General features: G+C 47.9%; 2 protein-coding genes and 1 pseudogene across 14 annotated transcripts; 1 reads left to right on the top strand and 2 right to left on the bottom strand.

The window, feature by feature from the left end:
• Positions 1-2,699: 2,699 nt before the first annotated feature.
• On the bottom strand, positions 2,700-35,692 carry KDM5C (lysine demethylase 5C). Of its 9 annotated transcripts, none has more exons than XM_058535953.1 (26): positions 35,077-35,691; positions 31,138-31,215; positions 28,586-28,708; positions 28,097-28,267; positions 27,447-27,581; positions 26,574-26,697; positions 26,282-26,463; positions 25,088-25,246; positions 22,894-23,013; positions 22,603-22,761; positions 21,805-21,986; positions 21,544-21,706; positions 14,707-14,826; positions 14,403-14,597; positions 9,934-10,115; positions 9,720-9,844; positions 9,446-9,593; positions 8,469-8,574; positions 7,140-7,498; positions 6,390-6,528; positions 5,742-5,921; positions 5,442-5,579; positions 4,655-5,254; positions 4,292-4,370; positions 3,979-4,178; positions 2,700-3,873 (listed from the first exon to the last, which is right to left on the bottom strand). In XM_058535953.1, the coding sequence occupies exons 1-26, from the start codon at positions 35,224-35,226 to the stop codon at positions 3,508-3,510; spliced, it is 4,683 nt and encodes a 1,560-aa protein (XP_058391936.1). In that variant the 5' UTR covers positions 35,227-35,691; the 3' UTR covers positions 2,700-3,507. The 9 variants fall into 9 exon arrangements, with proteins under 9 accessions (XP_058391936.1, XP_058391937.1, XP_058391939.1 ...); XM_058535954.1 differs by having other exon boundaries at positions 27,447-27,578; XM_058535956.1 differs by having other exon boundaries at positions 4,301-4,370; positions 27,447-27,578.
• A 7,261-nt stretch (positions 35,693-42,953) lies between these two features.
• On the bottom strand, positions 42,954-120,536 carry IQSEC2 (IQ motif and Sec7 domain ArfGEF 2). Of its 5 annotated transcripts, XM_058535951.1 has the most exons (16): positions 119,714-120,536; positions 97,417-97,446; positions 84,705-84,800; positions 62,882-63,143; positions 61,601-62,002; positions 58,029-58,924; positions 56,498-56,659; positions 55,891-56,013; positions 54,737-54,903; positions 51,788-51,927; positions 50,862-50,987; positions 48,903-49,002; positions 48,165-48,326; positions 46,338-46,511; positions 45,802-45,851; positions 42,954-45,211 (listed from the first exon to the last, which is right to left on the bottom strand). In XM_058535951.1, the coding sequence occupies exons 1-16, from the start codon at positions 120,418-120,420 to the stop codon at positions 44,246-44,248; spliced, it is 4,563 nt and encodes a 1,520-aa protein (XP_058391934.1). In that variant the 5' UTR covers positions 120,421-120,536; the 3' UTR covers positions 42,954-44,245. The 5 variants fall into 5 exon arrangements, with proteins under 5 accessions (XP_058391934.1, XP_058391935.1, XP_058391931.1 ...); XM_058535952.1 differs by lacking the exon at positions 84,705-84,800; XM_058535948.1 differs by lacking the exons at positions 45,802-45,851; positions 84,705-84,800 and having other exon boundaries at positions 45,127-45,211.
• Positions 120,537-120,760: 224 nt separating this feature from the next.
• Positions 120,761-123,175, top strand: LOC131400275 (small ribosomal subunit protein uS2-like; annotated as a pseudogene).
• Positions 123,176-143,402: the final 20,227 nt, after the last annotated feature.

Below are 143,402 nucleotides of genomic sequence, written 5' to 3'. Positions count from 1 at the left end.
AGTTCAGCAATAGGGACTTCTACCTACCAGGGCCAATCTGGCTATAGCACTGCTGAGTTCCCACCTGCCAATAGCAGAGAGCAACACTAAGCCCTCACTATGAACTACTTTCTGAGGGCAAGCTGATTACTTACAATGCCTTCTGTCATGCAGCATAGGCCATAGGTTCACAGAGACTTGGGGGGAATCCCAACTCTGCCAGGCCGATATGCCTGGGCCAGGCCTCTTCTTCGAGGGATCTGTTTCCTGTGAGTCTGACAGGGACTTTGTGAACTAGCTCACATGGAGCTTGGCACCTAGGATGGAGTTCACAAGGGCTGCTCCCTTCCTTTTCCTGGAATGTGAGTGCCCCAGGGGCAGGGGCCCTGCCTGCCTCCCAACCCCTCTTCTCCCACCTTCATTTCAAGACTTCAGGGAAGCATGGTCAGTGTCTGCCCCCTCAGGGCCCCAGTGACCATGGGCATCAGACCCAACTCCCATCAGACCCTTACCAATGAGCTTTATGCAATGCAAAAGCAAGTGTTCACATGCACAGTGGGGCTCCAAATGCTGCTCTCGTCTCCCTCCTTCTGAGCCCAGACTGTGCAGGCCCCTGGCTGGAAGTGGGGACAGAGGACTCAACCCTGGGCCTTGCCTTCCCTCTAGGAGCTCCCAGTACGGGAGCTTGGGGGTGGGAGAGACAAACCCATTAACCCTAGAGTGTTTCAGACACCACATAAGGCACAGTGGAGGCACTAAGGAGGGGGAAAGAAGGGGTCGGTTGGACCTGAGGGAAGGGGTTGGGGAAGTCTTTAATAGAAGTGATGTTTCTTCCCATCCCCTTGTCACCTGCAGTCCCAGGAGTCATCCTGAGGGATGTGGCAACTTCTGGAAGGATGCAGCAGCTAAGGCAGTGTCTCTATAGTAAAAAATGACTTGGAGGTGAAAAGATACCCTCTGCTTCCCCAATCCTTTCTCCCCATCTCCCACTCATCTGGGACCCCCAAGCCAGTCACACCTCCCTTTCTAGGCGAGTGCCCGGGATAGGGGAGCAGATCTGCAACCAGAGCTCCTGGGATGCACGTCCACCATGAGGGATGGGGCAGGGCAGTGCCAAGATGTGAAAGGCCATGTAGAAATGGCTGAGGGCTGGGCCCATGTCCTGGAGGACCCCAGCCTGGGCCTCACAGTTCTCTAGCCTGGGAGCTGCTACAGGTGGTAGGCACCCTTTTCCTCTCCTGTTGGGCCACTTCTTCCGGGGGCTGCCTGCCTTGGGGTGGGGAGTGGTAGTCAAGTGCTGAGCCTGAGCCCTTTCCTGTCCCTGTCCTACCTCTCACGTCCCAGTCTTTTCTGAGGTCATCTCCTCCAACCCTCTTTTCATGATCAATTCTATACTAGTGGGCAAAGACCAGCCTTTTCCCCTGGACTGGGGCCTGGGGTCAAACTGGGCCCAGGACAGGGCTGTCCACCAGCCCCTGCCTCCCCTTACTTGTACAGCCCAGTGCCTCCTGACTGAAAGACGACGGGATACAGGGCTGAGCCAGATCCTCCCACCAATTAAAGCTGTCAGAAGAGGGTGGGCTTTCTCACTCATCACTAGGTTCCCATCAACTGGAAATCTTGAGAAGGGAGAGAAGTGGAGCAAAATGAACCCACTGAACATTCAGATGAGAAAGGGCAGCGAGTAGTGATGGTCCCTGATCTAGTCCAACACCCTCATTTTAAAGACTTTGGAGCCCACAAGGGGAAAAACACTATGTCCAACATAAAGGCACTATTAATATCTACATTTAAAAGTGAACTCAGCTTGAAAGCATTACGCTAAGTGAAAGGACATAGTCACAGAGGACCACAAATTGTATGACTTCATTTATATAAAATGTCTGAAATAGGCAAATCCATATACATTACTGGTGAGCTAGGGCTGGGAGAGCAGGGGAGGGAGGTGATGTCTAAAGGAGCGTGGAGTCTTTTTGGAATGATGAAAACGTTCTAAAATCTCTTGCAGTGATGGTTGCACAATTAGAATATACTAAAAGCCATTGAATTAAGCGGGTAAACTGTATGGTATGTAAATTATACTGCAATAAAGCTGTTTTTAAAAATTGAACTCAGGGGTTGCAAATGACCACACATCTGAGCTTTAGTCCCCATTCACAGGGGCAGAAAGAACCCTTTAGGGTGGAGAAAAATCAGGAAAGGGTCCCTGAATGTGGCATATGAGTAGGACAGGAAAGCATTTGAGAAAGAATGAGATTATATATATAATCTTGATCTTAAGGGCAATGAAGCATCCTGGATGTTTTTAAGCAGTAGAGTGGCATGATCAGATCTGCACTTTGGAAACATCCCTCCTGAATCACTGAATTGTACATTTAAAACACGTAAATTTTATAGTGTAAATTATACCTCAATCAAGCACCCCCCCCCATCCCTCTGGAGGCTTGAGGATACACTGGAGGACATAAAGTTGGAGGAAGCTGTGGCAGGAATTTAGGTGAGAGGTGCCAGGGCCCATCTGTTGGCAGATGGGGAAAACTGGCTTGGCCGTGGAATGGAGGGGGAGACTCGGGGATGACTTGCCCATGGTTAAAAAGCTGGTGGAACTGAGTTTCAGAACGCAGAGCTCCCTGGCTTCAGCCCTAGTGCTCCCACCAGCACTGACAGGTGATGGAGGCACTGTTCTCCCTCTTCGAAGAGAAATGCACTTCCGAAACATGTTTCCAAAAAATGTTGCTAAGGGTTTTATTTCTAACAAGAGGAAAATAATAAAATAAAATTAAAATAGGCTTCAGTTGGAACCAAGTTTCCTGTTTTGCTTTTTTTTCTTTTGAACAAATTAATTACACACCAACAATCTTCTTTTATTACAACATGAACCCAGGAGGAGGAAAGGAGACAGGGCAGGACAGGGAGGGAAGGTCTAGGTGGTTGTGAGGACAAGCACCAAAAGCTTTCTTCAGATCACAGGGAGCCCTGTTCAGCTCCCCAACCAAATTCATTTAAAATAAAAAAACTGTGAGCACAGCTATGTGAAGTTTCCTCCTCCTGGGTGGAACAGTCAGGGGAAGGGAGAAGGGAGAAGGAGGCAGGAAAAGGGGAGAGGAAAGAGAAAAAGTGAGGAGAAGGTGAGGTTAGTGTAGCATGGCCTGGCCAGGGCCAGAACTGGGGCAAGAAAGGAGAGGAGAGGCCCCCAGTTTGCATATGCACTGGCCTTGTCTCTGGAATGGTGCTGGCCCAGCCCCAGCCGCCCACCTGCCCATCCATCTGTCTGCCTCAGGTGTCTGGGAATGCTGGTTAGAGGCTACCAGGGAGGGGAACTCCAGGGGCCGGCCCCCAGGAGCTGAGGTCTGAACAATACCTTGGAGTCAGAATATAAAAGTCAAGGGACTCAGGGGTGGGCTGGAGTTGGGGGGTGGCCATCCCCTCTACTTGCCCACCTCCCAAGAAGCAGGCTTGATGGTCAGAAAGAGGATCCTTGAGGCCAAGGGGGTTCTCTGTTGGGGTCTGTGCTAGGCTCAGCCACTGTCACAACTGCTGCTGAGGCGGCTGCTGTGGGCAGGGCACATGCAGCCGGGGAGTCAGAGTGGAGCAAGTGGCCGAAGGGCATGAACTGGCCCCTAGCATCGGCTCCAAGCCGTTCTGGTTCTCCTGGGTGCTGGGGCTGCCAGTGGTGTGCAGAGGTGGTGGGGGTCCCTCACCCCCAGTCTCCTCCTCCAGCTCCTCCTCCTCCTGGGCCTCCTCAGCCTCTGGCCCTGAGCTCCGTACCCTCTTTGGCTCTAGCTCCTCGCGGACTGGATCATCGCCCTCCCCACCCCGATCCACCTTCCGCCGCCGCCGCCTCTCCAGCGCCCGGCCCCGTGCCCGGCTCCCATGGCGCTCTGCCTTCTCCAGCTGTGATCACAGATAGGCAGAAAGAGGTGTGGGCCAGTGGTCAGGCCTAGGCTCTCTGCTTGCTTGGCCTGACCTCCTGGCCCTGCCCATGATCCCCCTTCTCACCTCCAGAAGCGTGCGGATCCGCTCCAGGTCTGGAGGCTGCCCAGCCTGCAGCAGCTGCCAGATACTGTGGTTCTCATCCAGAGTTACCTCAAGCAGGTCTCCCTCCAACATGAGTTCCTCCAGGGGGGCCCGGGTTGCCTCAGGCAGCTCCAACACAGGGCCAGTCAACTGTGGCAACAGTGAGGACAGCAGCTCCAGGTCTGGGGGGTTGCAGGGACAGGCTCAGTTAGAGGCTGCCCCCGGTTGTATCCCCACCACCACATGGTCACTCTGGTGATAATCCAATAAACAGCCTACCCACACCTAGACCTACCTCTCTTACCTGAGCCCTCCCCCAGGGCTACCTTCTCAGGACTGGTCACGCTGTCTCCATTCTCTAGCAACCCCTGCACCTACCAAGGAGAGCAAGAACAGGTCGTGGTAACTGAACTGAAGAATCAGGCCCTATTCTTCGCTCCAACCCCAAACTTGGGACTCGCCAACTTCTGGAGGAGGAGGGTAGACACAGGCTGCCGGCAGGGAGCGGTCTAGGGATCTGGACAAGATGCAGAACAGGACAGGGAGGCTGGGCCAAAGAAGACCGAAAGTCAGAGAGCAGAGACAGGGCTGGAGCCTAAATAGGAGTGGGGGCTAGGAGACAGGAATTTGAGGACAAGAGCTGTGCTGGTCAGCTCACCTTAGGCATATCCTTGCCACTGCCTTCTCTGAGAGGGTCAGAGGCAGGGGCTGAAGGGTAGATAGGGGGCTCCTCATGCCTGGGTTCAGCCTGCAGCCGCTGGCGAAGCTCAGCCAGCCGTCCCAACAGAGCAGTCACATCCTCAGAGGCCAGAGCCTGTCTGGCACGGCCTTGCCAGCTGATGGCCCTCTCTGTGAGGCACTGTAAGGCCTCGCCCTCGGGCAGCCGCACAGGCAGTCTCTGCAGGGCTACCAGCAGTGCCAGGATGGTCTCCAGGCGTGGGCGCCGTGAGCGCATGCACAGTGGACACAAGAATTTGGTGTCCCACTCCCACCAGGCCAGCAGTGGGGATGAGGTGGGACTGGGCCTCGGGGAGCTGAGGAGGCGGGGTACCGATACACATCGCCCATGGAACCAGTCCTGACATAGGTCACACTGCAGAGCTCCCACCCCTGCCGGCACCTGCCCACACACACAGATGGAGGCTGCAGAGGAGGCTGTAGTCGATGATGCCAGTGGACTGGGCTTGGCAGAGTTGGTGCGACGCAGCTGCAGGATACCCTCCTTCTCCTTCTGTTCTCCCTCCTTGAAGGCCACGATCTGCCGTGCCCAGGACAGGAGGAGAGCAAGTCAGCAGCCCATCCCCTCCCTTGTTGGGTGCCATGAACCCCCTACTCCCAAACCAGGAGAACTGAGGCTCAGGGAGCAAGCAGTCTGCCCATGGTTGCCAGACTCAGGCACTCTATCATTGCCAGGCTCTTCTCCCATTTGGGCCCAAGCTCCTTACCACAGAGCCTGGGTCCCTGAGGTCCTGCGCAGACAGCCCCAGCAGCTCTGTGTCAGATTTGTACAACCCCAGCTCTTTCTCCATCCACCGGCTGCGCTTGGTGCTGTCTGAGCCGGCGTCTGCACACGGGCAGAGCACCTGAGGCAGGCAGACAGAGGGGGGATGACCGGGCTTCCCCTACCTCCCACCCCTTCTCCTCCCCTCCCCAGCACCCCCAAAACCCCATGTTCTCATATGAGCCGTCTCACAACAGGCAGGCCAGGAGTGAGAGAGGCTGTGGGTCAGGATCCCAGGCCTCACCTCCAGCAGCGTGTAGCAAGAATTCTTCTTGAGGAAAGTCTTGGAGGCCTTCTCCCTCCAGGAGTGTGCTGTCAGTACCTGCAGCTCTAGCTGTCTCAGCTCCTCCAACCCCACAGGAAGGTCCCGGCCCACAGCCACCAGGCCCTCCAAGTCATCCAAGCAGGGGTAGTGGTCCCCATTCTGGGACAGGGGCAAGAGAAAGTTCAATTCAACTTGCCAACATTTATTGATATCACTCCGTGCCCGGCCCTGAGAGCTGGGAAGATGAATGGGACTAGCAATCTTGAGGCAGAAAACAACAGGGATTGTCCTAATCCCAGGAGATGCCCACCTGGCTCTCTCCCATAGCTCCTACAATCACTGGCTCAGCCCCCAGGACCACCAGACTAGTTATTTTGTTGTAGTTTGCCTCTTCTACCCTCCCTGCCCCCACCATCCTCACCCTAACCAGCATCTTCTCTTCTCTCAGGCTAGCCTCACAACCCTTCCTCATGCTGCTCACAAAGCACACTTTGCCTTCTCACGATGTGCCATGCTCCCTTGCTCTCTCTAGGAACCCAACCCAACACAGCACAACCCAATATATGCCATCACTCCCAGCTGGACTCAAGGTCTGGGGTGGAGAGTGAGGGGCAACAGGGTTCTCACTTGGATCTCGTCCACATCAGCAATCCAGGCCCGGGCCTTAGCAAGAGCCTCCTTGAGAGCCTGGATGTTGGGCAGGTGAACAGGGATGTTTTCTGCCTCATGGATTATGGCCTCAAGTGTGGCTGGTGGATGTTTCTGCCTAAAGGTAGAGAAAAAAGAGGCCTCAGCCTGGGGTGGTCTGCCTGACCAGAAGCCCAGCCTGACCACCAGATATAGCAGCATGAGCCCCTAGGGGCTGCCACTTGGGCCTACTTGCATGTATTCTGCCTACGGGTGGCTGCCAGTCCCTGCTTGCTCCAGACTGCATGCACCCAACTTCTGCCACAGCCCTCATGCCTCTGCTTGTCTGCCAGTCTGTCAGACTGCTGGCAGTGCCTGCAGACACACACAACCTGCGATATTAATCTGGTGCTGCAGTTTGGCCTGTGTGTGGTGTCTTTCTACCAACATCTATTCATCTGCTTGTTGGTACTTGTGCTCCTGTACATATGCACATGTCAGCCTGTGGAGCTAGTCCTCTATACATCTCTGTATCTGTTCATCTCTGCTTCCCCATAAGCCTATCTCTGCCTCTACGTGTATATGGAGTTTAAAAAAAAAAAAGACAAGATAGGTAACAAAAAAGGGGAGAAGAGTCAATACACCAACACAGGAGTCTGGTGCCCAAGGCCACCCACTGGAATCATCTTCAGCTTCTCCACTAAACTTTGAAGGTTGGGATAGAGCAGGGAGGGAAGAGGCTAGACCTACCTGGCCTCGAGGCAGAGGTGGGCCTTCTCCTCCCAGCGTTCAGCAATGGTCAGCAGCTCCTGCAGTTCTGCCCGGGCCTTATCCACAGCAGGGCTAGGGGCTACACTGGCACCCGCGACCAACAGTCCCCGCATGACAGCCAGGGTGCCCCTTCGGGCTGAGGGAGCCAGCGTGCGTTTCACCTCATCCAGCCATCGTGCCTGTTCCACCTGCCGCTGGAGCTGCTGGGCCTCAGGTACCTCCACCCCAAGCTGCCGCCCCCTCTCCAACAGGGACTGCAGTAGCCCTGGACTGGAGGGCAGTGAGGCCAGGGCCTCACAGGCCTCAGCCTGGTAGGCCTCCACCTGTTCCAGAATACCCTACCAGGATATAGATGAAGAACAAACTCCTCAGATGGGCCCACTTAGAGGTCCCACCACCAGATACCCCTGCCCCAGCTACCTTCTTACCCTTCAATATTTGGGAAGAGAGCCTAACATGGGCTGGGCTCTCCTCCTTCACGATGCTCTAAGACAGTGGTTCCTAACAGCTCACTGCCTGTTAGAAGACCCTGAGGAGTTTGTTAAAATGCAGATTCCTGGACCCCACCCCTAGAGATTCTTTATAGGGGTTGGTCAAGAGTCTGTGCTTTATTTAAGTCCCCAGAGGATTCTGATGTATAGCACCAGGAGATCCTCTGCCCTAAAATGCTCTGCTATGCTTCGCCTTCTCACAAACCCCTATGCTCACACTGGTACCACTACTCTCTCCATCCTAATTCTCCTCTACCTTCCTGGAGTCAGCTTTCCAAGCCCACAAACAACCTTGTTACTTCCTTCCTCCTCTTCCACCTCTGCCAGGAAACCTTCCCTTGACTTTGCATTCTGTACTCATACCCTTGCCATCTGCTCCTCAAATTCCAATTTTTTTTTGTTTGTTTGTGAGGAAGATTAGCCCTGAGCTAACATCTGATGCCAATCCTCCTCTTTTTGCTGAGGAAGCCCAGCCCTGGGCTAACATCTGTGCCCATCTTCCTCTACTTTATATGGGACGCCGCCACAGCATGGCTTGACAAGCGGTGCATCAGTGCGCGCCCGGGATCCGAATCTGCGAACCCCAGACTGCCACAGTGGAGCGCACACACTTAACCACTATACCACCTGGCCGCCCTCAATCCCATTTTTAAATCAATTGCTAGACCCTTTGTCTCCTACCTCCCGTTATTCTCACGTGTGCATCCTGTCTTGCCCAAATACTTGACGCTTTTTAAGAGAGCCAAGAGTGGCCTGCTGCTCAGGTCCCCCAATCTCCCTGATCCCTCGGCAGCACTCCAAGTCCACCCCTCCTCACCTTGACATCCCCAATCTGGTGCATGGCACAAGGCAGGTTGTTCATCTGGTCCAGAAAGGCCCGGAGCTCAGCCAGGGTCATCTGCAGGCCAGCCACCCTGTGGGGGCTATGGAGTTTTACATGTAGAGTTTCAGGTCCAAACCCAGTCCCCTCCCTCCATCTCTGTGCTGAGACCCAACACCTTTCCTCACATCTGCCCACCTTGATCTCTCATACTTCACAGTTCCCCTCAACTGTCCAGGTTAGAGGGAGGGTTTTAAGATACAAGCACATTCATAAGATGAGAAGAAAGAATTAAGAGAGGAATAGAGGATATATTGGTGAGGGGAGCTTAGAAATTAGTTGATGGTAACAGAAGCTGGACTTTTCAATCCATCCCCTACTGTGAACTCTATGATCAGTTTTATGCTTCTATGTCCTTTTCTTGCCCCTAAAGCTTCCACAACTCCTCCCTGCCCCCAAAACTGCTCAGCCTGTCTATAATCTCCTCCAGGTACTGATAAAAACAAACATTTCTAGCTTTCTTAGCACTGAGGTACTCTTTTTTTTTTTTTTTTGTGAGGAAGATCAGCCCTGAGCTAACATCCATGCCAATTCTCCTCTTTGTGCTGAGGAAGACTGGCCCTGGGCTAACATCTGTGCCCACCTTCCTCCACTTTATATGGGACGCCACCACAGCATGGCCTGACAAGCAGTGCATCGCTGCACGCCCGGGATCCGAACCCAGGCCGCCAGCGGCAGAGCATGCGCACTTAACCACTACGCCATAGGGCCGGCCTGAGGTACTCTTCTCCATTCTAATTGCCTGGTCTCCTTGCCCTCCCCAACACGTCCCAGGCCACTTCGCACTGCAGTGCTTGTCAGCTTCCTGCTGATGTTGTCTGCCCAATGATACTCAGAGTCCACCCCTTGTAGTACTTTTCCCAGGTGCTGGCTCCTCAGCAGGCTATCTGTGCCCACACCTCCCGCTGCCATACCCAGTTTCCTGGCCGCTGACCAGTCCCAGAGCCCGGGACACGCAAGCCTCCGCCTCGCTCAGGCAGTTCTTCAGTTGCTGTAGCAGCTCACTGTTAGGAAACCTCCGCTCACGGGCCTCAGACTCTAGTGCCCTCAGCTCTTCAAGGCCTGGAGAGAGAATGAAAGCAGTGAGGAGTAGGCAGTATTGAGTAAAGGCAGAGGAAAGGGGTAGGGGTACAGAAGAAAAGGGAATAGAACTTGCCTGTGGAGTCCCTCCGTCCCCCCATCACTCACTGCGCTTCCGCCCATCCTCCACCTCCAGGGCCACTCGTACTTTGTTGGCCCAGGTGTCAAAGGATTCAGCCCGAACCTTCAGCTTATGCAGCATGGCAGGGAGCTCATCCAAGGTGTACCGATACCTGAAGGAAGAGGGCAGGGAAGAGCATATCTGGCTCACCTCGGCATCCCCCTCCTCAGCCCACTTCCTCCAGGTAGACCCCCTGCTCACCGCAGGTACTGCCGGCTACTGGAGCACTTGCAGAGGTCATTGATGTGGGACAGGCAAACAAGGCCATCTGGGCAGTCGTAGCAGGCCAGGGCTGATAGGAAGCACGTGGTCTTGCACTTGATGCACTGGCGCTCATCATCTGGGAGCAGCTCAAAAGCTTCTCGCTCAGCTTCCGTGATGCCCTGGGAGCGGTTCAACCCATACATATTAACAGAACCACAACAGGGCCACAGAAACCACCATCTCAGCCACCACTGAGCCTCACGTTAGACTCAAATCTATGCTGAGGGCTGTGGGGGAGACCAAACTCCATGGAGCACACTGCCTCTGTGAAGTCCAGACTCTCAAAGCTGGGGAATGAGATGAACCAGGGCAAGACAAGTGTAGGCTGAGAGGAAGAAAAATCAGGTAGGATTCAGATCAGCAGAAAGGGGCTTTAGGGTGAGAGAAGGTGAGCAAAGTGGTGGACCAAGGCACCAGAGAGGTGGCAATGTGTGGGAGTGGCCAAGAGAAAGGCCGTGTACTGGGGAACAATGCTGGCTTCCAAGTCACTCAGGGCCCACTGTGTTCCAGGTACCGTGCTGGCTGCTCAGCAGGCAGGACACACTGTGTGTACACATATAACTTACAGAAATGAACCTCTATGTGCTTGTGTCCAGTGTTTAAAGACACAATTTTCTTTTCAACAACATGGGCTTCCATACCTAAGCCAATGACGTCACCTGTTGCTCAGATTAAGAAAAAGAAATCCATTCCAAAAAATGGAAGAAAAGTAGCTATGCTGGAGTAATTGAAAGACAACACAATGCCATACATTATGGGCAATTTTAGGGATTTTAAACAGAAATTTGACTCCAACAGTTTTTGTCTTCTATACCCACTTTAACACCTAACCTCTGCATAAGATCTGAGTCCATTACACACTACAAATCACACTCTGTCACTTATTAGCTGTGTGATACTGAGTAAATTAAACTTCTCTGGGCTTCAGTTTCTCTATGTTGTTAAAGGGAGATAACAGTACCATTCTCATTATGTTGTTATGAGGATTAACAAAGGTAGAGCAACTAACGACTTAGAATAAGTAGAACCACAGAAGACCCTGACTGAATAGCCAAAGCAATCTTGAGAAAGAAGAACAAAGCTGAAGGCATCATACTTCCTGATTTCAAATTACATTACAAAGCTATAGTAATCAAAACAGTATGGTACTGGCATAAAAATAGACACATAGGCCAACAGAACTGAATAAAGCCCAGAAATAAATCCTCATATACATGGTCAACTAATATTTAACAAGGGAGCCAAGAATACTCAATGGGAAAAGGATAGTCTCTTAATAAATGGTGCTGGGAAAACTGGACCCTTATCTTATACTACTCATCAAATTAACTTGAAATGGATTAAAGACCTAAACATAAGACCTAAAACCGTAAAACTCCTAGAAGAAAATACAAGGAAAAAGCGACTTGACATTGATCTTGGCAACGATTTCTTGGATATGACACTTAAGCACAAGCAACAAAAGCAAAAATAAACAAGTGAGACTACATCAAACTAAAAAACGTTTGCACAGCCAAAGAAACCATCAACAAAACGAAAGGGCAACCTATGGAATGGGAGAAAATATTTGCAAACCATCTACCTGATAAAGGGTTAATATCCAAAATATATAAGGAGCTCATAGCAAAAAAAATCCAATTAAAAAATGGGAAGACTATGATCCAGCCATCCCACTACTGGGAATCTATCCAACGCACCTGAAATCAACAATCCAAAGAGGCTTATGCACCCCTATGTTCATTGCAGCATTATTCACCATAGCCAAGAAGTGGAAGCGACCTAAGTGTCCCTCGACTGACGACTGGATTAAGAAAATGTGGTATATATATACAATGGAATACTACTCAGCCATAAAAAAAGACAAAATCGTCCCATTTGCAACAACATGGATGGGCCTGGAGCGTATTATGTTAAGTGAAATAAGCCAGAAAGAGAAAGACAAACACTGTATGATCTCACTCATATGTGGAATATAAACCAACACATGGACAGAGAAAACTGGACTGTGGTTACCCGGGAAGGGGGGGTGGGGGGTGGGCACAAGGGGTGAAGGGAGTCATATATGGGGTGATGGACAAACAAAAATGTACAACCCAAAATTTCACAATGTTAGAAACCATTAAAATATCAATAAAAAAAAAAAAAATGGGCAGAGCATCTGAGTAGACATTTTTCTAAAGAAGACATACAAATGGCCAATAGGTATACGAAAAGATGCTCAACATCACTAATCATCAGGGAAATGCAAATCAAAACCACAATGAGATATCACCTCATTGTGGTGAGGATGATATCGCCTATTAGAATGGCTATTATCAAAAAGACAAGAAATAACAAGTATTGGTGAGGATGTGGAGAAAAAAGAACCCTTGTGCACTGTTGGTGGGAATGTAAAAGTGGTACAGCCACTTTGGGAAACAGTATGGAGGTTCCTCAAAAAATTTAAAAAATAGAACTACCATATGATCCAGCAATCCCACTTCTGGGTATATATCCAAAGAAAATGAAATCAGAGTCTCAAAGAGATATCTGCCCTCCCATGTTCACTGCAGCATTATTCACAATAGCCAAGATGTGGAAACAACCTAGGAGTCCATTAACAGATAAAGGGAGAAAGATGTGGTATATATACACAAAATGGAACATTAGCCACGAGAAAGAAGGAAATCTCGCCATTTGTGACAACATGGTGGGACCTTAAAGGCATTATACTAAGTCAAATAAGACAGAGAAAGACAAATACCATAGGATATCACTTACATGTGGAATCTAAAAAAGCCCAACTCATAGAAACAGAATAGAACAGTGGTTGCCAAGGGCTGAGGGGTGGGAGAAATGGGGAGATGTTGGTCAAAGGGTACAAACTTCCAGTTAGAAGATGAATAAATTGGGGGGGTCTAATGTACAGCAGGGTGAAAAAAAGGGGGGGAAAAAAGAATAAGCGCTCGACAAATATTTACTGTTATTTGCTCTAATTTTCAGATAAGGATACCTATTTCACAGGCCTATCTCATTTTACCAAAGAGGAAACCAAGTCTCAGAGAGGCAGTCAGCAACTTGCCCAAAGTGAGAATCTTAACTGCAGTCCATTTTGACTCTGAAACCAGAGAATGCTCTAAGGATGAAGCCCCTAGGTATTTTCGGAACAAGGACTCCTCTGAAAATTGGACGCAAGCTATGAGCCCTCTCCCCAGAAAAGTACTCAAACACACACACACACACAATCTTTTATAGAATTTCAAGACTAGGTGATCCAAAACCCTTCTTTAAGGTAAGGGCCAAGTAAAAAGAATTCTGAATGTCAAGATGAGAATTTCTAGTCTTTCCATCTTGCTTTGGCTCCTTCCTATAGTCTGGCACAGGCCCAGGGTCATCATTTAATAACAGCACTGAACAGAGAGAGAAAATGATGCCTGGAAAAGCCCAGGGGCTCACCAACTACCGCTACAGACTGACATGCCCCAAGACTTCCAACACTTACTGTAGCTGCAATTCTCCTTACATGCTCATAGGCAAGTTACAAATGAGCTTTAAAATAAGAAAGTATTACCCTAAACAGGCAGCAAGGGATCCCTCAGGATCAGCATTCCTTTATAATCCTACGGAGGACTCTCACTAAGTCAATTCCCTAACGGGGTAAGTCAATCGGAAGCTTTAAGAAGGCAACTGAACTACACGAGTAGCAGTCCCACTCATCTACAAGCACAACTGATACATGCTTACGAGAAATTAATAAAAGGAAGACCACCTTCTACTTGGTAATACCACCCTAATTTGAGCTACTAAACCATCTGAATGTAATAAAATGGCATTTCCTAAGAAATGTTCCATATTTCAGTCATTTTCTTCATGTATTAATATTACCAATAATAGCAGCTGCTACACTGCAAGTGCAGTAATAAATGCTTTGACATAAATCACCTTACTCAAGCTTTACAACCACCTTGCAAGTTAGGTATTTATTCTCATTTTACAGAGTAGGGAAGTGAGACTATGAGAGGTTATGTAACTTGAAAAGGTCACCCAGCTAATCAGCAGTGGGGGTTTTATAGGCCAGTCTGTCTTGTTGGGTTATTTAAATAATGATGAACAGCAGCTATGCCAGCACCTGGTATGGGTCAGTTACTTAACAAACGTTATCTTTAATCCACTGACTATCCAAAAAGATAAGCACTATTATAATCCCCATTTTTCAGACATGGATACTGATGCTCAGTGAAGTAAATTAACTTGCTAATGGTTGTTGGTAAATGGTAGAACAGAGAATGGAATGTGGTTTCCAATCCAGATGCATCTAGCTCTTTTCACTACATCCCAAGAGTAGAAGCTACATCTTCTACTTCTTCCTCCCCCTTACCTCTGCCAGGCTAGGGTGCCTGATCCAGGGCACTCTCCCCATCACCCACCTTCTCCAGCAGGGCCTTTCGTAGACGCCGCTCCTCCTGCACCATAATGAACATCTCCTTATGCACAGCTGCTGCCAGGTTCAGGTCCAGCTTTTCTGGGCAGGCAGCCATCTTGCAGATGAGCTCCTCATGGGAGAAGACGCAGTATCTTCGCAGCCGGCGGTAGTGCTCAATGCACTGGCGCCCAGCTGGCAACTGTGGACAGGTTCAAGGTTGAGTGTAGCCAAGTCTGGAGGCTCTAGTGCCTCAGCTTCCCCACAACCCTCCTGCTTCTCCCTGCCAGCCCACCACATTCCAGACTCACCCAGTCAGCAGTGCAAAAGTTGACGGCCTCTGCAAAGTTGTAGCCTTGGTTGAAGCCACTGTGGTAAGCACGAGGGAAGGTAATGACGAATTCTCCTGCACACTGGTTTGTGCGGACAACCTGAGAAAAAGGCCAAGGTCACTGAGACAGAGGTTTTCCACAGTCTGCAGAAACCGATCTAAGCGCAGGGTCCTTAAGACAAAGGAAAGCCTTAGGGAACAGTCTGACAACAGATTCCCAGACCTTCCAACTCCAAAAGGAAGGACCACTGGTCTCTGCTCTCAAGGTTTTGATTTGTGTTGACAGATGACAGGAAGATTTGAGTCAAAAGTAGGAAATGTACATACCAAAATATTTCAACTTCTCTAGTAATTTTTATAAAAATTTAAAATATCACTTTTCATTAAGCTGGTGAAGTCTTTTTCATTAATAATTATTTTAATCAGTCATACATGCGGTTTCAAAAGCCAAATGGTTCTACAAGATGTTATAAATCAGCAGGCCCTGCCACTCTCCACTCACCAGAGCCAATCACTTTCACCTCTTCTGATTATTTTGGCATTTACCTTAACGACCCTAAATAACATGCCTCTAGACTATATTAAAAATAGTCTCCTATTTCTCAATTTGCTTAGTTTTCTATGCATGTATTAGTAATTTAATCCCAACCTTTTGGACAAATGTCCAAGTCTCCTCTCTCCTATCAGTTTTCACCTTTCTGTAGCAGTCTCTCATGGAGCCTTATGATTTGTTCCAACCTGAACCAGCTGTCCTCCCTGGACCGTCACTCTACCATGACGGATCTCCTGTTTCCTAGATCCCAGGTCTTGTTCCTTCTTGATTTATTCCTTCGTTGTGCTTGAGCACCTTGAGCACATCATCCAACAGCTTCCTGAGAAACAGTGGGAAGAACTTTTCTTTTTGGTAAATTTCTCTATTGTACTCTCTCACTTGATAATTTGACTGCATATACAATTCTACGTTGAAAATCATTCTGAAGGCATAGCTCTAGTTTTCTAGATTCCAGTGTTGCTTTTGAAAAGTCTGACGCCATCTGATTTCTAATGCTTTGAATTAAACTTGCTTTCTCTCTCAGGAAGCTTGTAAGATTTTTCTGGTCCCAGTGTTTGACATGAAAAATCACCAGATATACCTTGGTGTGGATCTATTTTCATTCATGTACTTGGGTAGGCCCTTTGATTCTGGAAACGCAGACTTTTGGTTCAGGGCAATTTTCTCCAACGATTTCATTAATGATTTGATCCTGAATTTCAAGTTTCATTTATTCTCTCTTCACAGAACTTCTATGATTTGAATATTGAACCTCCTGAACAAATTCTCTAATTTTCTCTACCTTTTTCCATCTTTATCTTTTTTTCTGGGATATTTCCTTAACCATCTTTCTAAACTTTTTTGTTATTTTTTTTTCACTTTTGCTATCATAATTTTAATTTCCAAGAGCTCTTGTTTGTTCTCACTATGTTCTTTTTAAATAGTATCCTGTTCTTATTTCATGTTTGCAATATAGGCTCATCTCCGAAGATATTAATGAGGTTTCTTTCCCTTTTCTTTTTGAAGTTTACTTCTCCCTGCCTAACCTGTTTCTCCAAGTTTTTTTTCTGTTTGGTTGTATTTTGTTTTCTAGAGTTTCCTTGGTTGTCTGTTAATCTGTGGCTGTCTACTTATAGTTAAGAGTAATGAAAAAAAAAGCTGAATGGAAGCTCTGAGTGCACAGGTGAAGTGTGTCAACTGTGAGCTGCACTGTAGGGTGATCTGGCTGAGCCATTTAGTTTGGGAAACTCCAGGTCTTTCCTTTTGGGCTAGATTCCCAAGAGAAAACTCTATTTTTTCCCTAAAGGAAAAAGGTCTGCCTGTCAGTGTTCTAACAGCCAAGCAGAGGAAGATGGCTGGGAATCTCAGCATCCAGTACGTAAAAAATGATGAATCCTACTATTTTCACTATACCTCCACCCTCAACTGTACCTAGACGACCTCAACCCAGAGATCTTCTATTATAAGATAGAAGTAAATCTCTAGTCTTCTGCTCGAGTGAGGGAGGGTCATATTTCCAGCTGCCCAGACTGGGAGGGGATCTCACAGCTTCTTATACAGACATGAACCAATCTTTATTTTCACCCCATTCATCTTGACTCACAGAATGCCTGGTGCCACTGACTACTGAACCTTTGGGAGATTCTGAGGTATAAATCAGGTTGGTTCTCAGATGTTCCAGTACTAGCTTAACATTCAGTTTTCTTATCTGTTTTCTAGTTTCAAGAATTTTTTTTTATCATTGTCTCCTCTCATTTTCTTTATCGCTGTGATTTTTTACCTTAAAAAATCCCTTTGTGCCATTTTAGTGGAGTTTCAGTAAGGAATGGAAGTAGCTATGTGTATGTTTAATTTGCCATCTTTACCGAGAAATCTCACAAAGTTTCTTAAGATGAACATTCACTGCTGATGAAGACACAGTAAAACAGGTACAGTGCTGTTATGAGGACCAATAACTTCTACTCTCTGGAAAGCAAAATTGCTAATACAAATCAAGAACTTAAAATGTTTATATCCTTCCACCCAATGATTCCTCTGCTAGGATTCTAGATTAATGTGGAGAGAATTAACATCCCAACAATACTGAACCTTCCCATTCATGAATACATCTCCACATTTATTCGGGTCATGCATCAGCTCCCAACTCCAATACATTTTCTTCTTCTCAAATCCATCCCTACTTAGAGTCAACATCAGCATTTCTTGCCTGTATTACTGCACTGGCCCCCACAACCAACCACTAGAATTGTCTTCCGAAGTATGCAAATCTAACCAGGTAATGCCCCTGCTGAGACCCCTCACTTGAATCCTCAAGTCCACATGATAAAGCCACAGCCCCGATAGGCAAACTCTTACTCTTCCTTCCAGGGTCACCACTTCAACAAATGCTTTCCCAACTCCCCCTTCCTAATGACCCAGTCTGCTGTTCTTCTGCAGTACCTCTAACATTTTATTCCACTTGTTTACTCACCTCTGTCCTCCACTCAACTGTGCATACCTGAAGGCAGGGACTGGTTTATGTACCTTCAGGGTGTTGACCAGAGACCTTGCACACAGAAGGAGTTCTAGCAATATCTGCTGAATGATCTAGTCCCAGCCTTAACTTTATAGATGTGAAAACTCAGTCCCAGAGAAGCCTGAAGTAGCAGAGCCAGAAATAGAACCTAATGCTCCTGACTCTTCATCTCAACCTACAACCTCATTTTGGTGATGCCACTTTACTGCTACCTAGGTAGTTATTTAAAAAAGCTCTCCTCACATTCTGCAGCTGTTAAAAAATGACCCAAATGTCCATCAACTGGTGAATGGATAAACAAAATGTGGTATATCCATACAATGGAATATTATTCTGTTAAAAAATGACCCAAATGTCCATCAACTGGTGAATGGATAAACAAAATGTGGTATATCCATACAATGGAATATTATTCCACCATAAAAAGAAATGAAATTCTGACACACGCTACAACAGGGAGGAACCTCAAAAATATTATGCTAAGTGAAAAGAAGCCCGACACAAAGACCATAAATTATTCCACTTATATGAACTGTCTAGAAAAGGCAAATCTCTAGAGGCAGAAAACAGATTAGTGGTTGCCTGGGTCTAGGGGATGGATTGGAGAGTGACTGTAGAAGGGCATGAGGGATCTTTCTGGGATGATGGAGATGTTCTAAAACAGGACTGTGTTGATGGTAGCACAATTCTGTAAACTCCCTGAACCATGCACTTAAAATGGGTGAATTTTATGGTATGTAAATTATACTGCAATAAAGCTGTTTTTTAAAAAAAATGGTTATAGGGGGCCGGCCCCGTGGCGTAGCAGTTAAGTGCACGCGCTCCGCTGCTGGCGGCCCGAGTTCGGATCCCAGGCATGCACCGACGCACCGCTTGTCAGGCCATGCTGTGGCAGCGTCCCACATAAAGTGGAGGAAGATCGGCACGATGTTAGCTCAGGACCAGTCTTCCTCAGCAAAAAAGAGGATTGGCATGGATGTTAGCTCAGGGCTGATCTTCCTCACAAAAAAAAAAAAAAAAGGTTATAAATAGTTCATAGTAAGGAAATAAAAATCATTCTAGACCAGCACTGTCCAACAGAAATATAATGTACTTTTAAATTCTCTAGTAATCACTTTTTATTTTTATTTATTTATTTATTTGTGAGGAAGAGCAGCCCTGAGCTAACATCCATGCCAATCCTCCTCTTTTTGCTGAGGAAGACTGGCTCTGAGCTAACATCCATTGCCAATCCTCCTCCTTTTTTGCCCCCAAAGCCCCAGTAGACAGTTGTATGTCACAGTTGCACATCCTTCTAGTTGCTGTATGTGGGACGCGGCCTCAGCATGGCCAGAGAAGTGGTGCATCGGTGAGCGCCCGGGATCTGAACCCGGGTCGCCAGTAGCGGAGGGCGCGCACTTAACCACTAAGCCACGGGGCCAGCCCTAGTAATCACTTTTTAAAAAGGTAAAAAGAAACAGGTGAAATTAATTTCAATATATTTTAAGTTAATATAGCCACAATATTATCATTTCAATGTGTAATTGCTACACAAAAGTACTAGCGAGATGTTTTATATTCTTTGTTTCATACTAAGTCTTGAAATCCAACATGTGTCTTAACTTTCAGCACGTTTCAGTTGGGACTAGCCACGTTTCAAGCGCTCAGTAGCCACATGTGGCTAGTGGCTACCAAATTGGAGAGTGCTGTTCTCGATCATTAAACTTACAAAAGAGATTATAAAATCCATACACTGGTTATTGCTATGTCAAAATTTACATAGAAAAACAACAGATGGAAACATAAAATGTGGAGAAAATAGGGATGACCTCTATTTCTATTTTTGGAAAGGGGGCATGTTTCTTTTATAATGAAAATAATACTTACACTATATCTATAAAAAGAAATGGCCTTCTCTCACCAAAGGGGAAGGACTGGGGTAGGCTAAAGATAGCTCTGGGGGAGCTCCAGCTGGCTAAACTGCAGCCTGCCAGCATGAGAATATGAAAATCACAGACGCCCTGGATTCAGGGGATACTGCCAAGTCCAAAGAGCCTGGAGACGCTGGGAACTACCCATAGGAGGGGCAGGGCAGACAGAGGACAGGGTGGTGAAGCAGCAGCTGGCCAGAGAAGCTGGTGAGCCATAAACAGGAGAAATGCTGTGGAGGTGGAAGCAAAGAGCACATGTTTAAAAGTCTGTGATAAAGTTTTTAAAAAAGAGGTAAGGATTGAACAGCTATATATATGCATCTTAGGTATCTGAATCCTTAAGGAGACTCCTCTTCTACTCTTACAATTTTCCTTGACATTGCAGGCAAGGTCTGATACTGTGCTGTGGATCAGGAAGAAAGGAGTCTGAGGAAAGATTAGATCCAATGTCTACTTGGGAAGAGCAGAACTGGAAGGGCCCTTGATCATCCTGACATCTTGAGTCTAGTAATTCTTAAATGGGGTGAGATGGAGACGGAAAAGGATACTGTTCTCTGAGTGAAGGAAGGTTGCCTGAACTACTGTAGGATGCTTCCTCTAATTCCCTAGATACCTCAATCCTTGGTTAAATATCACTAAAATGTATATTAAAAATATTACTGATATACAGTATTATAGAAAACAAGGCGAAAGCAAGACGAAATTCAGGTGAGAACCACTGACCTAGTCCAAAGCCCAACTGTACAGATATCCAGGCATCTCAAGGAGACATTAATTCAATATGTACTGACTGCCTACCATATCCCATGCATTAGACTAAGTGGCAGGACAGGCAAGGCTGGGGGTGGGGATGGAGTCGGGGTGGAAGGGAGTGGGGAGGAGGAGTAGCACAGAATAAGACTCAAAGCAGAGGTGGAGGATATTCTAACATCCTGTTCCGACAGGACTGGTGATCAGGTTGTTTTAAGATCCACACCAGAAAACTGGCTGATGCTAACCGATGTTAGAAATTCCCAGGATTATAAAGTCTCTTAGAGGTAAGCCAGGTTGTATACCCAGCAAAAAACGTTTTATAGGGTGGGAGAGAAGCCCACAGAGAAGGAGAAGAGGATAAGCCAGGACTCTGGGTTCAATTTTTTTTTTTTAAAATGTTGAAAGATACTGGCACTTTTTTGAGGTTACTTTTTCCCCCTGCCAGCTTTATTGAGATATAACATTGTGGAAGTTTAAGGTGTATAATATGTTGATTTGATACACTTATATACTGCAAAATAATTACCACCATAGAACTTCTGACCTGTTAAGTAAAAAGACCTAAACCCACTGCTCCGAGAAGGGTTATAATATGGAAAGTATGGCAGACACTGCTAGTTGTCCCCTGATATTCATTCTTACCTTCTTTCATAATAACATGACCTCCAATTTGTAGCTGGTACAAGAACATCCAGAATAAGAATCACATTTCCCAGTTTTCCTTGCAGCTAAATGTGGTCATGTGACTCAGCTATGACTAAGAGGAGATGAATGGAAATGACATGCGCCCTTATAAGTAAGGGGACTTGTCTTGCCCTGTTCTTCCCCCATTTCCCTCTTCCAGTGGCTGGAATGTAGATGTGATAAGAGGCCATCCCTAAGGAGTTGTCCTCAAACACATGGCCCACAGGGCTCACCATCGCATTGTATATCTAACCACTATTATTTTGAGTCTCTGTTAGAGCCGTCAAACGTATAGCCCAGTTAAGATAGAACAGGAATGAGAAGGGGGCAGGGGCAGATTCCAGATGATGACGATGACCACCACCACCACAAAGGACATCACTAAATCATTCCTATCCTTGTCCCTGTTTCCTGGGCACTCACCGGTACGCCATGGGACATGAGGGTGTTGGGATTCATGAGGGTGACAAGTTGGTGCAGGAGGTCAGGCTGGCTATCAAAGAGCTCAGGTGTCAGCTTCTTCATCACCTCCTCCAAATGTTCCGCTGCAAGCGAGGGTACCCCATACCAGGTCTTCGGCTCACCCCTGTCCAAGTGGAAAGGGGACACACAGAGTGGTCACACCTGAGGTCCTGAGAGAATCCACCCCTGCCTGCCTCCCTGGCTCCCCAGGGCCCCACTCACCAGTGGAGGTAGTTAATGGAGTAACTCCAGTGATCCTCAATATGCCAGCAAAAGGCTGAGAAGACCATGCCCACGTAGAGCCAGGGTACCTTCATGCCGGAGATATCTGCATTGATGTGGCACAGTACAGACTGCTCCAACACTGGCATCACATTCAGGTTCCAACCACTTGTAGCATACTCCTGTCAGGCCAGGTATTTGTGGAAAGGGGATGAGGGTTATGCTAAGGAGCTGAGATCTTTAGCCTAGGGAACCTTAATTTTGAGGTCTTAGACCTCTTTGAAACATATGAGAAATATTATAGGTGTTCTTCTCCCCCCAGAATGCATACACACAAAATTTCTATTCAACATCAGGGAGATTTACAGACATACTCACCCACCAAAATACCTGCAAGTTAAAAGCTGCTACTCTGGACCAAAATGCACCCTTCCCTTAAGGCAGGCCTGGGCTCACATTTGTCCCTGCACATACAATCCCAGTCTCTGAACTCTCCTTATGAGCCAGGCACTCTGCCAGGTATTTCATATACCTTCTCATTTAATTCTTATAACAAATTTGTAAGGTAGATACTATCCCCATTCTACAGACAAGGAAATAACCAATCTGATGGCTGGAGATGCCATACCAGACACCAGGCTGTGTTCTTTACACATGCATCATCTCATCTAAATCTCACAGCATTCACGTAAGGCAGGCATAATTATCTCCATCCTACGGAACTACTGAGTCTTTCAGATACTAAATGACTTGCTTAAGCTCATACGGCTGACATATAACCATTAATCATCCACTCACCTCCTCCTCAGGGGTTAGGTGCCGCTTACTGTCGCTGACAGGGAAACCGCTGCCAAATTCTTTGGAATGGATATCAGCCCCATACTCAACAGTCACATCTTCCTCAATGCTATTCACCAGCCGCCAGAATTCCTTCTCCACAAGCTCTGTGGGCACCATCTGGGGAACAGGAAATGGCAGATGACTGTGGCCCATCATATCCTGGCCCCACTCACCCAGGAGAGCTAACACCATCAGGTACCAACACCTACGACCCTAGCCCTGACACTACCCCAGCCCTCCATCACCTACGTGCACGGGCATGTTGAAGTAATCGGCTTTAAAGGAGTCAGCCATCTCGCCAAAGCTCTGCAGAGTGTATTCTCGGGTAGCCTGCTCAAAGCCAAAGGCTTCGGGGGGGCGCTTACACTCCTGAAACCCAAAGGAGAATACGTCACCAAGGCAGAGGCAAAGAGGTGGAGAATCCTCAAAAGTGGAGCTGGAATATGGGGTAGGAGTAGGGAGGGAGAACAGCCCTAGGTCTGCACTCAAGGCCCCTGAGGCAGGCCTCACTTCATAGCTCCACCTTCTTCTCCTGGCACTTCACCTTAATTAGTCTTTTCATTTCCCACATGCACTTGTACCACGCTTTTGGCCTTCTCTTCCTTTAGGACTTTACTATCTAAACCATGGGCTCTGACTTAAATATGCTATTCTATGCTCTTCTGCCACCATTTTTTCTCTCGAGCTAAAATGTGAGTTTATACAGGGCGCTTAGGGAAGCTTTTTTGTGCTCAGACTGGATGTACAGGCCTGGGAAAATGGCACTAAAGATTCTAGTAGCTTGGAGGATGGGAAACGAAGGCACCAGCTTCTACAGTGTCAAACCCTACACTATTCCTGTTCTTTCGACTGTCTCAGAAGACAGGACGTGGGTCTACCTCACTTTGTACCTACATTCGTGATTTGAGATGAGAGCCGTATTACCCCAGAGTCAGGCACATGCTCTGCTCATGTCTGAAAAATACATGTCAATCTGGTCCACTGGCCCACAACCACTTACAGAGCCAAGTAGAGATGACAGTCTTTGTCATCTGTAATACTGTTGGTATCCAAGCTCCTCCCCAAAGGAATCTCCACCACTACCAAGGACATAATGCACTGTCCTGGTCTCTTTCCTCATCTGTGTGTGTCTGTGTGTATGCATACCTGGTCTCTATGACCACAGTTGAGCCCCTAAGATAAGGCAAGAGACTGTCAATGTCTGCTCTCCAGAAACCCAGAGAGAAATAAATGTAGGTAAGCAACCAGAATTTGGATGAAGGTAGGAAGTTCATGAAACGGACCTGGCAGACTTCTCAGGCCTCTTAGCCCTCACTGCTGCTTCAGCTGCTCTCCCTACTGCCCTTTTTGCACTAGGTACCTTCTCCCCATATCCCCTTGCTCCTGCATTCCCTCCACTCCCCAGTCTAGAACGCCTGCCCACCTCTACCAGTTAGTCTACATCACTGCAAACCAATCTAATTATCACAACAGAAGGAAAACAACTAAATATTTTACTCCTTTTTTTGTGTGTGAGGAAGATTAGCCCTGAGCTAACATCCGATGCCAATCCTCCTTTTTTTTTCCTGAGGAAGATTGGCCCTGGGCTAACATCTGTGCCCATCTTCCTCTACTTTATATGGGGCACTGCCACAGCATGGCTTGACAAGCAGTGCATCGGTGCGCACCCGGGATCTGAACCTGCGAACCCCAGGCTGAAGTGGAGCATGCGCAATTAACCGCTATGCCACCAGGCCGGCCCCTAAATATTTTACTCCTATGATGGACTCCCCACAAGAAAAAAAAAATCATACTCATGAATAAATTTAATATAGAAAAATGATTACACAGTAACAAATGAAAATATACAATTAAGACCCCAAGCTTTTAAAGCTTTATATATAGATACATATATATATATATATACACACACACACACATATGTATATGCAACAACAAAAAGATGAGAAGAAAATATACCAGACTATTAATAATGGTTGTCTCTAAGTGTTGAGATGATAGGTAATCTATTTTCCAAACTTTCTAGAAAAACAAAGAATAAAAAACTTGGAAATCAAAAGAACAAGTTTTTCTTCATATTCCTGGCCTCCAAATCTCATTCCTGACACCTTCCTTGATTACTACTCTTAGTCCTTTTCCTCTCCTCTGAACTTCTATATCTGAGTTTCTAACACAATTTAGCATTTGATTATACGTCATCACATACAGTCTGTCTAATCATGACTCTCACCTCCCCAGGTGGTCTGGAAGCTCCTAGAGGACGCAAGCAAAGGCTGAGTCTCTACCTCCTCCTTCTTCCAAAGCTCTGCCCAGCCTAGCCCCACCCCAGAAACTCAAAACCTAAGACTGTGGCTGAGCTAGGAGGCTGCTCTCAATAAGGCCAGATGAAGGAGGCAAGGATACCCTATGAAGCAGACATGGACTAGGGCTGGGAATGCCTTACCGCCATGACACACTTTGGGCACCGCCAGACACCCTTGGGGATCTCAGGCAGAGGAGGCAGCAGGCAGAAGATGTGGTAGTTGTCATCACAGCCATCACACAGCAGGAGCTTGTCATCCTCATCCCCTCGGGAACACATCCGGCATACATACGACTCGATCTGCCAGGGGAGGGAGGCAATAGTTCATCAACCTAAGCCCTGTCCAGCCTTCAAAGATCAGACTTCTCCAGACAGTACTCTAAGTCCACAGAGCTTTCCAATAGAAACCCGCTGTGCTTGCTGGCTGGGTCATTCATGGGCCTGTACAGGGTCATTATACTAGGTCTAGAGTTTAACTGCATGCATGTACTATCTCCCCAAATAAAGTGGAAGAGCTGTGAGAGCAGTCTTTATGATTCAACCTTGAATTCCCCGTTTTTATTCATTCAGTAAACACTTACTGAACACTTGTGTGTTCAACACTATGCTGGACTCTGCAGTACAGTGATAAATAAGTCATGGCATCTTCGAAAGACATACAGTACTCCAGACACGTATTCATAAAAATTAAAGGGCAGAATGGAAACTGCCAAAAACAGCCCATAAAGGGTACTGTGGGAGCCTAGAGAAGGAAGCACTCAAATCAGCTGGAGATAAGGAGGGACAGCTTTGAGGAGGGACTTCACTAAAAAGGTAACACTTGAAACTGACTGAAATCTGGAGGCAAACTGAAGTTTGGCACTGGGGCAGAGCACGGGGGAAACCCTTCCAGGCAGAAGAAACAGCATGTGCAAACGATGGGGAAAGAGCACGGCACATCTCAGGGGAAAAAAAAAGAACATACCTACAAGCAGTTCAGTGTGGCTATAGCAGAGGAGTAAGGTGGGCAGTGCTGGGGAATGAGGCTAGAGGTCAGCAGGGACTGGATCATGCATGGTAATGAGGAGCTTAGCCTTTATCCTGAAGCAATGGAGAGGGAGTCTCCTTCTCTGCACCCTTCCAGTATTTCATGTTGACAACAGCACTTGATCACCCTTTCTTGTTCTTTGTTCCATGTGAGTTGGCCTTGTTTCCCCAATTAAGTGAGCTACCTGAGGGCAGGGCCCACCAGGCCCACCTTTCTGCTTAATGCAACCTGGTCCAGTGCCATGCTGGGGAAATGCTCGTTGAAGGGACGAGAAGCAGAGCATTAGGAAGTCAGGGCTGGGTCCTTACAAACTGGGCATTGCTGTGGTTCCTCCGCAGCCTCATGGTCATCTTGGTACAGGGCTCTGGGCTGTGACTCAGCTCCTCCTTGCTCTCCAGGAAAGTCTTGGGTGAGGTTGATTCCACCTTCAAATCACCGCCTGATTCCTCCTTCACCACTACGGTGGGCGGACACTCAGGCCCTTCCTTATCTGGGAGAGAGCAGAGCGGCTCTAAAGTACAGGTTGGGAATTGTCAGGGCCTCACCTCCTCTCCCCAGGTGAAGCCATCCTTCACATTGTGCCAGCCTGTCAGGCCTCACCTTTCTTCCGCAGAGTCTTATCCTTGGCCATGAGGCCCAGGCCCATCATCTTGGGGCCTGCCCCATAGATCTGTAGCTTCTTCAGCTCCGGATTCTTTTCAATGTCTTCCTCTGTGGGTTCCGGCTGAGAAGAAAGAAAGAAATGAATCAAGACTGCTATCTGGGGAAGACTGCCCCATCCTAAAAGAACAATAGCTTGGACTATCTATCACCTGAGCTCATGCCAGGGGCTGAGGCATAGGCAGGCCAGGGCAAGAATTCAGAGCTGCTTTTTGGAGACTGGGGGTAAGTGAGCTCCCTCCTTATCCCTCTCTTGGAAAGGAATTAAGACAGGATCTCAGTTTTCCCAACTGTAAAATGAGAATATTAACTCCTCTCTTATAGTTACAAGGGGGTTTGGAGATAACACATACAAAAAAAATCTAACAATGTTTGGCACTACCAATAAATGGTAGTGACTAATATGATCTGCTAAATTACATGCTTCGGTGAGCCCAGGGACAGTGTCTATCTTGTTCTCTGTTGTATCCCCAGTGCCTAGAAGAATACCTGGCACATAAGCTTCTGCCTGAAGCTAGGATACAGGTGGTTAGGAGAAAGAAGAGTTCTACCCCTATGAGCAGAGTGAGTCAGGAAAGAACAAGGCAGGCAAGAAGGGCAGACATAGAAAAGATATTGTGTGAATAGATCAAGACCCAGCTCAGAAGCTCAGCTGAGAGTGGAGGCAAGATCAATAGTGAAGCCAGAGAGAGGCACACTACTGTTCAGAATGAGAGAAGGGAGAGGGGAACAGGGAACAGAGCCTTGGCCAGAGGGAGGGAGAGGACTCTCTCTACCCTTAAAGCTCTAAGTTAGAAGAAGGGAAGTACTCACATCTGGCTGCAGTCTCTTGGCCCGCCGGCCATAGCTGCTGAACTTGGAAGGCTGCACAGACTGTCGAAGGGGGATGCTGTGGGGTTTGTATTCCTTGTCCTTCTCCTCATTATCAAATGGACGTGTGTTGCACTGCTGGGGACAGGTGAGGGGTAAGGGTCAGGGCATGGGGCCCTAGCCTCCAACAGCAAGGACTTCCCTCTACCCTCACTCAGTGGCAACCAAAGCTGTGGTTGCACCTCCCTGACCCACACCAATAGGCCCTGCTCAATTGATCTTTACCCCTGACACCAGCACATTTTGGGAATTCATCTCATGCCTTTGCTTATGCCATTCCTCCTTCCAACCACCTCCCCGCAACTAAATCAGACTCCATCTCTTCCCAGACCTCTCCAGCCCAAAAGATCTCTCCCTCCTCTGAATTCCTCTATCAGTTAAAACCTTGTCACATAATGGTTAGTAGGCTGGTCCTGCAGGTAACTCCAGGACCTCTGACCCTGGGGAGTGTGGGAAGAGAATAAGCACCACTAAAAAAGGGTAGAGTCTAGCTCCCAGGTCTCCAGTCCGCTGAACCAGTTCCATTAAGAGCAAGTGTGGAAATCTGTATCTAGGAGGGAAAGCCTCCTTCCACCCTGGCCTGGCATCCTTACCACCAGGTTGGCTCCAGACTGGTACATCTCATAGGGGTAAACGATGCGTTCATAGTGGGAGCGTAGCAGGGAGCCAATGTTTTTGCCTGGTGGGTAGTTGAGGCGCTGAGCCACCCGGGCCCACCGACGGTCCTTGCAGATGGCTTCATAGCCACCTTCCTCCACCACGATCTGCAAGGACAAGCAGGAGGGACGTGGATGTGCTGTGTGTATGCATATGAGGCAATAGGCCTACACCTACAGGAAGGGCAATAAGGACAACTTCAGCCCCTCACTTCCCTGGGGGCTACCCACTCCTCCTACCACCACCACTCAGGCTCAAATTGCAACAAGAGATGCCAAGAAGTTCTGATGACAGCCTGTGTGCCACCAGGCTGTGCCCCTTCCATTACAGCCTAGAGATCCAATATCCAAACCAAGGGAGCCCCCAGAAAACCAAGGATATTAAGGTGTGAGGTGGGAAGAGGTTTGAGAAAAATCTGTTCTTACTTTGCTGAGGCTGTAGAGGTCCAAGATCCGCCGTTCTACATTGGGAATCTTTAAAGAGGAGCCCTGGATTTCCCAGAATTTGGCAATCTGGTCCAAGTAGTTCAGTTTCACTCTCGTCTGGGCCTGGGGGAGAAATGGCTTAAAGAGCCTGGCCTCCTCTTCCACCTGACCTCTGTCTTCTGGCCTAATCTTAGGGGAGGAGCAAGGATACAGAGCAGCCCACTACCCAGGGCCTCTCCCATTGAACTGGATCCCAAACTCTAGGCAGTGCTTAGCCCACCTCTCTCTCACCTCTGCCACCTTCTAGTCAACAGGATAAGCCCAGGGTCCCAAAACAGAGAGGGTTGAGTCACAACAGCCAGTTTTACATACACTCTCTCGCAATCTCCCTGAAAGGGCTGTGTAGTATCATCTCTTTTACAGAAAGCCTCTGTTTCCTCAAGTCACACAGCAAGTACCAAGAAATCTGAATGTCAGTATAATAAATATAGACAATACTATTGTGTTATAATTATGTAATGTGATAAATATCGCTACATTGGGCAATCATACCACAATATGTAAATGTATCAAAGTAACACACTGTACACCTTAAACTTACACAATTTTACATTCAAATTTATTTCAAAATAAAAAAGAGATCTGAATGTCAAATAACTTAAGTTTTAGTTTTTCCTCTGCTACTGATTTGCTGTATAGCCTTGAGCAAATCAATTTTACTCTCTGGACCCCTGTTTTCTGATTATAAAAGGGAAATAAAATAACTGACCAGTCCACTTACCCCAGAAGGGTGGACTTATGAGAGGAACAGTGAAGGCTCTCTGGAGACTCCAGAATTGTATCTAAGCTCTAGGCATGTTTCAGAGAATGAAGGCTCCAAAAGAGCACACTCACCTCTTCTTATGCACCATGAAACTTGTTCCATGGTGGCTGAAGGGTGAGAGAGCATGCTAGAGACAGAATGGCCTAAAGAACTAAGAGATGGTGCACCAAAACAGCACTGGCACCTGGCCAACCCAGGAGCTGACGTGGGCCAAAGATCCTAGAAACAAGGCATGTACCATGCGTCCCTGAAATCTCAGTGACCCAAGAAGGGCTCCCCAAGGCCCCAAATCTATAACTACCTCACCCTGGTCAAAGGGCCTGGTTCTAGGGAGAACTAGATAAGTCATTACCACTCACTACCTTGCTCTGATCCTATTATGGGGAACAGGGACAGTTCTATTTCACAGATGAGGAAAACTAAGGTCTATTTGTGGAAAGAAACAACCTATGGTTCCTTAACTGTGAAAACCTCTACGGGATCAGGAACTCTACTCCCTCCATCTCAGTCCCTTACGTTTCCAAGCTTGCCCTCATCCCTACTCCTGCCCCTCATTAGCCAGCATCATCTCTCTAGAAAACCTGCCCCTGTCTCATGCTAGGTGACATCTTGCCCTAGCTGTACTCCCGCAGACCTGGCCAGATTCATTTCTCTAAGGAATTTGTACCCCTACAAGAGATGATTTTTGCCCTGACCAAAACAGCCCCTAGACTGACTCTAGAATAGTGGTTCTCAATGAGGGGCAATTTTGCCCTCCAGCTTACATTTAGCAATGCCTGGAGATATCTGTGTTTGCCATAACTGGGAAAGGGTACTACTGGCATCAAATGGGTGGAAGCCAGGGATGCTGATAAACATCCCACAATGCAGAAGAGGACAGCCCTCTATGAGAAAAAATTATCTGGGCCAAAATGTCAATAGTGCCAAGGTTGAAGAACTGTGGTCTAGAAGAAAAGTAAGCATTTAGGTCATGGGTCTTCACTTGGGCCTAATACCGCCCCGAAGACATCTAGTAAGGCTCGTGGGTACATAATGAGGGAGAGGGGTGGTAGCATACTTCTAACCTACATGGGAAACTCCAGGATCTTACCTGGAACTGCCTTCAGGGCACCCATTCTCACTACTACTACTATTACCGCATTCTCAAGCCCTTAATGGAAAACCTCACCTACCCATGCAAAGGGCCTGGACTTCCTGTATAGAACAAAAGGGAGAGGGAAAAGCCTACCTGCTTGACCCCCTGCCCAAGTTTGTAACCATTTCAGTCTCCACAAAGACCAGATTTGTGTTGTTCCCACCCATCCACCTCACCTCCCACCTTACCAAGCACCATGGAAGGAAAGTAGGAAGTACAGGGCTGTGGATAAATTGGATAACGAGGCCATATTCAGCTGGCCAAGCAAGAAAGGGTCTCAGCCAGCCTCATATTTCCCTTTTGTTGACCCAGGTAGGGTAGGTTAGCTGACAGGAGAGCTTCAGAAGAAGCAAACCTTTGTAGGAAAGGGACATCCCCAGCCTTTGGGTGATCAGATCAGATATGCTAAATGCCCCTGCTCTTGGTTATATTTAGAGCTCTAAAGCTTCCTCTATGCCCTCCATGCAACTTCACAGAGGAAAGAATAAATGCCTAGGTAGTAAAGTACCTTAGCCAGAGAAGGTATGAGGGAAGTGGAATCAGAGATCAGATATCCATTCTCCCAACCCCGCCACCAGCTGCTAGTCTTCTCACCTCTAGTTCATTCAGCCTCTGGATTCGGGGAGTAAACCTGAAGTTGTCCACTTCTACAGCAAAGGGTGGCTGCCAGTCCTGAGGGGGTACAGAGGGGAAAGGGAGTTGGGTTATTCAAGCATAGTGCAAGACCAGAGGGCACCAAAAGCAGCTCAGCACCCCATTCATGCCTTTCCAGACCTCTAGCCACCCCAGACCTTTTCACCTTGCAAACACCCAACCCACTACCCCCACACACAGAACTCACAACAAGGCCTTAGCAGCCCCTCAAGTCCACACCAAACGCCTCAAGCACATGCTCTAGGAAACTTCTCCAGAGTCCCTTCTAACAGTACAGTGATAGGATTTCAAGAAATAGATAGGGCCCAAAAGAGAGGACCTCAAACTCTCTGTACATCCACATTAACCCTTCATCCCCCAGGCATGTGCTGTAGGACACACAGTATAGAAGTACTGGAAAGCATACAGGATCTGGAGTCAGAAGGCCTGGGTTCATGTTCTAGCTTCACTACTTACTAGCTATGAGATTTTACCTTTCTGAATCCGTTTTCTCATCTATAAGGTGGGAATATGAACTCTTGCCCTGGCTCCCTCACAAGACTGATAAGGAGAATTAAACTGATTTCCAAATGAAAATGTTATCCAAAGTAGTCATCATCAAGACTTTACATCTAAGACTGACCCCACCATCCAATACACATGCAGGGTAGCTTAGCTCTGATTCTGGCAGGATTTGAAGGTTTGCGCCTTTAATGTCTGTTCTCTCAGTTTAAAGGGCCTGAGATAGACACTGCAGGGAAGAGCAAGAAACAGGGAGCAAGAATCTGCATCACTCACCCAGTCTGGAAGGCTTCCTGTGGGTCCTCTCTCAAACACCTGCCCAGTACAGGAAGAGGCAGGGGAGGAAGGGGGGTGGGGTATAAGTGCTCGAATGCCTGACTGTGGTGGCAAAGAATGGGAGGATTTGGGGAAGAGGGAAGTCAGGGAAAGATAATGAAAATGGGGGAGGCTTTGTCCTGCCAAGTTGGAGCTTGTTGTGTCCTGCCCAAATGAGGGCTGTGGAGAGCCCCCTCTCCAATGACCTCCCTCCAAAAAATTCCCATGCAGTCCTCTCCTCCCCAGAGCCCTGGTTCCTGCTGGGGCGGTGAAAAGAACTTAGAGCAACCTAGACAAATGCCTTCATCTTACGAATGGGGAAAGTGAGGCCCCGAGAAGAAATGTGATCTCTCCAAAATCACATGCTGAGTTAGTGGTAGAGCCAAGACTAGAACCCATGTCTTCTGACCTCCATCTGGTCCAAGGCTCTTTGCACTACATCAGGCTACCAGTGTTCATACACACATGCGTAGATATGGAAGTGGGGGAGGGGGGTAGTAAAGAAGAAAAAACTGTTGGCCTCTTCTGCAAACACACTTTTAGAAAAGGGGCCAGAGGACTCATACTGGCATGCACACGTACCCCCCACCCCCTAGCAGGTAGCAAACACCTGGGGCTCAGCGAAGCAGGGGTGAAAAAAAGTAGAATAAAATGGTATGGCTCAAGCCCAGACAAACTCCCCATGCCCTCTTGCCCCCCATCAGGAGGGCACTCCCCTCAGTTTCCCAGGTAACCTAGGTAGAAAGGTGCTCAAACCCAAAACTCCAGGCACCCTTCTTTCCTGCTGAATCAAGTTCTAGACAAAAATAAGTGCATCATCAAGCAACCTGACAGGAAATGGCAAAACCGGAATCCTAGAGCAGGAGCTGTGGGTACAACTCCAGCAAACCTCCCTGCCTGGCTCTCCCTGGGACCTATGAGCTCCCTCATCCTGCCTTCAGTCCCATACTCCTGTGTGCCAAATATTCAGTATGTCAGAATTATCAGGATGGTGATAAAAAGGTTGGCTACCTGAGGTAGGGAGCAAGGCCCTTCCAAGCTCCCCTAGGTCTACTCCAGGGTACCAACACTCTCCTCCCACCCATCTTCCCCAAGAGTAGCAGTCACCTGTCTAGCAACTGAGACCCAAATCACCTTCCTCAGGCAAACCTCCAATTTCCAAGCACCCACCCATACACAGACTCCCGGAACTCTAGGCCCAAGCACCACTGGGGTGAGTGCTTCAAATTCCAGCCCGAAGGCCCAGCTGCCTAAAGGCAGCCTAGGAGCAGCCCTACTGGAGGAAAAAAACAGAACAAAACCAGAGAGAGCCAGGTCTCTTGGATTGGAGGGAAGCACACTGTTGGGATAGAGAAGAGAAGCATAACAAAGGATGGCCCCCTGCAGGTCACACACACACACCAGGGACATGTCACTTTTCCCCTTCCTGGTCCCCCAAGGAAGGGTAACAATACCTACACAAGACCAGCCTGCTCAGGTAAGTCCAAGGTAGGAAAATGGAAATTTCAGGCCTCAACTACCCCCTATGTCCGATATGCCTCTTTCCCACAGGTCTGCCAGACCACTTCAGGGAGTGCCTCCTTGAGGCTGCCCAGGACTCCAGTCTCTCCTTTCTGCTAGCCTTCCTGACCTCTCACTACCCACTGCCACTCCCTCACCATGGACAAGGATACCTCAGAGATCTGTGGCCAGGCTCCAACACGGAAGAGATTAGCTTACCCAACACCTCCCAGAGGATCCATTTGAAACCAGCCTAGATCTGTGGCTGGGCATCAGAAAGCACCAAGTTGAATTAGGAGGCCTGTAGTGCCCTCCTCAGGTGGCACTAAGGCTTCCCATCTCTGTTCAGCCAAGAGACACCCACTCAAAAACACCCTGATCCAGACAAACTCAATTCCTGCCCTAGGAATCCCACACGGTGATTGAAGAACATATATCATCATTTCTCCTCCATGCTAACAAGGTGGCAGCCTATCCTAGCCCTTGGGGGGCTTCTCCTGGCCTGAAGCCAGGCCCAGGAGCAAAGATGTGCCCTTTGTCACTGACCTCTGGGAATCAAGTGTTCCAAAGGAGGCAGACTTCCTTTAGCTCCATTCTGTTTCTGGGAGTCCGAAAATACCCTATTCTCTGGGACCTCCTACATCCTGGGACAGAACAGAGTAGAAGTCTTCTGAGAAGGACTCATAACCCACCCCCAAGCTGACTGGTCCAAGCCTCTCCATAGAAGTCAAGTTCAGGGGGTGCTGTGCAAGAAAGGCCCTGACAGTGCCTTCAACTAGGAAAAGAAGGGGACCCCTGAACCCACCTCAGGGGAGCCAGATAGAGCATTCCCTGTGAGACTGATCTACCAGGCCAAGATTTTATCATAAATGGACTGGTCTGGCAGGGTATGAGTAAATATGAGTCAACCCACATAGGAGCAAACCAACGACCACATCAAACACCTGCACAGTCACAATAATTATCACTTATCTAGTGCCTACCTCACACAGACGCTACCTAGTTTAACCAATTCTCGAAATAACCATTCATGGGACTCATTTCACAGGCTCAGAGAAATTACTACTTGTCCAAGGTCACGCAGTTGGTAAGCGGCCGAGTAGGGTTTTGAACCCAGGTCTGTCTCCCTTCAGAGCTGTGATCTTTCCACTATACCACACTGCCTGCCTTAAAAGAAGTGATGACCGTTGATGGGAGAAAATCCTTATTTAGTGCAGCCTTGACCTGGGTGGTCCTGGGTAACTAAGGGACATGCAGGTGCCTCTCTGTGAACTCTCCCCGGCCCACTAGGCATCCCTGTCTTTGACTCTTACGAAGAGTAATTCTGAAAGGCAGGGTGAGAGTAGGGGGTGGGTCTCTGACCCCAGGTCACTTGGGGGCCTCATACCACGAGAAGACCCCTGGCCCCAGCACCTTTTTTCCAACCCGCGCCGCATCCACAATGGTCCCCGCCACCCCATTCTCCCACACGTCGAGCTGCCCTCCGCCCCCGACTTCTCCGCCGGCTACCCTAATTCCTCGTCGCCAACCTCGCTGCCGGCGACCACCGGTCCCGGGCCTTACCGCGGGTGGGCGGATCTTGCAAATGCCCGACTTCTCAGCGATGGGTCTGATTTTCGCGATGTAGCCAAGAGGGTCTCGGAACTCGGCCCAGCTAGGCTCGAACACCGGGCACTCCGGCGGCGGTAGGAAGTCGTCGGACCCCGGCTCCATGGTGGGCCCTAGGACTAGAGGGCTTGGACCGCCCTTAAGGACTCATGGCGGACGCTGCTGTATGAAACCGAGGCACTGCTCGCAGACTAGGCCCTAAGCTGGGCGGCCGCCGCCCGCCGGGGGCCTAGGGGGCGTGTGGCTGCCGCGCTCTGAGAGGCTCAGGCTGACGCTACTGCTACTGCCTCTTTTTCCTGCTCCGTTCCTTCCAAACTCTGCCGCTGCCTCACAACTACCGCAGCATTCACCACCACAGTTACCTCCCAACCGCCGCGGCCTTCATCGCCGCCGCCGCCATCTTGATTTGTGAGCGTCTCCCCCCCCACCACAACAAATAGGATCCCTCCGCGCGGTGTCCCTCGGAGCCTCGTATATCTTGCGTGAGGCCAAGCCCTAGGAACCCTCATCCCGTGGGGATCGAGTTGAATCGGCAGGCATGGAGTTCCTATTTGGAAGTGGAAACTCAAAAGTACCTCCCAGACTGAGAGAAAATAGTCCACCTCAGCGGCGGAAGAGCAAAATTGTTATTAAACTGCCGGATCCTTTTTCCGGATGGACCGGCGGGGCACGTTTAAAGGCCAGTGGTGCGCATGCGCGTTATGGAGACAGACCGGAAGAGGAGCTGGCGTTGGTGGGGTGGGCCCAAACTAGCACCCCCCTCGATGACCTCAGCCCTGGCGCAAGCCCCGCCCCAACGCTCTCTCCTTCTCCCGGGTTTTTCCGGTGTGGGCCGCGGAAGGCGGGTTCGGGTGCCTGATTGCGGGGGTGCCTGATTGCGGGGGACAACTGCTGGTCCGCAGGTTGGGGGAGACGTACTGAGGAGCTGACACCTTTGGGGCTTTGAAAGAAGCCAGGCAGGAGGCTGCTCACACCCCAGGGGTTATGGATTTTTAGAATGCTGGGTCCCAAGGAGAGGAAGGAAATATTTATTTCGTCCAAGGTTATGCGTAGAGGCTGCTCAGAGATGGTGCTTCCATTCTTACCCCCAAAGAGTCATTGTCAGTCAGCATTTTAATGAACATTTTCAACTGTTTTCTATGCACTTCTATTGTGTGCATATTTGTGGCGTGTACTCCCACAAAGTAAGCCTGAGTGTATATATGTTTTAACTATCAGTTGTTTAGCAACGGTGTATTTATCTATCGCCTACCGTATGAAACACCTACTGTTTGCCCATTTGTGAGCCTACAGGGTACTTATCAAACATCCGCGTACGTGGATTGTATTTATTGTGTATAGCCCCTGTCATATGCATTTGAGTACCTACTATGTGTACATCTACTCCTATTGTGTGTGTGTTAGTTGAGCAGTTTCTGAATAGGTTTATTGCAGCTACTTTGAATGAGTATCAAACCAGTATTTTGCCCATACATCAGGCATCTACTGCATTTGAGGGTCATCTATTTTATTCATCAGTTGTGGGCCTACTGCATACAATTTGAACACCTACCGTGCACATATTAGAGTACTTGTGTACATGCTGACTTAGTGCTTATTTTGTGTTCCCCCATCAGACTGTGAATTCCTTAAGGGCAAGGATCATGTGGCCTTATACATCTTTAGCACTTGGCATGGTAAGCAGTAAATTAATGTTGAGTAAACAAAAGAAAAATGAATATATGTTTTTGAGCAGCCTCAGTATATATTGACTGAAAATAATATATGCTCTTTGCAAACATTTCCTGTGTATATTAAGCATCTGCTATAAGCTTGAATACGTTTGAAGGGGGTGGGGAATGTCATTCCTTCATTCAGTTAACTGTTCCTAAACACATACTGTGCCCCAGTTAGGTACATCATCCTGTCTACTTCAGGACTGTGTTAAGGACATCCTATCTAGGGAGCAGGGCACACCAGTAGGAGCTCACACCCTGGGGTCAAACAGGCCTGACTTCTAGTCCCACCAGCTCTACCATTTTCTAGTTGTGTGACCTTGAGCAAGTCCCAACCTCTGACACTGAAGTGGGGATGATAATACCTACCTTGCAGGATTGTTGTACAGTACCTGGCATGTAGAAGACCCTCCATATCTGTTAACCATTATTTTTATTTCTGAGAGTCAACAACATGTCAGAACTCATTAAGAATCTCCTTTGTGCCAGGCATTATGTGTAGTGATTTCATATTTTTTTATCACCTGAATTTTTATATTACTTTGAATGTCTGGAATCTTTATCCCCACTTAGCTTGTGAGGAAACTTGTCCCAAGTAATACAAATAGTAAGTGACATCTCTTTTCCAGTTTTCTAGGTGTCAGGGGAAACCTCAGCCCCTCTCCACCAGAAACACAGATGAAGGACCCAACTGAATAACTGTCCAGACAGGAAACAGAAAGCTAGGCAAGGTGATGCTAATAACAGTAAAATCACTAGCCTCTCACATGTGTAAGCATCTAACAGCCCACATAGCTCTTTCATAGCAATTATTTCCCTTAATCTTTGCAACAGTTTTGGGAAAATTGTAGGTCAATTTACCCATTCTGTAGGTGAGGAACCACGTTCCAGAAAGATTAAACAACTTGCCCACTGTTACACAGGAAGTTGCTGACTCCTGGTCCAATGTTCTTCCTGTCATTTGCTCTCACCAGGAATAGAACTGGGCAGAAGGGTGAGAAGAATGAAGAAGGTGGGAGAATATGCCAAATCCTAGGCTGAAGGAAGTTCACCTTTCCATCTGGAGGCAGCTCAGTGAAGGGCAAAGAACATGAATCAGGAGTCAGGAGACCAGGTTTCCCATAGCCTTCTCCGAGGTCCTTAGCCCAGACATCCCCCTGCCATCCTAGAATGGCAAGTGGAAATTGCACAGAGTCTCTGAAGCCAGTCAGATCCAATTCATTCATTGATAAATATTTATTAAATTCCTACTATGCACCAGGCACTTTTCTGGGCCCTGGGAATATAACAGTGACCAAGACAGACATGGTCCCTGCTTTCCTGAATCTGACATTCACCCACTGATATCTGCCAAGTACCTTACCTCCCTAGGCCTTGATTTTCTCATTTATCCAATGAGGCTATATAATCCCTTCCTCACAGGGTAGTTATGAAGATTAGAGATAATGATGACTGCCATTCATCGAGGGCCAGGTGCTATGAAATAGGTATTGTTATCTCTGTTTTACAGATGAGGAGATTGAAGCTCAGAGAGGTATAAACTTACCTAAGTCACATGGCTAGTAAGTGGCAGAGCCAGAATTCAAACCCAGGTCTGTCTGACTGCCATAATTCTGCCTGTAAAAGTCTCAGATGGTGCCCCACACACACACATACACACACTAAGGTGCTCAGGAAACGGGTTCCTGTCCCAAGCCTTGGGTCTTGCTGGGGACCAACCCAAGTCTGGGCACTGCAGGGTTAGGAATTGGGAAGCATCAGGGAGCTCACTGGACTGGGGGTTGGGTTGGCCTCACTCACCCACCTGGGAGAGAGGGTCTGGCATGGAGCTGGTGCAGAGCAGTGATTAGAAGGCTCAGCTGGGCTCTAGACCACACTCACCCCGTCCATGTTTTCTGCATGAACTGAATAAGAGTGACTTTGTGCCTCACTTTTTTGATTTGCAAAATAGGGTCCCTTCCAGTTCTGAAGTAGCTATGAGCTGTGAGTTCCAACTCCTAAATAGCTCTGGAATCCATCCCCTCCCCCCATGCCATTTTCTAATCTTCTACTCCCTGTGAGAGCCATTTACTATCTCTAGCCTGGATTATGAAAAGAGACTCCTCAAGGTATCAAGTTATCTGTGTGAACTCATGATACACACACACACACACACACACACACACACACACACACACACAGAGGGAGAGATTATGTGCTTAATACATAGATGTAACAATGAATAATATATTCAAAATAATGATAATTCCAAATGAATTATGATAGTAATACATTATAACTCATTGAGTAAAATAAAAATCCATAACTCCACACTGATATAAATAAATAAAATGAGGGAAAAGGGAAAGCTCTTCCTTAAAGGAATGATGGAGTTAGAAAACCATCAATCGATGCTCAAACTTTTTCCAAATAAAAGAGCAAACTCTTAAAACACAGCTATAACACTTAGTGCCCAAATCTTGGTTCCTAAATGCCATTCTCAACTAAAAAGAACCAGGACTCCTTGGGGAAAAAAATGGCTTCATTCCAGAGCTGGGGGAGGGAAAGTAAAAGATGGAGCATCTTGTGGTGCCAGAAAACAAGGAAGTGCTCAAAGAAAGATGGAGACCTGCTGAAAGGACACAGGAGCCAGCTTGGAGGGCCTCTTGCTGGCCAAATCTGGGACATTTTTAATATCAAAATAAAGAATTATATTAATGGGTTATATATAACTCATTGAATAAAATAGACAACCATGAGTCCATGAGAATATAAATAAATAAACGTAGAAGGGAAAGCTCTCCCTTATAGTGGAAAGCCAAATTAATCCATGTCAAAAGAATGATGGCATTTGAAAATCACCATTTGGCAACCTGGAGAATCATCAGGGAATGCTAAAACTGGTGGGTGAAAGTTTGAGTAACAGGATATTTACATAATTTCAATGCATCTCTCCACAAGATACTCATTAATTACAAAGGGAAAAATAGCAACTTTAGGGTGGAGACACTATGTAGCTCAATGTGTCACCTGGTCTTACTTTAGCTCCTGCTGGGGCCTGGGTGAGAAAACCTGTTGGCAACAGAGTAATAAGGAGACAGGGATTGCCCACCTCTGTGCTTTGGGATGTGCTGTGCCCACTACCTGGGCTACCCTCTCCCATGCTTTTCTCACTATTCCACTAAAACATCGCATACTTGTGCACCTCCAGGCGTTTGCACATACTGCTCCCTCTGACAAATGCCCTTCTTTACTGGGGTAATTCCTACTGCTGAAGGTGCAGTTCCAGAAACCCTTCCCTGATGCCCACCCCCACCCCAAGTTAGGTTTTTCCTTCTTTGCGCCTCCTTCCTGGGCCTGTGCTTCCTTCTGGGCCTGTACTTATTATTATATTGTATTGACATTATCCCCGCCAAGCTGGCCACTCCTGAAGGTCTTGTCCTGTGCTATCCAATATGGTAGCCACTACCCACATGTGGCTATTTAAATTCTAAAATTCGGAGTGTTGGCCTGGTGGCGTAGTGGTTAAGTTCGTGCACTCTGCTTCGGTGGCCCAGGGTTTGTGGGTTTAAATCCCGGGCATGGACCTACACACTGCTCATCAAGTCACGCTGTAGCAGCATCCCATATACAAAGTAGAGGAAGATTGGCACAGCTGTTAGCTCAGGGCAAATCTTCCTCAAGCAAAAAGAAGATTGGCAACAGATGTTAGCTCAGGGCCAATCTTCCTCACCAAAAGAAAAAAAAAGTCGGTTCCTCAGTCTCACTAGCCACATTTCAAGTGCTCAATAGCAACATGTGGCTAGGGGTTACCATATTGGACAGCACAGGTGTAGGACATTTGCATTATCACAGAAAGACCTATTAGACAGCACTGGTTTAGGACAAAGAACTCTGTGAGATTCTAGGACCTTTGTCCTTTGTTTTGTGTTGTCCCTCCCCATCCACATCCCCATAGAGATTGGCAGTAGAACCTTTGATATGAGCACAGCCATGGGCCCGCTGTCTCAGGTCCTTGAAGAAATGGGGAGGTGAGGAGCTGAACTACCCCTCCACAGTCTGGATGGTGAGCCTCCAGGGAGAGAGGAAGGGTGGGGCAGAGACAGCCCAGTGCTGGGACTACAATGAGGAGGGGAGGAGGAGAACATAGGACAGAGCTGACGGAAGCATGCAGAGGTCCCAGAGGGGCCCAAAAGCTGGCACACAGGTTGCATCTATCAATAAATCAACCAATGCAAAGATACCTTACTCTAAGATTCAGCTTAGAAAGAACCATTCATTCATTCATTCATTCAAGTCAACAAAATTTTAGTGTCATCTGTGCTGTGCCAAGCACTATGCTTGGCAATGCTCTGGATAGAGATGATTCAGACCAGTGTCACTCTTGAGCCACTTATGGCCTGGTAGGGAAGATAGATAATGATGTGAGGGATCTCAGAGAATGTGATCAAGGGCACATTTTGTGAGGGATGGGTCCTTTAAGCCCATCTCACAAGAGTGAGAAAACCCTGATCAGGGATGTTGGGGGAGCACATCTGGCAAGAGGGAAGGAACAGGTAAAATACTGAGTTTGGAAATTACATACACTGGCCTTTTCAGGGAACAGTGAGCAGATGGCCAAAGTGTGGGCAAGGAATGAGAGTTAGGGCTACAGAGATTGGCTAGGGCCACACAGTGGAGGACCTCCAACATCAAGACAAGGAGTTTGCACTTATTTCTGTAGGTGGCCAAAAACAGCTGACTGTGTGTTTGGCAGGAGATAGGCATTTCACATGCATCTATTAACAATTGCCCTGCAAGATTATAATCTCTATTTTACAGGCGAAAGACCAGGCTCTGAGGGGCTAGGTGACTTGCCAAACACAACACAGTCAGGTCTATGACTGAGCCAGGATTTGAGTGCTAAAAGCTGAGCTTTGGGAAGACAAGACCAGGATCAAGCTGAAGGTGGGAGAAGGAGCGACCAAAGGCAATCTAGCTTGGTCCACCAGGGAAGAAACAAAAAAAATGCTGATTAGACTTGATTTCAGACCCCCTGGGTCTAAGCTCTTCAAAAGCTGGTCCTCGAGGAGACAGCAAATGCTTAGATGGCCCCAGCTGCTGCTTTTGCTTAAATGTGCATATAAGGAAGAAAACAAAGACATTGGTTCAAGCTGCTCAAGAGTGGGGCCATCCAAACCGTTCCCTCTTAGAGGCTATTCCATACTCCAAGAAGGCACCAAAAATATTTACTGACTGCTGTTTCTGGGGACCCTGCTGACCCTAACCAAGAGCCATTGCTCACCCCATTCCTCCTGGGCTCTGCTGAGACTCAGGACATAATCAGTGCAGTTTAGGGGACTGGACAGGGGCCTGGCCTAGAAGTCAGGAACCCCCATCCTGACTTGCTGTGGGGCTTGGGAAAGACCCTTCCCTTCTCTGGGCCTGTCCCCTCCTCTGCGAACTAAAGGGAGTCCAGCAATTTATCTAACATCTAAGTATATACACAGAGCTCTTATAATGTATCCAGCCCCTGGCTCCCTGGCCCAGGTCACCCACCCTCTTACCCTCAAGAACAAAAGTGTGGCCAGCCGTGGGGAGGGGGACAGGGCTCCAGGGCAAAGCCAGGCCAGCCACAGGAAGGGTGAGAATAGATGCTACAAGAGTAGAAGGAAGTACCTAATTGTGAAAGGAAGAGAAGTGAACTAACTTGCTGAGCACCTACTCCATGCTGGCTGCTTCACATGTTACCTCACGTCATCATCACAACTCCATATGACAATGACTTATCACCCCAGGTTTTAAATTAAGGAAACTGCGACTCAGAGAGGGTGCCTTTCCCCAAGTGTGCATGCCTAGGAAGGGAAAAACCCCAGGATTTGAACTGGATCAACCCCAAAGCCCAGACCCTGGCCACTCTGTTATACAGACCATTAATGAGATGAGATAGGAAAACCTCCCTCACCCCCACCTCCCACCCAACCAAAGCATCTTACCCATCCAGTTACCCAAGCTTCTGTCATTAGCACCTCACCTCCCTGGGCTAAGGCCTCTCTCTCTCTCCATGGGCTCCACCGTGGGGGAGGGGGCATAAGTAGGAGGCAGAGGCAGGAGGTGAGCACAAGTTCTTTTATGAGGCATCAAATATACATTCTTATATACAAGGAGGAAAAAAGACAATGCCTGAACCCCAGATCCTCTCCATACAGCCCCTCCCACTGCCGCCCTCCCCTGGCCCCAAGCCCCAGGGTCCCTGGCCCTTCATACAGCCAGGGTCTGTCTGTCTGTACTGTAGCCCATGGTGGAGAGGGGAGAGGGAGGTAGGAGCTGAGAAAGGAGCTGGATATGCGGGGCAAGAAGAGGAGCTGGAGCTTGTAAAAAATATATTTATAATAAATAAACAGGGCTGTAAAGGGGCTGGAGAGGCAGCGGAGATTTTGATGGACAGAAGGACTCAGGCATCCTGGCTCCCAGCCCCTGCTCTGATGGCTTCAATCTCTGCCTCAGGAAGGACATCTTGGGCTCATGGTGGCCCTCTGGGAGCCTCTCTTGCCAGGGCTGATGCTGGGTGCCCTGCCCCAGCGAGGTGTGTGTGGGCGATATCTGTAAAGTGCATTGTCTTCAGTCGTAGGTGGGGTAAGTGTTAGCGATTGGGGGGGGCATGCAATATGGGTGAGGGAGGGCAGTGCCCTTCTCATCCCAGACCTGAGCCCCCCGCAAACCTATCTGGACTTTGACCAAGATAAGAACGTTGCAAGGAGAGGCAAGATCTTGGAGCTGAAGAGTTCTGGGCTGGGGCCCACTGGAGAGAGGGCATAGACTGGCTCCAGAGAGGAAGCACTGCCCCATTTGGGGGCCAGCATAAGGGGGGGGCCCACCCACCGAGTGCACTGACAGCCCATGTCCTCCAGCAGAGGGAGAGACACATGGAGTTGTGTAGCTAGGCCCTGAGGTCAGAGAGAGGGCAGAGCCACGTGAGGTTTGGCCACAACTCTACAGAGCTCCCTCCTAGCCCCACATGGCCAGAGGGGCCCTGAGGAGGCCTTTGCTCTCATCACTCCTGACACCTGCCATTCCCTACCTGCCAGAGCTGACAGGGAGCTCATACTGGCCCAGAGGTCTGAGGCCACCCAGCTAGACCTCTGGGGGAAAAGGGAGGAGGGTGAAGAGAGGAAAGAGAGGATGAGGATCTCCGGAAGGTCCTCACCACTCCCCAGAGCTGGAGCCCTGCATCCAGGCTTCAAGTGGCAAGGATCCTCCCATCTGGAAGGAAACTCCATGGCAACTGCTGGGGGTTAGAGGAGGGGTCCCGAGGCAGGGAGGAAGTGGGGAGGAGGACATCTCTATGTGTATATATATTTTGGAAAATCTGAGGAAGCAGAGAGGGTGCAAAGCCCCTCTCCTGTGGATTTCCCAGACCTCCCTGGACCCCAGCTCACTCTCTCCATTCATCAGACCACGGTGCTGATCCGGCTTGGCTTGGCCTTGGGGTTTACAGTGGGTGGGTTGGCCGTGCCAGGGGGCCCAGAGGCGTGCAGTGGGCCATGGGGGGAGGTGGGTGGCAGGGGTGAGTGCGGGGTGTGGGGTGAGGGTGGGGGCAGGGGTGGGTAGGAGGGGTGAGGTGGGATGGGTGAGTGTGGTGACAATGGTGACTGGGGGTGGTGGGGGTGGGAATAGGAGCCCCCTGGTGGCCGAGATCCAGGGCCTCCAGTGGCCCCTGTTGCTGGCATCATCTGTGGGTGGTGGCTGAAGATGAAGTGCTTGGGGCCCTGTTTGTGGGCTGGAGGGTGTTGGGGGGCAGGACTGTACAGGGGCAGTGGGGATGTGGGTTGATGCAGGGGGTGGCGGCCATGTGGAGCAAACTGAGGGTGTCCTCCAGCCCCCCGTCTGGGAGCCCTGCCTGGCCGGCCCAAGGTATAGTGCTGAGGGCCTGGGACTGGGCCGTGGGCATGGAAGTGGCGATGTGGCCCCACAGGTGGGGCTGAGGCGGGAGGTGGTGGAATGGAGCCCAGCTGGGGCAGGGGCGGGGGCTGCTGAGGAGGTGGGGGGAGAGGAGGTTGCTGGGGTGGGAGGTAGGGCGGCGGGGCAGGGCCTGGTCCTTGGCAATACTGGGCATGCAGGGCCTGGAGCTTGGACTGCCCATCAGGTAGCACCCCCAGGCCACCGTGGCTATGACCATGGTGGTGGTGGTGGTGGTGGTGGTGGGTGGAAGAAGCAGATGAAGAGGAGGCAGAGGCCTGGCCTGTTGGCGGTGGTGGCATCTGGAAGGGCCCCTTGCCCCGCTTGCTTCCAAATAGGGAGCCCAGGAAGGATGAGGAGTTGGAGACGGGCCTCTGGCTCTTGTACTCCTCTGGCGGCGGGGGTGGGGGCGGAGGTGGCATCCTCTGGTGAGGGCGTGGACTGCTAATAACAGACCCCTGGAAGGGGTGGGGGGAGTCAGGCCAGTCTAGACATCTTAAACCCCCAACCCTAAACTCCACCCGGTCCCTGAGGGCTGGAGCTGGGGAGACAGGAACCCCCACGGCATAATGAAAAGCAAGTAACAGTCCTGTACTTGTACATGGAGCTCCCCAGCTTGCAGAGCTCTGCTGTCACATCCACTATCTCATCTGAGCTTCAGCTGAGAGAGGAAGAATTAGTAGTACCTCCTCCTCATCCCCATTTTGCAGGCAGGGAGAATGTTAGGCCCAGAGAGACAGAGTGACTTGCTCAGGCTCAAAGAGCAGGACTTGGACGTAAGAGCTTCTTGCCGCCCAACTCCAAGGGAATCACTACTCTGAGTCGGCCCTGGGGTTGAGCGGGGGCTTGGGAGAGTGGAAGACAGACTGAGAGACAGGCAGAGTGAGGACAGAGTTGAGGACAGATGGAGAGAGTGGTTGGCTGGGAGAGGCAGCCACAGGGTTCCCAGCAGGGAAGAAGGGGAAGCAACAGGTCCCCTCCTCCTCTGGGGTTCCATGGCAGGGCAGGGATCATGCAGAGGACGAGTGGGGCAGGAGCTGGCACTTACTTCGATGGTGCTGTCCAGCGATCCCACGCTGTTACGCCGCCCCCGCTTCCCTGCACCCACAAGCAAGGAGCCCAGCGTCAGAGCAGCAACCCCCCCTCCCCACCCTGCTGGGCTCCAGAGCTGGGCACCAGGCCTGGGCCCCTCCCGGGGACAGACACCTCTTTTCCCTTTCCCCCGTTGAGAGGGGGAGGTGGGGAGAAGGAGAGGTGGCGGAGGAGCAAGAGGAGGAAAAGATGGAGGAGGAGGAGAGGTGGTGTCAGAGAGACAGAAGAGGAAAAAGAGGAGGAGAGGTGGAGCAGCGAGAGAGAGGGGCTAAGACTGTGGCCCCACTTCACACTCCCTGGCCCAAACCCCGGGCTCCACCTGTTCTGACCTGGCTCCCAGGCCCCCTACAGTGCAGCACCCAGGGCTCTGGATAAAGGCAGGGTGCGTGCATGTGTGGCGGGTGCAGGGAAGGCTGGCGGTCAACGATAGGAAGCAAAGAGGACACCCGGTCCCGCGTCTCCCCAGCCAGGGCAGGGGCCCAGAAGACTTGCCTGCGTCAGAGAGGTCTCGCAGGGAACTGCTGAGGGCGCCCCGTTTGAGCCCATCGCCTGCCCCATATGTGTCCTCCAGGCTGGTGCGGGCCAGCGTGCCATTCACTGAGTCCTTGGCCCCTCCCGGCTGTGAGGCGTTAGGCCGCATCATACCTTTCTGCTTCTCCAGCTCCGCTGGGTGGCAGTAGGGGACACAGGGAGCGAAGGTCAGGAACAGGAGCGAGAGGCCACCTGACTGACCCCAAACCTGCATGGGCCTTCCCCCTCCTTACTCGCTCTGTCCCCAGGCCTCCTGCTTTGCCCCCTGGACAACCAGCATGTTCCCCAAAACCTCAGCTACATCTCCAAAGCTCCCAAAGCACCCAGCCCCATCTCATGACATCTCCTCTGGCTCTGTCTTCCCTTCCTCCCTCTCAGTGCCTGTTCCTCCTGCTCCTCTCCCCTTTCTCTCGCCCTTCTTGCTTCTCCTCTCCTCTGCCCGCTCTCAGTCTGGTCTCCCAAACCACCCCTGCCCTTCAAAACAGAGCTTCACAGCAGCTGGTTTGCAGCAGGGCCAGAAGGCCCTTCTAGCCTATGGCAGAGGGCAATCATCCCAGAGTCCGCTCAGTTCTCAGATACCTTGCTCCAGAGCAGAGGGCTCCTGGAAGGACAGGAGCAGGAAACCGACAGGAATCGAATCCTCTATTATGCGCCAGCAGAATGCTGGGCGGGGTGCGCACTTGCTCTCTCTCAATCCTTATAACAGTTTGGAGGTAAGTATTATCATCCACATTTTTCAGAGGAAGAAACTGAGAAGCTGAGAAGTCATAGAGCTTGCCCAGGCAGCTGGAAATGGGGGAGCTGACATTCTGAAAGCAGGTCTGCCTGAGTCCAGAGCCTGTGCTCTTCGGCCTCCTTACACCCCTACCTCCCTGCAGAGGTCATGGAGACGTTTGTCTATCGCCCTCTTCGCATCTTGGTATGCTCACCGCTCTCTCCAAATGTCCCCAGGGTATCAAGGATCTGGTAAACTGAAATGTGTAACCCTGCCTTGTTGGGGAGTAGAGTAGACCCTGGAACTGTGAAGGCCTCACCAAGGAACTGTCCGCCGCCTCTGTCTCGCTCTCTCTGTCTGCCTGCATCTTTCTCCTTAACACCATGTTACTTAACTGTGACTGCTTAGCCTGGAGAAGAGAAAACTTGGAGGGCACTGGGAGGAATGAGATGTAATCACTATTTTCCATTATATATGATCAAAACGACTTGGCGTGGCCCCTGGGGGCTGGGAGGATGGGTCACTGGGACTCAGCTCAGGAACTAGAAGGTGGGGAGAGGACAGGAGAGGCTGGGAAGGGGAATAACCTTTGTTGGACACCTAAGATGTTCAACATTAGTGTCCTACTGGCATGTAGGACACTTCATCTACCTTATCTCATTGAATCTCCACAACTCTGTGAAGGATAATGAAACATTATGCCAGTTTCACGTATGAAGAAATTGGGACTCGGAGTCAGGCAACTTGCCCCAGTTTACCCAGATAATAAGTAGCATCCCTGGGATCTGAAACTAGAGTCCTACCTCCAACACCCTGATTCTTCTGCCTGCTGCCTTTCAATAGAAGGAAGAGCTGGCTCATAATTAGGGCTTGGAATAATAATCTGAGGTTGAGAGGTAATGAGCCCCTTGTCACTGAAAGTATTCAAGCCGAGGCTGAAGGGTTCCTGGAATGAGGGTAGGAAGGTTGGACAAGCTAACCCTCAACACTGAGATTCTCAGAGGACAGGATTCTTGGTGTCTGCAGGGCACTGTATCAGGAGAGGGGTTAGGAGACGTGGTGGGGCTACTCACACTCCACGCGGTATTTCTCCATCTCCTGCACCTCGGCGATGGACTCGCGCAGGTCGGATGTGAAGCGCAGCCGGTCCTGGAGGCTAGGGGCATTGAAGATGATGAGGACTTTGCGCTCCCCGCCAGGTACTGCAGACAGCAACTTGATCCCAAACTGGTAATCTATGAGGAAAGGGGAAGTCGGGCACCTCTGTCAGAACTGAAACAAGGTGGCTCATAGGTGAAATAATTTTTCTAATATCCAACTCCAATCCAGCCTCTTCTCTGCTCAAGCATCTTCAGTGGCTCCCCTTTGCCCCCAAAGCCCCCAAATTCCTGGTACTCATGGCCCTGTTACTCCCTATGCTCTGGGATGTAAAGGCAAATTTAACTCTGGCTGCTCTCTAGAACCCCTTCCTTCACACCTCTGCCTCTACTCACATTGCTTCTGCTGCCCAGAAGGCCACTCAACAAAGCTCCTCTGGCTCAGTCCTTCAAAGCACAGCATGATCATCATCTCTTCAGCCCACCCGAAAACATACACACCACGGTTCTCTGGGAGACCATGAGCTCCCCAGGGCACAGACCCAAGTCATACTCCACCCTGGCCTGCCCTGCATCATGGAACCAAGTAGGTGCTTTGGAGACTTCAGCTCAGTTGTAAAAGACTCCAAAAACTGGAGGCTGGTGTGGATGAAGGATGAGCATGGGGGCCATGGCATAGACTCTTGGGATACTGGGATCCAAGAAGGGACTCACATGAATTCTGGAAGAGCTGCATGTGCATTTCCACGAGGGGAAAGGACTGACGGAAGCTGTATGTCACCAAGATCTTCTTCTTCTGGAAAATTTTGGTGACCTTTGGCAGGGGTGGGAAAAAGACAAGAGGCAGGGTTTGGGGTGGCGAATTTCCACATGGCACCTATTTCTCATAGCCACTCTCCCCTCCTACTACCACTAACAGACATATACACACAAACACATACCCACAAGTTGGGGAGAACTGAACCTTGAGGAGCAGAATAGGAGAGATGGGAGAAAATGCAAGTTCCTGATGTAATGATGGTGCACAACAGGCATTTATGATTTTTGCAGGAAGTAAACTGAATGCTTCTCTCTCCAGGAAGCCTGTCCTAACACCTCACACAGATATCACCCCCTTGTCTGAACTTCCAGAGTGCTGGTTCAATGCCTTTCACTGGCAGGCTTTAGGAGAGCGCTCTGAGTGTGTGATCCTGGAGCACCAGGAGGCAGGAGTCTGGCTTTCGTGTATCTCGCCCACCCCCACGGGACCTAGCACAGAATAGCAATCTCCAGTGAACCTAGGTATAGAGTTAACAAGTCTTCCTCTCAAAAACCCAAGGTCTTTATCAAATACTTGAGCACTCTGGACTCAACTAACATAGGTTGTGAACACCTCAGACAGACTGCAAGTGGCGTTTAAAAGCAAATTATTTGATTTCCGGATGGTTATAGTGCACAGTTATGCAAAGCATTTATTTAGTCCTCCAGACTGTGAGCTCCCCAAGAACAAGGACTGAGTCTCACTTATCTCTGTGAACCCAGCACCTAGCATGCGGCTGGACACACACAGCTGTCAGCGCATGACAGATGTTGAAACATTTACTCAGCACCTGTATGGGCCAGGCACTCCTCTGGCTTAGGTTATTCCACATCTGACCTCTTATTTCATCCTCATGACAACCCTACGAGATAGGGATTAGCCCCACTTCACAGAGAAGGAAATTAAGGCTCAGAGAGGGCATTGGAAGGGCTTCGTCTAAAGCAGCGATTCTCAACTGGGGTCAACTTTGCCCCCCAGGGGACATTTAGCAATGGCTGGACATTGTTGGTTGAAGGAGTACTACTGGCATCTAGTAGGGAGAGGCCAGGGATGCCGCTAAACATCTTACATTGCACAGGACAGCCCCCACGACAAAGAATTATCCAGTCCCAAATGTCAGTAGTGCCAAGGTTGAGAGACCCTGCTCTAAAGGAAATAAGACCAAGAGGGGACAGGTCACTGTCATCAAATTCCTGAGGAGCCGTCTCAGAGCAGAGGGAGAATACTTGTTCTCTGTGATCCCAAGGATCAAGTAAAGATCGTTGGAGGAAACCTATCGGGAAACAAATTCTAGCAGTCAGAGCTATCTGACCAGGAAACTGGCTGCCTCGGAGGAAGGCAGCCTTCTCTCCTCCCAGTCACGCAGGCAGGGGGCCATGCAGGAAGCTGGTTCTTGCCCTGGGTAAGAGGTTGGACATGAGACCCTGAAGTTCCCTTCCCACATGCAGAGTCCTAAGAGTCCCCGCTCTAAAAGATGCACATCTACACTGGTGATGAGCCCAGTTTTAAGAATCACTTCAAGCATCCTGACCACTGGGAGGTTTCAGACTGACCCCAGGGTCACAGGTTCACCTCCCTCCAACCAACCCTCTTGGCTACTGAGTTGGACAGGGATATTTCATACCACTTCCCAGATTGTAAGTCTGTCCTGGTCCTCACATTTCTTCCCCTGTGTGGCTGTCACTACCTACAAATGGATCCGTGAGATAAAGGAGGGGTAGAGGTGGCCTATGCCTTGTCCAAGATCACACAGATCACATGGCAGGGCACCTCATCTGCTATTCCTCCACCCACCAATGTTAACACGGTTCACACCAGACCCAGGGTCTAAGCTCACCACCTCCCCTCCATCTCGTCCCCCACAGTGCTCATACCACGAGGAGATCGTTGAAGAGGAAGACCTCCCGCTGATGCAACCCTAGCCTCTGGGGGCGGTTTGGATCCGGCACCTCATAGAGCTGGCAGCAGCAAACCAGTCGACGGTGAGGAAGAGACAGGACCTAGATAAGGCATGAAGAAATAGGCGTCAGCAAGGCCAGCACACCAGCTTCAGGCCTCCAGCACCTTAACATTGACTGCAAGAGGAAGTTGACCTCTGATACATATCACTGTCACTCTGACAGAAGGAGTCTAAGCAACTAAGGCCTAGGCTTGCTTTTGTCCCTGTAGCACCCTCTGTCTGGAACGCCTTTCTTGCCCAGCTCCATATGGCCACATTCCACCCCTCCTCCAAGTCCCAGTTCCAGGGTTCTCTCTTCTAAGAAGCCATTCCTGATCTCCCTGGGCTGAAAATGACCTGTCCCTCCTTCGTGCTCCCCTAAACTAGCTATAAGGCAGAAGTATTGTGTCTTTGTCTGACATGCCCCTGGTCTGTGAGTGCCCCCAAGGACAGAGAACATGTCTGATTCATATCTGTGTACCTGGTGCCCAGTGAAATGCCAAAATGCTGGGCTCAGGTGAAAGGCATCTTTAAATGTTTGTTGCCTAAAAGACTAGAGTGTGTTCTTGCTTTGGTTATCAGCTATTAGCCTGGCTCCTTACTTGGAATGGACAGGCAAAACAAGAGGTGGTAAGGATGCTAATACTTATACAGCACCCACTATGTGCCTTGCAGTGTGCTAAATGAATTTCCATAGAGCGTCTCCCTCAATCTGCACCATGACCCCTGAGGAATGCATTATCACCTGCCCCATTTGGCAAGTGAGGGGAGCCTAGGGCTCAGAGAGGGGCACTGACTTACCACCCAGTGGCAGAAGCAGACCCAAACCCTGTCCCCTCTGAAGCTTCCCAAGGGACTTACCGGTTTCTTGCCCACAATCATGCGCTCAACGGCCTGCACCTGGGACACGTGGTCATCGTTGGTCCGCAGTTCACGCCCCTGGATGCGCTGGTAGATGCCCACCAGGAGGTCTCGAGGGATGTCTTCACCATTGTCAACCCCTGGGTGGGGGGAGTAACACAGGGATACATCACATGAATATGCAGAGCAGGTGGCAGGGGTTCTCCATAACACCCCACACTAGGTATGGGCTATAACAGTGGTCAGGACTGGAGGCAGTGGGCACCTTCGGTCCCTTGATCAGGATCAGACCAGGAAAGGTGCCCTTCAATGAGACAGCCAGTTGCTTCCTTCCTCAGGATGGCGATTTTGCCTACACAGCTCAGAGCACACTGTGATTAAATCAGAGAGCCAGCCTTGATGGCCTAGTGGTTAAAGTTCAGCATGCTCCGCTTCAGTGGCCCGGGTGTGGTTCCCAAGCATGGAACCACACCACTCGTCTGTCAGCAGCCATGCTGTGGTGGTGGCTCACATAGAAGAACTAGAAGGACTTACACTAGAATATACAACTATCTACCGGGGCTTTGGGGAGGGAAAAAACAAGAGGAAGATTGGCAACAGATGTTAGCTCAGGGCAACTCTTTCCCAGCCACAAAAAAAAAAAAAAAAATCAGATACTTTTTTTTTTGCTTTTCTAACCAGCAAAAATAATGTTAAATGATAATATCCAGTATTAGTAAGAATGCAGGGAAGCAGGCATGTATATTAACATAACTATTTTGGAAGGTAATTTGGCAAAAGCCTAAATATTCAGTGATTCTTCTTCTAGGAATCTACCCTAAGGAATTACTCAGAAATATGTGCAACAATGTAGGTACAAGTGCTACTTATGGGAAAAATTTGAAACAACCTAACTTCCAACAATAGAAGGAACAGTTGAGTATATCCATCTAGTAAAATAGTATATAGCTATTAAAAACTTGATGTTTACAAAAAGCATGAGAAAATTCTTGTAGCAAGTTATGTGTAAGGAGTGGGATAATAAATTGCATGCACAGCATGATCTTAATTATATAAAACGTTACATATGCATGGGAAAAAAGACTAGAATACACTGAAATATTAAGTATGGTTGCCTCTAGGGGGCAGAATTTAGGATGATTAAAAGACATTTTCCAATTTTCTATATTTCCAAAAGTTCTGGAACAAGCAGGTATTTGTTTCGTTTCCTTCCTTATTTATTTAATAATTAAAGGGAGAAAAGATATACATATATACCTGTGTACATATATATATACACATACACACACACATATAGACAGAGAGAGGGGGAGGGAGGGTGGGAAGGAGATTGAACGAAATGAATGAATGAACAAATGAATGACTAAAGGCAGGATTCTGGGAGACAGCTCCAGATGGCCTCTGATCTAACTCCCTCCTCCCAAGTCTACCATCCTTCTCCACTCCTGACTGTCTGCTGAGTGAAACCCACTCACTCTTCTCTCTAAACCTTCTGCTAGAGAAAATGTTTTCTCCTTTGGAAATGCCATGCCTCCTCCTTGGACAGGTGCTGAAGGAACATCCTTCATCACACTGCCATTTTACCTCAGCTGCCAGAGAGCTTAAAGCCTAACTGTGATGGTCAGCAAATTTGTCTTGTCTGTTTGTTTTTCCTCAATTCTATTTCCCTCCTTTGTTTCTGTTTAAATAATTCTAACATCAGTGCCATTTTTAGTAGGCTGCTCTTTGGTGAGAGGCAGGGCTTCACATCAATACAATAAACCAAGAAAAAAGGTCAAGGTGATACCTTTCACCTGGCATTCAAGGCCCTCATATATTGGTTCCAACTGACCTTCCCAACTGGATCGTCCACCCTATCTTGATTGTTCTCCAAACAACTTTACATTTTCCTACCTCTGTGCCTTTGTTATTCTTACTGCTGGGTAAGCCTCCTTTATCAGCCATTCTCTCACAGTATCCGTGCCTTCAAGGCCCACCTTAAAATGAAAATACTGCTTCCTGGGGCCGGCCCCATGGCTTGGCGGTTGAGTGCATGCACTCCACTGCTGGCGGCCCGGGTTCGGATCCCGGGTGTGCACCAACGCACCACGTGTCCAGCCATGCTGAGGTGGCGTCCCACATACAGCAACTAAGAAGGATGTGCAACTATGACATACAACTATCTACTGGGGCTTTGGGGAGAAAAAGGGGGAAAAAAGAGGAGGATTGGCAATAGATGTTAGCTCAGGGCCAGTCTTCCTCAGCAAAAAGAGGAGGATTGGCATGGATGTTAGCTCAGGGCTGATCTTCCTCACACAAAAAAAAAAAAAAAAAAAAAAAGTAAATACTGCTTCCTCCAGGAAGCGCGTTGGAGGTGGGCTCTCCCTCCTGAGCTCTGACTGCACTTTTGGCCTGTCTCACATCATGGTTCACTTCCTGTCTTGTGTTAGGTATCTGGTACCACAAGTTGGTCTCTCCCACAACGAGGGAGCTCTCTCAGGGCAAGGACTAAGATAGATGCCCCTCCACCGTCTCTAGCACTCATCACAGGGCCTGACAGACACGACACACTCTGTCGACGTGCTGGCTGGCTGGCTGATTGGTTGGTTGAGTGAATAAATGAATGCATGAATGGAGGAAAGGGTACGTAAAATAATTAAATGAGTCGTTGTGTGCATAAACAAAGAAGAGAGGCAAAGATGGAGTGATGAGTGAACAGGCGCATGAATGACTGAGTGAATTAGTGTAAGCTCCGTAAGAGCCAGGGCTTTTATCTCTCTTGTCCAGGGTCTGCTCAGTCAATATTCAGCGCAGGAATGAGTGGATGGATCTTGGCAGAAAGTGAGAGCATCACAGGTTAATTTCCAGGGAGCAGATGTGATCTCCCTTGTCCCTCCCCACCCCCCACCCTGCCCACTTTCCCTTCCCAGGTAAAGGACAGGAAAAGCTGATAGGGAAGTCTGGGGTCACCTCTCAGGTTCTTGATGAAGTCATCTAGTTTCATCTTGCGTTCAGCCTTGACGCTGGGACTGTACATGTCGGTATTGAGGAGGATGATGGCAAAAGCAAGGATGAAGATGGTGTCTGGGTTCCGGAACTGGCGCACGAGGGCTGGGTTACACACACAGTACCGCTGGCTGCAGGGCAGGAGGGGTCAGGGCCAGGGTCAGGCACCAGTAATCTCTACCTACTCACCATCCTCCTAGTCTGGCACCACAACCCTCTCCACCAAGAAATACTCCCGGGTTCTTTGGGTCTGCCCTTGTTCTTCTTTTCTGCGTTTCCCCATGACTAGCATGTAAAAATCACAATCGCTACCTTTTACGGAGCTTTGCCAGGGGATTTATGTACACTGTCTCATGTAATCCTATCACAATCCTGCAAGGTAGCTATTAGCAGCCCCATTTTACACATGAAGTGACTGAGACCCAAAGTGCTAAGGTAACTTGCGCAAGGTAATAGAGTTGGTAAATGGTGAAGCCAGGACGAAAATCCAGATCTTTCTGACTACAAAGCAAACCCTTCTATCATTATGGGAAATAAGTTCTCAGCAACTCTTCTGTTTCTCCTCTAAATACCCCAAAGTGGTGGAGCCAGGACTCATACCCAGGTCTGCCTGATCCCCAAAGCATTCATAGTAGAGGACAGAGTTAAGGACATGGATAATGGAGTCAGACACACTTGAGTTCACATCTTGGTTCCATTGCTTATTCACTGTATGACTCTGGGCAAGCTACTTAACCTCTCTAAACTTTTGATTTCTCATCTACAAAATGGGAATAATAATAAAAGCACCTACCTCAAAGGGTTGTTGTGGTTATTTGGCAAAATAATCATGTTAAGTGCCCAGCTCAGCACCTGATACCTGGTAAATGCTCAGCGAACGTTAGCTGTTGTTGCTGATGTTGTCATCCCTTACTGGATGCCCAGGCCCCAGATGCTGAGCTAGATACTTTAGGCACATGACCTCTGATCCTCACAACTGCCTTGCAAGACAGGATTTATAATTTCCATTTTCTGGTGAGGAAAGTATGAGGCTCAGAGAGGTGACTTGTAGGCACATACTACGCTGCCCCCTCCCCCAAGTAGGACAGGGCAGCTTCAGGAGTGGGAAGTAGGCACACCTGAAGGCTTCTATGAGTCGCTCCACTTTCTGGGCCTCGCCCTGAACCCGGATATGGGATTGGAACTTCCGGAGTGCGTCATCCAAATCCATGGAGGAGAAGTCCATCTCATCCACCACACAGCTGAGGAGCAAAGAAGGGGGTATAGCACTCTCAGTTCCTCTGCAGAAAACCTCTGACCCACCCTGACCTGCTCAAATGGACAAACACCCCCACTGATAGACTTCCAAAATCTGGACCCATGGCCCAAGCAAGTACACATGAGGGTGGAACGTTTGAAATTGAATCCATCCCAGAAAATCAAGCCCAGAAACATGGTTCCTAAGGGTCCTTTCCGTTGGCCCACTCATTTCAGAGATGGGAAAACTGAGGCCCAAAGCAGGCCACAGGACAAGCATGCCTTGCCTGGGGCCACCCAGAAGACTTTAGGAATAGGGCCAAGAGAGATCAGACCTCTTTGGGGCAGAGGGGTAGGGGAGCAGGAAAGTCTATTCATCCCGTTTTGCAAAGTTTATTTGAGCAAAAAGGACAAGCTGCCCCCTTCCTCCCCCGTGCCCTCCTTTTCCAGGAATCCCTGGCCCGGCATGCCCCATCTTGGGGTCCTCACTCCAACACGTCTCTGTTGAACTGCTTCTGCCGGTTCCCTAGGAATTCCCCTATCATCTGCCGGCTCAGGCCTTTTCGTTCCAGGATGAAGTGAGCCACTCCCACTGGTGTGTCTGACAGGAAGCCCCGCTCAATCAGATACTGGATACCCTTCTCTGGCTTCCTGCAGATAGAGGGGAGGTAGATGAGATGACTGTCCTCCTGGAACTCTGCCCTCTGTCCCACTTCTTGAACTAATTTTGGGCCCAACCATGGCCTCAGAGAACCAAGGAAGTCGAATATATAATTTGGTCCAATTCCTTCATGGTACAGATGAGAAAATTGAGGCCCAAGAAGAGGAAGCCACTTTCCCATTTCACAGAGCTTCAAAATTCCAAAATTCCAAACTCAACTCAACTTTCTCCTTCACTGGAGCCACACTACAATTGAAAGAAAATTAAGATCTAATGAGAGCCTGCTCTATGCCAGGAACTTTGATACACCCAGCAGGCACTGAGGAGTCCTGGGAGAAGGACTGAGCTCCAAGCTAAGCCCTTCTCTCCAAGTCACAGACCCTCAGAGTAGGAAAGAAGTGAAGAGATTACTTTGTCTGCATCCCACAACCCACCCAGACAGGTATCATCCAGACTCTGTGAGTGTTTCTATAGACAAGGTGCTCTCTACTTTCCACTAGGCCAAATCTGGGTTTGTACTATCCCATATTCAGAACCCCAGAGCCTCAGGACCCCACGAAGCTAGAATTTGGAAGAGACTTTGGTGTCACAGGAGTATCAGATCACTCACTTACCAGCTGTATGACTCGGGAAAATTCCCTTTACTTCTCCAAGCCTCAGTTTCTTCTCTATAAAATAGGGACACTACTATCCCCTTTGCTGAGATCTTGTGAGAAATCTAAGTGGCAGTGTCTAATAGGCTATAAAGACGTAAGGCTTTGTTTTCTAATTATTTTCTAATCAAATGTCACACTCCCACCCCACTCCTAAGCACTCAGCACAAGACCAAATACCTAGAAAGAGCTTGGTCATGGTCACTGACTAGTCCAGCACTCCACTCTGCCCCCAACACCTCAAATATACACACCCTGCTAGTCGATAGGTGGAAACACTGAAGCCCAAGGAAGGAACACGCTGAAGGCAGGCTAGGGGTCCAGGTCTCCTGTTTCTCAGGGCAGAGTTCTTTATACACCTTATCAGTTCCCCACCAAAAAGGGAAGTTGGGGGACCCAAGGTTCAGAACCCATCCCATAACCAGCAAACTGGGGTCCGTAATGGGGAGCATCTCACCCAAGATCACACAGCCAGTCAGAGGCAGTATTAGGACTAGAACTGGCTCTGATGGTGTGTGTGTGAGGGGGAGCTTTCTACTCTGTCACCCTGTTGCCAATCCTCTTCCCTGAACAGCTGGGGAGAAACACCATCCACAAAATGAGAGGATGGCAGAACCAGGATCACTGCTTCGAGTTCAGCCCCAGGGGTCACAGTGCCCACAGCAGGGTAGGAAGGGGCGAGGAGGGGGGAATGTGGAGCACATACTTATTGAAGAGGTTGAGGCCGATTCTATAATGCCGCCTCTGTACCACATCATTGTTGAAGGCTGGTGAGTCCCAGCTGTGCCTTGTCTCTCGCTGGTAAGTCTGCTTGCACAGGCCAGTAGCTGGAGGCTCCCTCAGGCTGTCCCGCGAAGAGGAGCCAGAGCTGCAGTTGATGGTCTCATTGGAATTGCTGGAGCTCTCCAGGCTTTCGTTATCTCCACCATCAGAGTTCTCGCCTGCTGCCTCGCACTTCCCCAACCTCCGACCCCCAGCTACACCACTGGGCCCAGTACCACTGTTGGGGGCTGGTGGCAGGGGCCCTGGTGGGGCTGGGGCTGGGCCCTCCGGGGCTGGGTAATGGCGGTGTGGGATCGGGGCCCTGCCTGGTGGCCCCTTGTGCTTCAGGGTCCCATGGGGGCTGCAGCCATCAGCCTCATACACCAGCTGGCGGTGGACAGAGCCGCGATCTGAGCGGTCACTCAAGTCCACAGAGCTGTCACTAGGAGGCTCAATAGTAAGCAGGGGAAGGTGGGCGGCCCGCAGCCGGAAATCCCGGCACTCCAAGCACCCAGGACCCCTTCGAGTGCCTTCCTCACGGCTACCATCTTCCCGGGTCCCTGTTGGCACCGGTGGAGGCACTGGCGGGAGAGGGGCCGGTGCCCAGAACTCGGGCCGGCCCTGGGGTGGGGGCTCTGTGCTGGGCAGTCGCTCAGGGGATGGTGGGGGAACTGGGTCATCCAAGTAGAGGGGAAGGTCACTGAAGGATGTTGCTGAGCTGTCCTCTTGCTGTTCCTTCGACTCGCGCTTCTCCAGTTGGGCTGACCCGGGCTCCTCAGACATCGGCCCCGATGGGTGGCAGTTCAGGGCCTCGTCGATGGATTCAGCCAGAGACTTTACCTGTGTGGGAGGAAAGAAGAGGAGGGAAAGGGAGAGAAAGGAAGGAAAGATGAAGGGAAGGATGGTGGGACGGTGGACGAGTGGGAATGAGGGAGGGAGAGAAGAAAAAAGGAGGAATCTTCCTGGTGGGTCAGTGGAGAAGAGGGATTCCCCTCCCCCACCTCCACAGATTCTCTGTAGTATATAAAATAACTCCCATGGGCCGGCCCTGTGGCTTAGCGGTTAAGTGCGCGCGCTCCACAGCTGGCGGCCTGGGTTCGGATCCCGGGCGCGCACCGACGCACCGCTTCTCCGGCCATGCTGAGGCCGCGTCCCACATACAGCAACTAGAAGGATGTGCAACTATGACGTACAACAATCTACTGGGGCTTTGGAGGGAAAAAAATAAATAAATAAAATCTTTAAAATAACTCCCAGGCAGCCATTGTGAGCTCAAAGGAGCTGGGACTAACGCCCACAAGTTCCCTTCTCAGATATCCCAATACCTCCTTCATGTCCATATAGATCCAAGCCAAATACCACCTCCTCACTGATTCAATCCACATTCCTGCCTCTGCCATCCCCCAAGGTAAACCCAAATCCCAGCTTCCTCTGGGCTCCCAGAGTCCTCTGTCTGGTTCTCTCTTAGGAAATCCATAATATTTAGCCCTGAGAATCTGGACCATGGCTGGTAACTCTGCCTCCCTGTGGTATCCAGCCTCCAAACTGGCCCCTAATGATCCCTGCCTCCTGGTATTTACACCCTCGTGTACCACATTGTCCTAGGGTTGGTCTGTGGAACCAACAGCATATAAGACTTGAGCTTCCATCACTTGCTTGTGCTCTCTCTCTCAGACCCCCGGCTCTGGGAGAAGCCACACCATAAGCAGTCCCATGGAGAGGCCCACATGGTGAGGACCTGGATCCTCCTGCCAACAGCCAAGTGAGTGAGCTTGGAAGGAGACCTGTCAGCACCAGTCAAGTCTTCAGAGATTGCTATCCCACCCTACAGCTTGATTGCAGCCTCATGAGAGACCCTGAGCCAGAATCATCAACCAAACCACTCCTAGATTTCTGGCCCTCAAAAACTATATGAGATAATAAACGTTTGTTGTTTAAGCTCAGTCTTTAAGTTCAGTTTTAAGCTACTAAATTTGGGGGTCATTTGTTATGCAGCAATAGATAACTAATACACTTCCCCATCAGTCTGGGATAGCACCAAGAGCTGGGCCCAGGCCTGGTTCCTCAATCTTCCCATCAGACTGTGAGCCCCTATCCCCCATCCCCCTCTTGAGGGTTGGGTCTAGGCCCGGTTTCTCTTTTTAGCTCAGCTCAATACATTGCTTGACACAGAAGAGATGTTCAATTAAATGTCTGTTGTATGAATGAATAGATGAGTGATTTAGATCTTCCCTTTAATACTTCTTTCCTTCCCTCTACACCCCCCCACACACATATCCATCCTTTCACTAGCTCCAGGGAAGCATGCCCAGGCTGATGGCAGGGCCAGATTACAGAAGTCAGAGCAGAGTGATTTCTTCTTTTATAAAGCTTCATTTATTCATTCATTCAACAATTTCTGCCAAATACCTCCTTGGTTTTAGGAAGGAGACTAACATGTACTAGCAGCTGCTACATACTAGGTGCTTTCATATATATTACCTAGCTTAACTGAATCTTCAAAACAGTTCTAAAAGAAGGTTTTATCTCCATTTTATTGATCAGGTTTCAGTGAGGTTACACAGTTTGCCCAAGGTCACACAGCTGGGAAATAGCAGAACTGGGATTTGCACCTGAGCAGCTATGCTGATACACCCCAAGCCTAGAATTGATCTCCCAACACCATCATTGCCTACATTACTACATTCCCACCCTTCCATGCTTTTGCTAATGTAATGCCTACACAAGCAACACCCTCCCAACTATCTCTAACTTGCTGAATCTTATCTGTCTGGTAAGGCCCAGCTCCAGTGTTATTTTCTCAAAGAAGCCTTCTCTGGTCCTCCCAGAAGAAAGTTTCTTCTCCTTCTCTTGAGTTCCCACAATACTATATGTGATCCTTTCTCATGGCTCTGAGCACACTCTATTTCAGGAGACAATCATGTGTCTGCCACGTGTCTGTGCCATGTGTCTGCCATTTCCTACTGGCCTGGGAGATCCTTGAAAACAAGAACCCTAGACGGTACATCCATCTCCCCCACGGTGCCCAGCACAAAACCTGGTCCGTGGTATTGTGGTATAAGGGAAAGAGCATGGGCTTTGGAACCAGACAGAGCTGAGTTCCAATCCAGTTTGGAAAAGTCACTTCACCTCTCAGTGCCTTGGAGCCTCAGTCCTCTCTGTGAAATTGTGATAACAACCCCTGTCTCGCAGGTCATTATGAGGCACACATGGCACCTGGCACAGAGGGGGAGCTTATGACCAGTTAGTTAGGCCTTAATTTGATAGTGGATCAAGTTCCAAAGAGTGAGAACTTTAATTTTCTTTTTAACTTTTAACTTGCTTGTTTTAACTATATAATTTTTTGTCCTGCCAATTCTTTCTCATCATTCTCACAGTCCCTACTCAGCTGGTAGCTATTTGTTGTTATCAAATGCTTGTCGGGCAACTTCCTTTAGTTTGGAGTATAGGTAAAAAGTCATAGGAGTAGCCAGAGCATGGGGATGGGGAGGAAAGGCTCTTTTCAGGGATGCTGACCTGTTTGGAGAAAGAGTCCTCCAGCTCTGTGATGTCATTAGAAAACTCTCCAGATGTGGTGACTGAGCTTCCCCCACCATCGATGCCCCCTCCACAGGAGCCTCCATATGGGAGCCCCCGTTCAAGCCGGTGGCTCCGGGCACCAGCCATGGCACCCTCGTCCAGCGAGGCAGGCTTGCCCTCGAAGTACGCGGGGTTCTGTGCCTTCTCGTACTCCTCAAAGGAGAACTGCATCCGCATGTTGGAAAGGATGATGCGGCGGGACATGCGGCTCTCTGAAGCTGAGCTGCGGAGCCGCTCGAAGTTCTTGTTCATGCGATACTGGCGGAAGGCTGTCTGGATGGTCCTGGCAGCCCTGCGGCTCAGGAAGGAGCCCCCATACTTCCTCTCCAGCATTTCCACCTGGTAGGGGAGGGTTGAGGGGAACAAGGTCAGAAACTCACTACAGCCTCCTCTCCCTGGGCCTCAACCACGTAGCTACCCGAGTCACAGCTATCTGCTCACAGCTGCCTGAGTGCACCAGGCTGGGCTTTCAGTGTTGTGTTCTCACTTTAATCTCAGATAGCACTTGTCACATGGTACTGGGTTGTGGTTTTCCTTTTTTATTTACAAGAAGTAGATGTTCAGTACTCAAAAAAAGTTAGAAAAAACAGAGAAGCCGAAAAAGGAAAGAAAGGAAGAAATAGATTGAGAGCAAGAAGGAGGAAAGGAAGGAGGAAGAGAGAGAGAGGGGAAGAAAGGGAGGGAGGATGGCAGAGTGGGGAGAGAGAGAGAGAGAGGAAGGAAGGAAGATTGGTTCACCTACAGTCCCAACACCTAGGCATAAACCACAATTAACATTTTGGTATATGTCCTTCCATTTTTTTTTTCTATATATAGTATTTTGTGCCCTCCCCCCACCTTTTTTCAGCTAAACAATATCTTGTGTGATATATGTGATATATTGTAGCACACTGTTCTGAAATTGTCAACATATGTGTGTGTTCTCCCATTAGACTGAGATTTTTGAGGCCCGGGTCCAGGTCTCATTCATCTTTATATCTCCAGTGCCTGGCATGGAGCTCAATCATTGCTGAGTGAACACAAGACTCAGTGGATGAGTGGTGAATGAGAGAGTGAGTCCCCAATAGGGTGAAGGGTCTTGGAGCCAGTCTTCTCTTGTTCCAGCCTCACTATCCTTCCCTGGATACCACCCTCAAGTGCCACATCCCAATCCCTCCCTTGGTTCTCTCACACCCCCATTCCCACTCCCATTCCCAGCTAGAGCCATCTCATCTGCACCTTCTTGTCCTGCAGGTCTGTGGAGAGTTCATAGCTGTCTGATAGGGCCTTGGAGCGCTTTATCTCCTCCTCTTCTTGCTTCCTCAGGGCGACACTGGCTGGCTGGAGGCGAGCCCGTTGAGCCCAGGGAAGGCCCACCCCAGCAGGGGTGCCCCCCATGTGGCTGCTGGTGGGGGGCAGCTGGCTCAGCCGGTAGGGGGGTTGGCTCCCAGGACTATCAACCGCTGTGCTGAGGTCACTGCCTGGGGCATCACCCTCCACACTGTGGGGATGAGATAAGATGAGCTAGGATGTGGGAATAGGAGACAGGCCTACTGGGCCAGACTGAGAGTGGGTGAACCAGATCCTTTTCCACAACCCCCTCCTCCTCAGCTTTCTCACAAATGTAGAGACCCCAATACTTAAAGGCCACAGGGGAGTCCTACCCCACAAGCTGTCTCCTCACTGCCCTCACAGTCCCTTCCCTTCAGGCTCTCTTGCTTTTACAGCCTATCCTCATTCCCCTTCAGCTTCTTCCCCTCATAGCTCCATCTTCAAATGCCCTCTGCCCCCTCACAGACCCTGTCCCCTCACAGCTCCATCTTCTTAGACTCCTTTCCCTCAAAGCCGGGTCTTCTTATAGTCTTGTCCCCAGTCCTACTCACCCTTCACAGCCTGGTCCTTTCATGGCCACATCCCCTCACAGCCTTATCCCCAGACCAGTTTCCTCCCTGTCCTGTCCCCTAAAGCCCCTTTTTCTAATAGTCCTGGCCCCTAACAGCTCCATACCCAAGTCCTCCTTCCCCTGATAGACCAGTTCCCTCACAGCTCCACCCCTCCCCCAGACCTCTTCCCCTCACAGCTCCATCCCCTCATGGCTCTGTCCCCAACATGGTGTGCTGTGCTTTCCCTCCCAGCTTGAGCCCCAGCACCACCCCAGATCAGTCCTGTCCCCAGGCCTGAGGCCTGCTCCTGCATCCTGTGCCTCTAGGCTCTCCCCTCCCCTGCCCAGCCCTGCCCCCTGCAGCCCCATCCCTGCCCTCAGCCACATGGACTCTGGCCTGGCCAGTTCCCAGGGTTCCCTGGCTGCAAGGGGATCCAGCTGGGTGACAGTGAGAGGTGCCTCCCATCCAGCATCCTCACAGGTAAAGAGCTGCTCTGTGGGGCAACTTCCTTTTTCTCCTCATAGCCCCCTCTGCTCAGCTGGGGGAGGGAGGCAGGGGTCTTGAGGCTGAAGAGTGGCAGGAGCTGGGCGCTGGGCCTTGCCTGCCCTGGTTACCCAGAGCTGTTGTTCCGCCAGACCTGCTCCCATGGTGCCATGGCAACCAGGCTGCCAGGGAACCCAGGTGGCGACAGAGCCCAGGCACCCTGAGCTGAGCGGGCATGGTGAGGAGCCACAGAAGCAGGGAGAACAGAGGAGGGGAGTTGGGAGGGGAGGAACAGGCGGGTGAGGCATGGAGGGGGTTTGGGGGGAAGGGGTGTGGCTGGGGCCCAGAGAATAATCTGGTTTGGGTAGGCATAGGGTTGAGGGGGCTCTTGGCTGGTGAAAGGGTTAAGGGGCCACTCCCCAGCCCCTATTTGGCAGAGGCCGGTGCCCAGGGCAGGGACGAGCTGGGGTGGCTGTAGGGGGCTCCCTACCACTGCAGGAGCTTGAGCTGCATCAGGCCTGCCAGCCTTGCAGAAGAGCACTTTGGGCTCAGGGCGGGTGCAGTGGGGAGGCTGCACCCACAAGGCTGGGTCCTGGGCTGCAGCGGTGGGGCTGGCTCTGCCCTAGTGGGAGCTCCCGCCCACCCTCCCAAACGTTAGTCTGCAACATTGCCAGAAGCAAGGTGGAAACAGACTTGGGGGCTGCCCTCCACCCCAAATTCTCTCTCCTCCTGGGCCTCAGGGGCCTGTGAAGTCCTCCTCCAGGGATCAGACCCAGCCCAGCACCCCCCCACACACAAGTCATCTAAGATGCTCCCCTCCTTCCCCTGGGGACTGCAGGATCCTGCCCACCAACCTCTCAAACCTTTCCCTTCCCAGAAGACGGCTCAAGCCCAGTTTTGATCAACTCTCTCCTTTGTTCATGAACTATCCATAGCTCCCACTGCCCACAAGAGAGAGCCCAAGTTTCTTACTGTGGCATTTGAGGCCTCTCCAAGACATAATAACTAATGCTTATAGAGTACTTAGCACGTTCAGGCACTGTTCTTATCACTTCACATTTAATAACTTGTTTACTCTTCAAAACAACCCTAGGAGACAGGCATTGGTATTTATCTTCATTTTACACACAAAGAAACTGAGGCCCAGAGAGGTTATGTAGCATATCTATGGCCACACAGTATTAATGATAGAGCCAGGATTCAAATCCAGGCCGTCTGACTCCAGAGCTCACAGTCTTAAACATTAAGCCATACTACAGGGTTGGCTGCCAGCCTCCTATCCCATCCACCCTTCCCTCCAGCCTGGCCTAGATCCTGTTTCTCCCAAATACTCCTCTGCTCTCTACCTCCAAAACTGCGCATATAGTACCTTCCACCTGGAATGCAGTCCCTATCATCTCTGCCATCTGCAATCTGAGAAATCCCCCCACACCCTAGTTCTATCAAGATTCAGATCATATGCCACCACTAAGAAGCCCTCCTGAAGCCCACCTTCAGCCAGAAATTATTGCCGATCCTGTTCAGAGCTCCCACACACAGCACATGTCTGTCCTTCTTTTTATGGCACAGGTTAGATTTGGCAAAGCGTGACAGCTATTTGTGTTCATGACTCCCAGTATCCCAGCACAGGAAGAGAATTTGGTAATCTCCTAGCTAGCACAGAGCACAAGGCCTGGAGCAGAGTAGGTGCTCAATAAAAGCTTTTGGAGTGAGGGATTCAACGAACGAGCTCTGGTGGGCTGCCCTGATAAATTCTCTCACCTGAACTTTGACCACAGCCTCCAGTCTCCTCTTCCAATACCTTCTCCATCCTGTGGCCAGAGAGAGCTTTCCAAAGTACAAATCTGACCATTTCGCTCTGTCACTAAAACCCTTCCACAGCTCCTCATAACTCATTCAACAAACAATTGAGCACTTTCTATATGCCAGGCACAGTGCTAGGTGCTGGAAATATAACAGTGAACAAGACGCATAAGATTTGTTCCCTCACAGGGGGCATTCTAGTGGGAGAAACAGACTATAAATATATACTATCATTTCAAGTAGAGATAAGTGTGAGGAAAGAAAATACAGCAGAGTGATAAAAGGTGCTTGCTGTTTTAGATGCAGTGGTCAGAGGAGGTCTTTTGAAGAAATGGCATATAACCAGAGCCCTGATGAAAGTGAAGGAGTGAGCTGTGTGGTTATCTGAGGCAAGAGCAGTGCAGACAGAGGGCAGAGCCAGTGCAAAGGCCCTGAGGTAGAACTGTGGCTGGCATTTTTGAGGAACAGCGAGGAGGCCAGTGTAGCTGGAGTAGAGTGAACGTGGGGAAAGTAACAGGAGATCATGAAGGACACTGAGCCCACTATAAAGACTTTGGCTTTTGCTCTGATTGAGATGAGCAGAGAAGGGACGCAATCTAACTTATGTTTTGCAGGAATCATCCATAGGATAACCTCCAACTTCCTCACCATAGCCATGGATGGCTCTCCAGACCTGACCCCTGCCTCATATACCCTCTGCCCCATTACCCCAACCTGGCTACCCCCTGCTCACCCTTCAACATTTAGCTCAGGTGTGCACTTCCATGCCTGCCTACCCCCTCCACACAGGTTGGATTACAGGCCCATCCTCTGCGCTGCCATAGGGCCCTAGACTCACCTTTACCCCTAGGGCAAGGGCATTGATTAGCTCCTTGAAGCCTTGCAACTTATTGAGGCAGGTGCCATTAGCCTCATGTTATAGATGAGGACACTGAGGCTCAGAGAAGTGATGTAAATTTGCTCAAGGTCATACAGCTATTAAGTGAGAAAGTCAAGATGCAAACCTAGGGCCCAGGCTGTCTTTTCGTGATATCTCGTTGCCTGTCTCCACTTCTGGTCCTGTGCCGCCCCTCACTCTCCACTCTTTAGCAATTCCCCCCTCAAGACTTCATCCCCTGTTTTGTTGCAAAGGGAATAGTGGCAGGGAGGTCAGGCTGTCAACACAGGCTCCCCAGAGAGGGCCTGGCAAAAACGACAGTGCTCGAGGGTGTTGCTCCTGATGTCATACATACTGCTGAAGAAACTGGACCTGGGGATGTGGAATCCCTTAACTCAGAGCCCGCAAAACACTCGGACATGTTGATCACATGGAAAATCTCTCTTTCTCTCTCTCTCTCTCTCACACACACACACACACACACACACAGAACATGTTGTGCAGTTAAAAGCTGGGCAGGCCTAAGTTCAGGTTCTTTTTTTTTTTGAGGAGATCAGCCCTGTGCTAACATCTGTCAATTCTCCTCTTTTTTGGCTGAGGAAGACTGGCCCTGGGCTAATATCCGTGCCCATCTTCCTCCACTTTATATGGGACACTGCCACAGCATGGCTTGCCAAGCAGTTCGTCGGTGCGCGCCTGGGATCTGAACCAGCGAACCCCGGGCCTACGCAGCGGAGCACATGCACCCAACCGCTTGTGCCACCAGGCCAGCCCCCCTAAGTTCAGGTTCTGATTGCCGTTTACCAGCCATGTGAGCCTGGGCACGTCCCTTTACCTCTCTGCACCTCAGTTTCTCACCTGCACAGGGCTGGAGGAAATGCAATTCCCTCTTTGGATTCCTGGACTTCAGAAAGAGCCTGGGAGACCCTGCTGTCTCTGGACTCCTCCAAGCCAGGAGCAAAGAAAACACATGCACACACGCACACCTGTGCATCCACGTGCACTGTCTACTGGGCCATTCTGTGGGGGAAACTGGAGAGCGTCCTCTGCAGCGGGAGAAATAAACCATATTACACAAATAACCACAGTACAAAGCTGAAAGTTCTCAGAGCTGGGGAACAGAAGAAGTGTTGGGGGAGCTCAGGAGAGAGATTCCTTCTGCTGGGGATGAGCAAAACTTTATTCTGGCTGAGCAGAATAAAAATAAACTCGCACTTACAGTGCACCTTCCCTGTGTCAGGCATTTTCTGCACATTATTTAATCTGCATGGCAAACGTGAAGGAAGAATTAGGATTCCTATTTTGCAGGTGAGGAAAAGGCTCCAAGGCAGAAATTGACTGCCAAAGATCTCAGAGCTAGCAAATGGCAGAGCAGGGATTCAAAGCCCAGAGCCTGCGCTGGTTCCTCTGCTACCTTGAAGGCTTCCTGGGGGAGGAAGCTATTGAACGGGCCTTGCCTAGGAGGAGTTAGTAGAGATGAGGAGTGAGAGACCTTGTGAGCCAAGGCACTAAGAGGGGGAGAAGCGGGGCAGAATATTCCATAGGGATTCAGGGTGGCCTGCCGATGGCGGGGGCACTGACCCTCCCTGGATGTTGCTCCTAATGGGAGGTCTTTCTCCCTCCTTCCCTTTATTGGCACTGCCCGGAGCCAGGCAGCCAGCAGGGGATGGGATCAAGATGCAGTTGCCATGGAAATGAATGGGGGCTGTTGCTATGGCTACCATAAGATGAGGGTAAGAGAAAGCTAGGGATGCTGAGGACTATCCCCATGACAACTTGGGCTAGAAGGAGGGGACTGGAAGTGAGAGACAAGAAAACAAGATGAGGAGGTCAGCGCACCTAGATGAGGCCTGGGGCACTGGGCTCTGGAAGAAGACTGGGCAAGGAGACTGGACCCAGTGGGGGGTGGGGGCAGAGGGATGGAGGGACTGCAGTCACCTCCCTCTCTTCTGACAGCTCTTCTGCAAGCTGTTTCTGCTACTGAATCCCAGCACCACAGAGATTCCAAACTGGAGGCCAGCTTGGCACAGGGGCTGATGGGGGACAAGGAGGCCATTGAAGGGACTGACTGGGTAGACAGTGGGCAAACACAGGCTTAGGAGCACACGGACCTGGGTTTGAATCCAGGCTCTGCTCCTTACTCTTTTTTTTTTTTCTGGTAAGGAAGATTGGCCCTGAGCTAACATCTGTGCCAATCTTCCTCTATTTTGTATGTGGGATGCTGCCACAGCATGGCTTGATGAGCAGTGTGTAGGTCCACGCCCAGGATCCAAACCTGTGAACCCCGGGTGGCCGAAGTGGAGCACGTGAACTTAAACCACTATGCCACCGGGCCAGCCCTCAGGCTCTGCTTCTCTGCAGCCCTAAAAATAATAGTTGTCATTGACTGAATAGTTACTCTGTGCTAGATCTAGCAACTCTGCAAGGTCTGAGTTGTTCTCCCTGAAGAGGTTAACACAGATGAGGAAACTGAGATGCAGAAAGATGAAGTAATTTGCCCAAAGTCTCAAAGCTCAGCAGTTATGGAGCCAGAATTCAAACGAACGCTCATGCTCTTACCCACCACCCCACATGAGCAGCCCCTCCAAGGTCGACTCCTTGCATTCTCTAGCTCTCCATGCCTTCCCACAGTGGCATGCAGAGGGCCAGATGCTGGGTAAATATTTGTGGAGTGTGTGAGTGAGAAGGCAATCCAGGAGGAAACCAGAAAGACTGAGGTTAGGTTGAAGAAGTGCCTGACTTCGAGAGCAATGACTCATGGGTTTGGCTGGCCAAGGGTAGAAGATCCACAGAACTGGGATGGACTTTATGAACCATCCAATCCCACAGATACAAACTAAGGCCCAAAAAGTCAAAGTGACTTGCCCAGGGTCGTACAGGAAGAGAACCCAAATCCCCTACCTTCTAGGCCAGTGTCCCACTTTTAGCTTTTTAGCTGAATCTGTCCAGCACCCCCCACCCCCACACCTTTAAGCTCCTAGACGTAGGCAACAGCAGGCTACTTGCACTTCCTAGGCTATGGCCAGCTGATCCATGTCACCATGGCTGTACTCATGTTCTTCCTTTGTTTCTTCTGCCCAGGAGGTCCTCCCTCTCCCCTTCACCCGCAGACTTCACTGCTCTGGGTGAGTTCATCTGCCTCTTGCAGTACGCTGAGCAGGCAAGCCCTCCTGGGAAGTCGGTTCTGACTCTCCCACCAGCTACAGAACCTGACAGGATCAGCTACTCCCCTCTCTATGTCTTGTGCACATTCATGTCACAGGCGGTCCTTATCACCAGCTAACTTGTGATTCTCTCTTGAAGTGTCCATCCCCCACCCTGCTCCTGTTTCCCAAGGGCAGTGGCCTAGTATGATTCACCTCTGTGGACTGTCCATGCCCAGGCCAGGGCCCAGCACACAGCACATGCTCAGCAGCTGCCTTGGTGCCCTAAAACCACAGGTAGCAGCCATGTGTGTCTGATGTCTGTGTGACAACTGTCACCCTAAAAGCCACAGCCCCACATGCTCAAAAGCCACCCACATCCAGTCTTGTGATTATTTCCACCAGGCACACGCAGAGAGCCTGCACAGAAAGTTGCCACCTCACACAATCAACCTCACACACTCCGAATTCCTCACAGAATCACATTCCCTCACATACATAACAGTACACAGTCTCTCACTCCTGCTAGACCTGCCTGGCCTCACGTAAAGACATGCACACACATGCACAGGCACACACGTTTCCCTCACAACTGATAGAAACCTTCCCCTTCCCACGGCACAGGCCCTGAGCCATTTCAGTTGCCTACACAGGAGTCTACGCCACAGCTCCCACGATGGGCATCTGACCTTGACTTGCCCTCTCCCTCCATTTAGTTGAACCCCTGCTCCCCCTACTATCTTCTATCTCTAATCAAATGAAGGGTAGAATGGAATCCTCCTCCCCAGCCACAGGTCACCTAGACTCATACGCCCTGGAGAGCCAGTCTAACAGAGCAGTCTACACACCATTCTGCAACATGACCTGGGCGCCCTCCACCTGGTTATTGTCCATGCTGTCCCTGTCTCCTGTAATGCCTCCTCACCTCTGCCACCTATTCAAACCCTTCCCAGCCTTCCAGTCTTGTCCCTCTTCCTCCAGCAAACCTTTCTGGATATCACCACCCCCAGCTCACCTTGATAACTCCCTCCTCTTTGGGCCAGGAACATATTTTGCTCATTACTGAAGCCATATCTGCTCAATAACTTCTGCCCTTCATACCTTGCCCACTTTCCCAAAGCATTTCTCATCTCCCTTGGCAGATGGAAAACTTATGGAGAACACAGCTACTGTCTTACTTTTGATCCCTCACAGTATTTAGCTTGAAGCCTTGCACACTGTAGGTGCTCAAGCAATGCATTCTGGAAAAGCAAATAAGGGAGAAAGAGAGAGGGAGGGATGGAAGAAGAGATGGATGGAGGGAAGAAATAAATGAGAATTTGAATGAGTGAATGAATAGATGAGTTGAGTGACTAAGTGAGTGAAGCAATGAGTGATGGAATAAGGTAAGGCTCCGAGGAAACTACAGGATCAATGTGAAGGGGATGCTCAAGGGAGGGAGGAAAGAAAGGAGAGGAGGGACTCTCACCTGGGCCTTAATCAAAACCAGAGCCACCAATCACTGCACACTTGCCCAATTGTGCACCAGACTCTATGCTGGGCTCCTTGCATTTTCTTGTTAATCTTCACAACAACCCAGAGAGGTAGATATATTCTCGCTGTACTTGGGAGGAAAATGAAGCTCAAGAAGAAGAAAATACTTGCTCAAGGTTACACAGATAGTAAGTGGCAGAACCAGAAGATAAACTCGGATTTGTCTACTGCCAAAGGCTCAGAAAGGGAAAGTCAGGGTATGAGACCTCCTGGCTTTCTCCTGACACAGACACCTCATGGAAGGTGTGGGTCCTACAGCCCATAAAAAACACCTTCCACCCACTTGCTGACAGCCTCCAGGGATTCTTAGAACCAGCTTCTGGCAGGAAATATTTAGGGTCATTCCATCTAGGGAAAATGGCTTCCCCTCAGATTCAGAGAGCCCTAAAGTTGTAAAATCAGAACCTTGAAAGTACAGAATCAAGGACTCTTAACATCATAGAATATTAAAATCACACCATCAGAATTTTTTTTAAATGGTAGAATCATTAAATCTTAAAACCACAGGATTGGAGAATCCAAAAATCACAGCATTGTAGAAATAGAAACCACAGAATTGCATGGAATGTGTCATTGAATTATCATATCTTGAATTCACGTAATCATAGTTTCTTTAAATTGTAGCATCTCAGATTGACAGAACGTCAGAGCTGGAGGAGCCCTTGGAGATCCTCTGGTTCAACCTCCCTCCTCCTTTTACACGCTGGGAAACTGGGTAGCAGAGAGGCCAAGTGACATGTCCAAGTTGGCCAGCTCATGCCACCTCAGGCTGATGGGCTGGAGAAGGCAACAGGCTTGCCCATGGTGGGAGCGTCACACCATTCATTCATTTATTGAGTGTCTTTTGGGTGTGGACATTACAACGAATCAAACCCTACTCTCTCTCCCAGCTCTAGACAGGAAAGAAGATAAGGCCCTGGTGGGGATGGGGAGAGGGAAGTGGAGGTGGGGTGGAACATACATCAGACAGAGAGAAGAGATCAGCTTTTATTGATGGAAATTCCTTTGTACACAGCGACACGCACTCTGAAAGGCCTTTTCCTCCTGATCATATTTACAGAGCACTATGGAAGTAGCAGGGGGCATGAGACGAGGCCTTCAAGCAGTGGAGGAGACAACAGCGATGGCCACAGCAAGGGAAAGAGAGACGGGGAACTAGGCAGGCTGGGTCCCACCCCCCGTCTGGTCCTCTGAGCCCTAGGCACCCTGCGTCTCTGTTTGCGCTCACAGAGGACAGAGGTAGGTCCTTGGGATGTCATTTAGAGACCTCCCCAGGAGTGGCAGGCTCTAGGGTGCCTAGGAAGTGGGGTGCGGGTGTGGGAGGGTCCAGGTTCCAAGCTCCAAGCTCCAAGCTCTGCTGCTCCCATATTTTAGTCAGACTTAGGGCTCCAGCCTTTATAATTCGGGGGCTGGAGTCCAGGGGAGACAGCAGTGGGGGTGGGAATTCCAAGAAGGAGGTCGGGGAGGAAGGGGTACGATGCTTGCCCATTTGATTGCTGAAGCAGGCATGGGGTCCCATGGGGGATTGCAGGGGTGGGGGGAGGCTGGTTAAGGCTTTTGCTTCTGCATAGAAAATGACCCTTGTCCTCTCAGTTACCGAGAGGAGGGACTACTGCACTCGGAGGCTGGACAGCAGAACTGATGAGCGTCTTCCTCTTCCTCTTCCTCAGTCTCCTCCTCCTCCTCCTCTTCCCTGGGGCCAGGAAGGGCAGGGTAGAGGCCACAGGTGGTGGGTGACAGAGAGAGGCAGAGGCATTAGTTTGCAGACCAGGGAAGATACATGAAGGGCTGGAACCAGGGAGCTGGGGCTAGGATGGGGGTTTGAATGGGGAGGGCAGTATGATGGATTATCCAGGGCCACACTCAACTCAGTCTCCAAGGAGTCTTACTGGTCCCCTCCTGGGACAGCCCTCCCCCAGACCCAGGCTGGGCTCAGTCTTAAGGTCACGCCCAGAGTATATAAACTCCATTTCTGCCCTGACAGGTGCCCAGCCTTCATTTTAATATAAATAGTAGCAACCTGCTCTATGCTGGCACTTACATATATCATCTCATTTAACCCCTATAACAACTCTGCATCATTTTAGAGATGAGGGAATAGAAGCTTGGTGAGGTTAGATAACCTGCCCAAGGTCACGAAGCTGGGTGAGTGGTAGAGTTTGAATTTAAACTTGGAGTTCTTGGAGCTCCAAGTCTCAGACTCATCCCACCAGGTCCTTTGGGTGAACTTGGCACTATCTCTAGAAATCCACCCTGCCCTTCAAGGACAAAGATTTGTATTTCCTGAAGGCTCAGGGTCGGGAAAATAGGAGATGCTTAGAAATGGAATGTGACAAGCCCACAGCTTTGGAAGCAAATAGACCTGGGTTCCAACATCAGCTCTACAAGTTCTTCCAGGCTATGTCCCCCAAGCATGTTATTGCCCCTCTTGGAGCCTCAGTTTCCCCATCTCTAAAAATGGGGCTCATGATGCCAACCCCACAGGACTGTTGTAAGGACTGGAACATACATCAAGTGGCTGGCAAACAAGAGCAATGGGAACATGGTGGTGGTTATCGTTAACTGCTCATAAACTGAATCTAATTCCCAAGGTGGCTGTTTGCACCCACACAGAAGAGTCACAGCGGCAGGGAGGAGTCATTGCAGGAACAAGTGCCTGTCCCTAGGTACTAGGGAGTGGTACCAGGGACCAGTCTGCATGTGGCAGTCACTGGAGCTGGGCTACAGTTTCATGGAGTGGATGGACAGACAGTAGGGTCGGGGCGGTGGGGGGACCAGGTGAAAGGCTGATTTTCTGGGGCTAGCCAATGAAACAGTATCACCCTACTCCCAGACCCCTTGGCTCAGGGGAGGCAGTAAGTATGGAATCCAGGAAACTAGAGAATTGAGAAGAGATGAGAAGGAAAGAGGACAGGCAAGGGAAGGCACTGCTGTCCATCTGATAGACAGACAAGCATGCACACGTGCACACACACGCACGCAAGCACACGTGCACACCCTCCTCATACTCAGGGCTCCCTCTGACACATTGTTGCACAAAGTCACTGAGCCAGCAAAACTACATGAACCAAGGTTCAAGTCCTGGGCAAGTAACTCCCCTATTCTGAGTTTCCCATTCCTCATCTATAAAAGGAGAAGAAAACTCCACACCTCTCAAGGCTTTCATGAGAAACAAATGATCTCTCAGTCCCACTGCTCATTCCTCTCGTATTCAGGCCAGGCCTCTGCTACCCCTCACCCTAACACTGCAGTCACCTCCTGATTTCTTCTCCCTACCCTCTTGGACCCGTTAGCCTTCCTAATGAAGCCTTTGAGCATGAATCTCTTCTGCTCAGACACCCACCTTGGCTCCCCATTGCTTCCTGGATAAAATTCAGACTCCTCAACTTGGCATTCAAGGCTCCCCCACCATATGGCCTCACCTGGCCTTTCCTGTCAGGTGGAAAAAGCATGGGCTTTAGAGTCAGACCTGGGTTTCAATATCAGCCCCACCACCTACTAGCTGGGTGACCTTGGGTCCATTTATTCGCCTCTCTAGGATTTATTTTCCTTATCTGCAAAATGAGAAAATACCTATACTGCAAGGTGTGGTGGGATAAAATGAATTCAAGTATGTAAAGCACTTGCCACAGGGCAGGTTTGGTGCTTCATACGTGGTAACTATTATTATTACTGTCATTATCAGTGGCATCAATGTTATCCTGCTCACTCATGCCCAGCCTTCATCAAACTAGCTTGTTCATTATTCCATCAGCATGCCCAGCCTTTTCATGGCTCTATGCCTTTGCTAACTCTGTTTCTTCCTTCTGCACAGATCTTTGCCTATTAAAATCCTATCTGAACTTCACAGCCCAGCTCAAATGCTGCTTCCTGCAGGAAGTCTTCCCTGGCTCCCAACCAGAAGTATTCTTTGCTTCCTCCTAGCTCCAGCATCCATGCCCTTGGTCAGGGATCACCATTTGTTGCTTTGAACTTTCCAGAAGCATTTCTTTCACCAATCCCCTCAATGCCCTTGTCTTCCCCCCACTACCACCCCTGCTTTCCTTCTCTGGGAGAAAAAGAGAGCCTCTATACTCTTTAAGGCCAGTCCCTCAGGGCCTGGGCTCTGGAGCCCACCCTTGCTACCTCCTCCACAACAACCATCCCCTCTCCTTCCCGTATTTCAACCTCTCCCTCTCTGTTGCCTCCTTCCTACCAATATTTATAGAAGCTCAAGTCTCTCCCATCTGAGAGTAAAAACCCTGTATCTGCCCCTACATCTCCCTCTAGCAATCACTGTCCCTCTCTCCTCTTCACAGCTAAGATTCTTGAGAAATTCGTCCACACTGGCCATCTCCACTTCAGTACCTCCCACCAGCTCTTCAACCCACTGCAATCTGCCTCATGCGCCCACCATGCCATGGAAACTGTTCTTAGGAAGGTCGCCCAGGACCTCCTAGTGGTTAAAGCCAATAGACTCTCTTCCAGCCTCATCTTACTTCCCCCAGCTGTAACATTTGCCACTCTTAACAAGCCCCTCCTGTGCGTGGACAGCTCTTTCCTTCCTCTGCTTCTGTGAGCCCAGTCCCTGCTGGTTTTCCTCCTACTTCTCTGACCACCCCCATCTCTTCTTCCTCTCCCCATCCTTTATGTGTTGGTACCTCTTCCCCAGTTCTGCTCTGGTCCTCTTATCTTTCATTCTACACTCTGTCGGTGATCTCCTTCCATTCCATAGCTTCAGGTATGACTGAGGACCCCTGCATCTCTCTCTCCAGCATGGATGTCTCTCCTGAGTCCCAGACCCATCAAGCCTAATGCTTGCTGGAAGCTCCACCAGGATGGCCCTTAGGGCCTTCAGAGCTCACTGGGACCTCCAACTCAGCATCTTACCACTGTAAACCTGTCCTCCTGCACTTCCCACCTTAGTGAAAGGCACCACTATCCATCCAGTTGCCCAAGCCCAAAACACACCTGGGAGTCATGCTAGATTCTTCTTGCTCCCTTAGCAAGTCAGTTACCAAATCCTGCTGATTCTATCGCCTAAATGGCTCTAAAAGGCTATACATGATCTGGCCCCTGAACCTCATCTTCTCCTCTCGCTCCTTGTTCACTCTTTCTCCAATCATACTAGTCTCCCGGCCATCCCTCAAACATAACAGGCACACTCTTGCCTCAGGGCCTTTGCACTCAATGTTCCTTCTATCTGGAACATCATTCCCCAGATAGGTGAGGCACCAGACACATTCTATATATTTAGTTGTTTGTTTATTGTCTGTCTCACCCACTGTAAGATCCATCAGGACAGGCATCTGTTTTGTTCAGTGCAAAATTCCTAATGCCCAGCACAGTGTCTGACACTCAATAAATATCTGTGGAATGAATGAATCCATTGCCAAGCCTGAGCACTACAACTTACTGTGAACTCCACCATCGGTCATCTCCACCTTCCCTTCACTATTGTTTCAGTCTCTGACTCCAGTCCTCTCTTCCTCCCAATCATCTCTCAAATCCATCTCCCCTGCTCTATCCCCATAGCCACTACCTTAGGTTATCTCTCTCTTGGATTACTGCAACAGCTTCATCCCTAGTCTCCCTTCCTTCTAAAATGCTAATTTGATCATGTCACTTTCCTACTCAAGAACTGCTTGTGGCTCTCCAGCTGTCTACCACAAAAAAGGAGCCTGAACTCCCCAGACAGCTGTTTGAGGCATGTCTAACCTCTGCACCCTCCAATGTTTAGTTTTACCATTTCGCACCTCCAGGCCTTTGTGTACACTCTCAGAGCATCCTCCCCTATCTCTATCTTTCAAAATCTTTATGGACCTCCAATGACTCGCTCAAACACTATTTTCTTCAGGAAACCACCTAACTCACAAACCAGAAGTAATTCCTCTCCAAAATCCATAGAGAAATAAGTGTCTCCAGTGTCACTCAGGATCTCTGAGAACCAGGAGCTGAATGGAAGTTAGTAATTACGTCTGAGACCAAGGACTTAGGGTGCTGGGTGAGCATTAATAAGGGTTCCCTTTTCCTCTTGCACTATGACCCTGGACTCATGTCCCTCTTGCTCTCTGATAATGCCAACTCATCCTTGCCTCCTCCCTTTCTCTCACCTTCTATTGGGCCCATTTCATTAATAACAAAGCATTTAGATTCCATAATTTGAATTAAAATGCTTCTATAAGAATGGTGCTCACTGGAGTAGTGCAACACAGTAGTCCTGCTCAAATCCATTTCTTCTATGCCAATATCCCAGTTTAGGCCTTCCGGCTGGCCTCCATGCATACAATCCATTTCTCATACTGACTGCTAATACGATGTTTCTAAAACACAAATTTTACCAAATTTCTCTCCTATTTAGAATCCATTCATATGATACTTCATCACCAGCAACATTGGTTCTTAACCTTTTTGGAGGAACACAAACCCTTTACGCATTTAATGAAAGCCATGGACCATCTCCCCAACAAAAAATGCACGTAGGTATACACACACACACACACATTTTGCATTCAATTTCAGGAGCTTCATGGGCCACCTGAAGCCCACCTGGTACCCATGCAACCCAGGTTAAGAACCTCTGGCCCTACCCAACAACATCTAGGTTCTTTTGCATATGCTGTTCCTTCTGCTTGGAAAGTTCTTCCACACTTCACCCTTCTGTCCCTGGCTACCTGTTACTCATCCTCTATGACTCAGCTCTCAGGCTGAGTTGACCTGCACCAGCTCTAGATGGGGCCAGATCCCTTCCTCTGGGCTTCCATAGCCCCCCATGCTCTCCTCTGTCATAGCCCTCCTCAGTCTCCCCAACTGACTGGAAACTTGTGGAGGGCAAGAACCATTGCCCAGCATACGCCCTCGCCACAGCAGAACTCCATAAGTGTCTACTGAAATGAATACTAATAACAGCTACCCTTTTTTAAGTATCCATTGTGTGCCAGGCACTCAGCAAGGTGAATTCTATTTATGATCTCATCTACTCCTCAATAAATAAATCCCATGATGTTGGTGTTATTGTGTTCTTTTTAACAGAGAAGTAACTGGGCTCAGAGATGTGAAGTAAATTGTTTAAGGTCACCCAGCTAGTGAGTGACAGATTTGGGATTGAAATCGAGATGTGTTGACACCAACTCAAGTATTGGTCCACCATGTGTCCCTACCCTGGACTATGAGATTGGGACATGGCATCAGCAGAAGAACAAGACCAAGAACCAGGGCCAAAATGCCCTGCCTGGGCTCCATTTCCCAGGGCCACTTATTCTTATTTTCCCTCCTGTGTCACCTTCCTGCCAAGACCAGGGACCTGGCTCTCTCTTCTTATAGTGTAATCCCCTCCATCCCATGTACTACTCTAAGCCTCCTTATCCCAAAGCCCCACATGGTCAGGCCCGTCCTTTGCTCCAGAACCATCCCCAGACGTGTACAGCTTTTAGATTCAATCCAATCCAATCCAATGCTACACACTTGGCTATGAGGAAAACAAGACATGGGTAGTCCCTGCCTTCAAGAGTTGATAGTCACCCAGGAGTTTTACATGTACCATCTCTAACCCTGAAATCAGCCCTGAGAGGTAAGTAGGCATTATCCTCATTACACAGATGAGAAAACAGAGGCTCAGAGGTTAAATGGCTTGCCCAAAGTCATAGAGTTGGTAAGTGGCCGAACTTGGACTTGAATAAAGGTGCTGACTCAACTACCGTTCCCCCATTAGGTCATCCTGCTTGGAAGAGCCAAAAAGTAGACAAGACCACTTCTGGCGGGGTTGGGGAATGAAGGAAAGCTATTACTCTTTCAAGACTCAGTACACATGGCCCCCCCTGTAGGGGAAAGATGGAGTTAGGTGCCCCTCCTCTGGCAGCCTTCTGAGCCTACTTCTGTCCCATTCCAAACCACACTATGCTGTCATTGTCTATGTGTTTCTCTCCCTTCTAGTCTTGAGCTCCCTAATGGTAGGACCAGATAAAATTCACTCCCGTATCCCACCAAGGTTCAGCATAAGGCCCTAACTGAGAACAGGCAGGATAAATGCTTGCTAAACGAATGAGGTTGGTATTTGAGCTAGTTACTAAAAGGAAAAGCAAGATCTGGACAGCTGGATACAGGTAAACAGTATAGAGGAGGGAAATGAGTAAAAGCAAGGAAATGGAACCAAGGAAAAAGGCAGTAATTTTGAAATTATGACAGGATGTGTACAACACGTTTTCATTGTTATGAGGGTTTTCTTTTCCTTACAAGAATGGGAGTGTACTATAAGCCCTGTTCTGCAACTTGCATTTTTCATATAACGATAAGTCTTGGAGATCTTCCCATGCCAGTATATAGAGATATATCTTTTTCTCTTGATCTGTTACAGAGTAATCCATAGTATGGGTTGATCATGAAGGAAAAGCTGTTCTCTACTGATGGACATGTAGGTAGGTTGTTTTAATTTTTCGCTATTACAAACAATGCTGCAATGAACATCTCTGCGCATGTCTGGAAGTAATTTTGAAGGATAGATTCCTAAAAGTTGAATTGCTGGGCCAAAGAAACGTACATTTTGTTTAAAATGTAGATAAAAGTTATTTCTGTTGCTTTCACACTTTTATAGACTGGCTAAAAACAAAGGTTATTCCTACTCATATAATCCTGTCTTTATTTTGAGAAGCATACATCATGCAACCTTTTCATTAAGAGCTGGTTGAGGGGCGTAGCAGTTAAGCTCACAAGCTCTGCTTCAGTGGCCTGGGGTTTCACAGATTCAGATCCCCGGGTACAGACCTACGCACCACTTATCAAGCCATGCTGTGGCGGTGTCCCACATACAAAATAGAGGAAGATGGGCACAGATGTTAGCCCAGGGCCAATCTTCCTCAGCAAAAAGAGGAGAATTGGCAACAGATGTTAGCTCAGGGCTCATCTTCCTCACAAAAAAAAAAGAGTTGGTTGAGAATGTTATCCTACAAGGGCACGTAATAAAGAGTTGCACAGTATGGCTTATGTTTGCAGTTGGGATTGGGGTGTTTTAGAAAAGGCTTCTGGCTGGCCAAATTGGGGTCCATCTATAGTAAAACCTTAGAGAAATCTAGCTCCAAGACATGGTTCTCGGCTTGGAAGTATATGCACATTTAAGATTCTGGTGGCAGCTAGCAAATTGGTCCGATAAAAAAATGGGACCGGGGCCGGCCTGGTGGCATAGTGGTTAAGTTCGTGTGCTCCACTTCGGCGGCCCAGGGTTCGCAGGTTCAGATCCCAGACGTGGACTACACACTGCTTATCAAGCCATACTGTGGTAGGCGCCCCACGTATAAAGTAGAGGAAGATGGGCACGGATGTTAGTCCAGGGCCAATCTTCCTCAGCAAAAAGAGGAGGATTGGCAACAGATGTTAGCTCAGGGCTAATCTTCCTCACACACACAAAAAGGACCAATTTGCACTCCAATAAAGGAATATGAGAGGTTCTGTTTCCTCACAACCCTTTTAATCTCGTAAATTTTGGTACATTAAAGTTGGTACTTCATTGTTGTTTTAGTTACATTTCTTTAGCTATTAGTAAGCTTGAGCATCCTTTCTTTTTTTTTTTTTGTGAGGAAGATCAGCCCTGAGCTAACAGCCGATGCCAATCCTCCTCTTTTTTGCTGAGGAAGACTGGCCCTGGGCTAACATCCGCGCCCATCTTCCTCTACTTTATATGAGACGCTGCCACAGCATGGCCTAACAAGCAGTGCGTCAGTGTGTGCCCGGGATCCGAACTGGCGAACCCCGGGCCGCCAAAGCGGAGCACGGCACTTAACCGCTGCGCCACTGGGCCAGCTTCTTGAGCATCCTTTCTCATTCATTAGCTAATTGTCTATTTCTTCTCTGAATTGTCAAATCATGTTATTTTTCCATTTTAAATGGGTTTTGCATCTTTTTCTTTTTTTTTTCCCACCCACTTTGTGGTCATTCAATTTTCTTTTCTTTTCTTTTCTTTTTTTTTTTGTTTATTGCGGTAACATTGGTTTATAACATTGTATAAATTTCAGGTGTACATCATCATACTTCTATTTCTGCGTGCGCACCTTTTTCTTATCGATTTCCAAGAGATGATATAGATATAGACAGAGATATTAATCTTTGCCTGATACCTACGTAGCAAATACTTTCTCCCTGCCTGTTATGTTTTAACTTTGTGTATAGTATCTTTGTCCACACAGAAGTTCTTAACTTTTTTGTGTGTGTGTGAGGAAGATCGGCCCTGAGCTAACATCTGCCAATCCTCCTCTTTTTGCTGAGGAAGACTGGCCCTGGGCTAACATCCATGCCCATCTTCCTCCACTTTATATGGGACGCTGCCACAGCATGGCTTGCCAAGTAGTGTGTCGGTGCGTGCCCAGGATCCGAACCGGCAAACCCCGGGCCGCCGCAGCGGAGCTCGCGCACTTAACTGCTTGCACCACTGGGCCAGTCCCAGAAGTTCTTAACTTTAATGTAGTCGGAATTATTGCTCTTTACTTTATCGCTTCTCAGTTTTTTTTGTGTGTGTGTGAAGAAGATCAGCCCTGCACTAACATCCATGCCAATCCTCCTCTTTTTGCTGAGGAAGACTGGCCCTGAGCTAACATCCATGCCCATCTACCTCCACTTTATGTGGGATGCCGCCACAAGCATGGCCTGACAAGCGGTGCATTGGTACACACCTGGGATCTGAACCCGGGCCACCAGCAGCGGAGCACGAACACTTAACTGCTATGCCACGGGGGCAGCCTTTGCTTCTCAGTTTTTAAGTCATGCTCAGAAAGCTTTCTCCACCCTAATATTATAAAAATATTCTAGATTTTCCTCTAGTACTTTTACAGTTCTATTTTTTGTATTTGTTTTTGTATGAGGTTGTGGTTTAGCTTATTTTTTTCCCCAAATGGTAGTCAATACTGACGTCCCACTAATTAGAAATGTGCTCTTTATCATAATTTAAATTCCCATATGAATGAGTTTGTCTAAACTCTCTATTTTGTTTCATTTATGTAATCCTCTATTGCTGTGATGATATAATATTTGTAATTTCTGAAGCCTTATGGTAAGTTTTGTTATCTAATAGAGCAAGCCCCCTCTCATTTTTTTTTTCAAAATTTTTGGTAATTCATGGGCATTTACTCTTCCAAATGAACTTTAAAATCCAATCGCCCAACTCCCAAAGAAAATACCACTGAAATTTTAATGAGAAATGCATTGAACCTTTTCACCAAATTGGGAAAAAAAGGTCATTTTTACCATATTGAATCTTCCCATCCAGGAATAGGATATGACTCTTGATTTGTTCAAGTCTTCTTACAGCCTTTGATGAAGTTTTATAGTTTTCTACAGAGAAGTATTTCATATTTCTTGTAAATTCCTAGGAATTTTATCAATTTTTTCCTGCTATTGTGAATGGAATCTTTTTCTATTATGTGTTCTAATTAGTTATGGCTGGTATTCAGAGAAGCAAATGGTTTGGGTGTATATTTATTTTGTATCTACCCATCTCACTGAATTTTCTTATTAGTTCTAATAATTTTTCCTTTTATTCTCTGATTTTCTAAGTGGACAACCATATCACCTTCAAATAATGCTAATTCTGACTCGTTCTTTCTAATATTTATATCACTTATTTCCTTTTTTAATCTCATTGGTTAAAACTTCCAGAAAAACAATGGTTTTGTTTAGTGACAGTGATAGCAGTCTTCCTTATTTTGTTCCTGAATTTAATGGAAATTTATCCAGTATCTCACTGTTATATTTGATGATTGTCTTTGGTTCCTGATAAAAATTCTTTACCAAGTTTCCACTGATTCCTAGCTTACTGTACTAGTTATCTATTGCTGTGTAACAAATTACCCCAATACAGCAAGAGATAACTAAGACACTTACTAAGAGTTTTTAAATCAAGAATAGATGTGTAATTTTATCAGATTGATTTTTCAGTATTTATAGAGACATTTATATGATCTTTTCTCTTTAATCTATTAATGTAATCAATTATAATAACAGCTTTGCTAATGTTGAACAATCCCTACACTCCTAGGACAAAACTTCATTTGTCACAATACATTCTTCTTTTAATACATTGATGGATTCAGTCTGATAATCTTTTATTTAAAATATTTCTTACTTTATTAATATGTGAGATTAGGCTATAGTTTTCCTTTATTTGTCTAAACCTGTCCAGTTATACTAGCCTTCTGGAATGAACTGGGAAGCTGTCCACCTTTTCCTATTATCTGATCTTTCAAGATTTGATAGAATTTCCAACATACCACAACTCCCATAACCCCAGCTGGGCCTGGTACCATTTCTAAGGAGAAAACTTTGACCATCTTTTAAATTTCTCCTATTCTATTCAGGTTTTCTGCCACTCCTTAAGTCATTTTGGTAATTTATATTTTCCTAGAATACCACATATTTCATCTAGATTTTCACATTTATTGGTATAAAATTATACAAAGCATTTTCTTACGACTTTTTTCATCTTCTCAGAATCTGTGGTTAAATGCCCTTTGTCATACCTTATTTTATTTATGTTTTATTGCCTTTTTATCAGTCATATCTGCCAGAAGATGGTCTGTCTAGTTTACTGGTCTTTTCAGAAACCACTTCTTATTTTATCAAATCTTTTGTTTCCTATCTCATTAATTTCTGGTTTTATAGTAATTACTTTATTCTACTTTCTTTTGGTTGTTCTTTTTCTAGATTCTTGAGTAGAATAATTAGTTCATTTAATTTAAACTGTCTTGTTCTCTAATAAAAGTATTTAAGACTACAGATTTTCTTCTGGCAACCCCCATAGTCACATCCCATAAGTTTCGATACAGTATTCTCATTGACATTTATATTCTAAACAGTCTATAAATTCCATTCTTACTTTCTCTTTAACACAAGTATTTTTAAACTTTCAAATGGGCCTAGCCTTTTTGTCATTGCTATTAATATTTCATTTTATTACATTATAATTAGAAAATATAAAATGTGTTTTCCAATTAACTTGGAAATAATGTTGTTCTCCAAAGGTCTGGGCAGATTGTTCCCTCTGCCTAAACACCCTTCCCCTTCCTATCCAACTGACAAACTCTTACTCATTTTTCAAAACAGCTCAAATGCTACATATTATAGGACCAATTACTCCCGCTTTTGGGGGCAGGTATCTAGGAAGGATTTTTTAAGGAAGGACAAACTACAAACAGATTTTGAATGTCCTCTTTGGTCTCCTGACATTGTCCCCCAGTCATTCTCCTCACACGCTCAGACACCCAAGTCACAATCACTCTGGGAGGGCGGGGCTAGAGGGAGATAGGGGAGGGGCTGGCAATGATGTTGCATATTTGTCTGGAGGGGTGAAGGTTTAGGGGAGGGACAGGTCTAGCTCTTACCTGCTCTCTGCCAGCCTGCCTGAGGGGGTAAGCTTCATGGAGTCAAGGACCTGAGTAGGACAGCAATACTGGTGTAGAGTATGAGACGCTGTGGACCTGAGAGACAGTGAGAGACAGAGAAAGAGAGACAGAGAGAGACAGGGAGGGAGGGAGGGGTGAGGCAGGGTGGGGAATGGGGACAAGGAGGTGAGAGTGAGTGGGGGAGGGGAAGAGGAAAGACTGGGAGGAATGGGTGGTGGAGGATAGGGAAAGGAAGAGGTGGGTGGGAGGCAAGGAGGCAAGGAAGTGGGGAGGTAAGGGAGAAAAGGGAGGGAGGGAAGGAAGGGAGGGAGGGAGGATGGAAGGAAGGAAGGAAGGAGGGAGGGAGGGAGGGAAGGAAGGAAGGAAGGAAGGAAGGAAGAAAAAAAGAAAAAAACCACAAAGTCAAGAAAGAGAGGACGGCACTTGAAACAAAAACAGAACACAACGACAACAGGGGGCAGCAGAGACGAAAGAGCGGGGCTGGGCCTCCTGCGTTCCAGGTGACTCCGTGGGGACCTCAGCCACGGAGACACTGGGATATCACAGCAGGGAAGGGGGAAGGGAGCCCTCCTCACACCAGACGCCACACAGGTAGGAAAGAGGGAAGAGAGAAAGAGGGATAAAAGAGAAAGAGAAAAGATGTATGGAGGGGGCTCCCCCTTATAGAAGACCCCTCACAAGAAGGGAGGGAGGGATGGAGAGAGGAGAGGCTCTGGGTCCAAAGAGAGGGAAGAACCCAGACCAGGCAGGTAGAGGAAACACTATAGTAGGAGAGGGAGACAACAGAGAGAAACTGAAAGAGACAAGGAAAGGGTGAGACAGAAAAGGAGAAAGAGGAAGACAGAGAAAGGGTGAGACAAAAGACACAGAGAGAAGAAAGGGAGAGGCAGAGAGTGCCAGAGCAAAGGAGAGAGGCGAGGGCGGAGGAGAGCTGATAAGGTCTCAGTGGTCTTGGTGACAGGATGGGACTGGGGGCTGAGTGGGTGGGTGGGGCCCAGCGAGCCAGAGGACCGGGTGGTTCCAAGCAGAAGTCTTGATTTCAAGGCCAGTGCTGCGCCCCCAGCCCAGGGCAGGGCCCATGCTCTGCCCCCCAGTGCTGTGCCCCCACCCCTAGCACAGGGTCCAAAGGCCCCTCTGCCTCCTGCTTCTCGTGATTAAAGTTCAGAGAATGGGAAGTGGGAGGAGGGACAGCAGGGTAGTGAGGCTGAGGGCCTGGTCCCTGCCCTACCCAGCCCAGGGCAGGTGCTGGGAGTGGAGCTGGCCCTTCCAGGTCAGCCAGCCCCTGTCCACCACAAGCCCCTGAAGGCAGGTTGTAGTCAGGGCCTGGCCATTCAAGAGACTAAGTAAAGGCCAGGAGATGTGGCTGCAGGCCAGGCCAGTTGCCCAATATCTCACTTGCTGCAAATTTGAGGATGCCCAAATCTTAGAACCTTACAGAGAATCTTGGAATCTGAGACTCTTCTTATCAGACACTCTGGAATAAGCCTCATCATCAGAACAACTGTTTCTCAAGTGCCATCTACGTGCCAGTCACCAGCCCAAGTCCTTGACTCGTTATCTCATTAAATCTAAGACTCAGAGACCCTTAGGTTGCTGGAACGTGGGTATTAGAGAATCTCAGCAGCTATGGGGAGTCCTGCCAGGCTAGCACACCAGGGCAGCCACCAATCACGCCCCTCACAGGTCACAGACTGTGCTGCTCAGGGCTCCAGGGGCCTTACAGTGCTGGGCACCCAGATGCCCATAGGCTCACTCACTCGAGCTGGGTCCCTCCCCCAAGCCAAAGGCCTCCAAGATTCCAAGAGGGGAGCCAGGAACCAGGAAGCCAGGAGGCTGCTGAATCAGCAGCCCAGGGACCTGGTCCAGGCCTGGGTAGGGAGGGAAGGGGTCAGGCTGCAAGGCAGGGGGGAGGGGGAGCCAGGTTCCTACCTGCTACTCTTCCCGGGGGGTTCCATGGGTCTCGACCTGTCCTGAGGGCAGGCCCCCTGGCCCAGGCAGTGCCTCCACTGTGTCACCACCCCCTCCTCCCCAGCCCTTCCCTAGAAGGAGGAACCAAGGAGGCGGGGCCAGGCCAGCTGGGCAGTAGGCCAGACTGCAACTGGAAACTTTGCTCCTTCCCCTGCTCCCCTAGGAAGGCTGGGAACTCCTAGTAAGAGGAAGCAGCTTTGAGAGCTCGCAGTGACTCCTCTGGACCAAACACCAGGCTGGGCTCCCCATGTGCACCTCCGCTGGAATCTCCCCAAGCACCCTGTCAAGTACCTGTCAGTAGCCCTATTCTCCTGAAGAGAAAACTGAGATGGAGAGACATTAAGTAACTCGGCACAGGTAATACAGCTAGTAAGTGGCAGAACCCTAAGATCAGAACCTGGTTTGGCCATTCCCAAATCTGGAATCTGTCCCCTTGGTCATATTGCTGCCTTGTGAATACAGAAACCTTCCAAAAGCTTTTCACAAACATTCTCTTCTTCTGCACAGTTAAAGAGACTCTGGTTGGTTGCTGTGCTGGGATGCTCCAGATCAAGTAAAATTCAAATCACCCATTTTAGGAAATCAAGATGAGGCCCTGGCCAATATTGCTGACCATTGCAATAAGCTCTTACTCTCTTCTGTGTTATTTTCTGGACTGGCTAAGAGAAATGCTCCCTGAAGAAAAAAGCAAAAATCAGAAGAAATGCCATTCACAATCAAGAGGCGGTTCTTCCAAGGAAATTGCTCTGCCTGATTTTACAGATGGGGAAATCTTCCCCTGGAGAGGAGAAGAGTCTTCCTAAAGTTATACAGCCAGTCAGGCTAGAATCCAGGTGCCCCAACTCCCTACCTACCTATCACAGTAAGCTCTCTCTCTCTCTCTCTCTCCCCCCCCTCCCTCCCTCTCTCCCTCCCTCCCTCCTTCTCTCCCTCCCTTTCTCTCTCTCTCTCTCTCTCTCTCTCTCTCTCTCCCTCTCTCTCTCTCCCTCCCTCTCTCTCTCTCTCTCTCCCTCTCTCCCTCTCTCTCTCTCTCTCTCTCTCTCCCCCTCCCCATATGGGTGGGGCTGAAGAAAGGAGAGAATTTTGAGGATTTAAAGGGTACGGGGTTTCTGAAGAGTACCACAGATCCAGCTCAGAGCACTCTTGTCCTTTCAGGGCCCCAGAGTCCAGGCCCCCGGCTGTTCTGAGCAGAAGGTGGCCCTGGGAGGGGCCAGGGGGCCAGTGATCTGGAAGGAATAGGAGCTGACAGGCAACAGGCCAGCCTTCCTCCCTTCCTGCCTCCCTGCCGAGGCAGCTGATTCCTCTCAAGAAAGCCAAAGCTGCAGAAAGAGAGAGGCTCTCCGGACCACCGCAAAGTTGGCATCTGTGGGCCCTTCATGGCCTCCTCTCCTTCTGCCCACCCACAAAAGCCCCTTGGTCCTCAGGACTCTGGCCTCAGCTCTTGCTTTTTTCTCTCTCTTTCAGCAACTCTTCTAGCTCCTGTGGCAGCTGCACCTCATGCCCATTTGCAATTATTGCCCCAAGAGCTGCACCTCCAGCCCAAACCTTCCTCTTGGCCTGGCAGGAGTTGAGAGACAGAAATTCTAGTCCTGGCCCTAAGGCTGATGCTGTGTGACCTTGGGCAAGCCCCTTCCCCTCTCTGGTGAGGCAAGGAGACTACACTTTGGAGCCGGGTAGAGCTGAGTACAAATTCCAGCTCTACCACTTTTCAGCTGGGCAACCCCTCTGAGGCCTAGTTTATTCATCTATGAAAGGCGAGTGGCAATTTCTACCTCACAGGTTCTTGTGAGGATTCAGTGAGACGAATGTGTGCATGATGAAGAGTCTCAGCTTGAGCCTGAGTCTGCCCCTTCCCCCAGGGAGGCAGGGGAGACCCATGGGAAGCCTGTTTGTTTCAGGGATGGGAAGATTTCTAGGAAAATACCTCTGAATCTGGGCCACTCTTGGAATTTAGACATATCTGAGCATATGGGGTAGACTCATGTGATGACCTACCAGTGGCTGAAGGGAAGAAGGAATTAAGGGTGAGGAGTTTGACCCAGCCACACGGCACTTGTGGGGCCTTCATTCACTTATTCAACAGATCCTGTAGACTAGGCACTGGGCCAGTGCCAGATACAGCAGTGACTAAGGGTAGTCAATGTCCTGAACTCCTGGAGCTTATATCCAAGTGAGAGGAGACAGACATTCAACAACTAATGGAATTAAGCTGGGCAAAAAGTGGAGGTAGCGGGGGGAGAGTGTTCCAGGCAGAGGAAACAGCTTGGGCAAAGGACCTGAGGTGGTATTTGCAGGAACTGCAAAGAGGCCAACGTGGCTGAGTGGAGAAAGCAAAGGGGAGAGAGGTGAGACTGGAGATGTAGGCAGAGGCCTGATCATGCAGAGCCTCAGAGGCCACGATAAAGTTTCAGCATTTACACTAAGGGCAATTTGGCAGCCTGTGGTTCATGGATAGGCATGGGGGGTGTCTCTGAAGCCCCTGAAGTTGTATGAAAAATATTAATGACTAAGAGCACGTTTCTGGGGGAGAGCATAGCTTTCATCAGATCCTCAGATGGGTTTGTGGTCCCAAAAGGGCAGAGAAGCTCCTTACACGATTCCATTCATTCAGTATCTACTAGGAGCTAGTGGCAGGCATCCTAGAACCTTCTGTGAGCTGGCCCCTACCCCCCACTTCCAGCTAGTCTCAGCCTTCCCCCCATCTTCAACCTGTACTTCACCCAGACAGAAGTGCTTACAATTCTCTGTCACACTTTGCTGTCCATGCTTCATCTTTGCCTGTGCTATCTTCTGCTCAAAAGGTCCTTCCCCACCACCCCGCCCCGACTGTCACCTCCCCACCTCACTAGCTCCCCCTTGTTCTTCACAAGTCAGCTCAAAGGTTGTGCCCTCTGAAAACCCGCCCTGACCTCTCCCCTGTGTTCTTCCCACCCTGTGCTTCTCTCAGCACTATATGTTCACATGCTGTTGCCCCTTCTGGGATGGGAGCTCTCTGGGGACAGGGGCCATGTCTTATTTATCCCAGTGTCCTCAGCATCCAGTGCAGGGCACCTAGTCACACAGGTCAGTAAGTGTTGGTGGGAGACGGACAATCCACACTGAGATGGAGGCTGCAAGATGGGCTGGTGGACACTAGAGGGCACTGCGGTCACTGGAATCCTGGCCTGACGCTGGCCAGGCTAACCTAGGCTGGGCCCCGAACCAGGCACGCATGGAAGCATGGAAACTCTGCTCCTGGGTCCTGCAGCTCCTCAGCTCTGGGCCTAATTGACCAGGGTCTCTGTCTCAGCCTCCCAATTTACCTTCTACCTCCTTTCCAGACCATTTTGCACGACAGCCCCATCCCACTGCAGATACAGCTTTAGTTCTTCACAAACACAGGTACCAAACACTCCTCCCACGGCCCTGGCATACATTTTTTGCTCTGCCTGCAACACTCTCCACTTCACCTCACCCCACCCCCACGCTTCACTTGGCTAACTTCTACTCATCCTCCAAGTCTCAGCTTAGATGTCAGCTTGGAGAAGCCTCCCTGACCCTCAGGCTGGGTTGGGTTTACTTCCAAGGTGCTCCCACAGCACCCTACACTTCCCCTGTAATTGTCTGTAATTTGTTTCCTCATCTGTTTTCCTGCCAGACGGTGAGTTTCCTCAGAGCAGGACTCTATTATTCATCATTGTATCAACTGTATTTAATTCAGCACACTGCCTGGCACATTGTAGGTACATAATAAATCATACTTGAGTGAATGAATGAATGAATGGATGGATAGATGGATGGATGGATGACCTCGGGCAAATCACTTTACCTCTCTAGGTTTCAGTTTCCCCATCTGTAAAGTGGGTACAATCACCCCTACTTGGCAGGGCAGCCAGGAGGATTAAAGATAATGTGTGTCGAGTGCTTCCTAACAATACCTGACACATAGCAGACATTTTTTGAATCAAAGCAATTATTAATATTTGGAAGAGTAAAAGGGGAGGGAAGGAGTTGAAGGAGACTCTGCCCTGAGCCTGCGATGATCTCTCCCACTCAGGTTTATCATTTACATGTAGAAGTTGGCTTTAACAATAATAATAAAACTACCCTCTTTATTAACAATAACAACAGCACCTGCTATGTGCCAGGCTAGAAACAGGAGGCCCCTGAGGAGGTGGTGGGCAGCCTCTAGTCTCAGCAAGAGGATGTGAGGCTAGGGCTGAGGTCAGAGCCGTGGGCATTGCCCCTGTGACTGGAGAACAGTCATTACGGGCACAGCTGGTTCCAAACTCTTTACTCATAGGTGAAAACTTGTCTAAGGGTCATTAATTCCCTCTGTAATTAGTGTAAAAACTGCAGGGTTTGTATTAATGGAAAAGTAAGCTCAAGCGTCAAGCTGATAATATTGATAATGTGTGCTCGTAATTATATACTGCAGATAACTATAAATTCAGTCACTGTACTAATAAAATGTAAAAATTCCTGAAGCAACCAAGAAGTTGGTAGCAGCTGTACCATGAGTAGCATTATGCCAGTTGTTCTGAGGCTATAAAAATCACCACATAATGGTAGCAATGGTAATATTCACTGTGCACTTAAAAGCTATTTCGGCATAAAATAAGGGGAAATTTTTACAAAAAACAGGGCGTTTTGATGTAAGCACTGAACTTGAAAGCATAGTGAGCAAAGATCACTTTGCATTAGAGTAGGAACCAAAACCTTGATGGAGGGGCACTCTTACAATCGTCAGTCTCTGAGCAGACTCTGACCTCACTGTGGACATATAAACACTGTGGTCACTGTAGAAGAAACACCAAGTCCCAAGTATCTGACCTCTCTACCCTCACCCACTTCTAAGAGAACTGACTCACCTACAGCCCCTTGCCGCCTCGTGTTACCACGTGCTGGACAGAAACGCTGCAGTCATATGGGGGTGGACTCTGAAGCTGGAAGGTCACGTAGCTTCCAGGTTGCTGGCCATGTCAGGCCGCGTGAAAGTAGAGGAAGCCAGTCCAGAGAGAGGAGTCAGTGACAAAGAGATGAGGAGGACCAAGCAAGCCATGAGAGATGGAGGGAGACAGAGATGTGGGCCCGGGTGATGCACAGAGAGAGAGAGAGCAATCTCTGTCCTTGAATTCTTGGTCCCACTTCCAGTTGGCGTGAGGGCTGGCTACACTTCATTTACTGTTCTATGATTCTGTGAGCTGTAGCCTCACAATAGTTCCCCCACACCACCCTTTATTCTTGAGCGAGTTTGAGTGGGTTTCTGTTCCCTGCAACAAAACGTACCCGGACTAAGACAAGGAAAAATTGGGGATATAAGTGCAGGGCCTGCATAAGCAAAAATGCATAAAGAACACTTATGTAGGGAGGGGTGAAAGCAATTATAAAACGTATGTTTTTTCACCCAAATGCTCCCTCATTTACTGACACTTGCTACCACAGACACGCTACAGCCACACACTGACATTCTGTGGCACACAGAAACAAATGCAGCAACAACCAGCTATGCTTCTATGCAGACACCCTGACATATGTGGACATGCCAGCATGCAGCGCTGCCCCTGTGCTGTTCACACCCACATGGACACAGAGCCGGCCAGCATGCAGGAGCGCATCCACACGCACGAACACAGTGGCACTGCCCAAAAGGCTTGGGGCAGGAGTTGAGGCTTCACTGGGCTCTGCGCAGCTTCCCTCCCCATCTGCCAAGTGACTCATCCCCAGGGCTGCTAATTAAAGCCAGGACAGAGGGGACAGAGGTGAGGGGAGGGGAAGCAAGAGAAGGCAAGTTTATTTTGGTGCCAACCAGGCATGCAGCCAGCTTAGGGGTCACCCACTTCCTGAGGCCAGGCCAGGCTGCGGCAGAGGAATGCAAACATGCAGGGGAGGGAGGACCCTCTTACCTCTTCTTGCCCTTCGTGAGCTTCCTGAGAAGGTACCTCCTTTGGGAAAATTACCCAACCCACCCCCCCCCGCCCCGCCTCCCTCCTCCTCCCTCCCACTGTCAGATTCCAGCTCTACTCCTTCCAGACTCTTGTCCTTACAACTGGCTTCTCCTCGTTAGCACACTTCCATTTGGGCTTGCCAGAGCTGGCTCATCTGTGTCTGTACTCTGCTTCTGTCCTCCCTCTACGGATCACCCAACACAGGCCTGATACATAGGGAATGCTCTGTATGTGCTTCTGGAACACAGTTGGGCTAACCCCAGGATAGTGTGGTGACCGCAACTCTGAGGGTCTGGATTCCTATCCTGGTTCTACCACTGGGTAAATTATTTTAGCTCTCTGAGCCTTAGTTTCTTCATCTGTAAAATGACAAAAATATAGACCCTACAGGATTATTGTGAGGATTAAATGAAGAGAACATAGGTAAACTGCCCAGCACGGTGCCTGGCATTTAACAGCTTTAGCTATCACCCAGTAAGTGCTGCTGCTGCTAATTAACACCCTGCCTCAGGCCTGGGGTAGCAGCAATTACACAGAGCCAAGTACCAAGCCTGGCCCCACCACACAGTACCTGGGGGACCTCAGACAGGTCATATAAGCTCTCAAAGCACTGTCTCATATGTAAAATGGGGATTCACAATATGACGCCATAGATTTACTGTAATGATTTGAGGCTGTCAAACATTCTGTGTGGAGCCCACTTCTTAGAAGCGGCTGGATAAATTGCAGCAGTGATTACTAAGGATAGCAGAAGGAGCTCAGACCCTTGGGCCAAAGAAGCCCAGGAGGGAAGAGGCAGTCAAGGTGGACTAGGACAGCCAGGGAAGGCTTCCCAGAGTGCGTAGGCCTGGAGTTGGGCCCTCTCAAAGCCAGAGAGCATTCAGCAGGCCATAAGTGACAAGATTCCAGGCAAAGGAAGTGGTGGGAACTGACAGCTGGGCAGTGCAGGCAACCAGGCTGTGCTGAACAGGAGGCAGCATGGGAGGGAAGAGCTGGATGCAGCTGGGGCAGCTCTGGGGACTGGTGGTGTCTTGGACATGTGGATGGGGGAGCCACGGAAGGTCCGTGAGGTCTTGGCCACCCCAGATTGCCAGGAGGTCAGAACAAGAAAGAATCTTAGAGACTATCTAATCCAAACTCCCGTTGGACAGATAGGGGCACTGAGGCCCAGAGTGGGAGGCCTCCTCTGGGAACAGAGCCAGCAGTGGCTCCTCCTCCCACTTCTCCTCCCAACTGCAGCATTCCCGTTGCCATGGGGACATCCCTGCTCCCCAGGTGTCAGCGGCTCCCCCACCCCCACCCTCCTTCCCTAGCAACAGGCCATCTCCTCTGGCTCTCCTCCTTGCATGCCTAGCAATGCCAGCCTGGTCCCTAGGGCTCCCGAGTTCCAGCCTGACCCTCACTTCAGCAGCAGTACCTCCAGGCCTGGGCTCCCTCCGCTTCTGGTGGCAGAGGTATTGGTCCCTCCTGCCCCTCTCCATTTCCAAGTTCTACACTTCTCCACATTTCTCAAAATTGACGATCCAGTATATGACAATAGGGTGAGTTGGGGGAGGGCGCAGGGCACTATACAATGTATTGAGCCACTATTTTATCCTGAGCATTGCTTTACTTCAAGTTCTCTCATCAACCCAGAAAAGTCAGAATTATTGTCCCCATTTTACCAATGAGGAAACTAAGGATCAAAAAAGTTAAGTGATTTCACAAAGAGCACACAGCTAGGAAGCAGGCTCTGCTGACAGCTAGCTTTGTGATCTTGAGCCATCGCCAGTCCCTCTCTGGACCTTGGTTTAAGGTGCCGGTAGGTTTGACGACTTCTCACAAATCTACAGGAAGTCCAGACACCTTTCTCTGCCCTGAGCCCTTCTGCAACACAAGCTGTTCAGCTCTAATTAGACTCCACACTTCCTCTGGCACCCCATACTTAGAAGCCCTCAGGCCTGGGCCCTGCCAGGTGGTTTTCCATCCACCAACCCCGCTCACTCCTTCCTGTTCTGCTTCCACAACAGCCGAGGACTAGCCCCTCTCCTTGGTGTTCCTTCTACTCTCCTAACCTTCCCCCTCCACATCCCCCCAATGTTTATTTGATGAGGACACTGGGGCTCCAAGGGGTGAACAGATTTGTCCAAAGTCACATAACTAGAAAGTAACCTAGCCATAAATGGAGCCCTTTGCCTGGACCCAGTTGCTGCCCTTTCTATGCTGCAGAGCCCAGCCTCTCTCCTCCAATCTTCCCTGGCTCCCACTGATGACAGAAGGCGTCTGTGACCCAGCCCCAACTAGCATTCTGAACTTTAACATTTTCTCCTTTCCTGCCCAGATCTGTTTTAGCCCAACCGGCTGCCCCGGTCTCTAGCCCCACCTCCCTTCTGACGCATGCTGGTTCCACTTCCAGGGATGCCCTCCTTATGCTGAGTCGGTGCGTCAGTCCTCCACAGGCCAGCTCAGGAAGCTATCCCCGACCCCTAACTGAAGTGAGCTCAGGAGTTTACATGCAGGTCCTGAGAGCATCATCAGATGGTCCCACCTGGCCCTGGTTCCAAGTTAAACGGTCTTCCCACCACGTTTGCAAGATCTTGCCCCACAAGTGCTGTTTTAGGTCCCTTCCACAGCCCAAGTTTGACCCTTGCTTCTCCAACTGCTGAGTTCTCAAGGCCCCTGTAGCCTCCTCGGACTGTGGGCCCAGGATAGATGTCAGGAAGCACGTCTTAGTTAAACAAATGCTGGCTTTGGAACCAGACAGCCCAGGGTATGAGTCAGAGCAATGCCACCCTGGCCCATTGTTCTTTCCTTGGGCAAGGCATTGACCCTCTGGGGAACCTCATTTTCCTCATCTGTAAATCAGGGATCCTAATCCATATCTAATAGGGTAGTTATGAGCATTAAATAAAATCATGTTCAGAGTTCTTAGTATGTGAGGAGCAAATGATAACTGCTATTATTACTAATATTAGGATGAGGATGAGGATGATTATTATCTGCAAGACTGTCGAGACCTCCTACAGGGATGGTATGGGCAGGGCTCTGGGCTTGGTGCCAGGCAGACCTGGGTTTGAATCCTGGCCCAGCCATATATTAGTTGCATGGCTATAGGCAAAACCCATAAGCAGGTGGAGCTTCAGTTTCCTCAACTGTAAAACAATGATGATAAGGCTGGCCCAGGTTCCACCTACAGTGTCACTGAGAGGATCAAACAAAAGAAAGTCCCTGACAATTTCTGTAAGTTGTAAAAGCCCAATGTATGTCATCGTATGACTTATGATTATGATGATTATTAATTAAATACCCTGAGCTATAGGTCCCAAGAACTCCCCTGCTGGGCAGAGCTGAGACGTAGAGATGCCTTCAATCGGGTTCCTCACCAAGTAGCAGGCATATCAACAGGGATGCCTAGGATCCTGTGCTCAGAGTCAGCCCAAGTTGCCTTTCTCCAAACCCACAGTGGGACAGTGGGATCCATGTCCTTTGCTAGACTTGTGCCTTCCTAAATGTTAGGACAGGCTGTGCCCATGCCGTACTCCTTGGCTGCATGCTGGGATTAAATGTGTCTCATCATATACCCCTTGCCTGGACACTGGGCCTGACTGCATCCATCCCACTCCCCCTGCTTTCCTGCTGGCCAAGTGTGCTCCCATCCCACAGCCCCCACCTTGGCCCTGGGTATCAGTGTGCTCATCCCATACCCCCTGCTTGGGATGCTAAGACATGGTGTGACTCATTACACACCTCCGTCTGTATACTGGGATCCTCTGCCCCCCTCCCATATCCACTGCCTGCATGCCAGGACCTGGGCGCTGCATATGGTTGGGCAAGCTGTGGTCTGCACAAGGGTTCACAGCCAAGACGGCACGAGTCGGGGCTGAAATCCAACCTGTGCTCTGCTCACTGAGCTGGGAACCCTGGTGAAGGGCCGCAGTAGACCAGTGGAAAGGGAACATTCCTCCAACAGATCTGCTCAGTGGATTCTACTCTTCACAAATGTGCTGCATATGCTAGTCGAGTGTACCCATCCCATGCCTCTGCTGCCTGAGCCCATCTCATCTCAGAGGCCCACCCCATCACCCCTGGCCTGGATGCTAAGAGTGACTGGGCCCAACCCTGAGTCCCCCATCATTCCCAGTCAGTCCCTATACTTGACACTCATGTCTTCACGAAGCTTCTGATGGGTTAAGGCTTAGGAAATGCACAAATAGCCCTTGTCTCTACCCCAGTTTTACTCCCGCCTCCTCAAGTGGCAGATTGATCACACCCTAAAAAGTTACTGAAGCTTGTAAACCCTTTTTTACCAAGCATGCAAAAAAAATGTGCCCTTGTCATCATAATGTATATTTCTACATATGTGTAGAATGCGTCACATCAAAAGTCTATCCAAATCCCACTACTCAGGGCTAGCACAGTTCAGGGTGGAACGCAAATGCCAGACCAGGGAAGCCCCGCTTCTATCGTGCTCTCTTCTCCTGGGAGGAGAAGGTGGAGAAGGTGCCAGGTCCAGGGCCGACCTCTCTGCAGGTTGGCTTTCCCATCTGGGCAGCTCCCATGAGCCCCTCTGGGGTTCAGCCCAGCTCCTGAATCATTTAGGGTCAGAGAAACTGAGGGGCAGTTTTCAACTCCCTCCCCATGCCTGCCACATTCACCCTGGCCCTCCCACCCTACTCCATACCCACCCCTAACACCAATGGGACAAAACCCCTGGATTTGGCCCCCACCCCTGCCCTTGGATTCCAAAGTAACAAACTGGAGGCCTCCATCCCAGTCCCTGCCCCATCTGCCAACAGCTAAAGAAAGAAGGTACTGACCTGACTGTTCTGGAATTCTCACCATCAGATCTGAAAGGGAAACAAAAAAAAAAAAGACAGTCATCATATGCTCTCTACCCTTCTTCTCCCTCTGCCCTATGCAGTGGCCTTGAGGCCTAACACATGTCATGAAAATGAGGGGTAGGGTACTTCATGCAGAGAGAATAGCCAGTGCAAAGACCGTGAGATGGCAAGGGCCTGGCCAGTTGTTTGGACAGGGAGGACAGTGTGGCTGGGGTGGAATGAGAGAGGGGAAGCACGGTCAGAGGTGAGGTCCAAGAGGTGCCAGGAACCAACTATGTGGGGCCTGGTGGGTCATGGTGAGGAGTGAGGCCTTCCTTAGAGTGGCTGAGAGGCAGCCTGCAGCTGCAGGCAGGGGCAAAGCCCGAGCTTTAAACAGACAGAGACCGAGCCTCAGATATTGGCTCTGCCACTTACCAGCCCTGTGACCTGGCAAGTCACTTCCCCTCTCGGCATCTGAGCCTCAGTCTCCCCACCTGTAACACGAGGCAATCCTTACAGGGCTATTTGGATAATTAAGCCCTTTGGAACCCAGCAGACAAATGCCAGGTATTATTAACAACATAGAAAAGGCTTTGCCAATTGCCTGGTCCAACCTGCTTATTTTCCAGATGAAAAGAATGAAGCTGAGAGGGTAAGTGAGTCAGCTGCTGGGCTCCTTTCTACTACATTGGTCTGCCCTCTTCATTGTGAGGCCCCCTCAGAGGCAAAAGAAGGGCGAGAGAAGAGAATGGAGTGGGGGACAGCTTTGAGGGAACCGAGGAAATGAGTGAAATCTGAACCACACCCCTCCGCCTGCTCCTTCCCAAGAGGAGTGTGTGTGTGTGTGTGTGTGTGTGTGTGTGTGTGTGTGTTTAGTGGAGGGAGGGTTAGGACAGTGGAGCTGGTGCATTGGGGGTGGGGAAGGGGAGGAAGAAGGATGAGAGAACTTTGGAAGAAGAAATGGGAAAATATGGGAAGCAGGCCTCCTCATTCCCTTTGTCTTCTTCTTCTCTTTCTTTCCTACTCCCCCCCACCCAGTCCCATGCCAACTCCAGAGAAGACAGAGATAAACACATCACAGGCTCTGTCCTCAGGTGAGAGAACCAAGACCATCTTAGCTAGGGTAGCGTCATCTATGCTGAGTGAAAAACAAGAGAGGGACATACAGAGAAGGGAGGTGAAACTCAGAAGGGAGCATTTGTTGGAAGAGTGAACGGAGCACCCACCAGCGAGGTGGGGCAAGCAAGCATCAGGGTGCTGGAGCTCCGACAGTGGGTGAGTACAGCACTTCCAGTGCTGCTACTTACTAGCCACATAATCTGGGAGAAGGCACTCCCCTTGGTCCAGCCTCAGCTTTTTCACTTGTAAAATGGGGCAGGGGGTGAGAATCCCTCCCCTCAAGTAGTGGCTGTGAAGCTCCGCCAAGCACAGTGCCTGGTACATAGGGCATGCTCAGCCAATGACAGTGGTACCAACCTTTAGCCTTCATAACTCTCTAAAGGGAGAGAGGACCAGAGCCACAGAGCACCTTTTCACGTTTATTAAAACTTTCCATCTCACTGAGCAGCAACAAGATTGCGTCTGAGGCCTGGCTCAATTATTCACAAGCACCAGGTCAGAGGGGCCTAACTTCAATGACTCCCCAGCTGCCTATAGAATTGAGGCCAAGCCCCTCAGCCTCACTCCCTAACACTAACCCTCTGCTTTAGGCAGGCTGGTCTCCTCGCCATCCCACCTCACCTCCAAACCCCAGCACGCACTTATCCAGTCTATTGTATACCAGGCCCCGACCTGGGAATACAAACCCTCAAGGAGCTCACGGACTGACCCCAAACTTCAGTCTACTTGAGAGCATAAGCAACATATATGAACATCTCCACCATCACGTGAACGATCACTGAGCACTACTACGTTCTAGGCACGGTGGCAGGCTTTTCTTGTGCATATTTCTTTTGATCCTGCCAAGTGGGAATTACTCATCCAATTTTAAGATGATGAAACTGAGACTCAGAGAAATTGAAATGATTTGCGCCAGGTCACACAAGTAGAAGAGCTTAGAGTGAACCCCAAAGCTCGTGCTCTTACCACCACACTCCATTGTACCAGTAGCTCAGTGCTGGGCACTCATGCGCCCTTAAGGTAAGTTCCCTTATCCTAGTTCCCCAATGTCAAGACAGACCCTTCCTCTTCAGGGCTCTTTCTTCAGAGAGGTTACGAGATATGTACCTCTGCTCCAAAAGCATTTCTATGCAATGGGTTACAGTTGTTAAGATGTCAGCTAAGGGGAGCAAAAGAGCTCCAAGCCATGATGCAGAGTGAATTAGTCAGTTCTCCTCACTGTAGACTGATTCTTACTAGTTTGAGGGTATATGGCATCATAGGACCCTCAGTGTGGGAGTACATCCCACCTCAGAGGTTTACAGCCCTTTACACATTTAGTATATTATTAGTTATGTATAGATAACACTCATCACTAACTCTGTGCTATCCTACACCTCTTTGGGGCTAATGCCCTGCCCAATGGTCAGTCTACCTCTTATGCCATGAAGCTGGGCTGCCATTATTTTTGGAGGCAGCACAGACTGGTAGAAACAATGCTGGGCTCTCTTATGGCTCATTCTCTAATGGGCTGCATAAACTTGGACAAGTCATTACTTTCTGGACCTTGGTTCCTCATCTATAAGACAATGGGGCTGTGTTAGTTGAGTTCCAATCTTCAGGCTCTAAAATATTTTTTTAGTTTCTTCAGAATCCCAAGATTTCTCCCTTTTATCAACTGGATTCAGCTGTCTACATGTAGAAGCAGGGTTCCAGGCCTCCCTTTATCAACCCCTGTCAGGAGAGGAGATCAATTTCTCCTGCTACTCCCACAGGCTTCTCTTAATAAAAGTCCACTCAGGACCCTGGTTTTCTCAAAAGGCTTGGCTATGCCAGTTCCCATCCTCAGGAGTGATGCTCAATAGGCAGTAACTTATTGAAGCCTATGAGTATAGTGACCATATTTTCTGAACCAAAACCTCGGCATGTAATCTGATGAAGGATTTTGATGTTGCTGCTTCCAGGTACAAGAGGCAATCTGGAAGATGGGGGATGGCAAAATATCAAAAGTTCCTGCGGACTTATGGGGACAATAGGGCAGAATAATTGAAAAGAATATAGGCCCTCAAGTTGCCATATTGCGGTTTCTGCCCTCACCTCCCGACTGGATTCCCTGCGTCTGATTTTGATCCTCCAAGCCACCTATAAACAGTACCTGGGGAAACAATAGGGTGCCTGTCCCCAAGAACCTGAAATTAGATAAACAAGGTTGTTCTCTGAGAGTTAAACTAATAAACATAAAATGCATCAGAAACGAGATACGCCAAGTTACCTGACAGAGACAGACTGGTCCTTAAGCCAAGATTTGAGTAACATGTCTAAAAAATCAGGGGTCCAACAGAAAGGAGATTGAACACCAAGGAAAGTAGTTTTTTTTTTTTAGGAGATTTGAAGGGCAACAGTGAACAGGGCTCTTCCCAGGAGTTCTCCAAGGAGAAAGAGGTGGTACCCTGGCCCAGGGATCATACAGTTCTCTCTAAAAGCTGAGAACCAGCCCTGGGGCAGCCAGCCACCTTCTCTCCCAAACATCAACTTGTCTAACTGCAAGTCTCTTCAATGGACAACTCCCTTCTCACATTGGCTGCTAAAGGAACATCTCTAAAGTGAAAATCAATTGACGTGGTTCTCCTGCTTCAAACACTCAGTAATTTCCCCACTGACATCCCTTCCAGGCCAACTCAAGCTCTCCAAAGCTCTAAATCTCACACTGCTCTCCCATTTACTTTTTTAGCACATCAGTATTTACTACCTGGAACACTCTTGCTCCTCTTTATGGTTTTTAATTTTTTTTAATTTTATTAAAGTGATAGATGAAATAGTTTAAAAAGCCAAATTGTAAAAGAATCTTAACAAAAATAATAGTCTCCTTTTCAACTCTTTTTGTTATTTTTTCTGAGTTCACTTTCATATTTCTAAAGCGTACGCTCACATTGTTAATCTGTTTTTTGTGTGTGTGTGTGCGTGAGGAAGATCAGCCCTGAGCTAACATCCATGCTAATCCTCCTCTTTTTGCTGAGGAAGACCAGCTCTGAGCTAACATCTATTGCCAATCCTCCTCCTTTTTTTTTCCCCAAAGCCCCAGTAGATAGCTGTACGTCATAGTTGCACATCCTTCCAGTTGCTGTATGTGGGACGCGGCCTCAGCATGGCTGGAGAAGCCGTGCGTCAGTGCGCGCCCAGGATCCGAACCTGGGCCACCAGCAGTGGAGCCTGCGCACTTAACCGCCAAGCCACGGGGCCAGCCCTGTTAATCTGTTTTTGAAATTTTTTTCTTATGTGTGCTTTTTAAATTTTATTTGTTAACAAAGAACACATGTATATATATTTTCAAGTCACCCAGTACTGCAAGGATTATAACAAAAAACACAAATTCCCCACTCTACCCCTCCTCCCCCTCAACTCCCATTCTCAGAGAAAAACCATTTGCAAGTTTTTTAACTGCTTTTTCGGGTATTTACCTCCTCGTTTCTAAAAAACACAGGCATCCTTCTATTTCTTGATTTATTTTTTTAGTTTTATATATTATGTATTGAATTCCTACTGTGCAGGGAGAGGACAGAGCTCTCTTACACACACTACCACCCCCAGGCCCTAGTTCTCATGCAGGTACACACGTCCCCTCCTCTCATACTACCATGTAGTTATATCACGAAGTTTTGGTTAAATCAATATAGGTGGCTTACATTATTATGACTGCATCGATACTAACAATGGATAAATCATGTCATATGCTATAATCACATTTCCTTTCCCATAAAACTTCTTCTTTTCTCTGGCATTGATTACTATTATCTTTTTTTGCTTGCTTAGTTTTCTTCATATATATGATCAATTCTCCCCAAACTCTGTCACAAGTGCAGTTCTCCTCTCGATGTTTTGACACATCAGGTAGTCCATTGGATTATTTTTTTTCCTTCGAGACATCCATCCTCGCTATGATCTAGACTGTTTGCTCTCTAGGCCTCCACAAGATTGCCCTAAGATCTTCTCCCTTCCCCACCACTCTGGGATTCCCTTCACCTCTCTTTTGTGTTGGGTTTCCCATTTCCTAGATTTCTTGGCCGTTTTTCTGAGTTTTTGTCCACATTTTTCTGGAGCACATTCTCCAGTGCTTCCTGAGAAAGGAGGCATAGGACATAAAATCTTTAAATCTCACATGTCTGAGAATGTCTTTATTACACTCTCACCCTTGATTGATAATTCAACTGAGTATAGAATTCTAGGTTGGATATTGTGTTCCCTCAGAATTTTGAGAACACTGCTCTATTGTCTCCTAGCTTCCAGTGTTGCTGTTGAGAAGTCCAATGCCCTTCTTTTTCTTGATCCTTTGTATATGATATGTTTTTTCTCTGGAAGCTTGTAGCATCTTCTCTTTATCGCTGGTATTCTGAAATTTCACAGTGGCATATCTTGGTGTGGCTCTTTTTAACATTTATTTTGCTGGTTACTCAGTGCGATTTTCATTCCTTCAGTTCCAGTACATGTTCTTGTATTATGTCTTTGATCATTTCCTTCCTGCTGTTGCCTCCATTCTTTATTTCTGGAACTTCTATTGTTGGAAGTTGGAGTTCCTCAACTGATCCTCCAATTTTCTCCTCTTTTCTCTTCTGTTGTCCATCTCTTCCTCTTGTTATTCTGCTTCCTAGGATATTTCCTCACCTTTTATTTTCTAATCCTTCTGCTGAAATCTTTATTTTGGCTCTCAGTAGCTTTAATTTCCCAGGTAATGTTTGCTTTTTTGGTCATTCTTGCAGGTGGATGGTCTTCCTCAAATAGCCTTGTACTATCTGATCATCTCTGGCTACCTAAGGCTTGGGGGTTTTGTAAACATTAGTTGTATTGAGGTTTAATTTACATAAAATGAAATATACCTATCTTAAGGGTCCTTGGTGATCAGTTCCCATGACACTAACAAGCTGATGGGAAGCTCTGTGTGTAGATGGAGCTTGACAGGTGGTGGGCTTCACTGCAGTTACTGGGCTGAAAGCCTATTCTTTTGTTGGAAGACTCCCAAAAGTCATCTTTTGCGTGCAGCCCTGTTTCACCCCATCCTTCATTGTGTCTGGTGTCCCAAATCCCAGAGCCTCTTAACTTCAATTTCTCCAAAGAATCAACCTCCATCTGCAGAGATGTGGCTGATGGGGGCTGGGGGTAATCCCTGACTGGAGGTGGTTGGGGAGGGACTAAGAGGGTCTGTTAACAGACTTTCAATGTTCTCCCTGTTTTCAGTTCCACATCTCACCCTGCCTTCTGCAGTTCACAGTACCTCTGGGGCTCTCTAAGTGTAATAGTTTACTTCTGGTCAGCATCCCAGATCTTACATGTTTCTACATTTTTTATTCCTTTACTCATATTTCAGTGGGATTTGGGGAAGCAGCAGAGATAAATGAGTTTATTCAACTTATTGTATTTAACAGGAAGTTCCCCTTCTTATTCCAGCCAACTCCTATTCATCCTCTGTGACTCATTTAGGCAAGACTTCCTCCAGGAAGCTTATCTTAATGTCCCTAAGGGGGATGAAGAGCCTCTCCTCTGTTCTCCCACAGAATCCTTTTCTTGCCTCCATCACAGCCCTGATCAAACTGTTCTGAAAGTGTCCATTTCCATGCCTGACGCTCCCTGCAGACTGGGAGCTCCTGGCAGTCTGGCACTATGTCTTAGTCATGCCCATACCCCCAGTTCCCAGGGTCTGGTCCACAGAGGTACAGAGTAAATATGTGGTGATGGAATGAATGAATAAATGAATGACTATAAGAATGAATCAGACCCAGGCAGAGGGACCATCTAGAAAGGGAAACAAGCTGAATACAATTATTCTTACACAAGGCCACTTCCCTAAAAGCTGTATGTGCAAAGCTGCTCACTGCAACATGATTTAAACCAGTGAAAAAATGGGCCAAGCTTCTATACCCTATATTCAGAGGATGGTTAAGTACATTATGGTATATCAGTTGCCATGAAACATGACGCTTATGAAGAATATGCAATTGCATGGGGGAAATGCTCAAAAGAAAAAAATTTACATGTTGTATCATTTCAAATATATGAAAAGAATGCAGAGAATGAGGGAAATACACCAAATGTTCAGAGTGGCTGCCTTTGTGTGTTGTAATTATGGGTAATGTTTTTCTCCTCTACTTTTCCAAGTTTTTCTAAGTTTTCTAATGAAAGGATGCATTAAACGTATAATTTTTTAAAAGCTCCTAAGAAATGGAGATAGGTGTCCTGAGAGTGCTATGAACAAAATACTGTGAAGGAGACCTAAGGGTCTGTGTGCACATCCAGTGATGCTTGCTGGGAAGGCTCCAATCTTCATTAGCCAGAGACCCTGAAGGCCCAGACCCATGGAACACCACCCCGCCCCCCTCACTGCAAAGCAGGACCTAGCTCAAGAAGCCAAAGGAGGAGGATCTTGGAGCCCAGCCTGTTACAAATCACAATATCATAGGCCGTACTGGGAAACAGAAGCAGCAACACTGGACCCCACACTTTAGAAGTCCCTTTCCATGAGGTAAAGGGTTTGTGGGGCCAAAGGAACACACCCATCAGGATCTTTGGCCCTCTCCCTTCTAGACTGCACTGTAGGTACCCAGGACCCCAGAAATCCCTGCCCATATTTCTTGAGCTTACTTGCAGGAACTGTGTGGTCTTATTAACCAGATCCATCTGCTAGGCCCAATGGGTAGCCAAGGGGGAGGGAAGATAGACAGGGCTTGGATGTGGGCTGGGGTGTCCATATACATCTCAAGGTTCCATATGAACCACAGGTGGGAAGAGAAGGAGGGAGGGCCAAGGGCCTCAACTGGTACCTTGCCTGGGCCCCACAAATATAGAGGCAGGCAAATCCATAGGTCCCTAGGCCTCAGGGTTTGTAGAAGGGCCTAGCCTTGAGTGTTGGACAGATCTGAATTCAAATCCGTTTATTCGCTGTGCAACCATGGATGAGTCCATTCCCCTCTCTGAACCTCAGTTTCCCCAACTATAAAATAGGTAATAATAAAAATTCCAACTTCAGAGAGTTGTGGTGAAACTTGCTGGGGGTACAATGGCTTAGCGGTTATGAGCACCGGCTTTGGGTCAGACAGACCTAAGTTTGAATTCCAGCTCTGTCCCTCCTAACTATGTGATTTACATCTCTAAAGCACAGTTTACTCATCAACATAACAGAGATAATAATAGCACTAACTGGATAAAGTTGTTGGAAGGATTATGGTTGTAATGAATATGTAATAACATAGGAAAATGCTTAAATGCAAAAAGGCTGCTTAAAAGGTCATGCAAATATTGGCTATGGTAGAGTTGACTGGACCTTCTGCACTCTCCATCCCCCTGCCTAGCTTTATTTTTCTCTATAGTACTTACCGCTATTTGACATATTCTATATCTTCTTGTTTATTTGTTTCTTTTCTGTCCCCGCCCCTCATATTCACACATTAGAACGTCAGCTCTGCAGGGCAGAGGTTTGGTTGGGTTTGTTCACTGTTTCCAAGTGCCTGGAACGGTGGGAGCGTGAAGATATTCTTCAACAGTCGAGTAGATATCTGCCAGGTAGACAGGGGTAAAAAGGCATTCTTGGCCAGAGAACAGCCAGAATATAGGCATGGAAGCATTAAGAAGTCCACTATGCTTAGGGAACCCTAGACAGTTCAGTACAACTTGAGTGCAGGGTCAAGAAGGGAACAGAATGACTAGAAAGATGAGTGGGGCTGTGGTCTTACTGAAAGGAGCACACAAGAGCCTTCCTAGACCACAGTGGCATGAAGACCTACTTGTGACAGCCAGGAAGCGGAAAAGCACTAGGGGAGAGGCAAACATGCCTCTCAAATTCAAGTGCCACCTAAATCCTGATAATGTGAAAAGCGAAAGTAAAAACCTTTTGAAAGATAATTCAGGTGGAGAGGAAGACTCCTTTCTAAGGGGCCCATTTAAGCCAAGAACCAGACCTAGAAATGACAATAGGCAGGTATAGAAGTCAGGTGGATGAGGTTATGGTGACATGCAAGAAAATCTTATAAAGGTTATTAAAAGAGAAGAACAACTAGATAAGCCACAGGACAAATCAGAAAGCTTGATGGATAATGTAACTGCTTTCAGCAATGGATCCACACAACATCAAAGGCCAAGATGGTGGCGGGGGTGCAAAATGAAGGTCATGGTGGTTTCAGTTGCTGGTTGTCCTTTTGCTGCTGATTACTCTTCCTATAGTCCTTGTTTACCACCACTCATTGAACAAGTTCTGGGATGATAAGGATGATGATGATGATAAAGATTGCTGCAAACTTCAAAGGAGATATTTGTCTGTCACTTTTAAAATTCCTTTTTCAGGAAATAAAGAGGCAAGTGTCACTTCACATTTTTATTTTAAAGAGAAGAAAGATAGGCAGTGACCACAAGGAGAGCCTTGAACACCAGGCAACAGAGTGTGAACGTCATCCTGTAATTGCTGGGGAGCCCCTGGGGACTCGGCCCAAGGTGTGATGAGGTCAAATGATGCCTTCCTAACCTCATGCTCCTTTCAATCACTAAAGCAGGCTTTATTTGGTCCTTAGCATATTCTGCTTTCTAATAATCCAAAAAGAATAAAGTGACTATCTATGAAGCACCTACAATGGTCCAGGACTTCTTCTCATCATATAGATGTGAAAACTGAGGCTCAGAGTAGCAATGTGATTTACCTAGAGTCACGTAGCTAATAAGTAGTGAAGCTGAGATTCAGGTCTGGGTTTGTCTGACTCCAAAACCAATGCTTTTAACTGTTACAGCTGCAGCTTCCTTCTATCACGCCAGAGCTAAGCAGCACTTCATCTCCCTTACCAGCTCGTGAGCTTGGCCTCTTTCCCTCACCTGGCTCTGATCTCTCCTCCACATAGTGCAGCCCAAGGCTCCCCATACCATGAGCATTCAGGGAGTGCTTCTGGAAGAGACAATCATTCAAGGACAGAAGGCAGGAGCACTAGCAGGAGCATCAAAAAGGGAAGGTGGGGTTAGGCAGATTTACTGCAGTCCAGATCAGCTCAGCACTATGGTGAAAAAAAAAGAGAGAAAGAGAGAGAAAAGGAAAATGGAACAGCCCTCCCTTCTTGCCTCCCTCTGCTGGAGGCAGATGGATGGAGGTTCTGCCATGATAGGAAAGAGAGTAGGCGGAAGGGGGAGCAGCTAGAGCAGCCTGCTCTTGCAGAAGCCTCAGCTCAGCCTCAAAACCCCCTCCTGTGTGCTTGAGGGCCATCTCTGGCCCACCTGCTCCTGCTGCCTAAGCAAAGGAGGCTGGGCTGCTCTCCAAGCACCCACCCAATCCTGCCGAATCACAGCTCACAGCAGACCCAGACCATCTCAAGTCACAGCGAGAGCACCTGGAGAGGTGAAGGGGCTGGTCCAGGGGTCTAGAGGGAGGCAATGTCAGGGTGGCGGTCAGAACTCAGGGCTCCAGTTCCTCAGCTGAGGGCTGCCTTGACTACATGGTCTAAATGGTAGAAGTCGAGGAAAAGGGGCACTCTGGAGGCTGCCACAGGAATGCATATGACCGGGCTGCAGCCAGAGGCAACACACGCCAAAATGAAGCCATCCAGGGTTGGGTATTTGGGGGATTTATTAATAATTTCCATTCTCAATCTGGATTGAATCTCAAAATGGATTTACCATTTTTAAAAGTAGCTTTAGCCTTAGTTTGGACCTCAAGAACGTAAATATTTATCTCCCCTCTCTCCCAGGACCCCACTAAAATGAAAGTGAGGGAATAAAATATGAACTCATAACAGTTAAGAGGATGGGAGAGGGTGATATCAATGGGTAAGAAATTTCAACAAATTTCTGGAAGCAAAACACAAAGAGAAGAGTGTTCACAGTTGAAGAAGAGCCAGGGACACCACTCAGGAGGTTACAGCTGGGGAGGGAGCCAGTCGGGCCAGCAGAGGCCCGGAGAGAGTCTAGACTTGGAGATGGTAGGTACGAGGGAGGGTGGGAGCAATTAGGGGCTGAAAACAGGGTGATAAACTGAAGATAAGTATATGAAATCCTCCCCTTCCCACCCCAAGCCCCAGATCCAGAACACAAGCTGCCTGGCATTCACCCCTAGGCAAAATATCAGAGAGCTCCTGGCTAAAGGAATTAAATGATCTAGGTTGATTTACAGCACCTAGTGGTATGTTGGTGCCCCCAGAATAAAGTGCTTTTCACTGTGACATTTGGGGGGCACCCATTATAACAGTCAGCTCCCCGGTGGCCCACCTAAAACAAAGCCAATGAGTGGACAAGCCAGCCTGGATATAAAGACATCTCAGTCAGGCTTTCTATTAAGTCAAAATAGAAAATATGAGAGAAAAGGTAACCAGCCTAGAGGATCAACCCAGAAGTTCAACATCCAACTAACAGGCATTCCAGAAAGAGAAAACAGAGAAAATGAAGGGGAGGAAACGATCAAAGAAACTATGTACGAAAAGACAAAGTGCATCAAATTGAAAGGGCTCACCGAGCACCAGGTAGGGTGAATGAAAAACAGACCTGGAGCTGAGTGCTGGTTACAAGGGTGTGTTTGGCTTGTAAAAATTGACCAAGCTACTCATTTGTGGTATGAGCACTTTTTTGTATGCATATTATATTTCAGTGTGAAGTTAAAAAAAATCCCTCTCCTAGAAATCTCCAAGTAAAATGTTCCTGGAAGATGTGCTATGATTATCCCGAGGTTCCAGGGAGTAAATAAATAAATAAGAAGGGCGGAAAGAAAGTCCTGGTCCAAAGATGAAACAAAGTAAAAAGTGGCATGATTTTGAGCAATTCGTAGAGTATAAGAAAGGAAAATCCATTTGATCTTAATGCTAGGAACATTTTCCTGAGAGTATAGAGGTTGTGACAGTGGACCCGTGGGAAGTGAGGTGCAATTTTAGTACACTATTTGGCCCTGCAATGAATAATATTGACACAGTCATAACCACATAAACACAGTGTATTGGCAGTCAGCTTTTAAAATCAACTTATCTAGATAAAGCACTGGAGACCTAATTATCGTTACAGAACATAACGCAAATGTAATCAACCTCGCTGGATGCAAAAGTACAGAACACAGAAAGTGGGAGGTGGAAGGGCAGAGAAGAGATGGAGGAAAGGATGGGGCACTAGTAACTATGTCTTACAAACTGAGTGGTGGAGAGATACTATGGAAAGTTGATGGAATAAGAAATCACAGTTTAAAATAGTATTTAATAAAGTTACAAAGTTAACTAAGAGGAACCAAAATGGTAATATAACTATCAAAATTTGGGAGGGGGAGAGAAAGAGTCAGGTGTTGTAAATAAGCTAAATTCTCATTTATCAGAGTAGGAAGAAGTCAATAGATAATGTTTAAAGTTGATAAATGAAGAAATAACCACGAAGCATGAATTTAGAGATACGAAGTTAGCACCAGAAAACCTAAATGGTAAAAGAGGTCACCTCCGGGCCCTGGGAAGTGGGGGCAGGGAGACATCAGCTTTTTGCTATATACGTCCTTGTGTACTATTCGCCTTTTTTAAAATTATGTATATGTACTGCTTTGATTTAATTTTTAAAAACAAGTCCCTCCTCTTTCTTTGGAAGTTTCCCACACGGTACATACAAAATAGGGAGGTTGATGATTCTAACTCATGTGAGGTCCTGTTTTCCAATCCATGCTTCTTTTTAGAGCAGGACCAAGACAGGCGAGTGAAGGACTGACTCCCCCCTAACTAACCCCTCGACTCCTCACAGTACCACAGTCATCCATGCAGATGCTTTCTCAGCTGCCCCAGCCTACACCACCCTCTGGTCCTCTTCAAACCCCACTCTCGCCAGTCCAGCCTCTCCAGCCTTCCATTCATTCAACTACTTACACCCATCAGTTATTTATACCTGCCTGAGTCACAAAGGATTTCAGGTGGCTTACTCCAATAACACGGATAAGCAAAGAATAAATATTGAACTACAAAATAAGAACTCAGAAAAAGAGATCAACAAAGATGCTAAAGCTGTACTTCAAATTGTAGCTGAGGCAGAAAGCAAGACACAACGAGCCATGACAGCCTCATGTTAGGAAGGAGGAAATATACCAGTTTTCAGGAGAAGCAAATCGTTGCCTAGCACTGAATTCTTCAAGTCACTGTCCATGGGGGATTTCATGAAGAAGGAAATGAATGTTTTTGTTTTGTTTTATTTTGTTAAACTTTAAGTTGCCCTATTTTAATGATGTGCTATTTAGATATTTGGATGAGTTATCTCCTATAAAACCTAAAGAATCCCAGGTAATATCATGATTATGAAATGAAGTATATTAGCATATGCTTTGGCATGATCATGGATTATTTCATTGATTTTCTTTCCCCAGAAATGACTGTTTATTGAGCACCTACAAGTATCAGGGAATGCCCTTCAAATGATCTTGGTTAATCCCGAGAGATGGGCATTGTCATCCCATTTTACAGATGAGGAAACTAAAGCTCAGAGAAGGTAAAATGGCCTAGCTGAGGTCATCCAGCAGGTTGGGGCAGAGCCTAGATTCAAACTTAGGTCTGTCTGTCTCCAAAACTCATTCTTTATGTATCATATCATGGGGCCTTAAAACAAAGGCACCTAGGCGGGAGACATCCTGCCCAAGGGAAGGGGGACATAGTGACGACATACACAGGCCCACCCTCTTCCAGAAAAACAGAAAAAAGGGGATGACAGGCCTGGCTGTCAAGCCAGAAACTGCCTCTGAGCTGCCTCAGTTACATTACATGAGGACCTCTAAGGCAGAAACCAGCAGAAAGAAGGCTGGGACCTGGGTGGAGGAAGGGAAACCTGGGGCCACTCCCCAGCTACGAATCTAGAAGATCTGATTTCCAAGGGGCTGAACCAGACAAAGCAGAGGGTCTGTCTGTCATCAAACAAGAGACCCTTTATTTAGGTGATGCCTCCTCTTCATCACTTCCTCCCCAACAAGTCACTCAGCCTCCTTGGGCCCCAGTTTTCTCATCTGTTGGACACAAAGATAAGGATCTCTGCAACCTTCCCAGGATTGCAATGCATCAAACAGCACATTTAAGGAATGATGCTCTGAATGCTTGCATTAATATTAGAGTGACTCTTCTAATCAGAGCTCCTCTGCTCACATGTTGAGTGGTCTCATTTAAGACCTTTCTTCTGGGCTTCAGTCTTCTCATCTGTAAAATGAAAAACTTCAGCTGGATGATTTTTAAGGGTCCTTCCAGCTCGAAGTTTCTTGGCTTTTGTGCCGGTATTATTAAAACCCTGCTGGTCATGAATAGTTGACACTCCTCTGAACTCCCGCAGTACGCTGCACTTCCCTCTGTCACAGCACTTGTCGGTGTGTTGTCACTGTCTTTCTCCTCCAATAGATTATCTCTACTCCCACTGCCCAAGCTCATGCCTTATCATCCCTCATCTAGACTATCGCACCAGCCTTCTCACAGATGCCCTCCAATCTGTCTTCCGAACTGACCTCCAGTGAGATCTCTCCAAAACACGGCTCTCAACACGTCACCCTATACTCTACAATGCATATCTCTTACCTCAGTTTAAAACCCTATGTTGGCTCCCAATTCCCAACAGGATAAAGCTCCTTATCCTGCTATTCAAGTGTCCTCATGATCTGGGCTGTCCAACTCTTCAGACTCTTCTCCAGACACTCCCTGCCTCCCTGTTTATGCTATAGTTTGTACTGACCTGATAAAAGTGCTCCCTCCTGATGTACCCTGCTGGTTCCACGCCTCTGTACATTTGCTCATGCTGTCCCCTCTGCCTTAACCTCTCTCCTGCCCCCAATTCCCACCAACCCACATGCCATCCTTCTTTACCTAGCTAGCTCCTACTCATCCTCCAAGCCTCAGTTCAGGCATCACCTCCTCCAGAAAGCCCTCCCCAAAAGTCTGGGTAGATGTTCTTCCTTTGGGTACCCATGGCCCCCTAGCTTCCCTCTGGCATAGCACACAGGACACAACATTGCAATCATCTGTTTCTATGGTCATCTTCTCCACACAATTGTGAGCGCCCTGAAGAAACGAACTACATAATATTAATCATGGAACTCCCTGCCTGCAATAGCACAAGGCATGGCACATGTGAGGCACACAATATTCACTGGACTGGCCTCTCTCTCAGAAATGTGGTGAGCTCCCACATGGCTTCTCCCTCCTGCCCTTCCACGGCATTTTGCAAAGTTATTATTAATAATAAACATGCCTATCACTGAGTAAACACACACTATGTGCTGAACACTTCATATATGCCGTCTGATTTAATTCTCACAATAATCACAATAAGATGGGTTACTTATGAATTGGCTAGCATATACATATACATATACAGTTGTGTGACATGCCTCCCAGTTTTATAAGGAAATTTTGGAGAAGGAAGAAATTAGGTACTTTTTATCACAGATATAATGACAATAATTTTAAAGTGGTTATATAGAGGAAAATATTGCTTTTATTCAATATAATGCAGTATACTGCATCCTGGAATCCAGCAGGAAATCACCAGGCCGGGATATGCAGTCATATTATCCCTAAAAAAAAGGTACAAAAATCACATAGCTACAAAGAAATGCATTTGATATTAGTGAAATGGTACATATCAGGAGATAACGGTGATAAATTTCCTTCTAAAATATTAGAGGAATCATCCTGATCAGCTGTGTAGCTCTGGCTTGTCATCTTTGTTTTGAAAAGGATGTGATGTGATGATCTTGGCTGGGTTGTTTTGTTTGCTGCAGTCTACCTCTAGGGGGCAGGGCAGCTTCACATATTATTTTCCATCCTTGTCTCTCAGCTTTCCATTCTGATCAAGACCTTGATGGGTGTGCTAGGCACCCAGGAAATTTTACGATACATTTTTGTGGGGGGCGGGCAACACAAATCTTACATATCAGAAAATACAGTTTTATCCTCATTTACTACTTGAGAAAACTGAGGCTCTGGAAGCTAAGCGACTTGCCTAGAGTCAAAGTCCTTCCATGGCACCACACTTTCTTCAAATGCTAAGGGTCCCAAAGAGCTTCAGCTCCTAAGTGTTTGAGAATGGGCTTCCCCGTGTAAATGCTTTCAATACGGATGCTTGATGAGAGACCTAACACCATGAGGAAGTTCAAGTAACTAGCAAATGCTCTTGCCCTAAATGAGTTACCTCAAAAGAGGAAGTAAGTCATTGATTCATCATTCTTCCCCGTGACCAGTGTTTGTTATTCTGCCAGGGAATACAGCAGGGAATGAGCCAGAGGGGCCACATTTTATTCCGACCCCAAGACACCGTGTCCAGCCCAGGGTTTGAGCCCAATAAAGATTTGATAGACAAATAAGTAACTTCTCACTGGACTGGGCGGACTGCACACAGGTCCTACGCAGGCCTCTTTGCTCCTTTCAGCACAGAAGATCTTACATTGAGAGTCAAGACCATGGTATGACATAGCCATGGCAAGGGAGGGAGAGATAACAATGAGCAGATTGGCCTAAATGTCTCCAAAGACTCATCTGACTCTGCTACCCTGACATTCTACCAACTGGGAGGCTGGTGAGCGTGAGGAACACAGAAAGCAGTGGTCAAACAGCTCCAGGGAGCATGAGGAAAAAGCCATACAGAAGCCAAGAGAATTCTGAAGTTGAGTTATCTCTACAGGAGTCCTGGAATGAAGAAAAACTTAGGCGCCCCTGGCCATTAGTGCATCAGGGGTGCACCTGACATTCATTTGTCTACTCAACATTTTTTGAGCAGCTACTATGTGCTGTGCTATGTGTTTCCAAGCTTCTAGCTCCTTCACGCCTACAGCTCCTAGCCCAGGGACTGACACAACATGTACTTGACATATGTCATTAAATCTCAATCTGAAGGGGCTCTCAATGTAGTAGAGAGGACACAAGATGTAAAATAACCATCAAGGTACAAAAAGGGGCAAAGTGCTCATTTCAAGGGTCAGGGATAGACCGAGCATTGGGAGGGACCAGAGAACAAACATGAGCTCCCAGGCGGAGCTCAGCTTGGGAACTGGATGGAGCAGCCCAAGAGAAAGGAACATCATTAGCAAAGACCCAGAGGCTATGAGAAGGATGAGTAGGCTAACGATGGAGCACACAGGCCAGTCTGGCTGGAGCCCTGTGGGTGTGAAGGGGACTGTAAAAAGATGAGAAGAGAAAGGTGAGTTGGCGGCAGATCCCAAGAGGACCCTGCATGGCAGGCGGAGGCGAAACCACTGGAGCGCTGCGGAAACCTTGGCCTGGCTGCACCTCATCAGAGGTTTAACAGAGCAAGAGCAGGAGGGGCATCTATTAGGAGACTATGGCAAAAATCCAGGAGGCGATCAGGAGAGGGAGCCTGACTCAAGCAGTGGTCCCAGGAGCTCTGCTAGGGCAAGCCAGGAGCCACACCTGGACTGTCTTCAACGTCTTCACACCTGGCCTGCAGGAGGCAATGGTGTACCATAGGCTTGGGAGCCAGACAGTTCCAGGCCCCACACAGTTGTGTAACCTCAGGCAGGTCACCGCACCTCTCTGATCCTTGTTTGCTTATCTGAAAAATGAGGATAATAACACCCACATGGCAGGGACTCTGTGAGGATGAGATAAGAGGCAGTACTGCATGATGGGTAAGAAGGAGGCAGGCGGACTCCCCGACCCCCTGGGCTCCTTTTAGCTCCTTCTCAGTTCTGCCATTTATTCATTGAGTGACCTTGGGTAAGTTATCCAACCTTTCTGGGCCTCGGTTTCCTCGTCTGTAAAATGGATTTAACAACAATATCTACATCAAAGCATTCATGTAAAGATTGAATGAATTAATACATGGAAAGTGCTTAGAACAAATAGCACTTGGCACACAGTAAATGCAGTAAAAGAAGGTTAGCTATTATTACATAAAGCCACATAAGGTGGCGCCTAGCACACAGAAGGTTGAGACTTACTCAGCACACATGTGGCCTCTTCTGCTTGCTCCAGGCCTTTACTCTGCTCCCGGCAAATTCAGAGGCCACAGCAGGCAGGGGGTGGGACAGATGAAAGAGTAGCAGAGGGCAAGCCTGGGTCCAGCTTTCTTCCCCCCTCCTCCTCCACTGGACACCAGGAGACACCCACTCTCTTCAAAGCTCCTCACCCGGGTCCTCAACCAGTGCCTGGCCTGACCTGATCCCTCCTTCCTCCAAGAACCTCCATTCCTCACCACCCTTGCTACTCATTTTGTCCTGAGCACCATCGCTACAGGCGGGCCTGGAACCCTGTGTCTCTGGCCAGGGGGAGGGGGGCTCTCAAGCACAGAGAGCATGGTGTTTGCTCAGCCTGGTAGCCCCTCCTGCTCTGTGCACACAGCCAAGAAATGTTTGTGGAGGACAACAACCCCATTCTCGCCCCAGATCTAGACAGAGAAGCAAGACTCCTCTAATTCTCATTCAACTCGACATTATCATTTCCTCCCACATGAGTATAATGCTCGCAACACAACGAGGGGACGATAAATGGTTTTCCCTCCTGGGAAGAAGGAGAGACTCCCCACCCTGGGAAAAATGCCTGAGACCCCAAAGGAGACAGATTTCCTCAGGGCCCCTCCCTGGGCCTGCTCTCTTCTTCCTTCCCAGTGCCCTCAGCCCCTGTGGGGAGCACTCTAACACCCTGTTGCACGCAGGAGACAGCTCGGCAGCCGTGTGGTAGATCATGCATTGCCCTAACTGTCAAGAACAACAGGCTGGCCCCTCTGGTTGCTGTCCCCCAAGGTAAGCCAGCTTGTGGGGTGGGCATGGGGTGGGGGCAGAGGATGGAGAGTTACTATCAAACCAGCTTCAGCCCACCACCGCCTACAACAGAGCCAGAGCTGGGCCCATGCAAAAAGCATGGGAAATGCAGCTCTCTTCAGCGTGAAGCGACTCAGCAGTGGCCCCCAGCACACCTGTAAATCATTCCAGGCGCCAGAACTGCAAGGGGGGCCAGGCCAAGATCAACAACCAAAGCAGAGCTCTTCTCTAATCATCTGGAGTGGGGTGACAATTCCAAGGAAAAAGACCTGAGCGTTGGTGGAGACCAGCAGCTACTAAAAAACAAACAAACAAACAAGCAAAGCCCTCATGTACAGAGGACCAGCAGCCAGCAGGAAGTCAGGCCTCATCTCGCTCTACGCTGCACTAGAAAGGCCACACCCAGAACACAGCAGAAGGCAGACTGGCATCCGGGAAGCTGTCCAGAAGAGACAGTGCGGGAGGATGTGGGAATCCTGGGGGGATGACATGGGTGGGGGTGGACATGACAGCTGCTATCAACTGCAGTAGAGGGAAAGTTCACGGGACCAAGAGTCTGTCTTATAGGTAGTGTGACCTCTGGTGTGTTGCTTCACTTCTCTGAGCCCTCAGTTTCTTCGGCTGTAAAATGTGGATTGTGGTGACAGACGCACAGGGTCATTGGGAGGACTAAATAAGTCCCTAGGCAGACGGGCCCCTCTCTCCCCTCTTCCTCCACCAGAGGGAGCCTGGGGACCAGGAGCGCCCAGCCTCTACCGGCTCTACCTATCCTCCCCCAATGCTGCAGCCTTTGCTGCTAAACTCCCACCCTGCCCGCCCTGGCTTCCAGTGGCAGCCTTCTCACCCACTCCTTACAGACCCAGAACAGGCTTGGCACAGGAGTCGCTTGCAGCAGCTGTGGTGGCAGCAATGGCTACTGCATCAACAGGCCCTCCTGAAGCCTTGCCAGGAAGGAGAGTGGAAAGGAGGGAGACATAGCCTTCTTCCCTTCCCTGCTGACTTCCCCACTTATCACAGAGTCATCTCGTCCAGCTCAAATCCTCTAGATATCTAAGGTTCTCCTGGCCTCTCCCAGTTCATGATCTGACCAGGTCCTGAGGCCAAGACACTCCTGTGGGTTGGAAAGCTCTAGTGGAAAAATAACAGGCCTCAGAGACAGGTGGCCTTGGGTTCTAACCCCTGCTCCATTAGGAACTAGCAGCGTAACCTTGAGCAAGGTCTCTTCATCTTGGAGCCTCAGTTTCCCCATCTCTAAAATGGAGTTGCTAATGCTCACTGCACAGGGCCTGTTTTGAGGACCAAAAGAGATAATAATGGATGTGCAAATATTTAATATATGGTTAGGAGAAATTCAAAGTACTATCTAAACCCCCTTATTAATCCAGTAGCAAATGCAAAGCAAGGAAATCCAACAAACAGCCTGGAGGATGCACAAAAAGAGGGAAGGACCAAGAGGCGGGCTTGCACGGATGGCAGAAGCACAGAGCTCAAGAGCAAATGGGCTTCCAGCCAGCCAAGAGATTCAGAACCATGTCTGCAGGATAGAGAATCTGAGGGTTTTGGAATCCTGGAATTGGGGAAGACTTAAGTCATTTCATTGGGCTTTACACCGATTCAGGAATTACACTTTCTCCAGCTCTCCCGGACCCCCACCGGGCCTCTGCTGGACAGATCCAGCCAGCCCCCAACCCTGCCTGGTGATGCAGATGGCTGGACTGGAAAGTTCTTCCTGATTTATCCCAAATTTTCCCACTGCTTCTGGTTCTGCTCCCTGGAGCCACACAGAATGAGGCTGCTTCCTCTGTCACCATCCTGACCACTCTAGAAAAATCTTCCCCAGCCAAGGTCCCACCACAATGCCCATCCAGTCTGCCTCTGTCCCTAGCCCACCATGGCCCTCTCCTGAAAGGGCCTTGCTTGGCTGATCCAGACCCTTCCTCCAGTGTGGGGCCCCAAGTTGCACTCAAGCAGTCCTCCAAGAATGGGCTCCCAGCAGCCTCACCTGGGCAGGAGAGCCCATCTCCCTCACCACCAGACTACTCTGGGGCAGTCCACACCAAAACTCAGCTGAGGGTGTACTGCAGTGGAGCTCAGCCGAGCCGTCGAGCTGCAGCTGCAGCTCCTGGGGCCCAGCCATCTCAACCCAGCACCCCAGCCTGCTGCCTCACCACGGGGGAGTTGCAGAGAGCTGTCTCCCGGCAGATTTCCTGAGGCAGAAGGCTTCCCCACCCCCAGCCCAGCCTCCAAGAGACACTCCACTGGTTGTGGCACATGGTAGGACCAGCTGAGCAGTGAGAGGAGGGGGAAGGCTGTCCATTCGCTAGAGGACTTCAGACTTGCTCTGTAGTGTGGCTGGATTAGTCACAGAACCATCAAATCTAAGCTGGAGGGGTCTTTAAAGAGCATTTAAGGCAGACCTTGCCTTTTAGAAAGATATGGGAAAAGTGATGCCCTGAGAGAGGAAGGGACTTAGTCAAGGTCACAAAGCCAATCTGCAGCAGAGCTGGAAGGGAAACCTGGGTCTCCTAACTCCCAGTTCAGTGTTCTGTCCAATACAGCAGAAGAGAAATCAGGGAGCCTTTAGGGCAGCTCTGTGAGCCTGCACGCCCTTGACTCTCTCAGCCTGACATTTATCCCGACCAGCTCACCATGGTATCTGCATGGAAGAAGCGCACCCAGCCCATGTCCCACCAACCCAAGAGATATTGCCAAGTTGTGCCAAATAGGCAGACACACCGACACAGACCCTAGCACAGAAACTGGTACTCATCCAACAAGAGGGAAGATCTGTAGACTTCCCTTCCTGGTACTCTCTTTAATTGGGTGGTGTTTTTCTTGAGGGTGGAAAGGGGGTGGTCTTTGAGGAACTAGCCAAGGGTCAGGCCTCCATCTTTGCTCCCCCATCTTTGCTCCCCCAGCCGGATGTGCTGCAGTTCCCCTCAGAGGGATGTCTCAGCCTCCAGCAGCCATTCTGGTCCCCAACTGCCTCTCTGGGAAAGGATGCAGCTGAGGCCGCCAGAGGAGACAAGATCAGGCCTGCACCAAGCATCTGCAGAGAAGACCCCAACCGGCAAAAAAAAAAAAAAAAGGAGGGCTTTCTTTCCCTTGGGGCTCTGACTTGACACCATCGCAGACAATAAAAATCCCAAGCAGCACATCCAAAATAAATAAATAAAAGAAAAGCCATCCTCTGGCAAGGATACAGCTAGGGGGTGAAGAAGTGAAGGGGGTGATGACTGCTCTAGGCCCTCACTGGCCACGGTTTTGAGAAAGAAGCGACACCTGCACTGATCGGCCAACCCAGTCTGGGGTGGCTAGAGAAGGGGTGCATGAGGGCGACCTGGCTTCTCCTGACAGGTTGGGACAGGAGAAAAGGACATGGAATCAGACACTGGCTTCTTAATTTACCGGCCGGACAAGTTGGAGAGGGCACAAGAGGGGAAGAGCCGGGGTTGGGGGCGGGGTACAAACCACGTTCCTTACTTTCTCTGGAGGGTTGTGGCCGGGCTGGTGCTGGTACTGGTGCTGTGACCACCGCCGGCCCCGGGGCTGGAACTCCTGGATGCGCCACGGCTCAGCTGGCCCCGCTCCCGCGGTGGCCGGGGCCCCACGCCCACCGCCACCGAATAGCCAGCTTCCTTCTCTCGGCCCGGATGCGCTGGTCCGGCCTCCCGCCCGCCACGCTCGCGACCCAGGGCTGGGTTTTCGTGGTGCAGGTGGCACTGGGCAACGTCGCGCTCACGGGCTGGGTAACCTGTAGTGTCCTGGAGCGGGTAGGAGGCATCCCGTTCCTTGTCCCGATACACAGCCTCCCGGTTCTGGTAGGCGCCGTCCCGGTTCGGGTAGCCCACGTCCCGGGCCGCCTGGTGGAACTGGCTCTCCCGCAGCTCGCGATGGTGGAACTGGGTCTCGCGCAGGTTCTGGTACTGGCTCTCGCGGCCGGGGCTATCCCGCGCGCCGTGGGGGTCCCGGTGCAGCTCCCCGCGGTGCAGCTGGCTCTCCTCCCTCAGGTCGCGGTTCTCCTGGGTGAGCTGGTCCAGCTGGCCCTCCAGCTCTTCGATGCGCCGTCGCTGGGTCTCCAGCAGCTGCTGCTGGCTCTCGATGATGTTGTTCAGCTCCAGCAGGTACTCCACAGCCCGGTTGGGGCTCTCGGATCCCGGACCGCCCGGGGGCCCCGACCCCGCCTCCATCCTGGCGGCCCAGGGGCAAGGGAAGGGGCAAGAGAGCCGGGTCCCCGCTCGCTCACGGCGCCACCCTCCCCCGGGCCCAGCCGGGGGAGGGGGCCGGCGGGACGCGAGGGCGCGCACCGGGCTCGAGGGCCCGGGGGCCCGGGGGGGCCCGGGAGACAGCGCTGGGGCCGGCGGCACGGATAGCAGGAGCTGAGGCGGCTGCAGCTGCCGCTGCAGCTGCCGCTGCCGCTGCCGCCGCCGCCGCCGCCGCCGCCACGGCGCTCCGCCCGCTGCGGAGTCACTGCGCAGCGCGGCCGCGCGGGACCGCCCCGGCCGCCGGCCCGCCCCCCACCCCTGCCCCCACTCGGCTCGGCCAGGCCGCCCCCGCGCGCCCCACCTGCCGCTGCCACCCGCACCCGAAGCCGGACCCGCCCCAAGGCACACGGGTCAAGCCAGGGCCAGCCCCATCACAGGCTGCCAAATTCTCTCCCTTCCGGTCCCAGGATCCTCACCTAATGCAGCCTAACGAAGCCCTCCATCCCAGTCCATTCCAATGTCCCTCAGGTCCGCCAGGCCCAAGAGCTTCACTGAAGACATCCCAGGAACCCCCATCCCAGGCAACCCCCATGTTCAGGCATCCCACGGACTCCCCATCCCCTGGGTGTGCCAATCCCAGTGTCAGAATCCCCATCCAATCCAACCCCTGGACCTTCTATCTCAGGCGACAACCGGCCAGCCCACATCACGGGCAGTCCCTGGATCTCTTATCCTCGCCAGTCCCTGGACTGTCTCCCCATCCCAGCCAGCCCCGTGTCCCTCCAACCCAGCCAGTCCCCAGCTCCCCCATCCCAGCCAGCCCCTGGTACACCACCCCCCACCCAACACACACAACATCACAGGCATCCCCTACTCCAGCCAACCCCTAAACTCTCCATCCAAGCCAGTGCCCAGTTCCCCTATCCCAACCAACCCCAGGATCCCCCAGGTTAGCCAGTTCCTGGGTCCTCCAACCAAGGCAGTCCCAGGATCTCCCATCCCAGCAAGCCCTGGGACTCCCCATTGCAGCCAATCTCAGGATCAAAGCTCCATTCATTCATTCAACCCTCATTTTCTGCTCTCCTTTGGAAATGCTCTCCTCCGTTCAGTCCATCATCTCCATCCAACGAAACTGTAACCATCCTTCAAGACTTAAATGCCACCATACTGAAGCCAACCCTGATTTGCCCAGCCAGAAGCGCTTGCTTTCTCTCTCTCTTGACCTCCCACTGCACTTCCTCTACACTTCTTGTGGCACTGTGGGACAAGTGGAACTCTGCTTTATAGCACATTCATTTGTGTTTTTTTAATGTCCTCTGCCAGACTGAGTTCCTTAAAGCCAGAAACATGTTGTCATTCATCTTTGTGAGCAGGTTGCGGTAGAGGAGAAAGTATGAGTTTTACAATCGGACAAAACTAGATTTAAATTCTATCTTCTCCTCTCTGAACTTCCATTTCCCTATCAATAACACCTACCTCACAGAGGTGGTCTTGGAAAAAAGCATGCAAAAACATTTGGAACAGAAAAGACAACCACAGAATGGGAAGAAATCTTTGCAAATGATATATCTGATAAGGGCTTTGTATCCAGAATATGTAAAGAACTCTCACAGGTCAACAACAAAAAGGCAACCCAATTTTTTTTAATGGGCAAAGGATTTGGATAAACATTTCTCCAAAGAAGATGTACAAATGACCAATAAGCACATGAAAAGATGCTCAACATCATTAGCCATCAGGGAAAAGCAGATCAAAACCACATGAGCTTGCTGTGCTACCCATAAGGCGTTGTTCTGAGTTCCTGTCATAACTTAAAGGGAAACTTTTACAGTGTCCAGAGCCCTGATGTCCTACAGATGTAAGAGGAGAGTGTACTTAAATTCCTTGCAGCTGAGACCCACTTAGGTGGCAGCAACCTTGACTTCCAAATGGAACAGTGCATCTACATAGGGAAAAGTGATAAATCATAAATTTAGTTCATAAATAAAGTTCTCATCATAAATCTGAAGAGAACCTGGGAGAAGCTTCTGCTGGTGGCTTGTGCCATTGTTGCCATTGAAAACCGGGCTGATGTCAGTGTCATATCCTCCAGGAATACTAGCCAGCAAGCTGTGCTGAGGTTGCTGTTGCCACCGGGGCCGCTCCTATTGCTGGCCCCTTCACTCCTAGAACCTTCACTAACCAGATCCAGGCAGCCTTCTGGGAGCCACGACTTCTGGTGGTTACTGATCCCAGTGCTGACCACTGGACTCTCACAGAAGTGTCTTATGTTAACTTGCCTACCACGGCTCTGTGTAACACAGATTCTCCTCTGCAGCATGGGGACGTTGCCTTCCCATGCAACAACAAGGGAGCCCACTCAGTGGGTCTGATGTGGTGGATGCTGGCCTGGGAAGTTCTGTGCGTGTGTGGCACCATCTCCCAGGAGCATCCATGGGATGTCATGTCTGATCTCTATTTCTGCAAAGATTCTGAAGAAACTAAAAAGGAAGAGCAGGCGGCTGCTGAAAAGGTTGTAACCAAGGAGGAATTTCAGGGTGAATAGACCGCTTCAGCTCCTGAGTTTACTGCCACTAAACTTGAGGTCACAGACTGGTCTGAAAGCATGTAGATGCCCTCTGTGCCTATCCAGCATTTCCTTGCTGAAGACTGGAGCACTCAGCCTGCCACTAAAGATTGGTCTGCAGCTTCCACTGCTCAGGCCACTGAATGGGTAGGAATGACCACTGGGTGGTCTTAAGCTGTTCTTCCACAGGCTCTTAAACAGAAAATGGAAATAAGGTTGTTAAGAAATAAACATCGGTTTCTTAAAACACACACAGAGACACATGCGCTGAGATACCACTTCACATCCACTATGATAGCTGAAATAAAAAGGACAGACAAGGAGAAATATTGGCTAGCATGTGGAGAAATTAGAACACTCATTTATTGCTGGCGGGAATGTAAAATGGTGCAGTCACTTTGGAAAACAGTTTGGAAGTTTCTCAAAATGTCAAACATAGAGTTACCATATGACTCAGGAATTCCACTCCCAGGTATATGCCTGAGAGAAATGAAAACATATGTCCGCACAAAGACTTGTATATGTATGTTCATAAAAGCATTATTCATAATATCCAAAAAGTGAAAACAATCGAATGTTCATCTATTGACAAATGGGTAAACAAAATGTGGTATATCCACACAATGGAATATTATTCGTCCATGAAAAGCAATGAAGTACTGATACATGCTAAAACATGGATGAACCTCGAAAACATTATGCTAAAAAAGATACAAAAGGCCACATATTGTACGATTCCGCTTATATAAAATTTCAGAATAGGGAAATCCATAGAGACAAAAAGTAGAGTAATGGTTGCCAGGGGTTAGGGCATGGATTGGGGAAAGGGGAGTGACTGCTAATAGGTATGGGGTTTTTTGGAGGGAGAATGAAAATGTTCTAAAATTAAATTGCAGTGATGGTTGCACAACTCTGTTAATTAAAAACCACTGAATTATACATTTTGAAAGGGAGAATTTATTGGTATGTGAATTATATCTCGATAAAGCTGGGTTTAAAAAAAAAAACACCTTGCACAGAGTCTAGCACATAACAGCAACTACAACAGTAATAACTAACACATCTGTGGTGCTTACCATGTGCCAAGCACTGTGCTGAACACTTGACATGTACAAATGCACTTACCTCCATCTTACAGATGAAGCAAGTGAAACCCAGAGGTTGAATGACTTGCCCAGGGTCACACAGATGCATAGCCAGGATGCTCAGATGTTTCCTTCTCACTTCTTTGTATCTTTCCTCAGTACCTTGTATAAAATAGGTGCTCCATAAGTGTTAAATTAATATATCCATCAAATACTTCTATTCATCCAGTGAACATTTACAGCGCATTCATTATGTTCTAGGCAATACCCACATTCCCGTCCTTATCCCTGCTTCTTTCATTCAGATTCCCTGTGGGGCAGGGGGCAGATGGGTACAAAGATTTATTCACAAAATATTTATTGAGTGTCTACTATGTGTCAAGCACTATTCCAGACACTGAGGATATAGCAATGAGCAAAATAGACAACAGTCCCTAACCTCAAAGAGCTGACATTCTAGTGGGTGAGAGAGATAATAAACAAATAGAATATAGAGAGCATGTTGTATGGTGTATTGGGTTGAATACTATCCCCCAAATCTTGATGTTCACTCTGTGAATGTGACCTTATAGATGGAAATAAGGGTCTTTGCAGATGTAATCAAGTTAAGGTGAGGTCATACTCTATTAGTGTGGGTCCTAATCCAATGACTGGTGTTTTATAAGAAGAGAGAAATTTGGACACACACACACACACACAAGGAGAACACCATGTAAAGATGGAGGCAGAGATTGGAGTCTACAAGCCAAGGGATGCCAAGGGTTGCTGGCAACAATCAGAAGCTAGGAAGAGGCAAGAAAGGATTCTTTCCTAAAGGCCTTCAGAGGGAGCATGGCCCTGCCAACACGTTGATTCTTGACTTCTAGCCCCCAAAACTGTGACAGAATAAATTTCTGTTGTTTTAAGCCACCCAGTTTGTGGTACTTTGTTATGGCAGCCTTAGGAAACTAACACAGATGGTGCTCTGGAGAAAGACAAAGCGGGGAAGGATGATGGAGAGCTCTGGGTGAATCAGGCATAGGCTGTGCCCTCAGGAAGCTCCCAGTCTAGTCAGAGAGCTACAACCATAAGTCACAAACAAAACCATAAGTCACACAAGCAAGACAGAATGTGCAAAGCACTAGAATGGAGGCACCAGGACTGGGGTGCTGGGAGGTCTCTATGGATGTGAAAGTATTTGAGCTGAGCTTAGGATTTCAACAGGTAGCACAGAGGGAGGAAAGGAACAGAGTCAGGAAAGCAATGTGTGTTTAGGGAACCACACGTAATTTGGTTGAAGAGGGCATGAGAGACGCACACGTCTGTGTGTGCGTGTGTGTGTGTGTGTTGTAAGGGGTAGGAGGAGATGAGAAGACATGGTTTGATTCAGCTTGGAAAGACTCCATTGCCAAACTGGAGCATCTGGACCTTCTTTTACATGCAATGAAAAGTCATGGAAGGTTTTTGAGCAGGAGAGTAACATGGTAGGAGGGGAGGAGGTCCACACGGATATTGTATGCACTGAATATTACACACTACAAGGTGAGTTTTGTATTGGTTTGTTGTTGTTCAGCAGAGACTGTGGCACTACCATCTTTTCCTGCCTGCTGCCTCCCAGAGCCGTTTCCCAGAAGCCTCAGTCCCTGGTGTGATTGCTCCAATTCCCCTTACCCTAGGGCCAGCTTTGCCAAGGAATGCAGAGCTAGAGCAGGAAAGAACTCCAAAAACCACATCTCACCACTGCCAGTATCCAGTCAACAAAAACTCGTCATGATAATGAGAGCCATGAAATGTTTTCCTCAGATGCAAAGGTGGCATCTGTTCAAATTGGTTTTTCCTATTGGATTCTCACAGCTCTATATATAAGCAGATATTCTGCTATACCTGTTAGCTGCCAGACACGAGACGGGAAAATAAAAAATTTTTAAAAATCGTTAGCCTGTCTCTCAAAGAGTTTACAGTCCAGAATATCAGAGCTGAAGTGACCTTTGTATCATATGAGTACACTGAAGACCAGAGAGAAATGATTTGCACATAATATCTGTGTGACCACTGGCTACAATTCCTTACTTGGGCTATTTCCTGAGGTCTGGTGTTCCAGAGTCTTAAGATTGCAGACTTTAAAGAGCAGAAGGGTAGGAAAGTGAGCATCTGTGAGGAACATAGGGAGAAGGAAAAAGGAAGTGAAAAGGAAGACTCTCATCTCTGTGGGGATCCCTAAAGAGATAGTGGTACTTAAAACTGAGAGAGCATTTGGCTAATTAATTAATTATCCTTCCAGCTCCCTTCCCCCTAGTGGGGGAAGGGGCAAGATATATCCAAAGTACCTGTCAGTCTGGAGCAGTCTCACAGAAGGCAATCCTAATAGGCTAGTCTGGAGTTTCGTTTTAGGAAAAATTTTCTCTCTGAAGATGATCTGTAAGCTTGATCCTGTCAGAACATAAAACCACATAACCCTATGTGTTTCCAATTTTGTCCTAGCTGCCATAAAACTTCGAGCCAAATTCAGAGTCCAATTATAATCCAGTTCATTTTAGGTACCTGGCAACTTCTATTCGTGCTTCCTTTACATGGGATCTGGCCTGTTTTCTTCCACATTTTTATCCCTAATCGTCTTTCTTTCATGCTGCAACTGATGAATCGCCTAATATCCTCTTTAACGTAGGCGGAATATAAATCTGACATAAACTAAACTATATTTACAGATGCTAAGGGGATTTGAACCAATGAAGAACATTTGAAGGAACAGATGATATTTGGCCTAGAGGAGAGCAGACTTCTGAAGACATGATTACTGGCTTCAAATATCGAATAGGCTGTCAGGGGGCAATGTAGTGGAATTATTCTGCTTAGCTCCAAAGGGCGCAGCCAGAAGCAAAGGGTGAAAACTACAGGAAGACAGATTCCCAGAGGGAAGAAACTTCTCACAGGTGAAGCTTAGTGAAGATAGTGAGTTCATCATCATTGGAGGTCTTCAAATAGTGGCTGGACAGCCTCATTTGGAGGGTCTGTTGCATAGGGAATGGTAAACACTGATGGAGAGGTTGGATAAGATCATTTTAAAGGCCCTTTCCAGCCCTGATATATGCAAAAAACAGTTCTAGATGTAGAAAAGAAGACTGGGGGGAGGGAGGTGGTGGGGAGAGGGGACAGGAAAGAAAGAAACAAAGGTTCATTGAATGCTGGAACATTCTAGCCAAAAGCAGTGAACCCTAACTGCTCCTGAGACCCTTGTAAAAGGAAAAACGGTCCATAAATGGAACCCAAGCCTGCATTGCCCCAGTCCTATTCCATGTGACTTCTACAGGGCAGGAGAAATGGAAGAATCAGCTCCATTGGTCCCTCTACCATCTAACTGGCCATTATTCAAGGAAAAGCAAGTCAAGACTGTTAGAGCTGGAAGGGGCCTTAGAGATCCTGTCATCCCAATCCCGCCTTTTAGAAGTGGATAGAAAGAGGCCCAGAGAGTGGAAGGGGCCTGTGTACCTGTCAGCCAGCTTACCCAACCATGTGCTGCTGAAGGGCAGAGACAATTTTGTTTACCTTTCAATCCCCCAACTGGGCCTAGCCCCAGGTCCTTGCACATGGTGGGTGCACAGTAAGCAGTTGGAAAATTGAACTTAATTGCCCAGAAAGGCTGGAAGCAGAAGCTAGGTCTTTTGACCCCCAGCCTATGATGCTTTCCATGACAAAATGTCATCCAATTCAACAGACATTTATTTGGCATCTCTGTGTGCCAGGCCTGGAGCTATAGCAAGAGATGAACAAGAGGCAGGTTGTGCCCTCAAGGAGCAAACATCTCCTCCTGGGAGCTGGGCTCTTCACCTCTTGGGCCCTGAACACCTGTTCTTTTGGCGTGGAAAGCTCTTTTCACTGCCTTTGCCTACTTACCGCCTATTCATCGTTCAGATCTCAGTTCAAATGCCAGTTGATCAGCGGCACCTTCTCTCACTCCCAAACGAGGCAGATCCCCCTCACATATGCTCTCGGTGAGCCCTTCTCCTTCCTTGAACTTCGCAAGTGTGTAATTACATGTTGATTTGCGCAGTTCTTTGTTTGCTTCCCTCCTGCCTCCCTCACTAGACTGTTAGCTGTACAAGGGCAGATACCCCGTCTGTTTTGCTCCCACTGTACCATGGGTCTGGCAAAAAGCCTGGGACATGGTAAGCAAGCAATAAGTAATCCATGTTTGTTGAATGCATGAATCAATAATCTAATGGGATATATAGATAGAACAATTATAACTACAATTCAGTGTGATAAGGTGTATAAGGTAATAGAGAAATCAATTCTTTAGGAAGGAGGAAGCTGGCTCCTGTATCAACGGAGCTGGCCTTGTAGACTGCATACACTGCCAGACAATCAAAGCATGGGACGAACAGCGTAGCCTTGTGAAAGTGCCTGTTGTGTTCAGACAAACCAAAGCTATGTGTCAGTGTCTCTCTATTTCCCCAGTCCCCTGAGAAGCAGGCTAGTTCTGCCACAGTGGGACAGACTAGGCATCTGAGTGCCGATCAGGGTTCGGGCACACCTGGCAAAATCAGACCACGTGGGGCTGGCAAGGCCAAAAGGAAACTCCTGGGATTTGAGATCCACAGATGTCTCTGTTCCTCCATGTTCTCCTCTACAGGAGAAAGACCCAGAGGTCCTGGAATGAGAGGACAGTTCTGCACCTTTTGGGTGGGGGTAAGACCTCCTCCCAGGCGTAAGAGAGTGTTGCCCTCTAGTGGTAATAATAACATTAATAATAACACCACCAAGTAGTGGATGTGGTCCTTGCTAGGGTGACCAACCACCCTGGTTTGCCTGGGATTGTTTCAGCACTGAAGTTCCGCTTTCCAGGGAACCTCTGAGTCCCAGGCAAACTGTGACAGTTGGTCATCCTACCCTTTGATGGTGTTCAATGCACTCCAAGTACACATGACCTCATTAAATGGCTCATAACCCCCAAGGCCAGGAATCAAGATTCAGGCTCCACAGACGTGAAGAGCTTTAGAGACCCAGCTTGTTTTCCAGATGAAGAAAGAAAGCCCAAGACAAGGGAAGTAACTTTCTTGTTCAATATCACATTACAAACTAATGGAAGAACCAGGATTAGTATCTAGGTGTCTAGACCCACAGCCTCACGCTCTTTGCCCATGCCTGGCATGCTCTTGCCTACTCTGTCAGTTTGTCTAGGTCCCACGTCTTCCAGGAAGCCTTCCCTAAACTACCCACCCCTTAATCCTTTCAGAAAGCTTCTTCCTCTGAAAGCCTGAAACACTCATTTGGCACTTAGCATGTGCTATAGGTACTGGTTTTTTTTTTTATCTTTTAAATGTATAACTAGAAAAAAAGGAAAGCTCCTTGGCCCGCACCCCCAGCTCCCCAGAAGTACTGGGGAGGGGAGCAACCTCTGGGCAGGAGAGTCTCAGGTGTGCCCATAGTTTGTCCAGGGCCCTGAGGAAAGGGCATTTGGCATTACAGAGCAAGGGAAGAAGCAGAGAGAGGCTTTTGCAATCACCAGGTAGGATGGATTTGAGAGGTAAGAGCTGAGCAGAGGTGAGAAGGCATCCCTGTAGCCTCAAGAGGAAAGGAGAAAGAGTGAGAGCTTTCTTCGCCCCAGTGATACCATCAGGGAATGGGTCCTAGTTTTCTTGCTATCAAAATTGCAGTGTCCTTCCCTGCTCCCCTGGCCCCTGACAAGGACCCCCCAAATCAGCTCTTGTATCTCCCCTCCACTGAGACAAATTTGCAAACTCCCACATCTCTGTGGAAATGGCAGAGAGCAGGAGAGAAGAAAAAAGGAGAAAAATCCACCCACATGCCAACAAACTGGAAAAAAAATAACCCAGGCCTTGTCTCACTCAGCTGTTGGCTTGCTGCTCCCTCCCACTGTGGCGGCTGCTCCTGCCTCCTGGACAGGGACCTGGCTCTGTGCAGCCTCCCTTCCCATCCTGAGCTGGCTTTTGTCAATACCCCTCCCCCATCTCCAGCTATGAGAGGGAGGGTCCTGGATCCCAGGGGTAGGAAAGCTGGAAGGAAGGACTAGCAGAGCCGCCAAGTGCTTGTGGCCAACCACAAACTCAGTTCCCATCACTGTCCCCAAAACCATGCAGGGGACTCTCCTCCCATCCCAGAGAAAGAAGTCAAGGCGCCCCCCACCCCGCCAGGCAACTTCTTCCTCAGGTGCTATCCCCTGCCTGTTCTCTCTGCTGCCTCTCTTACCATTTCATTTTTATGCTCTGTTTTCAGTCTAACTCTCTCTACTCCAATCTTTTTGTTCCCTATCCTTTCTTAGCCTTATGTCCCAGCTCGGGGCACCGTGTATTTTTAAAAAACAAAACAAAGTGTGTTAATAGAAAAGGAGGGCTCTGGAAATCATCACTATTAGGAACTGTTGAGGAAAATAGAGATGTTTAGCCTGCAGGAGAGAGGCTATGCACTCATAGAATCATGGAAAGATGGAGCCACAAGGAGATTTTTGGATAACCTTGTCCAACTCTTCATTTTATAGATGAGGTGACTGAGGCCCAGAAAGGGAAGAAGACCTGGGCTGTCATGCAGAAGAGGGGACAGCTTTGGTCTGTGGGCCTCCGGGAAACAGAAGGAGGACAAATGGATGAAAGATATGAGAAGGTAGATTTAAATGACATTTTTGTTTCTTCTTTCCAAATCCTTATTCCTGTTATTTTGTTTCCTTGTCTTAAAGTGCACGAACTCCAGTTCAATGCTGAACAAAAGGGGCAACAACGGGCATCCCTGTTTTGTTACTCATCTTAAAGGCAAAGTTTCAATGTTTCACCATTATATGTGTTTGCTGTAGGATTTTGGAGGATGCTGTTTATCAGGTTAGGGAAGTTCCCTCTTATTCCTAGTATGCTAAAAACTTTTTTTGTCACTAACAAGTGTTAAATTTTATTAAAGGCTTCCTCAGCATCTTTTGTAATGATCATAAGTTTTTTTCTCTTCTAATCTGTTTATATGGTCAAGAATGCAGTATTTAGTTCAAGAGAAAAATGAAGCTTGTAACATACAAAACCATTCAAAGAGGCATTGGCTGCCTCGTGGATCAAAGTAGTCAGCTCCAAGTCACTGGAAATGTTCAAGTGAAAATGCAGCCATTCAATAAATATGTAGGTGCCAGGCCCTGTTCTAGGTGCTGAAGACTTAGTGGTGATGAGGGTCCCTGCTCTGCTGGAGCTCACATTTTAGAGAAAAGATGACAGACACAAGCAACCAAACAAATACATGAATAAGATAATTTCAAAAGGTCAAAAGTGTAATGAAAACAAAGGAAAAACAGTACAAAGGTAGTGTGACTGGGTGGGGATGGGGAACAAGATGAAACAGAGTAGTCAGGGAAGGTCTCTCCAAGCGGGTGACAGTTGAGGTGAGACTGTATAAGAAAGCTGTCATTTCATGAAGATTCAGAGGCATGGCATCCCAGGCAGGGTGGAACACAAAGGCAAAAGCCCTAGGTTGGGAGTGAGCTTGGTGTACTCAAAGGACTTCAGGAAGAAGTCTGACTGGAGAGAGAAAGAGGGACTGGCACTAGATGAGGCAGGAAAAAAGTTCTGGGGCAGGACTGTGTAGGGCCATTTCAGCCATGGGAAGGTGTTTAGATTTTATTCTAGGTACAATGAAAAGCCATTGGAGGGTTTTGAGCTGGGAGTGACATGATCTATGATCACTCTGTCTGATGTGTGGAGAATAGATTATAGTGGGGGCAAAACTGGAAACACATAGACAAGTTAGGAGGCTATTTATGAGGCCACTTAGGAGGTCCAGGCAAGAGACTAAGACAGCTTGGACTAGGAGAGTGATGGTGGAGAAAGATAAATGAACAGATTTTGAATGTGTTTTTACCTGAACAGCACTATCAACCAACTTGACCTCACTGGCATTTATAGACTACTCCATCCAACACCAGCAGAACGCACATTCTTCTCAAGCTTGCAGGGAACGCTCACCAAGATAAACCATATTCTGGGCCATAAAACACATCTTAGCAAGTTTAAAAGAATAGAAATCATGCAAAGTATGCTCTCAGACCACAATGGAATTAAACTAGAAATCAGTAACAGAAAAATTGCTGGAGGGCCGGCCCCGTGGCTTAGCGGTCAAGTGCACGCGCTCCGCTGCTGGCAGCCTGGGTTCAGATCCCAGGTGCGCGCACCGATGCACCGCTTCTCCGGCCATGCTGAGGCCGCATCCCACATACAGCTACTAGAAGGATGTGCAGCTATGACATACAACTATCTACTGGGGCTTTGAGGGAAAAAAATAAATAAATAAATAAAATTATTTAAAAAATTGCTGGAAAATCCCCAAATGTTTAGAGATTAAACAACACATTTCTAAATAACATATGGGTCAAAGGAGAAGTCTCAAGAGAAATTTTAAAGTATTTTGAGTCAAATGAAAATACAACTTATCAAAATTTGTGGGATTGTAAAAAATTCCAAACAATCTACAAAAAAAATCTTCTAGAACTAATAAATATAGCAAGGTCACAGGATACAAGGTCAATACATAAAAATAAATTACTTTTCTATACACCAGCAATGAACAATTAGAATTTGAAATTTAAAAAATACTAGTTATAATAGCAACAAAATAATGAAATATTTAGGTGTAAATATAACGAAGTATGTACAGGATCTGAAAATGAAAAAGTAGAAAACACTGATGAAGGGAATCAAAGGAGATCTAAATAAATAAAGATATATTCCATGTGCATGGATAGGAAGACTCAATGTTGTTAAGACGTCAATTCTTGCCAACTTAATGTATATATTCAACATAATTTCAGTCAAAATCTCAGCTAGTTATTTTGTCGATACAGACAAAATCATTCTAAAGTTTGTATGGAAAAGCAAAAGACCTAGAATAACCAAAACAATACTGAAGAAAAAGAATAAAGTTGGAGGATTCACACTACCTGATTTCAAGAGAGCTATAGTACTATAAAGCTACAGTACACAAAACAGCGGTTTTAAAGAAAGAAGAGACACACAGATTCATGGAACAAAATGGAATATATTTTGAGGTAGAGCCAACAGAACTTGTTGGTGGATGTACAGGATGATGGAAAGAAAGGAATCAAGAAGGACCATCTCTACTAGATGGGAGGAAGATTGGGTTAGATATCTTTTAAAATTTCTTCCAAACTTTAAATTTTAATCAAAGATTGTATGGTCTGTGATTCCTTGGCCTGCCACACATATTTCTGCTAACTCACTACACTTATACTTGGGTCTGGGGTCTCCCTACTTACTGACCCCACACCTCCAAGCCCAGGGCCCCTACTCCCCTTTCCTCTTCTGTGGAGGGGATGTTGGAGGCTCTTTGTAAGCAAGAGCCAAGGAGCAGGGTGAATGCTGCCTCTAGTCTTGATTTTAAGAGGCTTCAAGCTATGTGTGTCAAAGACCCTATAATTAGTGTGCTAATGAAGAATTAGAGAGAATATGAGGAAAAGAGAAAAAAAGAGAAAGAGAATGAGGAAAAGAGAAAAGGAGAAGATGAAGAAGGAGAGATGGGGGAGGGGAGGAAAAGGGACAGAATAAATGATCTGTTGGCAGAAAGAGAGGAAAGGAGCAGGCCACAATGGCACACAGGAGTTCCCTGGGGCAGAGTGCATTCAGCCCTGCTAGCCTCAGTCCATATCCTCAGTAAGATCCCCTCCTTATTTGCAGCCCTAAGAGAGCAGAGAGACTGTTCCATGGAGAAATAGTCCTTTGTAGTGACAACATCTGGTCAGAGCTGGTGGAGGGGGGGGAGTGGATAAAGAGAAATGGATGGAGTTAGAGCAATGTACTTAACTTTTCGTTGAGTGAGAGATCTGTCTGAGAATGTGATGAAAGCTTTGGCCTGCACACTCTCCCCAGAAAATACACACAATCGTGACAAATTTTGCCTACAATTCAGCACGTTCATGGATTCTCTGAAACTCTTCAGGGTCCATGAACCCCAGTGTAGAATCTCTGAATGAGAGAATATTTTGGAAGTAAAAATCAACATGATTAGTGAATGGATTGCATGTGGTAGTTAACAGAGTGAGTCAAAGAGGAAGCCTGGGTTTATGGCTGAGGTGGCTGAGTGGATGATGCAACGATTCACTGAGACAGAGAACATCCAAAGAAGAACAGGTTTTAGGGGAAAAATACTGAATTCAATTTTGGACCTGCTGAGTTTTAAGTGTCTGTGGGATATCCAAGGGGAGATATTTGGGAGGCAGTTGGGTATATGGATTTAGAATTGAGGAGAGAAATGTACGCTGGAGCTATAGAGTCGGGAGCCATCAGCATGTAGATGGTTATTAAAGCCATAGGAATGGATGAGATTGCCCACTGCAACTGTGAGTGAGAGAGAGAAGGAAAAAGGGCATAACCTTATTGAAACCCACATTTAAGGCAAGGGCAGAGGAAGAGGGATCCACAAAAGGGCCCGAGAAGTAGTGGCCAAAGAGTAAAGAGTAGAACCAGGAGAGTGTGGTGTCACAGAAACCAAGAGCAAGTCGTCTTCCAAATGGAAGGAGTGGTCAACATGCCAAATATTACACAAAACAAAAAAAAACATCCACCAGATTTAGCAACAAGATCACTGGTAGTCTTGCAGAGAACACGGAGCGGTGGTGGTGGATGGCAAATTACAATGGGTTAAGAAAGAAGGAGGGGAAGGAAAACTGCCATGGGTTAAGAGGTGACCAGAGGGAAAAAAGGTAAAAGAGAAAAAAGTGAACAGGAGGTGAGGAAGTATGGACAGGAGTGCAAACAACGTTCTCAAGCCCTTTGCCCACGACAGAGAGTAGAGAAATAGGCCAGAAGCTAGAGAGCGATGAGGCACTGAAGGTGTTGTTGTTGTTGTAGCAATAATATATACATATTTCTTTATTTATTTGTTTTTATTTATTTTTGGTGAGAACATTTAAATTCTACTCTTTTAGCTAATTTCAATTATACAATACAGTTTTATCAACTATAGCAACTATAAACTATATAGAATTGTACATTAGATCCTCAGACCTTATTTATCTTATAGTTGAAAGTTTGTACCCTTTTACCAACATCTCCCTGTTTTCCCCAACCCCCAGCCCTTGGCAACCATTTCTCTACTCTCTGTTTCTATGAGTTTGACTTTCTTCCTTTAGATTCCACATATAAATGATACCGTGCAATATTTGTCTTTTTCTGTCTGGCTTATTTCACTTAGCAGAATACCCTCAAGGTCTGTCATGTTGTCACAAATGGCAGGATTTCCCTTTTTCTCATGGCTGAATAATATTCCATTGTATATATACAGGCATACCTCAGAGATATTGCAGGTTTGGTTCCAAACCACTGCAATAAAGCAAATATCACAATAAAGTGAGTCACGTGAATTTTTTAGTTTCCCAGTGCATATAAAAGTTACTTTTACACTATACTATAGTAGTCTAGTAAATGTGCAATAGCATTATGTCTAAAAAAACAATGTACATACCTTAATTTAAAAATACTTTATTGCTAAAAAATGCTAACCATCATCTGAGCCTTCAGCAAGGTGTAATCTTTTTGCTGGTGGAGAGTCTTGTGAAAAATGCAATATCTGCAAAGTGCACTAAAGGGAAGTGCAACAAAACAAGCTATGCCTGTATACCACATCTTCTTTATCTAATCATCAGTTGATGGACTCTTAGGTTGTTTCTGGACGGTGTCAAGATGACAGCGTAGGCAGACTCTGAACTCACCTCCTCCCAAGGACACAACAAATTTACAACTACTCTTGGAACAATTACCCCTGAGAGAACTGAAACTTGGATAAAAAGAACCCCTGTAACAAGGGACAGTGGTGACTGAGGTTGAAGAAACAGAAATTCCTTTCTAGAGAGAAAAAAAGCCAGCTTCATGAGCCGTGGCACTTCATGGCCAGCCGGGAGCAATCCAAAGGTATGCAGCCTTCCCTGGAGGAGCGGGGGATCTGAGTGGGGGAGCATTACCACTATAAGCAGCTTTTGGACTCAGCACAACTGAGACGAGCGTCATAATATCTGGCTTTGCTGGCTACTAACTACAACAAGGAATACCCCCAAAAAAGCTACTGGACATAAGGGGAAAAAAGCCAGCTCTTAAAGAGCCCACATACAAATTCACTCGTTTCAGAAAGCAACCTAAAATCCAGAAAGAAAGGTGCACAGTCCTTTGGTGAAGAAACTCACTTGTTAGGCTCCAGGTGCATCTCGGTGAGAGGTGAGACCTCTCCAGGGACTGAGACATTGGTGACAGCCATTATTGTGACCTAGTACAGTTGTAATGACATGGACGCTGGCAGACGCCATTGGAGTTCTTTCCGTGGCCTGTTACCTCAGGGTCTGCCTCACCCACTAGAGCACCGATTTAATCCAGCTCAGCCAAGGCAGGCAGCCCACCCTAGGGACTGGCCCCACCCAACAGCAAGCCCTCAGGCAACTGGTGGACCTGCATAGGCTGGATGCTTGGATCCTCTGCAGCCGGGCGACTGGGTCTGTCTCTGTGGGGCAGGGCATGCATGAGGAGCGGGTGGAGTGTGTGGGGTGTTGGTGGAATGTGTGGGGTCTCTGCAGTGGGGTGACTGGGTCCACTTCAGTGGGTGGGGGTGCGTGCATGGGGCAGGACTGTGTTGATGGTGTGTGGTCCTGTGGGTGGTGGGGCTTGTCAGCTGCAGCAGACTTCTGCTGCTCAAACAGCCACATAGGGGATTGGCCTCACCTTCCAAAGCCTGAAACAATTGGGTTCTCCTCTGCCTGAGGCCAACCCCACTCAGCTGCAATTGAGCCTAGCAACCAGCCATGCTGGGGACCTACTCACTCAACAGAAAAACGGCAACAGGAATGTGCTATTAGACCTTGCAGCCAACTGTGCTGAGGCTCCCCACACCCGATAAAGTGACTGAAGGGTCCATAGCAGCCACACGCAGCTGAGCAATACAACCAGCTGGTCAGGGGGGACAGCCTAGACTCCTTGGGCACCTGCAGCAAGAACAACCCTTCCACAACAGAAGGACACACATAGCGCACACAGGGGTCACTCCTGGAACATCTGGAACTGGTGACGAGAGGGAAGCACACTGCTGGGCCTCATGAGGCATCTCTTACATAATGCCACCTCTCCAAGATCAGAAGACCTAGCTGACCCACCTAATACACAGATAGAAGCACAGAGAAAGAGGCCAAATGAGGAGGCAAAGGAATACATTCCAAGTAAGGGAACAGGACAAAACCTCAGAAAAAGAACTAAATGAAACAGAAATAAACAATCTACCTGACAAAGAGTTCAAACAAAAAGTCATAAGGATGCTCACTGATCTTGGGAGAAGAATGGATGAACTCAGTGGGAACTTCAAAAAGAACTGAAAAATATATATAAAAGAACCAATCAGAAATGAAGAATACAGGGGCAAGCCTGGTGGCATAGCAGGTAAGTTTCTATGCTCTGCTTCAGCAGCCTGGGGTTCGCAGGTTCGGATACCGGGTGCGGACTGACGCACCACTTGTCAAGCCATGCTGTAGTGGCATCTCATATAAAGTAGAGGAAGATGGGCCCGGATGTTAGCCCAGGGCAAATCTTCCTCAGCAAAAGGAGGAGGACTGGCATCGGATGTTAGCTCAGGGCTAATCTTCCTCACACCCACACACACAAGAATACAATACTGGAAATGAAAAATTCACTAGAGGGGCTCACTAGCAGAGTAGACGATATAGAAGAACAGATCAGCGAGCTGGACAAAAGACTAGAAGGAATCACCCAAGCTGAGCAGATAAAAGAAAAAAGGATTAAAAAGAACAAGGACAGGTCTAAGAGACCTCTGGGACAACATCAAGCACATTAACATCCATATTATAGGTGTCCCAAAAGGAGAAGAGAGAGACAAAGGGGCAGAGAATCTAACTGAAGAAATAATAGCTGAAAACTACCCTATGCCAAAGGAAGGAAACAGACATCCAGGTACAGGAAGCAGAGAGCACTGAACGAGATAAACCCAAAGAGGCCCACACCAAGACACATTATAATTAAAATGTCATGAATTAAAGATAAAGAGACAAACCTAAAAGCTGCAAGAGAAAGGCAACAAGTCACATACAAAGGAAACCCTATAAGGCTATCAGCTGACTTCTGAGCAGAAAACTTACAGGCTAGATGGAAGTGGCATGATATATTTAAAGTGCTGAAAAGAAAAAACCGACAGCCTAGAATACTCTACCTGGAAAGGTTATCATATAGAATGGAAGGAGAGATAAAGAGTTTCCCAGACAAGCAAAAATTAAAAGCGTTTATCACCAAGAAACCAGTCTTACAAGAAATGCTAAAGGGACTTATTTAAGTGGGAAAAAGACCACAAATAGGAATAGAAAAATTATCACAAAAAACGCAATAAAATCACCAGTAAAGGCAAAAGTACAGTAAAGGTAGGAGATCAACCAACTATGAAGACAATATGAAGGTCAAAAGACAAAAACACTACAATTATCTATTTCCATGACAAGAGGGTAACACATACACACGAACAAAAAAAGAGGATAGATATGATATCAAAAACATAAAATATTGGAGGAGGGGAGTAAAGGGGTAGAGCTTCTAGAAAGAGGTCAAACTAAAGAGACCATCAACTTAATATAGATTGCTATATACGTAGGTTAGTATATATGAACCTCATGGTAATCACAAACCAAAAACCTATAATAAATACACAAAAAACTAAGAGAAAGGAATCCAAACATAATACTAAAGAAAGCCATCAAACCACAAGGGAAGAGAGCAAGAGAAGAGAAGAAAGGAAGAGAGAATTACTAAAACATCCAGGAAAAAAGTAACAAAATGGCGGTAAGTATATACTTATCAGTAGCTCCTTTAAATGTCATTGGATTAAATGCGCCAATCAAAAGGCATAGGGTGGCTGATTGGATAAAAAAACAAGATCCATATATATGTTACCTATAAGAGACACACTTCAGACCTAAAGACACTCACAAACTGAAAGTGAAGGGATGGAAAAAGATACTCCATGCAAATGGCAATGAAAAGAAAGCTGTGGTGGCAGTACTCATATCAGACAAAATAGACTTTAAAACAAAAACTGTAACAAGAGACAAAGAAAGGCACTACATAATGATAAAAGGAACAATCCAACAAGAAGCTAAAACACTTGTAAATATCTATGCACCCAACACAGGAGTACCTAAATATACAAAGCAATTATTAACAGACATAAAAGGAGAAATAGACAGTAACACAATAATAGTAGGGGACTTGAACACTCCACTTACACCAATGGAGAGATCATCCAAAGAGAAGATCAATAGGGAAACATGGGCCTTAAATGACATATTAGACCAGATGGACTTAGTAGATACATACAGAACATTCCATCCAAAAGCCACAGATTACACATTCTTTTCAAATGCATGTGGAACATTCCCCAGGACAGATCATATATTAGGCCACAAAACAAGTTTCAATAAATTTAAGAAGATTGAAATAATACCAAGCATCTTTTCTGAACACAATGTTATGAAATGAGAAATTAACTACAGGAGGAAAATTAGAAAAGCCCCAAATATGTGGAGATAAACAAAATGCTAGTGAACAACGATTGGGTCAATGGAGAAATAAAAGGAGAAATCAAAAAATACCTGGAGACAAATGAAAATGAAAATATGACATGCCAGAATTTATGGGATACAGCAAAAGCAGTTCTAAGAGAGAAGTTTATAGCAATACAGGCCTACCTCAACAAACAAGAAAAATCTCAAATAAACAATCTAACGGTGCACCTAAAGGAAATGGAAAAGGAAAAATAAACAAAGCCCAAAATCAGTAGAAGGAGGGAAATACTAAAAATCAAAGCAGAAATAAATGAAATAGAGACTAAATATCAATAGAAAAAATTAATAAGACCAAGAGCTGGTTCTTTGTAAAGATAAACCGAAGTGACAAACCTTTAGCTAACTCACCAAGAGAAAAAGAGAGAAGGCTCAAATAAGTAAAATCAGAAATGAAGGAGGAGAAATTACAAGGGACACCTCAGAAATACAAAGGATTATAAGAGAAGACTATGAAAAGCTATATGCCAACAAATTGGACAATCTGGAAGAAATGGATAAATTCTTAGAATCATACAACTTCCAAAACTGAATCAAGAAGAAATAGAGAATTTGAACCGACCAATCACCAGTAAGGAGATCAAAACAGTAATCAAAAATCTCCCCCAAAATAAAAGTCCAGGACCAGACGGCTTCTTGGTGAATTCTACCTAACATTCAAAGAAGACTTACTACCTATCCTTCTCAAGCTCTTCCAAAAAATTGAAGAGGCGAGGAAGCTTCCAAACTCATTCTATGAAGCCAACATTACGGTGATACCAAAACCAGACAAGGACAACACAAAAAAAGAACATTACAGGCCAATATCACCAATGAACAGAGATGCAACAATCCTCAACAAAATACTAGCCAATCGAATACAACAATACATTTAAACGATCATTCACCGTGATCAAGTGGGATTTATTCCAGGGATGCAGGGATGGTTCAACATCCACAAATCAATCAATGTGATACAGCACATTAACAAAATGAAGAATAAAAATCACATTATCATCTCAATAGATGCAGAGAAATCATTTGACAAGGTACAGCATCCATTTCTGATAAAAACTCTGAATAAAATGGGTATAGAAGGAAAGTACCACAACATAATAAAGGCCATATATGGCAAACCACAGCTAATATCATTCTCAATGGAGAAAAACTGACAGCTATCCCTCTAAGAACAGGACCCAGACAAGGATGCCTGCTTTCACCACTCTTATTGAACATAGTATTGGAAGTCCTAGCCAGAGCAATCAGGCAAGAAAAATAAATAAAAGGGATCAAAATTGGAAAGGAAGAAGTGAAACTCTCATTATTTGCAGATGACATGATTTTATATATAGAAAACCCTAAAGAACCCACCAAAAAACTTTTAGAAATAGTAAATGAATATGGTAAAGTTGCAGGATACAAAATCAACATACAAAAATCAGTTGCATTCCTATACACTAACAAGGAAGTATCAGAAAGAGAAATTAAGAATACAATCCCATTTACAATTGCAACAAAAAGAATAAAATACCTAGGAATAAACTTAACCAAAGAGGTGAAAGATCTGAACACTGAAAACTATAAAACATTGTTGAAAGAAATTGAAGAAGACACAAAGAAATGAAAAGATATTCTGTGCTCTTGGATTGGAAGAATTAACATAGTTAAAATGTCCATACTTCTTAAAGCAATCTACAGATTCAATGCAATCCCTATCAAAATTCCAACATTTTTCACAGAAATAGAACAAAGAGTCCTAAAATTTATATGAACAACAAAAGACACCACACAGCCAAAGGAATCCTGAGAAAAAAGAGCAAAGCTGGAGGTATCACTCTCCCTGATTTCGAAATATACTACAAAGCTATAGTAATCAAAACACGCATGGTACTGGCACAAAAACAGACACACAGATCAATGGAACAGAATTGAGAGCCCAGAAATAAACCCACACATCTATGGACAGCTAATTTTCGACAAGGGAGCCGAGCACATACAATGGAGACAGGAAAGTCTCTTCAATAAATGGTGTTGGGAAAACTCGACAGCCACATATAAAAGAATGAAGGTAGACCATTATCTTACACCATACACAAAACTTAACTCAAAATGGATTAAAGACTTGAGTGTAAGACCTGAAACCATGAAACTTCTAAAAGAAAGCATAGGTAGTATGCTCTTCAACATCAGTCTTTGCAGCATATTTTCAAGCACCATGTCTGGGCAAGGGAAACAGTAGAAAAAATAAACAAATGGGACTACATCGAACTAAAAAGCTTCTGCACAGCAAAGGAAACCATCAACAAAACAAAAAGACAACCTAACAAGTGGGAGAAGATATTTGCAAACCCTATACCTGATAAGGGGTCAATCTCCAAAATATATAAAGAACTCATACATCTCAACAACAAAAAAACTAACAACCCAATTTAAAAATGGGCAAAAGATCTGAACAGACACTTCTCCAAAGAAGATATACAGATGGCCAACAGGCATATGAAAAGATGTTCAACATCATTAGCTCTGAGGGAAATGCAAAACTACAATGAGATATCACCTCAGTCTCGTCAGAATGGCTATAATTAACAAGACAGGAAATAGCAAGTGTTGGAGAGGATGTGGAGAAAAGGGACCTCTCATACACTGCTGGTGGGAGTGCAAACTGGTGCAGCCACTACAGAAAACAGTATGGAGATGCCCCAAAAAATTAAGAATAGAACTACCATACGATCCAGCTATTCCACTGCTGGGTATTTATCCAAAGAACGTGAAAACACTGATGTGTGAAGATACATGCACCCCTCTGTTCATTGCAGCATTATTCACAATAGCCAAGACCTGGAAGCAACCTAGATGCCCAACAAGGGACGAATGGATAAAGAAGATATGGAATATATACACAATGGAATACTACTCATCCATAAAAAAGGATGAAATCTGGCCATTTGTGACAACATGGATGGACCATGAGGGTACTATGCTAAGTGAAATAAGTCAGAGGGAGAAAATCAAACACCGTATGATTAAGTAGACGATAAAAACAACAAACAATCACACAGAGACAGAGATTGGATTGGTGGTTACCAGAGGGGAAGGGGGGAGGGAGGAGGGTGAAAGGGATGATTAGGCACATGTGTATAGCGATGGATTGTAATTAGTTTTGGGGGGTGAACATGATGTAATCTACACAGAAATTGAAATATAATGATGTATACTTGAAATTTATGTAATGTTATAAACCAATGTTACCGCAATAAAAAAAAAGAATCATTAGTGAATGCTAAAACTGGTGGGTGAAAGCTTGAGGAGTAACAGGATATTTACATAATCGCAATGTATCTCTTCACAAAATACTCATTAATTACAAAGGGGAAAATAGTAACTTTACGGTGGAGAAACACAAATAGTCATCATGCACTTAAAAGGACATAGCATCACTTCTGTGAAATTGCTACCAAAATGCATAACCTGACTCTAATCATGAGGAAACATCAGACAAAATCAAGTTGAGGGATAGTCTAAAAATAACTAGCCTGCACTCTTAAACAATGTCAGTGTCAGAAGACACAAAGAGAGACTGAGGAACTCTTCCCTACCAAAGGGAACCAAAGAGATATGACAACTGAATGCACATGATTCAGACTTTTCTTTTGCTATGAAGGACATTGTTGAGGAAACTGGTGAGTTCTGAATAAGTTCTGTAGATTATATTTATAATAGTATTGTATCAATGTGAATTTCTTGATTTTGATAATTGCTC

Source organism: Diceros bicornis, chromosome X (genome assembly GCF_020826845.1).
Source record: "Diceros bicornis minor isolate mBicDic1 chromosome X, mDicBic1.mat.cur, whole genome shotgun sequence".
In the NCBI taxonomy this organism is placed as follows: Eukaryota; Metazoa; Chordata; class Mammalia; order Perissodactyla; family Rhinocerotidae; genus Diceros; species Diceros bicornis.
Note: the sequence above shows the minus strand (reverse complement) of the source record. Positions and strands in the feature narration are given on the sequence as shown.

Bases quoted from the DNA above. Each gene is read 5' to 3' on its own strand.
- KDM5C (XM_058535953.1), bottom strand. From the start codon at position 35,226: ATGGAGCCGGGGTCCGACGACTTCCTACCGCCGCCGGAGTGCCCGGTG. The intron at 14,598-14,706 runs GTGAGTCTGGAA...ACCTGTCCACAG, and splicing joins ACTTTTGCACTGCTGACTGG to TTGCCAGCTGGGCGCCAGTG. The intron at 4,371-4,654 runs GTGAGCTGACCA...TCTCCTTGGTAG, and splicing joins GTGGCAAGGATATGCCTAAG to GTGCAGGGGTTGCTAGAGAA.
- IQSEC2 (XM_058535951.1), bottom strand. From the start codon at position 120,420: ATGGAGGCGGGGTCGGGGCCCCCGGGCGGTCCGGGATCCGAGAGCCCC. The intron at 97,447-119,713 runs GTAAGGAACGTG...TTTCCCTTTCAG, and splicing joins GCCACAACCCTCCAGAGAAA to ATCTGATGGTGAGAATTCCA. The intron at 56,014-56,497 runs GTGAGGACCCCA...TTTGCTCCTCAG, and splicing joins TTCAACAGAGACGTGTTGGA to CTGTGTGGTGGATGAGATGG.